This window comes from Eptatretus burgeri, chromosome 13 (genome assembly GCF_056783735.1).
Source record: "Eptatretus burgeri isolate ZD-2024b chromosome 13, Ebu_testis_v1, whole genome shotgun sequence".
Lineage (NCBI taxonomy): Eukaryota > Metazoa > Chordata > Myxini > Myxiniformes > Myxinidae > Eptatretus > Eptatretus burgeri.
The window spans coordinates 45144492-45272538 of NC_140973.1; the positions used below are offsets into that span (position 1 = coordinate 45144492).

At 44.4% G+C, this 128047-nt stretch overlaps 3 protein-coding genes and 1 non-coding gene across 10 annotated transcripts; 1 reads left to right on the forward strand and 3 right to left on the reverse strand.

The window, feature by feature from the left end:
• Nucleotides 1–8347: 8347 nt before the first annotated feature.
• LOC147014356 (uncharacterized) lies at nucleotides 8348–10724 on the reverse strand. The gene is made up of 2 exons (XM_085850601.1): nucleotides 9847–10724; nucleotides 8348–9722 (listed from the first exon to the last, which is right to left on the reverse strand). Exon 2 carries the CDS (start codon nucleotides 9617–9619, stop codon nucleotides 8348–8350), a length of 1272 nt encoding a protein of 423 aa, XP_085706727.1. The 5' UTR covers nucleotides 9620–9722; nucleotides 9847–10724.
• An 11096-nt stretch (nucleotides 10725–21820) lies between these two features.
• TRNAI-UAU (transfer RNA isoleucine (anticodon UAU)) lies at nucleotides 21821–21909 on the reverse strand. The gene is given in 2 exon segments: nucleotides 21821–21856; nucleotides 21872–21909. It is a non-coding gene; the product is annotated as a tRNA-Ile (tRNA).
• Nucleotides 21910–29193: 7284 nt separating this feature from the next.
• On the reverse strand, nucleotides 29194–69758 carry TMEM229B (transmembrane protein 229B). Of its 4 annotated transcripts, XM_085852267.1 has the most exons (3): nucleotides 49579–49674; nucleotides 36648–36772; nucleotides 29194–34260 (listed from the first exon to the last, which is right to left on the reverse strand). In XM_085852267.1, the coding sequence occupies exons 1-3, from the start codon at nucleotides 49595–49597 to the stop codon at nucleotides 33751–33753; spliced, it is 654 nt and encodes a 217-aa protein (XP_085708393.1). In that variant the 5' UTR covers nucleotides 49598–49674; the 3' UTR covers nucleotides 29194–33750. The 4 variants fall into 4 exon arrangements, with proteins under 4 accessions (XP_085708393.1, XP_085708396.1, XP_085708394.1 ...); XM_085852270.1 differs by lacking the exons at nucleotides 36648–36772; nucleotides 49579–49674 and adding an exon at nucleotides 69580–69758; XM_085852268.1 differs by lacking the exon at nucleotides 36648–36772 and having other exon boundaries at nucleotides 49579–50016.
• Nucleotides 69759–71417: 1659 nt separating this feature from the next.
• Nucleotides 71418–119097, forward strand: LOC147014359 (uncharacterized). 4 transcript variants are annotated; one of them, XR_015050748.1, is made up of 12 exons: nucleotides 71418–71695; nucleotides 86353–86449; nucleotides 87914–87988; nucleotides 88412–88495; nucleotides 88763–88843; nucleotides 89289–89322; nucleotides 91817–91926; nucleotides 93870–93927; nucleotides 94065–94627; nucleotides 96512–97000; nucleotides 99300–99785; nucleotides 115319–115445. XR_015050748.1 is itself a non-coding variant. In XM_085852271.1 (12 exons), the coding sequence occupies exons 2-12, from the start codon at nucleotides 86357–86359 to the stop codon at nucleotides 118554–118556; spliced, it is 2328 nt and encodes a 775-aa protein (XP_085708397.1). In that variant the 5' UTR covers nucleotides 71418–71695; nucleotides 86353–86356; the 3' UTR covers nucleotides 118557–119097. The 4 variants fall into 4 exon arrangements, 3 of the variants coding, with proteins under 3 accessions (XP_085708397.1, XP_085708398.1, XP_085708399.1); XM_085852271.1 differs by lacking the exon at nucleotides 99300–99785 and adding an exon at nucleotides 118254–119097 and having other exon boundaries at nucleotides 115319–115756; XM_085852272.1 differs by lacking the exon at nucleotides 115319–115445 and having other exon boundaries at nucleotides 99300–101552.
• The last annotated feature ends 8950 nt before the right edge of the window (nucleotides 119098–128047 follow it).

The window sequence follows — 128047 nt, forward strand, 5'->3', positions numbered from 1 at the left end:
GAAGCACACATATTCAATTCCACCAAAAGCACACAGAAAAGACACAATGCAATTTACACAAAAAGCAAATATAAAAGCGAAAACACAATGCAGAGCTAATACCGACTACCGAGCACACGGCAACACTTATACAATTCTACCTCACAGACGGCGCCGACAACACATACCCAAAACCAAGGAAAAGAATACCCCCAAGAATGAGGCGGGCCTGAGGCCGAGACCGGGTCGCGCCTACCCGTCTGGTGATGAGACGCGGAGCGGCGATGGCGCCCCAACCCCGCGGGCCTCGCGGACAGTGTCTGGCAGGGGGTGGGAAAGGGGCCCCCTTGGTCGCACTATCTCAGCGCGGGGGGAAACAGGAGGGGGTTGCTGATGCTCGGGGTATAGAGGATCTTTATTATGTGCGACGAGCGTCTCCACCTCGGCCAGGTCGCGCTGTCGGCCTCCCTCGGGTGCAGCTTCCTGCACGACGCGAGCACCCCCTCGTCTGGTGTCGCCGCCTTTCCACAGCTCGTCCCCTCCGTTCCGACTCCAACGCACACGACGAGCAGCTCCACCGCCCGCGAAGTTTTGACCCTCTGCTTCCGACTCTCCTACTCTCCGCCTCTGGACTCTCCGACTCTCCACTCTTCTTTGGACTCTCCTCTCTGACGAACACGGTCCTTTTATCCCCCCGTAGCTTCGCCTTTGACCCCCTCCCTTTGACCTTTCACCTCGCTCCCCATTGGCCCGAGAAAAAGTGGGCGTGAAGGCTTTTTGATCCACAAATTTGCATATATCGATCGTCCTGGAGGCGGGGCCAAATCGCCCCTCGCTCACCGATTGGACGGCAAAAAGTGGGCGTGTGTCGTTTTTGATCCGTTTTTGAAGCACAAAATCCGTGATTTTGTACACGCTGTTCGACGCGCGCCCTGCACGAGTCCAACACCGGTACCCACAGCGGGGCAAGAACGGTGGCGATGCTACGGTTGCGAGGTGTGACGTGAAGGTCGTGGCGGTTGTGGTGAAGCGGTGGTTGTGGTTGTAATCATGGCGGTTGGTCCAAAATAAAGATAGTAAAAGAAAAACGGCTATCCTGAAGAGTCGCAGCACGCATAAATGACATGTATTCCCACTAGACAACGGGTTTGGACCTAACTAAACATGTACTTACCGAGATGCCTCACCTAAGGGACCTGAATGGTGGTTTGCGAATTTGGTAACCACAACACTACCCCCTCCCCTTTTTACAGACTCGTCCCGAGTCGTCAAATTTTCGTGTGCCATCATGTGTAGTTTTCCCCTAGTACATTTTACCTACGGATCCCTGAGTGCGACATTCATGGTATTCGTGTCCCCAAAATAAATAACCTGAGGGCTGCGTAACTATCTAAACAAACTCACTCACACGGACGACTTAAATAAAATTGCCGGCGCTAAGACAGACATGCCGGGGGCGCACTCATATTTACAGTACATCTTAACCTTAACTTACAAATTTTACACTAAACCATGGCCCAGGATCACTGAACTCTGCAAAAAGAAAGCAGTTAGCAGGGAGCCAGGCTGCCCACATGCAGTCTCTGGCTCAAACAATGCAGGTGACAGGGAACGTGGCTGGCTGCTCACACGCAGTCCAAGGCCTTCCCTTTTGAACTGAACGCAGTGAACCACAACGGTGCATGGGCTGCACAAACGTAGTCTCCGTGCCAGCTCAAGTGGCACATTCAATGAGCACAACGAATGGATGCATGAACGGTTTGAACTGAATGCAGTGAACCACAACGGTGCATGGGCTGCACAAACGCAGTCTCCGTGCCAGCTCAAGTGGCACACGCAATGAGCACAACGAATGGATGCATGAATGGATGGACGCAAAACACGGTGCACGGGCCGCCACTGCAGGCCCGTGTTGTAGCTGCCAACAGGGCAGTTCTCGCAGCTTGCAAACTGTTGCCTTGATCCTGGCGCACATGGAAATGAACAGGGGGGGGGGGGGCAAAGCAAAAATTGAACGGGGCTGGTGAACGTGGGCAGTGGGCATGACATGGCAAAGGCAGCAGGCAAACACAGCCCGCAGAAGAAGGCCGCTGCAGGCAAACACAGCCGGCAGACGAACTGGCCGGCACAGGCCTTAAAGAAAAAACAGCCAGCAGATGAACTGGCCGGCACAGGCCTTGCAGCACAGCAGCTGCAGACGAAGCTGGCCAGCCTTTGCCGTTCAGTGGAGGTTGGTGGAGGGAGTGCGGTGGTGCTGGCCACTTGGAAGGCGGGCTCGGACCTACCTACCTGTCTCCCTCCCACCTATCGCCTTTGCCTGTCACTGTACATACCCACTCCCTTAATTTGTCAAACCCCAATTTAGCCCCAACTTATTTTTTTTGTTGTTTTTATTTTTACTTCCCCACTATAAATCGTCCCCTAACCCCCTTTATCGTCCTTGTTCGGCTAACCTATCCTGTCACCTAGCCTACTCCCAACCCCTACGTTCCCTTCCCGGAGGGGAATAAGGGAGAGCTAACGTCCTGTGTCGAGGCCCAACGAAGCCTCAGAATGGCCTCCCCAGAGTTCGGCGATCTATAACCAAAGTGGGTCCAGCGGCCCACAACGACAGCGAGGGGATGGATGGTGCGGAGGGGTACACTTCCTAATCTACCCTATCCATTTAACCGTTAAACTACCCCGGGGCTTTCAACAAGCGCCTCTCGCTTAAACTATTGGTTCTAACAACCCAGATTCCCGTCGCCTGTGTTGGTGTCCTCACAATTTCGGGCCTCGCCCCCCAATTTTCTCTCCGTGCCCTCACACGGTCTCCTGGCTGGGACACGTGGCTCCCTTTGGCAGGCACGACCCTCTGCCGAATCTCCCGCTATGGCACCCCCGGGCACTACACTGCCTCCGAGCCTACCAGCTCCCTAACACCGGGGAGTGCCCCCCATGGCACCTCCCCTGAAACGCACACGTGGCAGGCCGGCCTCCCGGGCCCCTTTCCGAGGGTCACCCGTGCCCACAACACTGCCCACGCGGCTAATGGCGCCCCGGGCCCCCGCACCAAGCAGGCGCACCCGTGCCCACTACTCTATCCCGGCCCCCCATGGGCCCATGGCCTACCGCGGCCGACTAGCCTGGTGCCCGGGGTACCCACTCAGCGATACTCACCTTTCGCAGCCACGCTCCCAAGCCCGTCAACAGGGCTCCTGCACCCCTCCAAATGGGTTTCGATCCTACACTCCCACCAACAACAAAACGACCTCCATTTTTCAATTTGACTAACCCAGCTAACTCACTTTACTCTGACCCCGGGGTCCCTTGGGCGGGAGTCACTCCTCCCCCCAATCACTCATCGCACCATGCATTCCCCATTCGCTCCACACACACAGACCCGCTGGCCTCACTCACTCACCAAGCACATGCTTCCAATTCACTCACCAACTCTTCAACACACACACCACTGAACTCTGCCATCCTTCTAACTACCTCCCCTAACTAACTCGTGCTCCCACGTCGTCCCTTAAACTACAGCACGTTCCTTTTAACACTATGTAGCTAAGCTACGTCCCCTCTACACATTCACAAGTCTGTCCATGTCCCCAAATAAATCATTTTATTTCCCCACCTAAATCTGGCTACAATCCCTCTAACTAATCCATTCCACGGACTCCATGAGGACTTACCCCTGCCCCATGAAGTCGGTCTAGCTTAGCTAACCCTTCCCCCTAACTAGTTTCCATCCTGTGCCCAGTGATAAGGGGGTCTTTCACCCCTTGCCCAGGAATCCTGTACACCCGAAAGTGAGGCTTGCTTTTTTTTTTTTTTTTTTTTTCATGCGCAGCACCTGCGCGGCAACTCAGAGCTCGCGCACTTTCCACCTGCCCGTGACGTCATGCAGCTGCACGTGTTCCTCGTCCCTCCTTGGACGGTTCTATCCGGCAGAGATACCCCTCCTGCCGGATTCCAACCCCACGTGCAGCCATGACGTCACCGTGCGCATAAAAAAACACAAGCCCCACGTCTCGAGGGGTTCCCCACGCGAACACATGTGCTTTGCCCGTTGGAGCTTCACACACACACACACACACACGATCGCGTGGAGAACCCATCCGGTCCAAATCCGTTTACCTGCCTAAACTTTGTCCGTCCGCGGGATCGGCAAATCCACCGCGTGCGTTTCCGGACCGGGACTTCACCCTCGCAAGCGAGCACGTGGTGGTCTCGTGCGTTGCACAGCACGGACCTCGTGCTCACTGCTGGGTGAACCCGGCACGGTCCGCGAAACAACTACAGCCGCTACCCGGCTTTCTTTCTTCTGTCGCCTTCGTCGTCGCCATTCAACCCACGCACACCTGCGTGTTACGACGCACACAGTCCACTCCATCACATTCACACCGGGAGACGCGGCTGCGTGCTCCCGCATGCCAACCGACATCTCCCTCACATACCGCTCTCTCACACACACGGTCTCCCTTGCACACAGCCGTTCACTCACGCGTGCGGGGGCACTCACCCGCGGTGCCTCACTCGCACTCCGTGCCTCATCCACACACCGTGCCTCACTCATACACGCGGGGGCACTCAACCGCGGTGCCTCATCCACACACCGTGCCTCACTCATACATGCGGGGGAACACACCCGCGGTTCCTCACTCACACACACGGCGACACTCACACACGGTGCCTCATCCACACATGGCGTGCTGGGAAGCACGTACTCCGGCACCATCGCCACCACACCACTCACACGTGGTGCCTCACTCATACTGGCCGTTTCATCCACACACACGGGGGCACTAACCCGCGGTTCCTCATCCACACACGGCGTGCTGGGAAGCACGCACTCCGGCACCATCGCTACCACACCACTCACACACGGGGTCGCTTCCACACACGGTGCCGCACTCACACCTTGCACCACACACACAGGGACAACCACACTGGGGATTTGTGTCCCCACAAGGGTCTCCGGGGCCTCTATACCCCCCAAGCTATCCGTGCACCTGTCCACAGCACCTGTCCTCTCAACCTCGCAAAGCACGACCGAACTCACCTGGTCGTGACTCGCCTCAAGGGGGCATACTCCCTCCCCTCGTTCCTGGAGGAGGCCATCCAGGTGCTCGCACTGGGTCTCTACCCAGTCCGCCAGCTCACCCCCATTATCCTCCACTACCTCTGTGTGTGTGTGTGCGTCACTTACCCCGTCTTCCTCGTGTAGTCTTTCCTCTATTTTTTCTATCTCCCGTGTCTCTGCCAACTCTTCACCCTTTACCTCCCTTGTCTCCACTATTATTTCCTTTGTCACGGCCTTCATGCCCGCCTGCAGGCATCGGCCCATGTTCTGCGTCTCACCCCGGAACTTTTTCATCTCTTCCCTCATGTTTGCTTCCATTCCGTTTATTTGCTTGTTCATTTCGTTTTTCATTTCATTTGTATTTGTATCCATCTTTTCGTTCATGCCTGAAATAAGAGCGAGAGATGAACCTTCAGAGTTTAGGCTTTATTCCATTTGATTGGAGCCGCTTCTGTGGACACACCAGGAAATACAGGTTCAGCTAGGAGTACATAAGCAGAAACGTATACATGTGCAGTTAACCATTGCAGACTAATCCGCGTAAGCACGGAGTTCGATATAATCTCCATTCTCACCAGTCAATGAGCACCTTCAGTTAACGAGCATCAAGTGGACAGCCGATGTCAATAGCAATGCCCCGGGGACAATCCACTCGTGCCGCAGAGACCTCCCCTTATACGCGAGACGCACAACATGTGATCCCGCGTCATGTCCCTCGATTCACGTTAATTCACCACATTCTCCTCACCTTTAAAATGTAACTAGGGGCCCATCTTACACACCATGATTGCTTTAGCACTATAGGAGCATACATTTCAAGCAACGCGGACTAATTGATCTACAGAAGCGTACATGCCAAGCAGTGATTATTTTGAGTTGTAGGAGCATGGAAATGAGCATCGATATATGATATAATGGGCATATAGGAGCATGAGCAGCGAGAATGCCGATAATCCCCTTTACAGATTGAGTCGTCGAGGGGGCCTTATTCGTCGACCTCTCCGGGAGTAAACGGCAGTTTCACTTGAGGGAGACTCCCGATCCTCTTGGTGAGCCTCGACTTGTGCCGGGGATGACTCCTCGATCGCTCTCGGGGGGAACACGGCAGCCCCGTCGCCTGGCGGAGTTCCTGGGGGGGAAATGTCAGAAGGAGGAGAGCCAGGAGGTGGTGTACCGGCGGGAGGAGTACTGGCGGGAGCCAGATGGCGAACCGACACAGTGGTCTCCCTGCCATCCGGGAGCCTGACATGAGCATACTCTGGATTAGTGTCAATGAGTTCGACCCCCTCCACCAGCGGTTCATACTTGCTTTGTCGTACCGGGCGTTTCATGAACACTGTACCGGGGTGGGTCAGCCAGTTGGGCACCGTTTGACTGTCAACATAACGTCGTTGGTGAGTAAACATACGTTCGTGAGGAGTGGCATTTGTGGACGTGCAGAGCAAAGAGCGTATGGAATTCATTGCGTCAGGAAGAGCAACCTCCCATCGCTCGGGGCCCAGTCCTCTCGATTTCAGCGCCAGAGTTATGGCTTTCCAAATAACTCCATTATACCTTTCCACCTGCCCGTTTCCCTGTGGGTTGTAACCCGTCGTTCGACTAGTTGCTATGCCGTGCTCTAATAGGAATTGTTTTAGCCCGGCCGACATGAAACACGGCCCTCTGTCTGAATGTATGTACGAAGGTCTCCCAAACATAGCGAAGACGTCAGAGAGACATTTTACGACAGTGCCCGAGGTCATATCCGAGCACGGAAACGCGAAAGGGAACCTTGAATATTCATCAACAACGGTGAATATGTATCTGTTGTCTGTCTCGGTGGGCAGGGGCCCTTTGAAGTCGATGTTTAGTCTCTCGAAGGGGGAAGTAGCCTTGATCAGTCTGCCAGATGCCGCGCCAAAGAATCTGGGTTTTAGTTCAGCACAAACAGGGCATGAAGCATTCATTTGTTTAATATCTTCAACAGAATAGGGAAGATTTTGTCTGCGTACGAAATGTGCCATCCTGGTTACCCCTGGGTGGCACAGAGACACATGGAGGTCTTGCAAAGCCTGACTGATTGTTGCCGAACTGTAGACCCGGGAGAAGGTATCTGCAGCAGGGTTTTCTTTCCCGGGCCGGTAAACAATGTCGTACCTGTAGCAGGCTAGGTCTATCCGCCATCTCATAATTTTTTCATTCTTAATTTTCCCGTTATTTTTCCCATCAAACATGAAAGCCACGGATCGTTGGTCCGTAACGAGCGTGAAGTGGTTTCCCAGTAAATAATGTCTCCATTTACGCAGCGCTTCGACGATGGCGTACGCCTCCTTCTCTATTGCCGAGTGTCTCTGCTCGCTTCTAGAGAGAGTTCTCGAGAAGAAAGCGACCGGCCGCCCAGACTGATTAAGTGTTGCAGCTATGGCGTGATTTGAAGCGTCGGTCTCCACCACGAAGGGCACCGAGCTGTCGATCGATAAAACCACGGACTTACTGATATCATCCTTGAGATCGTGGAAAGCTTTCACGACAGCGGCATCTGGTGGAAAGTTTTTGCAATGCACTAGGGGATATATTTTCTCGGAGTATTGCGAAATCCATCTTGCATAGTAAGCGAACATCCCGATCACCCGGCGCATTGTCTGCAAGTCCTGAGGTGGTGGAAGCTCACGGAGCGGGCGCAATCGCTCAGGATCAGGCTTAATTGTGCCGTTGGCTATCGTGTAGCCGAGAAGGTCAATTGACCTTGCCGAGAATACGCATTTCTCGTAGTTGAGAGTCAGATTATATTTTCCAGCAATGCTCAAGAATCTGTCCAGATTCCTATCATGTTCCCTCTGATCCCTACCGCACACTGTGACATTATCCACGTAAACAAAAGTGTCTTCGAGGTTTTCATCTGAGATGATGTCGTCCATAACCCGTTGGAAGCAAGCTACTCCATTCGTGACACCGAATGGTATCCTTCTGAACTGGTAGAGGCGCCGCCCTGCCTGGAATGCAGTGTACGGTTTGTCTTCCTCTCGGATGGGAATTTGATGATAGGCGCTTCGCAAGTCGATGGTACTGAATACCTTATAATTGGCCACGCGTTCGACCATCTCATCTATGCGCGGCAGGGGTAGGCGTCGAGTTGGGTGAAGCGATTGACCGTTTGGGAATAATCGACAACCATCCGTCTCTTATGGTTCTGACTGCTGGTCACTAACACCTGTGCGCGCCATGGCGAATCGCTCGGTTCTATAATTCCCTCCTCCAGTAATCGCTTGGTTTCTGAAGTGATGAAATTCATGTCAGCAGTGGTATATCGCCGCGATTTGATCGCTATCGGTTTGCAGACCGGCGACAAGTTAGCGAACAGCTGGGGGACGTCACCTCCGCGGTGGTCAGCGCATTTAAAATTAGACGAGGCTTGCTTCCTCCAAAGGGTATTTCGACGCTCGTGTGCTGCTTGAGGACATTATGACCCAGAATTACGTCTGCGCACAAATCACGAAGCACCAGCACCTTTACATCCCGATGCGTGTACCCTTTTACGTCCAATTCAACATTGCAGTACCCTCGTACGCGGGATTGTAGTGAGGTGGCGGCCATGCATACCGTATTGTCAGTCGGGTGGATTACCCATTTCCTGCCCTTCACTAGCGAGCTGTTGACGAAACTTTCAGAGCTACCGGTATCAATCAGTGCCTCAGCCATATGCCCGTTAATTCGCACGTTGATGATAGCCTTGGATAGATTCCCCGGGGAGGCTGCAGTCAATTTATTTTGCGAGTAGAGAGCCGCAGAAGTGGGTTTATTCCTTCTTAGAGTAGATTTACATACCCTGGCATAATGCCCTTTCTTGTCGCAATTCATGCATGTGGCATCTCTGGCTGGACATTTTTGACGAGGATGCCTTTTGTACCCACAAAAGAAGCATTTACCGACCGGAGCAGTTGCTGAGGAGTTTGACGAGGTCTGGGTATCCGGCTCCTCGGGTGTTTCTCCATCCCTCATGTCTGGCTGTGTCTGTGCCAGTGGGGTTCCTTGGGTTCCCATCGTAGCAGCGTTCATGAGCAGCATCGGTGTCCCAAATGACTCAGATTGCTGCTGAGCCGTATCCATCGCTCGAGCCTGATCGACTACCTTGTCAAGAGTGGGTTGCGCTTTCTCTAGTAAGCGTTGCCGTATGTGGGCTGATCTGAGTCCTTGGATGAATGCCTCCCGTGTCGCTTCCTTTCGGTGTTCCTCGGCGCTTACGGCCCGGAAGCTGCAGTCTTTTCCCAGCTGATTCAGAGCTTGCAGGAACTGATCGATTGTCTCCCCGGCTGCTTGCTTGCGTGTGTTGAGAAGATGTCGTATGTATACCTCGTTTTTGGGCTTCACGTAGAGCGCCTGCAGTACGTCAATCGCTGCTTCGTAAGTGTCGCACCCCGAGAAGAGCCTGTACACGCCGGGCGAGACATGATTCACGAGAGCGGCAAATTTGTCAGCTCCCTCCGCGATGATGGTCAGATAGTGTGAGAAGGAGCAGAACCAATGTGACCATTTCATTTCTGCGTCAGTCGTGTTTGGGTCTGCGTCGAACCTCTCTGGTTTGTAGATCTTGTCCATCTTTGGTTGAGAGAGCCGAGAAAATCAAATGGAATAAATTGAAATAAGAGCGAGAGATGAACCTTCAGAGTTTAGGCTTTATTCCATTTGATTGGAGCCGCTTCTGTGGACACACCAGGAAATACAGGTTCAGCTAGGAGTACATAAGCAGAAACGTATACATGTGCAGTTAACCATTGCAGACTAATCCGCGTAAGCACGGAGTTCGATATAATCTCCATTCTCACCAGTCAATGAGCACCTTCAGTTAACGAGCATCAAGTGGACAGCCGATGTCAATAGCAATGCCCCGGGGACAATCCACTCGTGCCGCAGAGACCTCCCCTTATACGCGAGACGCACAACATGTGATCCCGCGTCATGTCCCTCGATTCACGTTAATTCACCACAATGCCTTTCATTTCGTTTGTATTTGTATCCATCTTTTCGTTTATTTGTTGTGTATTCGCATCCATCTTTTCGTTCATTTGTTGTGTATTCGCATCCATCCTCGTTGTCATTGCCGCCAGCATGGCGCATAGCTGGGCTATGTCGGGTGCGCTTGAGTGAGCCGTTTCGGCAGGGGTTGGGGAAGGGTCTTGGTGGAGAGGGGGGGGGGTGTCATACACCGCGGCCGCTGCCGCACCCACCTCGGGCCCTGGGTTCAGTTGGGCGAGTCCGTGTTCCTGCACAATCAACATTTCCTGCACGGGGATTCCATCCTGGACCATGGACTCTACATTATTACACATATACATTTCTAATACCCCCGGCTCCCGCTCGCCTTGAGACGCCATCTTGCTTCTCGTGAAGGGCTAATTTAGCTCGCTCGTAATTTGGAGGGAATCGGGGGTCGCTTCTCTCACCCCTGGACCGATTCCCGTGAATTTAATTGGAGACAGGAGAGCCCGTTTTCCTTTCTCCGATACCAGTGCCGCGAGGAGGGCGATGAATTTGTATCGCACGACCTGACACCAGTGTTGCGGTATTCGCGCCCGCCGGCGTGCTGACGGCCACGTAACTCGAATCGCGGCACGTCGCCCACCGGACGGACAATCCAGTCGTGACCCTCTCGGACTAACGCCGGGAACCAGTCACGGGTGGACCTTTCGGTCTCACCGCGATCGAGCCAATCAGCCCCCGCGTGGGATAGGGTTGCTCGCCAAATTCGACCTACCTAAGTACCCACGCGGAGGGTAGACCGGGCGATCGCACCTCGCCGCAGGTCGACTTCGGACACAGGCCACTTAAGCGACCCGTTCCGTACTATCAGAATAACCGAGCGGTGTTATCGTCGACCTCGACGGTTCGATTAATTATCGGGCGTATTCAGCCCACTACCAACCCTTTACGTGAAGCAAGATGAGGATTCAATGGGAGAAATGACGAAGCGAAGCGGGAAACAGTTCAACACAAAGCACATTTATTCGCGGCACACGGGAAGCACACATATTCAATTCCACCAAAAGCACACAGAAAAGACACAATGCAATTTACACAAAAAGCAAATATAAAAGCGAAAACACAATGCAGAGCTAATACCGACTACCGAGCACACGGCAACACTTATACAATTCTACCTCACAGACGGCGCCGACAACACATACCCAAAACCAAGGAAAAGAATACCCCCAAGAATGAGGCGGGCCTGAGGCCGAGACCGGGTCGCGCCTACCCGTCTGGTGATGAGACGCGGAGCGGCGATGGCGCCCCAACCCCGCGGGCCTCGCGGACAGTGTCTGGCAGGGGGTGGGAAAGGGGCCCCCTTGGTCGCACTATCTCAGCGCGGGGGGAAACAGGAGGGGGTTGCTGATGCTCGGGGTATAGAGGATCTTTATTATGTGCGACGAGCGTCTCCACCTCGGCCAGGTCGCGCTGTCGGCCTCCCTCGGGTGCAGCTTCCTGCACGACGCGAGCACCCCCTCGTCTGGTGTCGCCGCCTTTCCACAGCTCGTCCCCTCCGTTCCGACTCCAACGCACACGACGAGCAGCTCCACCGCCCGCGAAGTCTTGACCCTCTGCTTCCGACTCTCCTACTCTCCGCCTCTGGACTCTCCGACTCTCCACTCTTCTTTGGACTCTCCTCTCTGACGAACACGGTCCTTTTATCCCCCCCGTAGCTTCGCCTTTGACCCCCTCCCTTTGACCTTTCACCTCGCTCCCCATTGGCCCGAGAAAAAGTGGGCGTGAAGGCTTTTTGATCCACAAATTTGCATATATCGATCGTCCTGGAGGCGGGGCCAAATCGCCCCTCGCTCACCGATTGGACGGCAAAAAGTGGGCGTGTGTCGTTTTTGATCCGTTTTTGAAGCACAAAATCCGTGATTTTGTACACGCTGTTCGACGCGCGCCCTGCACGAGTCCAACACCGGTACCCACAGCGGGGCAAGAACGGTGGCGATGCTACGGTTGCGAGGTGTGACGTGAAGGTCGTGGCGGTTGTGGTGAAGCGGTGGTTGTGGTTGTAATCATGGCGGTTGGTCCAAAATAAAGATAGTAAAAGAAAAACGGCTATCCTGAAGAGTCGCAGCACGCATAAATGACATGTATTCCCACTAGACAACGGGTTTGGACCTAACTACACATGTACTTACCGAGATACCTCACCTAAGGGACCTGAATGGTGGTTTGCGAATTTGGTAACCACAACAATATATATATATATATATGTATATATATATATATATATATATATATATATATATATATATATATATATATATATATATATATATATATATATATACATGTGAAATGTTTGTTTGTTTGTGTGACCCAACTCCTCTGAGCTCACAAGGTTAATCACCAAAAGACTTTATTGGATCATATTGTTTGCCACAGTGCGCCTAAATAGGGGTTAGAAACAGTAATTTTCTCACAATTCATACATTATAAACAGGCGAGCTACCACCTGTCGCCATCTCGCGCCCGGGTAGATCCAAATATATCTATATATATATATATATATATATATATATATATATATATATATATATATATATATATAATGCTTTCTAAAAAGCCCATTTTCTTTCGGATTTCAACCTGGATACCAATATGCTTTGTGAGGTGGCAACCTCCGATCATCAAATATGGTATCAAGTGTGAAAAATAACTGTTAATTAAGACGTTACCATGATCTGTAAGATTGGTGAAGTCGGAGTAATGTGACCCCTCAAATGTGTTAATCATTAAAAAACAGAAAATAGTACAAACACAACCTATACATTGATTTAAAGGTAATTTCACTGCTCATCTAATGACATAATTGTCAATGGTGAAAGAAGAGTTTGTAGAAAAAAAGGTGACCATCTTCGCTAATGTCACCAAATATACACCGCCAAATACACTGAAGAAGCGATGTGAAGAGGGATGGGTGGTCGATTGGCATGAAAAAAACTTTGGTGATCTTCCGTCAGGCTGTAGGCCCAAAACATGTCTAAATCCGCTTCCCAGCCGAGTTTTCATATCACCCTCACTCCCAAGCAGCAGTACTTCGGAGGTACATCAAGCATGGATTGGAAATCTTTGCTGGTGGAATGTTCCGAGGATGCCAAGGTTACCAGCTCCACCCCCTGCAATATCTGCACACTGAACTACCATTTCTACCAACACACACTCATTTGAGGTGAGACGTCTACAAAAGTGTGAGTACCCTCCAAGTTATATAATAAATACACTTTGTACACCACAACGAGCCTTTGATACTGTAAAATAAAATAAAATAAAAATAATAACTAAAACTGCCACTTTTTAACTGCTGGCAGTGATGACCGGGTACCAAGACATCTGCCTTTGATACAACATGAGACTTTGGTTTCGCATCGATAGGATAAGTGGTTCCAGAGAAAACATTATTTAATAGTGATACAAATACAGCCCTGCCTCGAGACAGCGTGGAACAGACGAGTTACAAACCGGGTAGCACAAAGTCTTCAATCTAGTTATTACACATGCAGTTAGCCCTTTTTCCTGGGGACATTGGCGGTATCAATAGAATTGCTGTTCCTGTACCCCCAAACGCTTTCAGAAGCAGCCAAGTGAGCCTTCTGGAAAAAAAAAAAATCTAAAAGTTCTCAGATTCAATTAATTAAATAATTCGGGCTGCCAAACCACGTGGTTGATCGGGTTGAAATTTGAAATCTACGTTTCACATGTCGGCTAGATTATAATTTTGAAGTTTTGCGTATATTGAAGTAGCGGTTCCAGAGTAAACATTAGTTAATATTTATTTATCCTTCAATCCAACATGGCTGCCAAACCATGGGGCCGATCGAGTTGAAATTTAAACACTTCATTCCACATGTCTGCTGCATCATCTCTCTGAAGTGTCACATTTATTGATGTAGCAGTTCCAGAGTAAACATTAATTAATATTTTTCCTTCAATCTAATATGGCTGCCAAAGGATGTGTCGAACATCAGAAGGGGGGAGAATGTTTTGTTCGTCATGGAGAGGCTGTCATACGTGTAGAGTTTCACCTCGATCTGTTTGGCCGTTTCAGAGAAAAAGACTTTTAAAGTTATTAATGTTCAATGCAATATAGCTACTGTACCATGTGACCTATTACAACATAAATTTAAATTCTCCCTCTAATGGGGAAGTGGATTATGCTTGTTAAGTTTCGTGTTGATCGGACAAGGCTGCTATCCAAGATAGCCTCCAAACCATGTGACTTGTGACATCATAATTTTTACCGTATATGTAAGCATGGGGATAGATTATAGTTGCCAAGTTTCGCTTCGATAGGTTATGTGGTTCTGGAGAAAACATTATTTAATATAATTATTGAATCCAACATGGCTGCCAAACAATGTGACCTATCAATTAAAAATAAACAAACATATTCACTGCTCGTGTGCAATACGTCTGTGAAGTTTCCCCTTGATCTGACCAGCCGTTCTGGAGAAGATGTTTGAAGGTTTTAGGGTAAATTCAATATGGCCGCCAAACCATGTGACCTATCAATAAGAAATTAACAAACTTGTGAGAGGATGTCGTGGGGAATGTGCGTGTAAAGTTTCGCCTCAATCTGTTCAGCCGTTCTGGAGATGTTTTTAATTATTTTTTTCAAAACAAGATGGCTGCCGAACCGTCACCTATGACATCATAATAATTTTTTTCTTCAGTGATTTGTTGTGTAGATGACGCTCAAGAAATTTCAATTTTTTTCCCATACAGCGTTCTAGACGAATTTTGACCGGCATACCGCTTCACCGATGAGGTCACGAAAAATCATCCATGTTCCCAACGGCGGAAAAAGAAAAATATTTAGGAAATAAACAGAAGAAAAACAAGCTGGTAGGCGACATGGGTGGTCGCTACATAATTGCATACTAGTCATACAGTCTTTGACGGATTGGGCTGAAAATTTTTGACAAAGAGGTTGATTATAGTACGCATAAAAGCCTGGAAGCCGATTTTTGATTTTCGAAAAAAATATACTGTACATAAAAATATTTTTCGGATTAAAAAAAAAAATTCAAAGTCCCGTTGCTGGGCAACGGTGGCGTCCATAGCAACGGTGCTCAAAAGCATACAACTCGATCCTGGTATGAACCTACCGGTCAAGTTTCATCAAAATTGGTTGACTCCTCTGGCCTCCAGGGCTGTCCATTACATACATACAGACAGACGGAAAATCTGAGAATAACGGTAGTCCAGCGACGACCCAATAGGTTACCCAGTCCATTAGACTGGGTACCCTAATTACCCAGTCCATTAGACTGGGTACCTGAATAAAATACTAAATTGTATCCAGGAAGTGGACAAAAAAATGGAAACACCTTGGTAAATGAGGGACACCAAGTATATTGAAAGCAACGGCTTCCACACAGGTGTGGCCCATGTGTTAAGGAAGCAAATAGCATCCCAGCATGTTTAGGGTCATGTGTAAAAATGCTGCACAGCCCTGGTTGCCTATAGTTTTTGCGAGCATGGCAGCAAGAGGAAAAAAAACAAAAAACCTCAGTGATGACTTTTTGCCTTCTTTTCGCAGCTTGTTAACAGCTTGTTTGCAGCTTTGATGTGTTTGCTCTGCACAATTTACTTTCCCCCTTTCTCGTCTCTTTGTTTACCTTTTACTTTTTGTATTGTTAGTCCTGCATTTTTGTTTGTCTTTCCCTTCCTGCTTTTCCCCGGCTTTCCTCCTGTCTGGTTGGCGTCACCCACCAAGGAAAGAAGGTAGTCTCATGCTACAACCTCCCTCCCCTTTTTCCCCTCTCACCTGGTGTTGTCCCCACCCTCCCCAGGACCCCAGAATGGTGAGCAGGCGCTATAACTGCGTCAGGTTCATGTTTTCCAATGAAGGAGCCATGCCAATAAGTGAGGCAATTGGGCAGATGGTTTTGTTGGACATACTGGGGTTCAAGATTGAGGCTTTTTATTTCCTCATCTCCTTGGCCCGTGGGTTTGATGTGTCCTTTGAATCTGCTGAAAAGCTTGCTGAGTTCTGTGTGCAGTGGACTACTGCCTGATCAGCTGGTTCTCTATCTCGTCTCTTTGTTTACCTTTTACTTTTTTGTATTGTTAGTCCTGCATTTTCGTTTGTCTTTCCCTTCCTGCTTTTCTTAATTGGGCGGTCGAGACCTTCTCTGACCATGGGAGGGTCGTAACAGTCCGCCTCCACAATGAGAGTGTGTCTGATTTATGATGTGACATACTTGTTGTCTCATTATTTAGATGTGAAAACCCCACCACGGTTTATCCAAAATGGTCTGGGTATATGGACTGGAGCTCAGCAACATCGTGCTAATTTCCGAGTTATTGAGGATGGCATGGTTACTCATACCCCGAATGGGATAGTCATTGGGATGGACCGTGGGCAAGTCTTCTACGCTGGTCAGCCAAAAGTATGCCGCAGATGTGGACAGCTGGGCCACTTAGTCTCTGGGTGCAAAGAACAATTTTCCTCGCAGTGTGGCTGAGACATTTAAGGGAGTCCCCCCCCCCCCCCCACAGTAACAGAGGATGAGGGGAGGACAGTGGAGAGAGGGAGAGAGGTGGAGGAGCGGGGAGAAATAAGGACCGGGATGGAATGCGGTTACGCGGAATGCCGGGCCCATGATGGGAGCAGGAAAGGACCCTTTTAAAGGAGAGTTGGTTGCTCCGGCGAAGAGGACATCGACCCAGGTGAACGGGATGTTAAAAAGCACCGAGGAGGGGCCAGGATTAAGGGAAGACTCCCTGGACCAGGCCCCACCGGTGTACAAAAAATGGGTTCACGCCAAACGAACCCCCTGTAAAGATGGCCTATCCCAGGCCAAGAGAGAGTTGGTGAGGGAGGAAATTGAAAGGTGGCTGAAAACTCCTCTGGGTCCCCACCCTCCCCTCTCCCCTATCCGTACCTATTCCCCAAGGAGAAGTCTCCGACCCCTCCTGTTTGAACCCCTCCGGGCACAGCGACGGCAATGGGGATAAAAAGGGTGAGATCGTAGTTTGTTTTATTTTGACCTTTTGATTTCTGCTCATTACTTCTGCCACCGAAGGTGAAGGAAGTTATGTTTCCACCCCTCTGTGTCTGTTGGATTCGCTATATATGAGATATCCCTTATTGTCGGGTTTTCCGGCTGTCTGTCTGTGTGTGTGTGTGTGTGTGTGTGTGTGTGTGTGTGTGTGTGTGTGTGTGTGTGTGTGTCTGCCACGCGAGGCTCCACACCACGAACCAGCGAACCCATTTCGATGAAACTTTGCCAACATTTGCCATATGGTCTGGGAATGTGAGCGTTTGAATTTCGTTGCCTAGCAACCACCCGCTGTGCAGCGGCCGAAAAACCGCGTACAGTATTTTCAATACTTGTCCTTCAGTTTTGAATGTAGAGAAACGAGACTTCGGAATTAAACACTTCGAGATATTTAGAAAATTTTACTCGAGCCGATTTTTGATTGAGGTTTTATTTTTCAAATGGAAGTCCTTCAAAAATCTATTTGCCGTCATTTAAGGTGTGTATACAGTGTTTGTAAGGAACTACACCGTCGTTCCACCTTCGATCTCTCCTCGATCCAAACTTTATTGACCAAAGTGAAAAGGATCCAAAATAAATGGAATCACCGGCATTTCTGTCTTTGTGGATTTCTAAAAATATAATATGTTTATTTATTTACCGAAAACGATTCCACGACCCACACACCACCTTCAATTATTTATTTATTTACCGAAAACGATCCCACCATCCACACACCACCTTCAATTATTTATTTATTTCCTGAAAACGATTCCACGATCCACACACCACCTCCAATTATTTATTTATTTACTGAAAACGATTCCACGACCCACACACCACCTCCAATTATTTATTTATTTACCGAAAACGATTCCACGACCCACACAACAACTTCAATTATTTCTTTATTTACTGAAAACAATTCCACGAACCACACACCACCTCCAATTATTTATTTATTTACCGAAAACGATTCCCCACCCACACACCACCTCCAATTATTTCTTTATTTACCGAAAACGATTCCACGACCCACACACCACCTCCAATTATTTATTACTTAAAGTGGGAGTGGCGTAGGAAAGTGGGCGTGGCTTATGAAAAATATTGTGTGGCTCAGGAGGTGTGGTCAAACAAGAGCATTGAGAGAAGTTTATCGGGTTTTCCGTGTGTGTGTGTGTGTGTGTGTGTGTGTGTGTGTGTGTGTGTGTGTGTGTGTGTGTGTGTGTGTGTGTGTGTGTGTGTGTGTGTGTGTGTGTGTGTGTGTGTGTGTGTGTGTGTGTGTGTGTGTGTGTGCGCGCTACGTGAGGCTCCACAGCACAAACCAGCAAACCGATTATTTTTCAAATGGTAGTCCTTCAAAAATAGAGTGTCTACTTACCGTCATTTTTTATGAGGAGTGCCAGTTGGCAAAATACTCAATCGGAAAAATCTTGCCAGGCAGAGGAACAATTGTATGTGAACCAATACGTCTTGGCAATGAATCTTCGTCGGTGGATCGGTCAGAATGAAAAGCATCGTATCCAGCGCTTCGATCCTCGCGGATCCCTCGTCGCCTCCCGGCTTGTTTCTTTGTTTGTCTGTCTGTCTGTCTGTTTGTGTGCAGGATATCTCAAAAAGTTTCAGACTGATCTGAATGAAATTTGGTGGGCAGGTTGTGTGACAAGGATGAAGAGCATTTGCATGTCAGGTTGCTGAATTCAACCACCAATACATTTTGAGATCAATATAGGCCAAAAGGCCAATTTTGGCCAAGTTTTCAAAAATCCTCAATTGTAATCCGATGAACTTGAAATTTGAAGAGTATTTCCAAATCAGGTCATTTAATTCAACCACTTATTAATTTTGAGGTCACCATTGGCCAAAAGGTCAACATATACCAAAAGGTCAATATAAGCCGAGTTTCTAAAATCCTCAATTTGAATCCGATTAACTTGAAATTTGAAGAGCATTTGCAAATCAGTTCACTGAATTCAACCACCTATTACTTTTGAGGTAAATATAGGCCAAAAGGTCAAAATAGGTGGAAAGGCCAATTTGGGCCAAATTTTCTAAAATCCTCAATTTTCATCCGATTGACTTGAAATTTGAAGAGGATTTGCATATCAGGTCACTGAATTCAATCACCTATAAATTTTGAGGTAAACATCGGACAAAAGGTCGACATAGGCCAATAGGCCAAATTTTCTAAAGTGATTCTTCACCATTGAGAAATTGGGCTGAAAACGATGATGCGATGAAAACGATGAAAACGATGGGCTGAAAAAAAGTGATGCGAAGGGGAGGAGCTTTGGTCGGTTTCGCCGAGAGAGGCGTGCTCGTGGAACGAAAGGAGAAACTGAGAGGGAAAAGGATTTCATTTTGTGTGTGCAGGATATTTACCTCCACCACCAAAGGTGAAGGAGGTTATGTTTTCACCACTTCTTGTTACTTGCAAAATCGAAGATTTTTCAAGTATATTGGTTAGTCGATTTTGTTATTCTGTCTGTTTGTCTGTCTGTCTGACTACAGGTCACAATTTTAAACCGATCTTCACGAAACTTCACCACATGGTAGAGTTTGTCAAAAGGAAAAAGCCTAATGTTTTTGAGGTCAAATGGTCCAAAGGTCAACAACTTTGGTGAGATTTCTAAAATCCTCAATTTTAATCCGATTAACTTGAAATTTGAAGAGCATTTGCAAATCAGGTCACTGAATTCAACCACCTATTACTTTTGAGGTAAACATAGGCCAAAAGGTCAAAATAGGCCAAAAGTCAATTGTGACCAAATTTTCTAAATTGCTCTTTTCATCTGATTGACTTGAAATTTGAAGAGCATTTGCATGTCAGGTTGCTGAATTCAACCACCTATAAATTTTGAGATCAATATAGACCAAAAGGCCAATTTTTGCCAAGTTTTCAAAAATCCTCAATTTGAATCCGATGAACTTGAAATTTGAAGAGCATTTGCAAATCAGGTCACTGAATTCAACCACCTATTACTTTTGAGGTAAATATAAGCCAAAAGGTCAAAATAGACCGAAAGGCCAATTTGGGCCAAATTTTCTAAAATCCTCAATTTTCATCCGACTGACTTGAAATTTGAAGAGGATTTACATATCAGGTCACTGAATTCCACTAGCCAATTAATTTTGAGGTTCACATCGACTAAAAGGTCAACATAGGCCAAAGGTCAACAAAGGCCAAAGGTCAACAACTAAGGTGGGATTTCTAAAATCCTCATTTTTTTCATCCGATTGACTTGAAATTTGAAGACCATTTGCATATCAGGTCGCTGAATTCAACCAACTATTAATTTTGAGGTCACCATCGTCCAAAAGGTCAACATAGACCAAAAGGTCAACATAGGTCAAATTTCTAAAATCCTCATTAATCCGATGAACTTGAAATTTGAAGAGCATTCGCATATCAGGTCACTGAATTCAACCAACTATTTTTTTTAGGTCAATATCAGCCAAAAGGTCAACATTGGCCAAAACGTCGACATGGAGCAAATATCAAAAATTGTTTAAAATTGTCAATTTTCATCCGATTGACTAGAAATTTGAAGCACATTTGCAAATCAGGTCACTGAATTCAACCACCTATTACTTTTGAGGTAAATATAAGCCAAAAGGTCAAAATAGACCGAAAGGCTAATTTGGGCCAAATTTTCTAAAATCCTCAATTTTCATCCGATTGACTTGAAATTTGAAGAGGATTTACATATCAGGTCACTGAATTCCACTAGCCAATTAATTTTGAGGTTCACATCGACTAAAAGGTCAACATAGGCCAAAGGTCAACAAAGGCCAAAGGTCAACAACTAAGGTGGGATTTCTAAAATCCTCATTTTTTTCATCCGATTGACTTGAAATTTGAAGACCATTTGCATATCAGGTCGCTGAATTCAACCAACTATTAATTTTGAGGTCACCATCGTCCAAAAGGTCAACATAGACCAAAAGGTCAACCTAGGTCAAATTTCTAAAATCCTCATTAATCCGATGAACTTGAAATTTGAAGAGCATTCACATATCAGGTCACTGAATTCAACCAACTATTATTTTTTAGGTCAATATCAGCCAAAAGGTCAACATTGGCCAAAACGTCGACATGGAGCAAATTTCAAAAATTGTTTAAAATTGTCAATTTTCATCCGATTGACTTGAAATTTGAAGCACATTCGCATAACAGTAAACAAGCGGATTAGACTGTTTCAGATCCAGCCCATTAGTCGGATACAAAACGTGAATTGTTCAACCTGGCAGAGGTATGCGCTCCACCCGAGTGCCGTTCTACTTTGCTCTGTTTTGCCAAGTGTCGCTCTGCGTGATTTTTCATTTATTTATTTGTTTTTTTTTGTACGCAAAAAGATATCAAACTTGTACTTCCCCTCTACGTCCAGGAAGTTTGAGACACTCCGAAAAGTTTCTCGAAACTCGTGTTATATTACATTGCATGAGGACATCGCCCTCCAGCTTCTGTGCTGTTGCGCGCAGTCACGTGTCGTTCATTCGGAATTTTGAGGAAAAGTTTGTCTTCAACGTTTCAAGGACCGCACGTCGATGGAATGGTTTGTACTGTTCACAAGGAGCGACGTTCACAGTTACTCAACTTACCACAGTACAACGTTTTAACTTAAAACGCCGGAAGGTTTGGTGCATGTTAAATGTGAAGAAAGTAGGAAACGAAATCAGTTAAAAACGTAAAGTTCAAATTAAAAAGGACATTTCGGACGGAATTTTGAATGCGTTTGTGAAATCACGACGAGTAACGAGCGAAGGGTAAAAGTAATGCTCCAGGTGAGGCTCGAACTCACAACCTCGGCATGGCTCAAGCACTGCTTATAAGTACCGCGCGCTAACCGATTGCGCCACTGGAGCTGTCGCTTCTGTACTCTGAGGAAAGCCTATATATAACGATCGGCAGCACGAAATAAAAACAGTCATATCGATTTATCAATATTGTATTTACATATCGCTCTGAAGTGATTATTTTGCGGCAGGAGGTTTATGGTTGAACGTTTGCAGCAAAACGTTTTCATTTTTCTCCTCGTTCCCATTTTCATTCACCACTTCATTTTTTTCAAATTTCATTCAGCTCTTCCTTCCCTTTTTCAATCACCTCTCGTTCATTCCTTTCTTCCTTCCTATTTTAATTCACCTCCTCGTTCCTATTTTCATTCAGATTCGTTATTATTTCATTCACTGCTTCGTTCCTATTTTCCAGCGAGCTCTGCTCAATGACGCACGGAGATGATGCAGCACCGCCATCTTACCAGGCGCAAAGACCCGCTGCTGGAGACGACCACGCGACGACGAAATCCTGTCCCGTGTCGTCAATACTCCGTACCCTCGGTGTCCAACGGGATATTGATGCTCGCCAAATTTGTGGCGTTCAGATCACCATATTCGCCACATGATCTATACTAATAAAAGGGTGTGTGTGTGTGTGCGTGCGTGTGTGTGAGACCACTGTTTCTCGACAACCCCTGGTCCAATCGAATTGAAACTTGCCAGGGATATTGCTGGGGACCTGAGTATGAGCCTTTTAAAGGTTTGATATTAATCGGACAAGTGGTTCCCAGGTTATGGCCATTAAGTTACCAAACCAGTGACAGGACACGTTGCTGCGTCGGCGTGGCTGTTGGGGAAGAGATCCTCAGCCATGTTCCCCATTACGGGTTACAACGTACGGACTTCCGGATAGTGATGACTTACTGTATTCTAATAATTTCTCGATTTCTTATGCGCATTTATAGTGTTACAGAAATGGCCCTTATTGGACTACTAAATGTAGGATTAGCTCAGATCCCCCATTAAATGCATGTATAGCTCGGTTATTTGGTAAAAGGGACATTATATGTGTGTCGGGAGGTGTAAGAGACTGTTTTTATGTTCGTACTGTGGTGGTGAAACGAGAGATCACTCTTCTTCCTCTCCTCTACGGATGATAGGCCCCGCCCAGTCGGCTGAGGGGGTGTGGCCTGGAGAGAGGGTGTGGCTGGAGGGAGGAAGTGATGCGAAGGGGAGGAGCTTTGGTTGGTTTCGCCAAGAGAGGCGTGCTCGTGGAACGAAAGGAGAAACCGAGAGAGAAAAGGATTTCATTTTGGACGAGCGTCGGGTTCTCGAGGCGTGCTCAGATTAATATGAGTCGCTTTGAAGCGAGAAACAAAGGCTTCGTTAAAAGAGCTGTGTGTGGAGAACAGTCGCTCTCGAAAGAGTGCTCGTGTTTTCGAAGCGAGTGAACGTGGGAGAGGCTGCCTGCACATCGAGCGGCGATCGACTCTTGTGGGGAGGTGATCGACAGATTCGGCCTGCGTCTGGCCGTGGAGCCTCCGTCCGTACTCACCTCACGGCTCGACACGTTGTCAATCCATCTGCGGAGCTCGTCCCCTCGACTTGGGCCTTGTCTGGAGAACAGGCCAAGCCTGGATTTGTATGCTGGACCGTGACAGAGATCGGCTGAGGCCTATCGTCGACCTTACGCGGGGTCAGAGCGTGCGGAGACCGCGCGCGTGAAGTCTGCGACAAACAGACAAGCGCCATTTTTGCTATGCGGCATGGTTCAAGCTGGGAGTTCGAATCCGTGGACATCTGCTGGTTATGAGCGACATTCGTGCTTTTTGATACTGTCCTCTCGTCCATGAAACCTCACCAAGTACTCTGTCTTGTCTTGCATGCATGCTGTTTGTCTTTGTCTGCACGTGTTGTATAAGGCATATTTCGGTAGCGATCCCCTCTAAACCTGTAGACCGTGGTTCCCTCGTTAAGAACGGGTTGAGGATTGTTAATAGAATCATTGTCGTGAATTTTGCTTGTGTTGTGATCCCCGATGTTCCCCAATAAATCTGGTTAATTCGTATGAAGTTGCCGCTATGGATTAATTTGTGTCACGTCGAGGAACGATCTGTTCGATTGGCATATAACACCAAAAATGGTTACAGACTGGCAGAAAACGCTCGGCATCTGACACAACCAGTCTGTAACCGGGGTTCTATTTCCCCAACTGGTAAGGTACAAGGATTACGTTGGTATTGCGATTGAAGGCACGTGACCCGAGGCCTGTGCTGAGCCGCCGGCATTATAAACCCTGGAGACGGCGGTGGTGAGGGTGGCGCCTCGGACTGGGTGAGAATCCCGCCACCCCGGATCCGCAACAATAGATAAACACAATGCCCCAATCCAGTCGTCATTTACGAGAGCGAAGGAACGGCCTGTGTGGTTGTTTGAAAGTTGTTTTTTTGCACGTATGGCCATGCATGTACGGGCACGCACTAGTATGTCCAATTCGGACATATGTGACATTCCAGGTGGCTCTGGGAGGTGTATGATTAATATGACGGTTCGGTGATTGGCAATTGCGTGCCAAGGGAGCCATTTCTTTTCGATCGTTTCATTAGAGTGCTTGCTTGAATGCTTAAGCCTCTTAGCCAGCGCTCTCCAAGCTGCTTGGTTGTTCGTTTCGGGAAAAAGTCCACGTGCTTTCAAACTCACATCGATTAGGATGTGTGTTTCCGCCTTTAATGGTTCCTGCGGTGCCGTACGGTGGGTTCCTCATCCACTGAAAACGTGCAATTATATTTTTATAGGACATTGCTTTGTTTAACCTTTTTTGTGCAATCTCCTTTTATAATCCACCCCTCACTTCGATATCTAGTAAAAAAAAAAAAAGGTCCATCCTACCAGCTGTTCACCATGTTTGTTTTAGCTGTGAAGAAATGGAGTCTAGATTTTGGGTTATTTTTGTTTGATACATTTTTGAATTGCATTTCACTAATTACCCACTTTAAGTCCTCTTTCAAGGAACGCTGTTTCAAGGTAAATCTTTGTGTTTGTCGTTTTGATTTACTTGATGCGTGTGTACATTTGTATGTGTGTGTTTATATATAAACTGTATTACCACAATGGCATTTGGCACCGGTGTGTGTTTGTTATTAGTTATTGGTCGTTAGTTGTTGTCTCCATATAGGGATTCCAGAAAGTGGAGTGGAGTCCTCCCAGGGTGGGTCAAAGTATCCATCTATGTTTTGGTAAGGGGTCACGATTCATGGACCAAGCTGTGAAGTTTTCTGTTCTCAAAGTTTTGCGCCGAGGGTTCTCTTCAGGATCATCGCTGAGCCCCGGACGGCTTCCAACTGTTATGTAGTTGGTTTGTAATATTATTCTCAGGGATGGTTTTTAATATCTCTGTGAGGTTCTTTGTCATCATTCTTGAAGTTCCAACTATCACTGGTACAACTTTGGCATTCTTCAGCTTCCAGGATCTTTTCATTCTTGTGGTCTTTGTTGAATCCAAAATCACTGATATAGCAATGTCTTCTCTCTTTGTTTTTGTACTTAAGTATGATGTCTGGTCGCAATGCTTTGTTTTCGATGTTCACGCTCGATGGGATCATTTGATCGTACATCAGCGGTCCTGTTGCGAATCTGGAAGCCATGAGCACACAACATACAGGTCCTTTCGATCAGTTATATTGTTAAGTACGGGTTGCCAGTTAGGGTCCCGTCCCTGGTCTAATGGGTAATTAAATGTTCACGCGCTGTGGAGTTATTTTAATAGTGAGGTTTTCTTTTCATTTATTTTTACACCACCAACATCAACGCCGACGACACCGCGTCACCCTAACCTTTACCTCACTCTGGCCGAAGTCATGGTGGGCGGAGTTCAAGGAGGAGCCGCGCGACAGCCCTCGACCAATCAGCGTGCAACGAGTGAGGTGACCGTCGCCCGGCCAATCAGATCGCGCGACAGGAGGAAAGGGCTCCGCGTGATGTCACCACTCCCCCGGGCCAATCAAGGAGCTTGCTGCCCGTTTTGGCCAATGAGAGAGACAAAGAGCGATTTGCGCGCCAAAACAGGCCAGTGAGAGAGGGAGGGTCATGAGGAGGTATAATTATGAAGGGGGGGTATAATTATAGGCGCGGTCTGCGCATTCGGGGGGTTCTGAGAGTTCTGGCAAGGAAGTGAACATCTGCGCGCAAGCGTCTGCGCACAGAGTGGTCAGGGCAACGGAGGGTCTTCTCCTGCCAGCTTTCGCCCTGCTGATTTCGTTCGCCTGGAGCCCGGTCGTGAGGGCATCTGGATCATTCTTGGGGTCCAGTTCTGCCCCGAGGACCTGGTCCTTAAAGACCGCACGAGGCGGACAGGTCCGAGGCAGGCCTCAATAAAGCCATTTTGGTCTGATTATTTGGGTGTGTGCGTATGTGTGTTTGTGGCGCCAGTCAGATAAGTGCCGTGCTGTATATACGTGCATTTCTATATTCGGTTTAACTCTGCTCTTGTGTGTTTCCCTCGTTCCCCAATTATTATTGTAAATAAACATCCCCATTTGTGAAATGTATCCGCTCGTTCGTGTCCTTTCCTCCATTGGCTTAGCGTGCTGCGTGTTGGGAAATTAGCCAGGCTGTTGTAACGGGATATCTGTGACTGACGGATCTCGGCGATCAAACCGCTCGGGTCGCACGCGGTTTGAGTACGTTAAGCGGCTCGTTCCGTACGAGCATCGTCGAGGGTGAATTTCCTCAGTCGTTTGGACCACGTGGGTATTTAGGTAAATGGAAATTGGCAATCGACCCTACCCCACGTGGTCTAGACATTGGCGAACTTCGGTCCGATAAGGGACCCGTACTTTTTCGGAGTTTTCCGAAAAGGTACGATCTAAATTCCGGGTGATCGGTCGAGCCAACTCTACTGCTCCATCAAGCGGTCGCGCTCACAGCCGACACCCGGCCCCGCAACAGTACTTCCATATTTTCAGTCCATGCTTGTGGTTTATTTTCCCACAAATTTTCTGGAACTGGGATATCAATGTTTTTGCAGTTGTGCCAGTGCAAACTCATTAACATTACAAACTCTGTTGTCATTGTGTGTGCAGCTATTCTAACATGAGATGAAAATTTTTATTTGTGTTCGGTCATTAAGCATGACATGTCACTCTCTTTGCTCACGCCACTTCCACCCATCACCTATCTCTTTTTTTTTCCTCCTCCCCCCCCACCCCCCTCCACTCCGTCTGCCCCCTCCTTACTCCCCTCTCCAAATAAAATGCAACACTCTCCTCCCACACCTCTCTCATCCCTCCCTACCGCAGTGTGTAGCAACGTTTTATGTGTTGCTCTCCCCACCTCTACCCACCAAATAATATAATGATACCCTTTGTCTTATGTGATGCAGAAACCATATCTCAGACACGTATGGACCAGATTTTATTTGTACTTTGTACAAAGACACATGATGGTATACATATGCACATCATTTTGTTTCACAATGGGATCAGATGACTGACTGGCAGTCATTTTAGTTGTAAAATAACAAAACCAGTCTCAAACACTTCCTTAACCATTTGTCGGACATACATTTACTCATCTTGTTCATAGTTGGCACACAGATAATGAACGATAGCTTACATAAGCACGTCATTTTTTTTCTACATCAGATCAAAGATGGCCGACTGGCGGTCATTTTGTTACTTAATGTGTCCCCAACCATTTCTCAGACATGCAGAGTCTGATTTTGTTCAAACTTGGCACAAGCACAGTAGATGATGGCACACACGTGCACCTCACTTTATTTTGTGATCCGATTAAAGATGGCTGACTGGTAGACTGGCAGCCATTTTAGTTGTACATAAATATGGGCTCACCCTTTAACTCCATGCAGCAAAATTACTAAAACAACGGGGGCTATGACATTTTATGTCTTTTTTTACTTGTTCACTTTCAAAACTTGTTTTCATAACCGCTTGACACAAAACTTTCATCATAGCAGCACCTTCCCATGGACAATTTAAAAAAAAATAAAAAAAAATCAAAGTTACATTATGATATTCATAATTGCCAAGCCCTGCCTACAAGTTTTCCTTTCAATGTAAAACGAACAAAGCGACTGTTAAAAGGATCATCAAATATCGAAAGGTTGGAGCCATTAGGCATCACTTGGCCTTGTGAAGATCATCACTATTTTTCTCTTAAATGACTTGACCAACGACCATAAAACCTATGTCATTGTGAAGGTCTTTGTCTGAGGACTTCTGGGAACGTTGCGAGTTTGTGAAAGAAAACATCCATCATTTACTTTTAACGATACGTAATATATGCTTCAGGAAGATCATTGGTTTCAGGTCATTTATTGGCACAATTGGGCTGCTCATAGCTCGCGGGTTGGTGAGTTTGACAGGAGATCGTGATGAGCCATGACTTGTAGGAGCTGTTTTGAGAGCAGTTTCTGTGAAGTCAGTGATAGCATGATAGGGGAGGGGAAAGCTTTAAGTAGTCCACTATTTCAATGAGATAATGAAGAAATATATAATGAACGATGTGGGAATGCCCGTTTGCTTTTATGAGCGAGGGGAGAGTGAGGAAGGGAGGACAGATTTGGGGTTTGTGAGGGTGGGGCAGGAGGTGGTTGAGGACTTGATCACATTTTACATTGTGTGGATGTTCCACAGGTCCCTGCTAGTCCATTGTATTGTTACATGCATGGATTTAATGACAGGATAGCTTATAGAGATGTGCACAACTGCCTTTGAGCTGTTTATTCTGGGTTTGAAATTCCAAACCAGCTATAAACTGTCACCCTGGTGCTTTAAATACAGGGCGCAGCATCATTGTGTACACCGTCCATCAGATGGAGATTAAGCCGGAGGACCTGTTTGCCGGCAATGGCTGTTATTGGACAAATATCCTATGAACAGCAAGAGTTATAACCAACAGTCAACAATCCAATTTCCTGTCACTTTCAGTTGAATGTCAGGCCTTGCCAACTGGTTCGTGAAAGACATTGGCCCAAATCGTCCCCCCGCTAACCCCACAAGGTGGGAATACTTAGGATCATTAAATGACTGTAGTAGTCGTAATAGTAGTTTACTACATGTAGAGAGATCTCTTGCATTTAAGGGCTCGTTCTTGAAATGTCACTTCACCTTTCCCACGTTGGTTATCACACCACTCTCAATGTTTGGTTGAGAAAATTTGTCCTCGTTTGTGATGAATCATCTTAAAATGTGAGTATGATATCCAAAAGGACAAGAAAGTGTAAAAGTGGATGTCTATACCCCAGTTGTTTCATAACTGGCCCTTGTGTGATATTAAACAAACCTTTAAAAAAAAAATCATAATACGATAAACATGACACTTTTCACAAAATAAAGAGACAGAAGGCCGAGACAAGAGAGTTCCATTGGAACGATATTTAATTTTGATTAAAATGTCACTCATGGAGCATAACAAAAACCACAGCTTGTACAGGCTGAATTGATCCAAGTTTTTTTCCTTTTAAGAACAAACAATACCTGGCAAAACTCATGCGTCGGCTTGTAGTAGTCCATTTATCGAGTCCAGGAACAAATTGCAACTTCTATTTTTACATGAAAACCATGACAAAGAACATCAGCTGCAAATTGTGTACAAGTTGATATTCCCAGGCACAAGAGAACACTCAGAAGCATCAGATAAAATTATTTGAAGAAGCAAACGGCATCTCACCAACATTGTACAAAAAAATAAATAAATAACCCCAATCAATTAACATGAATAATTTCTGAGGTCACACCACCAACAATTTGAATGTATACTCCTAATACACAGGTGCCAACAAAATGAAGGAGGGGGGCAGGGAGTCACTCATATGCCATAGTTCCACTCTACATGATCAAACTTGGTTATCTCCTCAATATCTATCATTTGCTTTGACATGATTACCCTCAACAAATGAGCAGCGTTATTCAGATTGTGCATTTGGTCCTCCGACTTTGACATGTACAATCATATCGGATTCGGAATATCAGACATACAATCTGAATTACAGTGGTAGAAATTGGAGAACTAGGTGCCTACCCTACTAAGCTAGTCATACCATTGTTAGAACAACGATGCAACTAAACCACAGGAATGGAAAAGCAGGATTTGAGACATGCTGTCACACAGGAAGGGCAGAAGCATGCTACACTCGGTGACTCCAGGCTCAAAATGCAAGTACAATAGCACTCGCAGCGGTCAAACGAGTCTCATCGCCTTTCCAAATAAATAAATAAATAGCCAAGTTTTAACGCAGCTGGACCAAACGATGCAGTTACCTTGGGCTTGTGGACATTGATCGCATCCCGCAAAGTTTCCAACATGACTTGTGCACAACTAAATCCACCCTCTAGGAACGATAACTTTCCTACCAAGAGGTTTCTTCAGTTAGCAATACAATTGCAGCAAATATATGTGCATGGAAATGTCAGACGTTTGATGAAGATAGGCTGATCGGGCAAACATAGACAGCAACCAAACATCACATGTTTACATTCTGCATTATAATGTCCAAAAATGCAGGAAGAAAATTATTTTCAAAAAATAAACCAAAACATGCTTTCCACACATGTATAATTAAATAAGTAATTAAACATCTTCATATTTGAAGAGCTAGATATTTAAAAAAAAAAAAAAAATATTCACATGTTTGCGTTGAATCAAGTATTTTGTTTCTCCAAACACCCATCATCATCATCATCAGCAATGTAACATTAGTCTTGACAGAGTTGGTGATGCCAAAGCAGTCTCTTGGCAAGGGTTAGCTGTGAGTCGTTTGCCATTACCTTCTCAGAGATCAGTCACGGCAGGAATTTGTAGTTTGTTCAGGGTGCCGGTGATAACTCACCTACTCGTCACAAAAGACTGTGGGATCTTCAACGTCTATGAACAACCAGTGCTGGCAGACGCATCCTGCGGCTTAATGTCCATCCGAAGGATAAGGCACACATCGATGCCTCGCCCAGCATACAAAACACCAGGGTGACAGTTTATAGCTGTGTCGATATTCAAACCCAGACTAGACATCTCAGAGGTGAGTACATGTACCGCAAGGCCATCCTGTCAACCTCTTCTAAACAGCAATTGTGATATCAACATTACCATCAAATCAAATCGATGGATACTTTTTACCAAATCAAAACAAAATGTCAGTCGTCATAATAGTTTAACTTTGTCAACTTTTCCATGGCAGTTTAAATGTACTTTTTTTGTATTCACTATGAAATTTGTGGGAAAACCGTGGGCCATTCATTCAACAGAAAAATCTGTTCAAATTTGGCCAAATGCTGGCAGGACATCATTGAGGCTGAAACGGCATGGGATCTCAGAAGAGGAGAAACATTCCTCACATTCCGAGTACTTAACTCTGTACACTGAAATCAGCAATACCTTTCAGTTCCTGAGAAATGGGCTTTTACAGAATTTCTTTCACTTTGCTCTTCCCTCATAAATGGAGTCATGAGGTTTCATACACTTTGCGTTCCAAAATCAATTACTGGGGAATAAACACCGACCGGTTCAAAGTTCAATACATAAAGGTGACATGAACTTGGCCAACTGCACAAATTCAAATTGGGGTGAATCAAATTAACATAAAAAGATTACAATAGCCATGCCTGGAGAATACAAAACATTGACGGATAATTAATAAGCTAACCATGCCGTATCCCCAGTGACTCTCCCTTAGAACAAAGTGCCATCAAATATCGTTAGCGCTCTTCAAACAGCTTGGTGCACTACCACATCACAACGCAACTGCAAGCACCATGGACCACGATGCTGAATGTATCAGGATCGAAAATCTCCACGGTTGCATTTTTTTGGCAACACTAAAAAACACAATTGGTGCGGAACAACCACGGTCAATTACAATGCAAAGCTGATAAAAACAAATAAATAAATAAAACACGAACAACTCGGAATAAGTGCACGAAGCAGCTTTCAATCAACGACAATTTCATCAACGGCAAATCAATCTCGCCTGTCCGTCTGTCCACCAGATGACAGCAAATCTACGTGTTATAGAAGTGGGGGGGGGGGGTGCAGGCACAATGGGCCAAATGGTCTCCTCCAGTGTCAAATTTCCTTGTGTGTTAGGCAGTAAAATAAATTTTAAAAAGGCAAGAGATGGGGGACAGATAGACAAGATTGAGTGTAGGGAAGTGGGGAGAGAGGAGTGGGGGAAGAGAGGAGGGTGGAGGAGGGAGTCACAACTCCACCATTTTAGGTATGCAAGATTGAGATGGTCCTTCAAATCACGTTTATGCAATCTTGCTTCGTGCAAAAATAAAACAACATCAAAACTAATAAATTACTACAAGTTTCCTAAATGGTGCAGGATTCCAACTTCAAGTGGTATCCCAAAAATATACATTAAAAAATAAGAACAACAAAAAAAAACTGACAACAGCACCAACACATGCTTGCACAGATACAACGGTTAGGGGTCAAGGGTGGAACACACGTAGTGGTACAAATTATAGCATGCTCCTCTGCTGGTTCAGTTTATACGTTTAAATCTCAGAACAAAATGATACAATTCAAGGTCCCACTATAATCTCCAGTCTCTCCTTGTGGGTGTCTGATCATTCACACATCTTCAATCTTCAGATGCGAAGCACACATTCATAATATTAAAAAAAAAGAAAAGAAAATCCATAAATTAATAAATAGACAACACCAATGGTTACGTTCATCCGTTGAAAGGTTGCCAGAGAGCCAGCCACATACTCCATAGACGGTGGAAGAAATGGCAAGGAGAAAATGGATTTGCTCAAAAAGTGAGAATTGCGCACGAATCAGACTTCCCACATTGTGGTGTCATATATATAATTATAATGGGGATAAAGTGAGCTTTGAAACAAATACTGTAATGACAGGCAATGTCATATCTCCTGCTCTTTCTGTTAAAAACTTGAGGTGGCTTTGGGTGGCATCAAGCCATTTTGGACAAATATATCCACACTGATCTTCATCCTGGACCCTGGGCCTATTTTGAATAGCCTTGCCAACGAGGCCTTGGTTCCGAATGCTGTCTCTCCACCAAAAGGGTGGACCAAGATGCAGCGCTCATCATAACCTAAACGTGCAATACTAGAAGTAAACCTCACATCCAAAAATATGCTCCTCAGCATGGGGAAAAAACAAACACTAAACATGTTGACACAATATTATCACTAACCCAGAAGCACACAGCCCATGGATGCAAGGTAACATAAACAACTGGAGAACATGACAAACATGAAGTTCCAAACTATACCCTCCCCTAGTTTCCCTGGAGGCACCCGAGGATGCAATTTTTCTCTGTGTGAGCAACGCATGCCCGCTATCCCCGTGTCCAGGAAGTGAATGCCCGCAAAAATGAGGCGGAAATGCAACAAAGGTTATGAAATGTGCACAGGTTCAACCAATAAATTAAACGAAGAAGCAAATACAAATTAAACAGCAATGCAGTCTTTGATTAGATACAAGACTCTCCACTAGTCATCGAACTGTCTAATAAAAGGGTCTTCCCACCAGACCCGCCAGTGGGCAATATGCAGGTCTCTCTTGCATATACCTTCCTTCATTTTTGGTCCTTTCTTTGAGAGTGGCTCTTTCTGCTCTTCCATGAGCCTTGACACATAAGCATTTAAAAAGAGCTATCGGGTGACAAATGAGCTTGCAAAATGAAGAGGTCTTCATAGTTAAGGTCGACATCGCACTGTTCCAGCCAGATGCACAAAACACAAACAGATGTAGCGTGGGGGTGGGAAAAGAAAAAGGATGACAACACAAGGTGATGTGGACAAAATAAAAATGCTGTGAAAGAGAAAACAAGTAGAAACAAATGAGTAATAAATAAGCTAATAAGGTACAAAAAATATTGACACAGAAAGACAGAGATCCAGTAAAAGTAAAAACACACAAGGACGCAAGGAATCAGACTCAAGCTGCTTTGATGTGATGGCAGCCAACTTGCTCTCCAAATTCATCGAAGCGCAGACGAAGTGTGTTCCGGATGACCATGGTCTCCACAAGAAAGCAGCCGCAAAACCAAGGCAGTGCATACTCCAGGGTCACAAGACCCATGAAGTTGTAATGGAACGCCGAATAGTCCCATGGACAAGCGTTGAATTGTCGTAAAACCAAGCCCGTCAAGAATTCCCAGCAGTACGTCCAGAGCGTGTAAATGATGCACCGCGAGAGGATGTTGCAGCGACCGCGGAGAGACAGGTACATCTTTTCCTGCACCAGGATTGAGGTGCCATAGATGAATAAAGCCCACACACTGGTAACTCCTGGGAATTTCCAATTTTTGCTCACGACAAACTCCCAAGCCGCCGTGAACATGACCTCGCAAAAATATCCGTGGATGGCGTAAATGTACCAGCGGGAGCGGAGGGTGAGTGGCTCAATGGCTTCCATAGATGGCACTCGTCCACTGCCCCAGAACATCTGACATACACGTGCACAACAATAGGTAATCAACAACTGTAACCTTCACACGGCTATGGCACCTCCAAGTTTCCTGCATAACAGGAATTGCTGAATGACATTATAATCATTGCCTAATCAAGAAACAACACCAATAATGGTGGTTCCTTGAAAAATAATATAGACAAACTGGAAGGGCACTCTTCCATATCGTAACATTTCCAGATAGGCCTCCACCCAAATTATTACATCATTATAATACTTGTACCAAGTTTGATTCAAATCCCTGAACCCAGATTCAAAATATTAAATTCTGGCTGCCAAACCATGTGTCTGATCAGGTTGAAATTTAAAACATATATTCCCCATCACTACTACATCATAATTGTGAAGTTTCACATCAATTGCTGAAGCGTTTCAAGAGAAATAATTTTTTTAAAGATTTTAGTTGAATCCAATATGGCTGCCAAACCATGACCTATTAATTATTCGTGAACACTGGTATCCCCAAGACTTGGGGAACATGTGGGTGAAGTTTTCTCTCAGTCTGTCAAGCTGTTCTGCGGGAGGTATTTAAAGGTTTATTCTTCGAAAAATCATAGATGCCAAACAATGTGACCTAAGACATCATAGGTGGGGAACTTTTTGTTCCTCAGGGATAGGCGATCATACCTGTAAAGTTTCACCTCGATCTGTTCAGCCGTTTGAGAAGATTTTTGAAGGCTTTTATGTTAACAAAAAAAAAATATATATATATATATATATATCTGAACCATATAACAGATGACATCATCAATTTATTTCCCCCCATACAACTTAGCCCTCGATGACACTCAAAAATTTTCGTACTGATCGAATAAAGCATTCGACGTATGCAAAAATGACGTCATAACGAAGCCAACGATGACATAAAAAAAATCACAATTATTTCCCATGTGCCAAGTTTCGATTTTTTCCCGTGTCGTGGATTGAGATGCAGAGTTCCAAAGTTTTTCCTTTTTTCCAACATGGCTGCCACACCACATGAACAATGACATCATAATTATCATTAAAACATTCCACATGAGTATTTGCACCTATGGTGAAAGTTCTGTGTCAATTGAATAAGCAGTTGAAGAGAAAACAGAAAATTAGCATGGACGGACAACCCGAAAAAATAATGCCTCCGGCGACTTAGTCAGCGGAGGCATAAAAACATATTGCTGCTGCACACACTCCCCCTTTGGGTTGCATATGAAGATCTCTCCGATTGGTCGATCCAATTTAAAGCAAATTATATCTTCAGCACACATCACATCTGTCTCGCCTGGATTCTGTGCATTCTAACACATTCAGCATAATTGCAATTTCCCATGATGAGGTCGAAGAACAAGGCCTGTTACTCTCACATACATCACAGACAGGTCGGTTGCCCCTCTGTTTTTACCGCCTCTCTAGTCTCGCTTTCTCTGCTCTTTCAGCCCTCGGACCTGTCTAGGGCTTAAGCGGGAGATGCGCCACCACATCATGTCACCCCGACCCCATCCCCACCTCCAATCCTTTCTACCAACATCAATCCTATCTAAGCCAACACTAACGTGCTGGTTATTGTGTTCCCCACCCCCTCCTCTCTCTCTCTTTTTCATATTCATTCATTGTCTTGCTTAATGTCCAATTTTGCCCTTATGTCAGTTGTTGCCCTTTTCCCCTTCATCATGTTGCTCTTCCATGATGTTGTACAGAGGGAGGAGGGGGGGGGCATTTAATATCTTATCTAATCAATGCTACATCATGTTACCACTCATTCAAACTAAAAGTGGTCCAGCTTCAGCATCATTCCACACTTATTTAGATATTTGTGGGGAGAACATGGAGGGAGGGGTGTGTGGATTTTTTGGTAACTGTATTTTTGGAAAATCACTTTATAATTGTTGCATTTGCAAGCAAATGTCTATTATGCATATCAAATTAAACCAGTTACCACAGTGCCAATTTATGCAGGTACAGCTTCCATGCAGCCTGTCAAACCCATAGGCGAGCATAGTGCAGCTGGGAAAACACAGGCTGATTAACCCTTACTTTCTCACAGGGCTCTATAGAATGCCCTTGCTGTTAGAAGTGACAGATATTTATCCATGCAGTTAGAAACTAAGCACGAGCACTGGGGAATTTGGGAATAAAAATAAATTAACAATAAAAATAAAGAATAGGCAGGGAAAAAAAAAAAGACATCCGAGCTGCTGTGTAATTTGCTGATGACGTGACAATTAAGAAGGTGTAGGCGAGGGAATGGTTTGAGATGGTGACACGTGTGGCAGGACACATTTGCTGCACCACACCTCTTCACCAAGAGGCCCATCAGGCGGTACCTCCTGTCAAAAAACAGAGGCATTAATCAGGCTCAACATGTCATTTAAAAATTTAAATACCTGAAATTTCCCAGTTCTCAGGTGGACTGGAGGTGGGCAAGTTTCAAGTGTCATTTGCAGTGACACAACCCAGGCATTAGTGCATGGCATGCAGGCAGAAGCTGAGACGCTGTGTGTACATGCAGCTGCAAAAGGATAAAACTTTCTGAAGCTAGGAATAATTATTCCTTCAGGATTGCGTGACTTCAGGAAGCATTTTCAAACAAGACCAACAAACCGTGAGCAGAGGGTCAGAATTGAAAATCATTCCAAACAGGAAACTTACTGTTTTTAGGGATGCCATGAAGAACACAAACAAGTATGAATAACTAATTTAGCATGTTAAATAAGGTGGTGTAAAAGATGCTGCATCAACGGTGGTAAACTCAACCGCCACAAAAAAAAAAATTCTACAGCTTTTAAAAGCTTATTTTATTTTGATTGAATTATATAATTGAAGACTGTAAAGCACAAATCACCTTATTGTCACTTCCAAAAACCTCTAGTTTAGCAGTATTTGGACAAAAATATTATGCCATTTTACGCCATGTCGACCAATCAAATATGCTGCTCACGCTCTCAACATTGAGGAATATCGAGATAAAAACAAAAAGGCAGCTTGTATCGTAAGTATAGATTGTGCTTGGAAACGCAAAGCAAGAGTTGAAAAGACCCTTCCCATGACCTTTTTTTCAAGACTGTGTGGAACAAGGTGTTCTATGAACTCCACTTGGTTTTATTGTGGTTTTTTTTTTTTTACATACAGTCAAGGCACGTTAAACAGCTACAACACATAATGGAATAGAGTGACACATAAGAAAAGGAATAGCAGAAAGAGAAGAGAAATGCCAACAGCAGGGTGGAGAGGAGGACATAAACAGAGACTGACAAACAAGGGAGGCGGGTAACCTATGAGAGGTATGTATGGGAGAACGCAGGGGAAGGATAACATGGAAAGACTATAAGGGCACTCGGTAGAGAGCATACCTCCGCCACGTAATGCCTGATCCACGAGAACACATCGGGCCCAATACATTCTTGAAATATCATGCTACACAGCATAATATCGTTTTTGGCCCAATCCAATCTCTCATTGGTGAAGAATCCCTTTAAAAATTAAATAATCTTCGTATCCAGATCCAGATTCAGATCTTCACCAAAATCAAATCAATTCGTCCTTGCAACACACCCAACCTGCCCATCAAGTTTCGTCCGAATCCGTCAACAACTTTTTGAGATATCGTGCTCTATATCACTTTTAGCCCGATCTCTCAATGGTGAAGAATCACTTTAAAAAAAAACAATCTAGTAGTCGGATCCGGATCTGGATCTTCACCAAATTTTAATCAGTTCGTCCTTGTCGCACACCGAAACTGTCCACAAAATTTCATCCGGATACATACACAACTTTTTGAGATATCCTTGGACACAAACAAACAGATGAAATTCTCCATTGAGCAAGGAATTGCCGGAATAACTGTCATATCTCCATGATCTCTGTAAAAACAAAAACCTGGAAATCAATTTGGTTCTTATAAGTCGATAGTGCTACTGTTTAATGAGTTATAGCACTTAGTTTGGTCATGATCATAACTTGGAAGTCAATCGGACTTGAAATGGCGTTTTTATTGCAATTTGAAAGTTTTGACCCGACCCCCCTGACATTCGACCCTCGACCGCGAAGAAGGATGTTGGTGTGACACCCCAATGAGACATATGGTTGGATGCAGTATTGGAAGATGCACATTTTGGATTTGGTTGAAAGTCGATACGACCATTTTAGCGGACGTTATTGCGAAAATAAGAATTTCAGTTTTTCAGGTGACCTTGACCTTTGACCTATATTCACTAAAAACGACAAGTGTCTAAGTTGGACCATGGCCGACGTCTGTACCCAGTTTGGTCATGATCGCTGAAACGGTGTGACTGCTACAGCGTAAACAAACACACAAACAAACAGACAGACAGACATAGAATGACACACACAACCGACCAACATAATTGCCGAAATCCGAAGGATTCCGGCAATTAACAAACAGACAGAAAGGGGTGAAAACATAACCTCCTTCACCTTAGGTGGCAGAGGTAATAGGTCAAATTTTGGGGGTAGAATGGTGGTTTATTGCGGATAGAGAAGATCGTGGTTTTGGATTGGGGACAATCCAAGATGGTGGTGAACAGCTGTCTTGAAGACCTGGAGTGAAGAATGAGATTGAAGAGAATGTGAAAGTTGGTTCCACAGGTGGGGAAAAAGAGGAGGAACAAACGAGTGGAGGTGAGCAGTGATCCCGGAGTTCGGGTTCAACAAAAAGAAAAGGAACATACTGTTGTGGTTTTGCGAAACCGGCAATCCCCCGAGGCAATGGCGCACAACATACAGTGGTCCCGGGACAGTGATTTCATTAGTATTCAGTTTAAAAATCTCTTCCCTTATGGGTCATATGCGTTCCGTGAGCTTTAGGCAGGTCTTTCTTTACCCATACATTATTAACCTCCGCCATCGAACATCGGAGGTTACTGTTTTCACCCCTTTCTATTTGTTTGTTTGTTTGTGAACAGTATTACGGAAAAACTCCTCGACGGATTTCGACGAAACTTGGTGGGGGGATTAGGTTTGGTCCAAGGATCATGCCATTAGATTTTGGACTTCGTCCAAAATCCAATAGGGCCGCTATGACGGCCATTTTGAAAATTTTTTTTTTTTTTTTGCATTTCTACATGTTTTAAGTGATTTCCAATCCCCCCCCCCCCCAAAAGAAAAATTGTTAGAGAAAAAAAATTTTTGCAACTTTTTTTTCAACAAAATTTCGATTTTTTTTTTGCATTTCTACATGTTATAAGTGATTTCCAACAAAATAAAACATGCCAAAATTATAATTGTGGCTGATTTTGGAACTTCAGGTGGATATACCCACATAAAATCAATTTGTCTCAAGGAATCTAGTTATGACGAATGAATTGAGTATGTAAAAGTTAAAAGTAAAAGGGAAAGTTGCAAACTATAACTCTGTGAGCACTGTTGACGTCAAATTGAATGAATAGGATATCAGGTTCACTTGAGTGACCTAGCAGTATTTGCGGCGGAGGTTTTGCACTCTACCGAGTGCTCCCCCTCTAGTTTTGCTTTGCTGTACATAACCGTCCTTCATGCATGCACACCAAGGACCATAGTAACAGGGGCAAATCATTTGCATACACGTGACATTTTCCATTCAAACCATGAGCCATTATCCAAACTTTCCACCTCAGACTTCACCAGACTCGAACCCCATCATTGGAACATTTCATACACCATCAAAATCCCATTATAAAAAAAAATCACCACGCCATCCAACCACAACCCAAGCTCACTAACTTTCACCATTAATAGCCACAACCATGCCGCTTAAATCACCACGCCACAACTCATCACTATGCTGCCACTACAAATGCCTCAAACCACAGTCATCACTACTTCCTTTCGACCCAATAGGGAACGGGGGGGGGGGGGGAACAAGGTGTACCATTATAGATACTAGGATCTGGATGTTCTGGCATGTAGCTTGAAGCGCAGGAGTGCGTGAGACTCCATTCAGTTGTATGATAGCTCGAACGATCCACTCAATTACAGCCCCCATTGGGTGTCCAGTGCATGTTCGTGGCCAGAGAGTGCAACCAAATACCCCGGCGCCATGGTAATTATGGAGCTCTGTTGCACGAGGAAGCTCAGAGCACAATGACGCCATCTTCGCAGCTGTACCCGTGCGTGGGCGCAGCTAGAGCCAGTGTAATGGTACATACACCAATGGCGGCCCTGGAAAACTCCTGCAGCTCGTCCTAATCCACCTTTAGGCTCCTCCCTCGCAAAGTACCTATAAAGAGCCATGCGTTCTGCACGACAGGTTCACTCGTCGCTGGCTTGTGGTTCACATGATTTCTTGGCTTGGTGGAGAGAGGCGGAACATAAAGAAACGGAGCAGAGTGCGGGACGGCTCGAAGAGCCAGGTTGCAGACCAAGCGCAGTATTAGACAACCTGGGCATTTACACATACAGACCTCTTTACACTTCACTTTAGGACTATATTCGCACACATTCTTTGCTTTATTTCCAACCCCCCTTGATCCACCTCTTTATCCCTTCCTCTCTGCACTTCACCTGCTTCTGACCACGCACCATAGACACCCTGTTTTCTTCCCCCTCCTCAGTGACTGGGTTTGCGTTGGTCCTTCGACCACGCCTGGTAAAAAGAGGTCGCCAATGCTTCGTACTGGCTCGTATCACTCTTTACTTTCTTATTTCATAGGGAAATGATTCTGATGGTGTCTATTTTTGCTGCACCTCACCAATCTTTGCTTTCCCCTGTGTACATATTTTCATGTATTAAATCCCTTGCTTATTGTGCTACATACCTTTCCTTGCCTTTGCGATAAATAAATTGCTATTACTGTGAATGTACCCAGTTTGTCGAGTCTTTTCCTCCATTGGTCCAACATAATCTGCACGTCGTATCAGCCGGGAACTTTTACCCTACATGATTTGCTCCGTTAGCTGGTACGTTGGCAGCAACGCTTGGCTGCACCTGATCAGGTAAGATTAAGACAAGTACGCATTGAGGGCATGAATCCCCCTTGATATCATCGTCCAAAGGTAAGGTAACCACACGAAGTAGTGACACCCTGCCAGGATTGGTAGTACAAATCGGCGTTCATGGTTGATTAGCAACCCACCGAGCCACGGAGTTATCCGTGGCTGATGGCCTCAGGACCAAGTGTTCGGGAGGAACCAAAAACCCGGCCCTTAATAATACAATTAGAATTGTCAGAATTCAACAACAAATAATGATTATTACCATTACAATAAAAAGAGGATAGGCTCAGTACCATCACTTCAAAACAATAACATAATAATATTTTTTTAAAAACAGAATATGTTTGCCCAAACAGGATACATAACAACTTTGATCAACAAAAAAAAAAGAATAAAACCAATCTTGCCACGTGTGACTTCTTTATGGTCACACTGAGGTGAACAGAGCTGCTATCCACCAGGAGCGACTCCTTGAGGAATATCTGCCTACGAGAGATTCCGATGAGAATCGTTCTAGAGTAACCATGAAAAATATGCGTTTGCCTCATGTCACCAAATGACGTCATAATGTCTCAAGCTTGACATATCTAGAAAACACTCATCGAGGTGCTCAATTTGAGGTACTACACGATATGGTTCCTAAAACTTGAAAATTTGACCTTGGGGTCAAATATGTTTGACCTCAGGTGCTAACCATGAAGGTCAAGGCCAATCGCCACCAAAAACTAATAAGCTGAGCACCAGACCATATACTACATTCCCATAAAGTTTGGAGATGATTCGATTAAAATTACTCAAAGAATAAGGGTTTCGTCGACCTCCATGATTTACAGCAAAGTGACCTTGACCTTTATGTGTGCTGAAGGGTATTGTAATAAGACTACGATATGTGTACCCACAAGAGTTTCCGATGAGAATTGTGCTCTACAGAGTGATATAAAGGTGAAAAATCCAATGATTACAGACAAACAAACAAAAAAAAAATTACCGAGTAACAGATCTTGCAAAAACTTCGTTTTGGCAAGATAAAAAGAGGACTGCAAAGGGAACGGAAAAAAAAATCTTCGGAGAAATAAAATGAAAGGGGATTGAAAAATAAAGAGTTAACAATGGAAGGGTTGTTGAAAAATGGTATAAAAGAGAGAGTTTAAGAAAGAAATCAGGAGTGTGGATTTGTTGCACTTGATATATGTTTAACAGGTGGATGTTTGAAGGTTAAAGCATTCAAGTTCCTTCCTCAAAAACCTCCAAAACTGTTGAATTAATGTTCAAATCCCGCTCAGCTGTTGAATCAATGCCAGGTGGGGTTAACTCGGCCTGTCATCCTTCCGAGGTCGGCAAAATGAGTGTCAGCATGCTGGTATAATGTGTCAGAGTAGCGACCCATCCAAGATTGTGCCCAATAGCCAAGGAGACTGCTTAAGCAGCACCAACACTGCACAGAGTATGATCCCAATGGATGGATGGATGGATGGATTTTCATAACGAGCGAGCGATTTGTTCTGATTTGGTTTAAAAGATGTTATAGCTTCCACAGAACATCAAATAAGTGATTCTCACCCATGAGTTCTCATTTGTTTACAAATCATTGCGATACAGATCATCTTCATGTTGAGATATGGCAAGAGTGTGAACCACCACCCAAAAGGAGCATTGTACATTGGTCACATTGATTTTTGTCAGCTTCACATCAATATCAATCCTTCACAGTAACGGTTCTCCTTCATGGCCTTATCGTGACCCAAAGAAAAGGAGCGAATAAAATTAGGCAGAACAAGGGCCAGGGGGATTCCTTAGAGTCAGAAGCAGTGGTTGTAAAGGCTGGGTACACACTGAGGCAATGCACCTGCACAAATCCCAGGTGATTATTCAAGCGTGATAAACAAAGATGTGACAGACAACAATAGGAGTGTATACCTGTGCGAATCTCATGTAATTATTCAAGTGTGATAAACAATGATGTGACGTTCGCCAGTGATAGGAGCATACATACACCTGTGTGAATCCCAGGTGATTATTCATGAGTGTTAAAAAAAAATGATGTTTGCCATTGATAAGAGTGTACTGTGGTGTGATTCCCAGGCGATTTCCTGGCTAATTTCAGTCACTTCATATCCTGTAGTTTATTTATGAAATTCCACTCAACCAATTCCACTTCTTTTTCTGATGTGCTTACTCCTATTTTAAGTACATGTACAATTATTTTCATTTTGTATAACATTCAATATTTGTTTGATGACAACATAAGAAACTAGAAGGGCACTCAGAAGAGGGCATACCTCCGCCAAACAATGCATGATACATATTGGGGAAATAATTTTTTGAAATATGCTATATAATCGGTTTAGCCCTATCTCTTAATGGTGAAGAGTCACTTTAAAAATTATCGGATCTGGATCTTCACAAAAATTGAATAAACAGTTCTTTGTCAAACACCCAACCTGAACCAAATTTCATCCGAATCAGTCCCTAACTTTGCGATATATCCTGCACACAGACAGACAGGCAGGAGTGAAAACACAACCTCCTTCCACCTTTGGTGATATTTTTACAAGGGCACTTGTTTTTACAAGGGACATAACTGCAAGGGCACTCGGGAGAGCGCATACATCCGCCACACAATGCCTGATCCAGTAGAACATACCGGCTCCAATAAGATAATATTCCACTGCATGAATGCAACTCATTCACTGCTCAAAGCCTGGACCTTTAATTCCACTACATTTTGAATATACAATAGAATACGGTACTATACTTGGCCACTTGGGGGAGTTACACCTCGTTTTTGACCCTATCAATCAATGGTGAAGAATCACTTTAAAAATTATCAGATCCAGATTTTCACCATTAATGAATAAAGTTTTCCTTGTCACACACCCACTTGCCCCCCAAACTTCATCCGAATCTGTTCACAACTTTTTGAGATATCCTGCACACAAACAGACAGACAAACAAACAGATAGACAGGGGTAAAAACACAACCTCCATCCACCTTTGGTGACAGAGTTCAAAACTAGAACATAACTCGGAAGAGAAAATACCTCTGCTAGGCTGAACAATTTACGTTTTGTATCCCACTGATGGGCCGGATCCAGACCTGAACTAAAATCGAATCGGCTTCTTGTCACCTTCCTAAATCATCCACCAGGTTTTGTCATAATCTGTCCACAATGTTTTGAGACATCGTGCTATACATCGTTTTTACTCCCATCTCTCAATTATGAAAAATTATTCAAAATTCTAGTATCCGGATTCAGATTTTCACCAAAATCTAATTAATTCGTCATTGGTACACACCCAACCTGTTCACCAAGTTTCATCCAAATCCGTCTTTAACTTCTTGAGATAGATATCCTGCTCACAGACAAACAAACAGGGGTGAAAGCAACCTCCGTCCACCTTCAGTAGCAGAGGTAAAAAGTTTTGATGATCAGTAGTAAGTATGCACACATGTACTGAAGGACACGAGAAAAGACAGATGATCAAATAAACACTGTCAGCTGGTAGGATCACTTAAAGGTCTGCGTATCCACCTCTGAGCAGTTTAACCTGGGTTTGAATCTTGACCAAGCTATAAACTGTCATCCTGCCGTTTTTCAATGCAGAGTGAGGTATTAATGTATGCACCTTCCCTCGGATGGAGGTTAAAGTTGAGGACCCAACTACTAACACTGTGCATTGGTGGAGCTTCAAGATACCTCGCTGTCTTTCATGAAGGGTCGGTGAGTTATCTCCAGTTCGTTGACAATAATTGCGGCTGTTAAAGAAGATGAAGATGACCAAGTAAGTGATCAAACCTTGAGAGGAACATTAATCTCGACTCGAGAGTAACAAGTCCAACTCTTGCTTTTTGGTACTTTCTGCAATCTCTTTGAAAACCGATTTCTCATTCATTGCATCAACTGTCGACCTCAATACCTGTTTACAATGCCTTGTCAATTTCATTACAATTTTTCGGCATAAAACCTTTAAATATTTGATGAAAGACTGTACATTAGCAAACTTTGGTGAACAAAATACACAATATAGGAATATAACAAAACGCAAAAATACACAAAATTAGAACAAGCTTTAATCAGTGACAATTTATAGGGTGATATTCAAGCCACAACGATCTTTGTGGACGAGTCCTAAGTGAAGGGTTCCACACAAGTACGTTCTCTGAGGTCCCTTGTACTTGTATGTTGGTAAAGAGGTTGGTGTACATGTTTATAATCCAGTTGAGGCCATGAGGAAATATTTCCTTTGGTTGGGAGGTGATCTCGCAAAATATTTGGAAATTGAATGATAAAAAATAAAAATAGAACTACATGTATTATAAAAGCAGAAATGTAAAATGTTTATGTGTACCAAATGTGCAAGCAGGTTTTAAAATTCAAAACAAACATCATATACAGTATCCTCATTCTGATGCACCATACTCTGTGAGAGCATCGGTGCTGTCAAAGCAGTTTATTGGCAGTGGTTATGGGTGCTTTGCCATTGCCTTTCCAGCAGTCAGTCAGGGCAGGAATTTGAAATTTGTTCAGGGTGACGGCAATAGCTTGATCACTCTTCCTGAAGTGCAGCGTGGTATTTTTAATGTCCACCAAATAATGCTGGTAGACAGGACGCCCAGTTTAACGTCCGAGGGACGACACACTCATTGATCAATCACCCTTGTGAAACACCGGGATGATGGTTTAGAGCTGGGTCAAGATTCTAACCAAGGTTAGATAGCTTAGAGATGCGTGTGCGTACCTCGAGGCCATCCTGTCAGTATATGTATATATATAAAAATATATCTGAATCTAACCTCTTAACTTGACGAGGCAGCAGGGCACAAATCAAGTTCCATCACAGCACTTGCTGCAAGACCTACCAGCAACAAGTGTTGCCTGTCATGCGAGCACATTGTCTCTGCCCTGCTGATCACCAGTCAAGAGGTTTGCAGTCAGCAATATTAAATCCAACCAAAGAAGTCCACGGACTCTATGTGTGTATTTGACGCTGGTATAATTTGTGGACATGACGTTAGCGGCATGTCAGAGTCAGTGTGCTTCTTCCGTTGGAGATATGAAGTAGGGAATAGATAGAGCGTTTCATGCAATTTTCAGTTTATCAATACTACAGCAATAGATTTTGAAGTTATAAATGTACAAGCCTTCGAGTTTGAATAAACAGTACCAGACTTGAAGATATTGTTACGGTTATGGGGGTAGATTGAAGGATTTAATAAGGAATTTAGCATTGTGTAGAGTTGCTTGGTCCGTGGACGAGTAGAAAGCATCTCAATGTAACTAAGTTCGGGAATCTGTAAGCTTAAGTGTTACGTGTCACCACATGAGGGGTGGCGCAGTGTTAATTAGCCGAGGAGTAAAAATAAATTCCCCAGTACGTGATTGCCCTCTGTGATTTTTTCCCGACGTTTTTATATTTCATGATCCGAAATAAAGCTGGGAAACGCAGCCCTGAAATCACAACAAACGGGTAGAAAGCCCCGCCTTCCCAGGTTGGGAGCGAGTAGGCCACGTGCCGGAGGTGGAGGTGGCGGATCTGAAGAAAAATAAATCAGTGTGATCGAGGTCGAGGGCAGGCAGGCAGGCTTGCGCACGTGTGGATTGTGGAAGGTTTCCGTCTGGATAGAACAGGAGATCGGCAGAGCGTGCACACGAGATTGGTGTGAGGAACGCACGAGGCAGGTGGCACTTTAGGAAAGAGGAAGGCTGGCACATTTTGAGCCTTCGTGTGGAAAGCCACTTGCGGATTTGCCTGGCGTATGCCTGCCCTGCCACAAGAGAAGCGACGGCGCTATTTACGCACGTGTGCACGTGCTGGTGGAAGCGTGCCTCAATTCCAGTTCGACAAGGACCAGATTTGGGCCAAGCTGAGTACCAGTATATTTTAAAAGGAGGGTTTTTATTTTTATTTTGGTCACCCTTTGTCTGTATTTGCGTCTGTGTGCGAGGCCTCGACAGTAGGATTCATTTATTATTATTATTATTATTACCTGTTGAATTATTGTCTTTGTAAATATTTGTGTATGTTCATTAAATGTCTTCCTTTTAAGAAATTGTATTCGTCCATTTGTCGTGGGGTTCGAGGATAAACCCCCTGTACAGCCGTTCCATCCTCCGTGCTCCACCGCTCGTCCACCATTGCCCTCCGAGTACGTGTTAAAATCACCATTGATCAACGTGCCCGCCTCCTCTTAATAGGGAACCGCTCGGCCGTCCGGAGGCTGTCGGTGTTAACCACCCGACACCACAAATTGGGCCGAGGAGTTAACCTGGGCCGGCCACCCCCGCGACAATATATTAGTGTCGGCTTCCAATTCGATTTAATCATCGACGTCACAATGTTCCCTTGTTGTTCTTGAACATTTTATGTCGTGACAAAGCCTCGCCAAATTCACTTTTTTCTGGCTCGCTTCATCTTTCCACTTTTAAAAACAGTCACTAAGGATGGGAAAAAAGGAAACAAATTAAAAGTGATCCATAACCAAGTGGGAAATCCCTGTTTCCAAGCTAATAGATTATAACAATCGGTTTGATGGATTGGCCAAAATTCTTAACGAATGGAGATGAATGAATGACAAGAAAACAACAACAACAAAAAACAGACCTCGTTTGCAGTTCCTCAAATGGCTTTTCAAAACAAACCATGAAGTTATCGAATTTTTTTGTGACCTCGGCAGAAACAGCTGCAGATTCCTTGTTCAGTACAGAAACTGCCGGTAATTTTTGAGAATATTGTGGATGATACACACTCATTGGAGATGAACCTGAGGAAACTCGTGGACAAAGGGTCATCTGGGATTTGCACAAAGAAATCACCTCCATATATGTCTGGCCAAGAGAGTGGGATAAAGATTGAGGAAAAGGAAATTAGGGTGGGGGGGGTGGGCAGTGAGGGGGATAAAAAGGGTGGGGCTACAGTTGGCGGGATGATGCAAGGCTGATCAGACGAGAGGGGGACAGAGAGAAGGGAGATGAAAAAGTTGGCAGGACAGAGAGAGGTTAGGAAACGAGCACAGAGAGGAGGTGAGGTGAGGTGAGGTGAGGAAGCGAGCAGGACTGAGAGGAGGTGAGGAAGGAAAAAGGTGATGGAGTGAGTGGGACAGAGAAAGGAGGTGAGGAAGCAAGCAGAATGGAGAGAGAGAGAGGAGGGGAGGAAGTGAGCAGAACGGATAGATGAGGTGAGGAAGCGAGGATGGACAGAAAGACGAGGTGAGGAAGCGAGCAAGACGGAGAAGAGGTGAGGGATTGAGTATGACAGAGAGATGAGGTGAGGGAGTAAATAAGACGGAGAGGAGAGGATAGGAATGAGGAAGTGAACGAGATGAATGAAGCGAGTGGGATGGAGAGGAAGGGAGCGGGATGGACAGAGAGGAGGTGAGGTAAGGAAGTGAGCGGGAAGGAGAGGAGAGGGATGAGGAAGCGAGCAAGACGGAGAAGAGGTGAGGGATGAGTATGACAGAGATGAGGTGAGGGAGTAAATAAGACGGAGAGGATAGGAATGAGGAAGTGAACAAGATGAATGAAGCGAGTGGGATGGAGAGGAAGGGAGCGGGATGGACAGAGAGGAGGTGAGGTAAGGAAGTGAGCGGGAAGGAGAGGAGAGGGATGAGGAAGCGAGCAAGATGGAGAATAGGTGAGGGATTGAGTATGACAGAGAGAGGAGGTGAGGGAGTAAATAGGACGGAGAGATTAGGAATGAGGAAGTGAACGAGATGAATGAAGTGAGCGGGATGGACAGAGAGGAGGTGAGGTAAGGAAGTGAGCGGGAAGGAGAGGAGAGGAATGAGGTAGCGAGCGGGAAGGAGGAGAGGAGAGGGATGAGGTAGCGAGCGGGAAGGAGGAGAGGAGAGGGATGAGGTAGTGAGCGGGAAGGAGAGGAGAGGGATGAGGTAGCGAGCGGGAAGGAGAGGAGAGGGATGAGGTAGCGAGGGGGAAGGAGGAGAGGAGAGGGATGAGGTAGCGAGCGGGAAGGAGGAGAGGGATGAGGTAGCGAGCGGGAAGGAGGAGAGGAGAGGGATGAGGTAGCGAGCGGGAAGGAGGAGAGGAGAGGGATGAGGTAGCGAGCGGGAAGGAGGAGAGGAGAGGGATGAGGTAGCGAGCGGGAAGGAGGAGAGGAGAGGGATGAGGTAGCGAGCGGGAAGGAGGAGAGGAGAGGGATGAGGTAGCGAGCGGGAAGGAGGAGAGGAGAGGGATGAGGTAGCGAGCGGGAAGGAGAGGAAGGCAGCGGGAGTGAGGGGTCATTATTAAAGCGCGATCGACAGTGGAAAACGAAACGTGAAACAGCCGCGTTAAACGGTAAAAATAAAAAAAACAAGAGGCAGTTGTAAGATTACAATGATCGTCCAGTCTAAACAAAAATAATTCAATGCAAACGCCTCGTCCTTACGCTGGCAATCCGCAGCCATCGCTCCATCCCCGACAAGCGACGCTCCAGCCACATCCTCACGGCGCTCAAACCACGATGTTCCTCTCAGTTGCTGCTTCTTCCTCTTCCGCACAGTTACTCTTCTTCTTCTTCTTCTTCTTCTTCTTCTTCTAACACCCTCAATGTTTCCTCTCGTCCCGTCACCGCTCTCGTGGTTACCTTATCTGCTCGTACAAAGTACATCGTTCATGAAAATTTGTTTTAAAACACCAAACATTGTGCGACGGAAACCTCTCGCCAGTTCTTTGTTTAATGAGTCGTACCCACAACGTCGCATGTCAGAACGACGTTTTCAAGCAGCTTGAGAACGAGTTTTGAACTTTCATGTGAAGTTAATATTAATATGAGTTCCCTTCCATTGAACTTCAAAAGCAGGAAGGTCAGAGCATTGGCTCCGAGTCTGTGTGGTCGGTGGTTCGAAGTTCGAACTCTGGCCGAATTACACCAGCTCTAGTCTTCTTCTTCTTTTTAAATTCCCACGTTCTTGTGGGGTTGGTTGTCTTAAGTTTTGGCCCAAATATTTCACCGACCGGCTGACCAAGCCTGACGTCCGACTCAGGTTCGGACAAGGAATTTGCAGTTTGCAATTTTTTCAGGGTGCCGGCGATAGCTCGCCTACTCTTCGCGAAGGACACTGCGTTCTTTGACGTCCGCCAGTTAGCCGAGATCGACCCTATCGTGTTTTCTTAATCCATCGGATCACGCACAGCACGCCGTTTTCCGTGAACACATCGAGCTTTATTGATGGCTCAAGCAAAACACACTGAGGCTCATGGCAAAAGAGAGAAGAGGAAGAACATCATGTGCGACAAAAGGACAACAGCGCATGCGCGGGACGGTGGCCGATGACGTCACGTCCAAAGCAATAAAACCTACAACAACCAACACTGGCATGGCCACTTATTTTTTTTTCCTTGAAAAAAAAAACCTTCACATTGATTTCTAACATTTCTCGTTATCTCGTCCAAGTCAACATGCACGTGTGATACATCAAGATGTGGAAGAAATGTAAATTATTGGGAATAAACACCAGCAAAGTTCAGTCAAACCATTAAATCACACTGAATCATTGTTGGGACGTCACAACCCCCCCCTGAAAACCAGAACAGTATTTGTACATGTGCTTGAAGGGAGTAGACCGACGATGTCGGGTTAAGAGGAAAGACGCCATCACTGGAGAGACTGTCCTCAGGCACCTGGGGATAATTCTGCCCTGTTGACACATATGCAACCACTCATCCATCAAGAACGTAGTCATCCAAGTGTTTGGGGTGTGAACGCAGACATCCTGACCTAATAGGAGGTATGTGAGGTGAATCAGGAGGGAGCAATAGGTGGCCACTCCGAGTCACCTTCATCGCAGAGACAATCATCACAGGAACCTCTGTGTGGATGTGGGATGGGAGGTGTAGTCCATGTGGGTACCATGTCACATTCAGATTGTAGTACACGCTACGATGAGCGTCGGAGTTGAGAGCCAGCAAACTTGCAGATGTTGCACCGGTTCCCATCCACAGGCACAACCAGGTAACGATCTTGTGCTCGAGACTCGGATCCATCCAAATGTAAGGACACCGGGTCTCCAACATGAACTGTCGGAGTAACAGAACGTTTTGTTGATGGAGACTTGGACTTCTCGCTACAAGTATGATTCCTGGAGCGTTGGGCGTGCTGCTGCTCAGATAAGGTTCTGATCCTCGATTGGAATCTGGTTGTTAGTGAACTGGTCACGTTGTGTCCACATTTCCCATGCAGACATACCGCAAGATCTGATGCACGAGTTTAATCAGGTAATAACCGTAGAAAGCTGACGAGGAGAAACTTGACCTCCGAAACGGGTCTTGGCGCAGCAATTCAGCTTCTAATTCCTGAATGGCTTTTTCGGCGACTGGGTTTGTGTTGGGGTTCTTGGCGCGACCAAACTCGAGGGAGACGCGGTTATCTTGGCGGAGCTTGTCATTGATGAGAGACTTGAATGCGGAGGCTTGATCAGTCCAGATGACAGCTTGTGGCTCCTCCATCAGATGAAGTTCAATGATGAGTCCGAGCAGACCGTCACGCAGGGTGTCATGGCGTTCGGCATGAATGAGAGAGGAACGGGTGGAGGTAGCAATGCACTCACGCAAGACCAAGATCAGTTGACGCTCATGCTCCATGGTTAATGGACTTATCCATGCCAAGGGCAAAGAAGTGGCGATGCATCACTTGCTTAAGGCCCGGTCACACCTTGACGTTTTAGCCAACGTATGCCGATTTTTGAATTTTTTTTCTAAAACGCTGGCACACGTTGAATACGTTATGGGTAAGTTTTGATAACATTGAGAGCACGCTGAAAAACACTGCCATACGTCGTTGTACGTTGGCTTTAAACGTTGTACTTTTTGGTTGTCCTCAAATTTTTTCATGCTTGAAATTTCACGACGTATGCCGGCGTATGACTCACACGTTCCGCTACGCCGGCCACAAGTTGTATGCACGGTCTGCGATCGTTGAGAGACGTCAACACATGCTACTTGTAAGTTAATCATAAGTTGAGACACGCCGAGGTAATGTTTAGCGTACCCGAAACTTATTTCTAACCTATGATTAACGTGTTGTTGGCACGTTACGCGATCGTTGCCACACATCGACAGACGTTACTTTTAAGTTACTCATAGGCTGAAAGACGTCGGTATAATGGATCGTCCTTGCGTCAGCGTCCACGGCCACGGCCAGGACACTTATTTGCAGCATTCTTCAAACTTTTATTGGGCATGACGAGGATGTTCACACTTCGATGTCTAGCTTGGCTATGATTCCAATTGTCCATCGGCAGCGTCTATTTAAAATAGTCGAGTTTGAGTGTTTTAACACGTTCAGAAGAAACGCCTCAAATTTCAAAACCCCAGCGTCAAAAAACAAAGGCGAGTGACAGCAATTTAAATCGTTCATTGTAAACAATGAAAATAGCTGAGTGGTGCCGTTTAAAAGTCGTTGAGTGTAAAAAAAAATCCAATTGTTGAGCGCAAGCATCTACTTTCAATAGTGGAGATGCAGCCATTTAAATCGTTGAGTGGCAGCCTATGAATAGCAAACCCGACGTCACCGGCAAAGATAAACTGCCGCACGATATGGATAAGTTAGGCTATCGTTGGGCATAGTTTGTGAACGCCGGCTACACGATAATTATTTGTTGGTATATCGTATCTATAAGTAATCAAAGCGCTCTATGCACATTATTAGTTCATTGTGCATTTGTCCAACCCGTTATGAATAGACCTAAATCGTAAAAACAAGCTATAGCTCATTGTTGAAAAAGCCCCATAAAAAATTAGCCGCGAAGAACTTCGAACAATGGTGAAAAGATGTCTCCTACCCGTGGGCACGCGGACGCAAGGACGATCCATCATAACCCACACCCTCCCCCTCACACTCACCTCCTACTGCCAACATGAACAAACTACTACTAATACTAATACTAATACTAATACTAATACTAATCCTGATACTGATACTGATACTGATACTGTTACTGCTGACATGGACATCGACTCAAAAAGGACTTGAAAACACTGTTGGGTTCCCCTTTTATGAGCAGCATTTTTATATACCAATTCCCAAAACCGCTGGGAACACGTCTTTATATGGCAGTTGTAAGCTAGAAACACGTTAATTTATTTTTTTTGTCGACCGGAAGACGTCATTGGAATACGTCTACATACGTCAATGTGTGTTGGGACTACGTAAAGAATTGGTTCAAAGCACGTCAAACATAAGTTAGAAATAAGTTTCGCGTAAAAAGACATTACCGCGAAGTGTTTCGACTTATGAGTAGCTTATAAGTAGCGTTTGTGGACGTGTGTAAGCGTCCACATATCGTGTGTAAAACTTATCCCCATCGCATGCAGAACGTGTGTCATACGCCAAGTACGTCGTAAAATTTTGAACATGTTTAAAATTTCTTGACGTACTCTACTTACTACGACGTATGTTCGCGTACTTTAGCGTTCTACTCACGTATACCAAACTTACTCATACCGTATTTGACGTGCTCCAACGTTTTAGACACACTTTTCTTAGGTGGGCATACGCTGGCAAGATCGCCAAGGTGTGACCGCGATGTTGACACTTCCATTTCTACGGCAGTTATGATTCGAATCGTTGTGCGTCAGCCTTTTAATAGGCTACGTCACGACATCGTCGGCGATGCGTGCAACGCGCTATGCCTAAGTTAGACTATCGTTGGCCATCGGTTGTGTAGGCCGACAACAGGTTCAGCATTCGTTGGTATAAGTTATCTATAACACAACGAAACGTTCTGTGTAGTTACCAATGCGTTATACATAAGACCAAGTCGCTATGAATACGTCCGAATCTTTAAAAAAAAAACATCAAAAGTTCAACGTAAGCCAGCGTTTTACATAAATTTTAATACGTTGCCATTGCTGGCTAAAACGTCAAGGTGTGACCGGGCCTTTAAGTTGGTGATCAAGCTTGATGCGGAGAGCCGTGACAAGGCCATCCAGGACCAGGCGAGGAACAATGATGTGTTCACGAAAAGGTTGGAAGGGGTTGTAATATCGGACAATCAAGAACCCATCTTTTGAGATAGCGGCTGAATTCAAGTACCTTTTCACGTCTTTAATATTGGACATGTGTTCTGTGTAAATCTGTACACCGAGGCTGTCGGGCGAGCCAGGCGGAATGGTTTGTAAATGGGAATTCGGAGTAACCAGTGATGATGTCTTGGATGGAAGAATGACGTATGGACAGTTTTCTGTCCGTTCTACAAATGAGCAAATTTGGCAATTGGGATTGTCACAACCAGGGCATTCCAACTGGCAAAATCTGAGGGGACATTAGCGGAGCCTGCAAGATGGCGGATTGAGGCCTGGAACCGGCTGACCGTCAACAAAAAGGTTGAGATGCGGAGACAATCCGGAAACTCTCCTCGGCATAGCTTTTCAAAGGAATGTACACATGGCTTACTATCGGTCAGTATGCAAGCTTTATGACTGGACTGAATGATGAATGGTCCAAAGTGTTTAGTAGCCATTGTGATTGAGAGTGCTTCAATTTCACAGGGAAGCAGGGTGACCTGGTGTCCTCGCAACTTGGCGCTAAAAAGCCCTCAAGTCGTTGGGTCCCATTGCGAGTGACGTACATCATAGTTCCTATGCCATTTTTCTTCACTGAACCATCAGCGATAATCCACAATTTGTATTCAGGGCGTGGAAGGATAGTGGTTCTGTTTGAAGAGAGACCTTTCTGGGCAGTGTGGAATGCTTCAATGAGGTCAGAGGTCCAAGCAATTTTCTCTTGGGATCGGCGGACAGCCACAGCGCCGTGTAATGGCGAGAGCAAGCTTGAACAGCTGGAGATAACGCGAGCTAGGATTTTGCAAGTGCCAATAAAGGATCGAAGGCCAGAGACCTTTTCTGGGGGGGGGGCACACATGGATCATGTGGAGATGCAATGGGGACTGACTGTTATAGTGCCTTAATGCCACACACACCCGAGGATAGTGATGGAGGATGGACCAGTGACAGTCTTGGATGCTGCAGACTTTAGCGGTTGGCTTGGAGTGCGTCAAGCAGTCGTTTCCAGTTAGTTAACAGTTCGTTTACCCTTGCTCCACCAGAGAAGAGATCATCAGCAAGTTTGACCACAACACCCTCCTCCACTTGGTCTCCAAGTACATGACAGATAAGTTCTTCTCATGCCATTTCAGAGCCAGGCATACCCATAGCTGATCGGGTGAACACCCAAACACTACGAAATGGAGTCGCAACACTGCAGTATTTCATACTCTTGAGAAAGGGGGATTTGATAAAAGGCTTGAGTCAAGTCAGTAGTGATAATGTGCTTCCATCTCCGGATTTGTCGAAGAGTGGAATCGACATCAGGCATCAAGGAAGGCTGGGGTTTGCTATATCGGAAAATGTTGTGACCAGTCGGAACCGGCCACTGGACTTTTTCAACAAGAAAGACAGTTTGAGGTACTCACTGTTGACTCCTGCATCGTCTGGTTGAACGAAGACACCCATATCTTCTAGTTCATCAAACTTGCGTTGTAATTCTGTGAGGTTGTTGTGAGTATAAAGGTAGGCGACCCTTACGTTGAGGGGACTGGACGGGACCCATTTTAACTACCGATTGGAATGGACCAGATGTACCATTGTACCCTTTGGGCTGGGGTCGAAGACATCACCATACCCTAGGAGAAGGGTCTGAAATTTAAGTCTCATATCAAGGGGAAAGGAATTGTCTGGGTCGAGTGTAATACTAGCAGAGTAAAGGCTTCGGGCTGTTTTCTTCGGGTTGAGTTGAATCTTTGTGAGTGGAGGGGGGGTACTAATCTCACCGGTGATGTTTGAAAGCATAAAGATGGGATGGATTTGACAAAAGTGTTCATGAGATCTAACAATTTGAGGATCATCGGTGAAGTTGGCAATGCGGATCTTGTCAGATATGCTCGATATGAGATTTGGAGAACGTCATATTTTAGTTGAAGGATGATGAGCTCGATAGTCACTGCCAGGTTCAAGGGCATGCGAAGAATCAGACAAATTGTCAGTGAGGATAAGGTCGATGTACTCACTGGGCCTAGTTATGGAGGGACACAACAAACTGCATGGTGAGTGGGAGAGAAATCAGATGAACCGTATTGGTATATGGACCCATCATTGAGGATGATGTGGCGTTTAGCCGGCGAACAGAAATGTTATTAAGCTCCATGAAAAGTGTTCCTGCCAGGAGATCAACATCCAGGTTTTCAACAACAAGGCCTTTGAAGGTAAACCGCTGATCGTCACGGGTCATGATAAAACTGACTTTACCGAGCACCGTGAGTGGGGAGCAGCCAGCAGCCTGTTGTGCTCAATGAGAACTCCTTCTCATGGAGTAAACCGAGACGTTTGGCGGTGGATAGGCTCATCATGTTTTCAGTGGTTCCACTGTCAATCATGGCACGGATAGTATGGTGACGGTAAAATGTATCCAAGTAAGGTGACTGGCATACTTGAATTTTATACGCGGGGGTGGAGGATTTGTCATAGTCATCAGGAGAGTCGATCGTAGGGTCTTCCACTTTCTCATCGTCAGAGGGGTCTAAGATGTTCGATATCTGTCTCGCCTTGGCCATATATTTACGATCTTCAGGGAGGTAGCTGCACTCGCTGAGAAAATGGCAGTCTGCACGCCCCGCGTGTGGGAAGGGTGGGAAGGAAGAGGAGGAAGGAGGAGTACACGAAGAATTCAAAAGGGCATGTGGTAAGGGAAGAATATTGATTATGGGGGATTTTAACTTGCCAGGGACAGATTGGGTCCAGGAACAGGGAAAGGGCAGAGCAGACGAGGATTTTCTAGTTTTATTCCAAGATTGCTTTTCAACCCAGTTTGTAGATAAGCCCACTCAGGGGGAGTGCAGTGTTAGACCTCCTTTTAAGTGATGATCCCAATATGGTGTAGAAGGTGGAGGTTAGGGAGCATTTAGGAGCAAGTGACCACAACATTGTGTGTGCAAAGATTCTGTTGAGGGTGAGAGTTCAGGATAGTAGGGTAAGGCAATTAGATTTCAGGAAGACAAACTTTGAGGGTATGAGGAGAGAATTGGGTGATGTAGATTGGGAGACTCCAACAACAGGACAATCAGCATCAGAGAAATGGGAAACCTTCAAGGACCAAATATGTGGAGTGCAGAGTAAGTACATTCCAATGAGGTGTAAAACTAGAAGTAGAAAGAGACCAGGAAGGTTGAGTAGTGAGATGAGGAACGCTCTTAAGGAAAAGCAAAAGGCATTTATGAGGTTTAAAATAACTGGACTGGAGTTAGATTTATATCACTATCGGAGTAAACAGATAGTTAGGTTAAGAAAATAACTCGGAAAACCAAAAGAGAGTATGAGAAGGACATGGCTCAGAATATTAAACATAATAGCAAGGCTTTCTTGAAGTACATCAGGGGAAAAGAACAGGTGAGGACCAGAATGGGCCCATTGAGGAAAAGCACCGGGAGAGTGGTTCGTGATGAAAGTGAGATGGCAGGCTTATTAAACAGGTATTTTTCTTCAACTTTTACACAAGAACAGTCAGGACAATTGCCAATAGCTAAGAGTATCTATCGAGGAGGTGAGGAAGGGCTTTTACAGAAGATCCAGGTTGAAGTGGAGGAAGTAAAGGAGCAGCTAGGAAATCTAAGAGTGGATAAGGCTCCGAGGACAAAGGGCCAGATAATATGCACCCGAGAGTATTGAGGGAAGTGGCTGAGCAGGTAAGACATTTTTCATTTTATTTTTGTTTTATTTTAGGTTTTTTTCAACTTTTAAAAATTTTCAGTACGGATATTTTCAATCGCTCACTGGAGTCAGGACAGGAACCTGAGGATTGGAGAGTAGCAAATGTAACACCATTATTTAAGAAAGGATCCAGAGAAGAATTGGGAAACTATAGACCTGTTAGTTTGACTTCAGGTGTGGCGAAGGTGTTGGAGACATTAATTAGGGACCAGATGAGGAACCATTTAAACAAATACAAGCGAATTAAAGGTAGTAAGCATGGGTTTACCAAAGGTAGTTTCTGTCCAACAAGTCTTTTAGAGTTCTATAAAGCAGTATCTGATTGGGTGGATGATGGAAAGGAAGTGGACATAGTATATCTAGACTTTAAGAAGGCATTTTAAGGTACCACATTGGAGGTACCTTCTTTTAATAAGGTACCACATTGGAGGTTGTTAGCCAGAGTGAGGGCTTGTGGAGTGGCTGGTCAGGTAGCTAATTGGATTGCAAAATGACTTAGTGATAGGAAGCAAAGAGTGGCTGTGAGTGGGAGGATATCTTGTTGGGAGGATGTAAGTAGTGGGGTACCTCAGGGATCAGTACTCGGACCATTACTATTTATTATTTACATCAATGATTTGGATCGTGGGGTAAAGAGAAAGCTTTCTAAATTTTCAGATGACACAAAGTTTGGAGGTGAGGTGGATATCAGAGGCGGTGGTGATCAGATTCAGGAAAGTATTGATCCTTGCATAGATTGGGCAAAAGATTGGCAGATAGAATTTAACCTGAGCAACTGTAAGGTGTTGGGGATGGGAAAGAACAATGAAAATAGAGATTACAGGATGAAACGGGTAATTTTGGAATATGTAAAATGGGAGAAGGATCTGGGGGTGGTAATACATATGGGAGGTAAGCAGGCAGCACAGTGCCAGGCAGCTACAGGTAAAGCAAAGAGGGTTTTAGGATGTATTCGGAGGGGGATCAATTATAAATCAAAAAAGGTGGTGTTAACATTGTACAGGAATTTAGTGAGGGCCACATCTAGAATATTGTGTGCAGTTTTGGTCACCACAACTCAGGAAGGACATCGATACCATAGAGAGGGTTCAGAGCAGGACTACTAGATTGATTCCGGGCCGATCTAGACTCAGCTATGAGGAACGGCTGGAGGAGACAGGGCTTTATACATGAGAAAGGAGGCGGTTATGATGAGATATGATAGAAATGTTTAAGATAATTAAAGGCATCGATAAAATAAGTGCAGATGAATTATTTAACAGTGTAAGCAGTGATAGGATCAGGGGCCTGGGAGTAAAGAGGAGGAGAGTTAAGATGGTAGTCAGGCAGGGGACTTTTACTCAAAGAGTAGTTAATGCATGGAATGGCCTCCCCAGAAACGTCGTGGCAGCAGAAACAGTCGATAAGTTTAAATTAGATAGGTACCTGGAAGTTATAGAGATAGAGGGGTATGGGGATGTTCGCAGGACTTTTAGGTAGCTTGAGCATTGATGGGTGAATGTGTGCATGTGTATGGAGTGCTGTTGGTGGGGGTTTCATCAAGGGGTGTTGTGTGGTTGATGTTGTGTGTTGTTTAACCAAGTCCATGCCCCCCTCCCCTGAGAAGAAAAAAACCCAAAAATGCCAAAAAAAAAAATACAACTACAAAAAGTTAAAATAAATGATTAAATAAATGAATAAATAAATAAACCCACAAAAAGACTATTAAAAGAAAATTATTTTGCATTTTCTTCTTTGGATCTTGTGTTGATAAATTAGTGTGGTGTTGATGTCATGGAAGCATGATGGGCTGAATGGCCTCCACCTGTGTCTGATTTCCTTGTATCCTTACAAGCAAAAGGTGATACAAACACGAGACTATAGCAGAATAAAGTTCACTTCCAAATACTGTCAATAAATGTCACGAAACGTCAGATTCCTGAATCATCCAAAAACATAAACAAAGGGCAAGGCCTGGCTCTTTCATCTCCCTTGGTCAGTCCCTACCCAAGGACCAGAAAAACGTAGCTCAGCACGCACTGGTCAACAAACATCATGTGTGCTCATCTTCAGCACAGAAATGATAAACAACGCAAACATGCCGTGGTTGTATTATGCAGATGAGGATGATGATGATGGGGACAGGTGTGTGTGTGTGTGTGTGTGTGTGTGTGTGTGTGTGTGTGTGTGTGTGTGTGTGTGTGTGTGTGTGTGTGTGTGAGAGTGAGAGTGAGAGTGAGAGTGAGAGTGAGAGTGAGAGTGAGAGTGAGAGTGAGAGTGAGAGTGAGAGTGAGAGTGAGAGTGAGAGTGAGAGTGAGAGAGAGAGAGAGAGAGAGAGAGAGAGAGAGAGAGAGAGAGAGAGAGAGAGAGAGAGAGAGAGAGAGAGAGAGAGAGAGAGAGAGAGAGAGAGAGAGAGAGAGAGAGAGAGAGAGAGAGAGAGAGAGAGAGAGAGAGAGAGACCAAATGGATAACTGTCTGTTTGCGCCACACGACATACACCAGTTTGTATCTTGGTGCCACCCTCTGAAGCACCTCCATCTGCCTGCCCCCATGCCTTCCTGGGAGGAAAGCACACTTCACTGACCCAGGTCGGTTCCTGCCATTTAATCAACCCTCGATTTCCCCCTCCTTGCCTCATTGTTTTTGTTACCTGTTCCTTGCTTGTTTTTAATAGGTTTAGAGTAAGATTTGTGGCTTGTGTGCATGATTTATAAGGCCTCATTGGGAATTGTGCCCTGTGTGATGTGCATTTTTGTATTCATTGACTGGTGCTTCTGGTATTTCTGATTTATTCTTGTGTAGAAATTAGCAAGTGGAAACACTTTTTCCCACCATTGTGGATAATTGGGAAATAGGTGAAGTGTACGTAGTACCAACATGTGGTAATATCCAGCCAATCATCATTTGGTGCATGGCTTCATGTGAGCGGGCTTTCACATTTGGAACCAAGCTTTGGTCAGGTGGCTTTGTGAAATATATCGTCCCAAGAGTGACTAAAGCACCAAAATTTTTTTTATGAGTAGCTATGGGTATATAGATGAAAAAAAATCCCATACTCCAAAAAGTTAGTCCATTTTAAGGGTGTTAAATCCAAGATGGCTGCCATGGACTCATCAAAATCTGTAAATCGTCATATTTTCAGTACTAAGACCAGATAGAAACATGAATAAAATGTCATTTTTACATGTTTTCAGACACAAAAGAATTCATTGAAATCATTATTTGTTTGAAAACATGATAAGAAAAAAAGGATGGTGGCCATATTTGACTAAATATGGCTCAATACGGCCATTGTTTAAATAGTTTTTCTTGTATATGCATTTTTATATATTGTGTGCAGAGAGAGAGGAAGTACTGCACATCAAAATATGATTTAATCTATTTATTTATCTATTTATTTACATCTATGTATTTATGTGAGTAGAAGGAAAAAAGAAAGCCATGTGTTGAACCAGATGGCCACAATGGATTATAAGAGAAAATGAAAACCATTCCAGAGCCATCATCTTTGTTGACTTCATAAGATATAAACATGAATGTCATACTACTATGAGTGTGTGGCTTTTTTGTTTTATATTTTTATTTTTCAGAAGTGCAGCTGCACAGATCTGTATAAGTGAGTCCAAGTTTTGTGCATTTACAACTAAGACAGCCATGTTCAGATATTCATTCACACTTTATGAATGCTGTGCAGGCTTTGCTGTAGCTTCAGGTTTCGTCATCCAAACCGGATTCCAATGATTATCCTACATTGTCCAACCCCAACCTTCTGGCTTGGGAACAGGTGGCCGAGTTTGATGACTTGTTGACCAAATACTAACTTGGAAGACTGCTCTCTTGGTGTGCTGTAGCAATGCATCCTTCTTCCGTGGGATGTTTTCATGTCTCCTCCTTATTTTGGAGAATAGTTCGCTCCTTGCATTGTTCACATTGTCATCAGTGCTAGTTTTGTGATACATGATTATTGTCAAACACTCCAGATGATTGAAATGCTCAGAATCTGCTACTACTACCTCCTCAAATGGGTGATTTCATACAAACAGAAAGGCATTTGTAACTGAATGGTAGCTCTTCCATGCTTGCCGTGCAGTTTATCTCCCTTTTCTGAAGAAGGCAGAAGGTGGTATCACACCTGGTGAAAGCATGGAATATAGGAAGTGCCTGTGATGTCCTTTTCCCCATCGTGGTACAAATTGAATTGATACTGTACAGACAATAGTCCTTGCCGACACCAAATGCTACCCAGAGGTCAATTTCAGGACAAAGCTGCTTCAGACCAAAGAATTGTCCTATCAGAATGACCAGAATATCAATATTGATGCTGCTTATCAGGATTTTCTTAGCTCCTTCAAGAAGTGAATGTATGATATGGGCGACAATTCTTGTATCTGCCTCCTCACTTGTGCAATCTGACATTTTCTGGTCAATAGTTTTTGAGACAACTTCAACAACCTTCGTGATAAAAATGGATTTAGCCTCTGGCCATTGTCGATTTTCCACAGTCTGTGTGAGATATGAAAATAGCTCTGATTTTGTTTGCAGAATCAAGCAGGAAGTGTTTCCATTTTGATGGTATCTTTGTTTGTGGGCTGACCTTTAAATGGATGCCACTGCCTATTTTCTCCCTTGTTGATGTTTTGATACTGTGTGGCACGTATTGGTCCCAGCCAACATCTACTCTGTCAGTAACATGCTGTAGCTCAGGTTCAAGTAATGGTGAGAATACATTATCTGCATAATCTCTGGAAGTAGTGACGGTGGTGTAGTTGGTGGAGTGTGCACTAATGCTACCCCATCAAAGATTTTGCAATCAAACGTGTCAGGAATTTCATTCTGGCCACTTGTATGGAAATATCTCGTGAGGTCTGATTCTGTGCCTGTCCAAAGTTTACCATAGTCAGACCAGGGAGATATGTCTGATTCTCATGGGAGAGGAACACATCCAGATCACCACCTCCTTGCTGGTTAGCGATGCAAGAGATGACCAAAAAGGTTTGCATCATTCCAGGCAGATGCTTTGCTTCGGAGTTGATATTGAGCTTGGTTACCCTGAGAAATTGCAAGTTGATTTGTTTAATTACTTCTTCCACAAAAGGTGAAGGAGGTTATGTCCCCCCCCCCTCCCCTCTCTGACTGCTTGTTAATTGCCGGAATCCTTCGGATTTCGGCAATTATGTTGGTCGGTTATGTGTGTCATTCTGTGTGTCTGTCTGTCTGTCTGTTTGTGTGTTTGTTTACCCTGTAGCAGCCACACCGATCCAGCGATCATGACCAAACTGGTTACAGACGTCGGCCATGGTCCAACTTAGACACTTGTCGTTTTTGGTGAATCTAGGTCAAAGGTCAAGGTCGAGGTCACCAAAAAACCGAAATTCTTATTTTCGCAATAACGTCCGCTTAAATGGTCGTATCGACTTCAACCCAAATCCAAAATGTGCATCTTCCAATTCTGCATCCAACCATATGTCTCATTGGGGGTGTCACACCAACACCCTTCTTAGCGGTCGGGGGTCGAATGTTAGGGGGGTCGGGTCAAAAATTTCAAATTGCAATAAAAACGCCATTTCAAGTCCGATTGACTTCCAAGTTATGATCATGACCAAACTAAGTGCTATAACTCATTAAACAGGAGCACTATCAACTTATAAGAACCAAATTGATTTCCAGGTTTTTGTTTTTTTCAGAGATCATGGAGATATGACAAAGTTATTCTGGCAATTCCTTGCTCAACGAGCAATTTCATTTGTTTGTCTGTTTGTTTGTGTGCAGGATATCTCAAAAAGTTGCAGACGGATCTGGATGAAATTTTGTAGACAGGTTCGATGTGTGACAAGGCCGAACTGCTTAGATTTTGGTGAAGATTCAGATCTGTATCCGACTTCTAGAATTTTTTAAACAGATTCTTCAGTATTACGAGATCGGGCCAAAAATGATACATAGCACGATACCTCAAAAAAGTTGTGGGTGGTTTAGGATGAACCTTGGTGGACATGTTGGGTGTATGACAAGGAAGAATCGATTCAATTTTGGTGAATATCCGAATCTGGATCTGGATCCGATAATATTTTAAGTGATTCTTTACCATTGAGAGATCAGGTAAACTCATGTCCAGCAACATATCTCAAAAAAGTCTCCATGGATTTGGATGAAACTCGGTGGAAAGGTTGGGTGTGTGGCAAGGACGAACTGATTCGATTTTGGTGAAGATCTGAATCCGGATCTGGATACGAGGATTATTTAATTTTTAAAGTGATTCTTCACCATTAAGAGGTCGGCCCTAAAACGAGAAATCACGATATTTCAAAAATGTTTTGAGCCCGATATGTTCTTGTGGATCAGGCATTGCGTGGCGGAGGTAAGCACTATTCCAAGTGCCTTTGTAGTTGAGTCATGGATTGATTTTGTTCTGTCCTGCAGAACATCCTTCTGAAACCCATGTTATTGGGATAAACCAAGATTCTCAAAATTGCGAATGGTGGAAACCACTATTTGATCAGCACATTCTTGTGTATGCAAGCCAAGAAGCTCTGAACAGTCATCTGGCAATGGATTCGCATATCCGTTCATTTTTTCGATGAGGCTGTTCACTTGATTCAGTTTTTTTATTTTGATGGTGGCCATTTTGGACAATGTACAGCCGCCATCTTTCTTTCTTGAAATATTTTCAAAGAAATAATGATTTCAATTGATTCCTTGCTTCTGAAAACATGTAAAAAGACATTATATTCCGGTTTCTATCTGGTCTAGTACCGAAAATATGATGATTTACAGATTTTGATGAGTCCGTGGCAGTCATCTTGGATTTTACACCCTGAATATGGATTAATTTTTTTGTAGAATGGGAATTATTTCATCTATATACTCATACTACTCATCAACATTTTTTCACACTTTTGTCACTGTTATAATGATTTCATCATTTTATCATTTTTATGACAGTAAGCCACCTGACTATTGAACCATGAGCCGAGTGTTGGCTTCATGGTTAAGGTTGCTGGCTTTAGTGGGTCCTGAGTTTGAGCCCCTGTCGCGCCATTAAAATAACACTAGGTGGGTTGACTCAGCCTGGCATCCTTCTGAGGTTGGAAAAATGAGTACCAGCTTACTGGAAAGAACGAGCCATTCGAGTATCCTGCGTCGAAGTGGCGACCCGTCAGGAGAGGAACATTGCTGCAAAATTTCAGCCGGATCGGCCCAGCGGTTGGGCAGAAGTCGAAAATGGAGACAGACAGCTGGATGGATGGTGCGTGATGACAATACCTTATCTGGAATGTAAATTCCATATAAGCCAAAAATTTCAAGTAATGTAAATTAAAATTCCACATCTCCAATTCCAAAATTTCTGGTTTTTTTTTTAGCGTTCCCATCGGAATCAATGGCTTCTGATGCTCAGAACCCTTGACGATCGAAAATCCCATTTTCTATACTAGTACGTGCCCGTAAAAAAATATAAAAATAATAAAAAAAAATAATAATAAATAAACCACACAGGCCGTTTCTTCGCTCTCACGTGCCCGTACGTGCGTGACCCGGAAGTTCGATATTATTCGCAGTTACGATTATTCGCAATTTATTTTTAATACCCAATTATTCAATTAGCGCCAACGTATTTTACCTTTTCGCAATGTCGTGGCAAGGAAAAACAAAAAGAGAAGAGAAGAGAGAGAAAAAAAATTACTTCCTGGTTCGGAGCATACCAGCACTCTGATGTTCCCGAAATTTATACACCGTCTAATATGAAAACGATCATAACTTGGGCCATTGTGTTTATCTATAAATGCGCAGAAGAAATCGAGAAATTATTAGAATACACGAAGTCATCACTCTCCGGAAGTCCGTACGTTGTAACCCGTAATGGGGAACGTGGCTGAGCTTCCCTTCCCCATCGGCCACGCCCACGCAGCAACGTGTCTTGCCATTGGTTGGTAAATAAATGGCCATAACTTGGGAAGCACTTGTCCGATTAATATCAAACCTTGAAAAGGCACATCCTCAGGTCCCCAGCAATATACCTGGCAAGTTTCAATTAGATCGGACCAGAGGTTGTCGAGAAGCAGCGGTCACACACACACACACACACACACACACACACACACACACACACACACACACACACACACACACACACACACACACACACACACACACAGACACACAGACACACAGACACACAGACACACAGACACACAGACACACACACACACACACACACACACACACACAGACACACACACACACAGACACACACACACACACACACACACACACACACACACACACACACACACACACACAGATTGCTGGAATTATAGATAGATGCATTTATCTATTCCTTACTAATGTCCTCGTAATGCATGTAAAAATACACCGAGGTTTTATCTATCGCTTACTAATGTCCTCGTAATGCATGTAAATGCACACCGAGGTTTTCTCCATATTTTGGACTGGCTGTGATTTCTTTTCAAGCTCCTCTATGAACCTTAGATGAATACTGCAAAAGAAAAATGGTTATGATAAGAAAACTCAGTTTGTAACATCAGTGAATAAACCAAATTCTTGATCACAGACAGGTCGGTGGTCTCTCTGTGTTCAAGCACCTCCTGTCTGGTCTTGCATCGTCTGCTCTTTCTGTGATTTGTTCCCCATGCCCCCTCCCCCACCCCCAAAGGTTTCTGCAGGGCATTATCAACCCCCTTCTGCTGAAATCCAAATTCCAGGATCACTGCTCATCTCCACTCATTTGTATCTCTTTTTTCCCCACCTGTACAACCAACTTCCACATTATCTTCAATCTTATTCTTCCCTCCAAGTCTTCAAGACAGCTGTTTACCACCATCTCAGATCATCCCCAATCCAAAACCATGATCTTTTTTATCCCCATTAACCCCCCCCCCCCCAAGCCCTCCTCTTTCCAAATTTCAAGTTTTTTCCTTCCTGTGACTTTTCTTCTGTATCCATCTTGTCCATCTACCCCTCATTATTCCCCACATCCCTTATTTCTCCAAATCTTGCTCCATTGTGTCCCTCAACCCTGTTGTCAGTGTGTCCCCCCCCCCTCGCTTTCTGTTGTTCCTTTTGTTCTGTGCTATCCTGATCCCTTCGACGTTGTCGCTCCTCAATGAGCCTCGACCTTGTATATTAAAAAAAATGTACAAAGGTTACTCGAGTCCATATGCAAAAATGTACCTGCATTGTTTGTATCGATGCTTCATGAGTTCGAAACAACAACGTTTCAGTTTGCATCTACAAGTGGTGACATCACACGATGTTCATGCTCTTTCATCAGGCCGAACATGACGCAGAAGCCACAACTCTACGCATTGGAATTCACGACCTACCTTTCCAACTTGTTATTGGAATAGATACTTGCGTTGAATAACCTGGTTTGAACGACCTCAATGTGCACATTCAGATTGTACCCCTTCCACAACTCTGGTCGACACCGTTTCCGCGCAGGCTAAACCATTTTCAGAAGTTGCAGAATGAATAACCAATTACAAACTTGAATCCCCAATACAATCCGCACAGTACCTGATTTATCAGAACGTTATTTTAAATCATTCCCAAAAGTATTCTGATACTCTATAGTTAGGGACCTGTGCAGGGCGATTCATTTCTCCCAAAGAGCCACTGTCTTTATAAATGCATTTTCGTCACGTGACCGGGCATTGTGACATCATGATTTAATAGGCAATCAGCGGGCCTATCTTTCGGGATCATTTACCGAGTCTCCATTTCGTTTCGTGAGTTCTAAACAGCATTTTGCAATCGGCTCATGAGCAACACATGACGGTACGAATTGTCTGTGGACAAGGGATTCGATCAATGCTTGTGATTCAAAATGCCTGCATTTTTTTTTGTACACAGAGTCGAGGCTCGTGGAAGAGCTAGTGCTGGTACATTGAATGGATCAGGATGCAATAGGATAAAAGGAACAGCAGAGAGAGGGGAGAAACATCAACAGCAGAGCCGAAGGCTAAGATAGAGGGAGGCCGACAAACTATGGGTGTGGGGAGGAATGAGGGGCAGGAGAGGGTGCACAGGGTGACCAACATGGATGCAGAAGGAAACACTTAGGTGGGAAAACTGGAAATTTGGAAGGATGGGGATTGTGGTGGGGGTTAACGATGGTAGAGAATATCATGGTTTTTGATTGGGGACAATTTCAGATGGTGGTGAACTGCTCTCCCTGAGACTGGTGCTCCTGCCTCACATATTGCTTCGCTTGCCATCATGGAAACCAAGACCTTCAAGATCATTGGACTCTCCCGCAATGAAACTGAGTCTATGGGTCCATCATTTCGCCATCACAGACAGGGCGGTGGTTTCAACCAAGCAAAATTTCAACAAATTCCTATCGTGACTTCTGTTGGCATCTAGTTATAAAAGCCATATAGTTTGTAGTATGTGATAAACACAAATCATATTCTCAACGACAAAATCAGTCTGCGTAGGCTTAAAGCTTAATCTGGCTTATTTGGGTCTTGAGAAGGATGTCAATGGGTAAAAAAACGATTCATAGAATTTTCATTCGCAAATTAGACAAAGATGATCCATTCTCTAAGGCTCGTGGTGAATGGAGTTCACCCGTAATCCCAGCGTCCTGAAACCAGATGGTAATGCTAAACATTCCAACCATGGAGATGTCTTGTCATGTACATGTCGATTTTCCATGAGGAAAGATTCAGTGATGTTGTTACCGAGCATCCAATGCAAGTACAGGTATGTCTACGAGGATTGGTCAAGGTGTTTTCGTTGAGACTTTGAAAGTAAAGATTGAGAGGTTAACTGAAGCTTACCCTATTTTTCAACGTTCTATACACCTGTACATTTGTCGCACAGGTGTGCCATAGAAACGAAGAAATATCTATTTCAGCATGTCTACTTTCACACCGCCATCATTTTGAAGTTTGATGCCATCCAGGTTAATACGAAGAGACTGAATCACAAGATGATAGGAGGGTGGAGGTTAAGCGCTTATCATCCCAAAGGTTTACTATCTTGTGAGTTGGTGGTGTGATGGGTAGAGCATCTGCACTGAGTCTGGGAGAACGATGATTGGTGAACCGTGTCCTCGTCACGCCAAAGACCTTTAAAAATGGTACGTGCTGCTTTCTTGCTTGATGCTGTGCATTTATAAAGGATAGAACGCAGAGAAACAACTACAGGTAAGCAACTATAGCGCAGGCTTTGGTTGGTCTAATGGTCTCACCCTGCGTGGAAGTTCGTTCTGAACTGGCAGGAATACCTTATATAGTCATCTCTCAGCTGTCCGGTCCAGGTTCCGATCTTAACCCAGGTGTAAACTGTCATCCTGGTGCATTGGATGGACGTTCAGCCAGAGGACCCGTCTTTGATCCTTCGGATCTTTCTCAAGGAGTAGGCGAGTTACCTCGAGAACCCTGTACAAATTACATATCCCTTCCACAGTCGAACCTCACACCTGGGATTCCAGAAAGACTCGAGGGCCAGAATCGCTCCCCCTCCGACCCCCCGCAAGGTGGGAATAAGTGGGCTGTCAATGAAAAATTAATTAATTAATTAATTAATTACCTTTATGAATTATTATCCACGCCGACACACACACACTTCTCCTGCAAGATGTCACGCACTAATCCAACAGCCATCAACGATTCGCAGGGAAAAAAAAAAAAAATAAATAAAGATTTTTAATTTTTTTACACCAAACACAAAGAGGAAAACTCACCTCGGGTTTACCTCCAGATGTTTCCAATCTATTTACCACTCCACAAACTTCCAGCACTCAATGTGCCGCCGGTATTGATCACCTGCACCAACACGCGGGTTCACGTCGACCCACCTGCGCGTCTATTATTATTTAATTACATTAACCCCTTCATTTCCGAGCTGTGTCGGGTTATTGTTACACTCTTTCAATACGAATCCTTCCCGAGCCTCGATATAATCGTCCCATTATTGCGTTGTGATGATCGCATGGTTTTTATACCCACGGTTGTGATAACCGAGACCACTCAGGTCCAATTATAGTTCAATGACAATCAAGGCAGAAAATACAAACGTTTCTATTCCTACAATTTCCCCCGTGACCTTCATCTCCCATCACGATATTAAATATATCATCATCTCGAGCAAGTCACCTGCTAAATTGGGCATTTGGGGGACAGGTGAGAGCCAACGTTGCCAGGGCGAACAGACCGTGAGGTTAAATGTCCTTAATTTCCGATGAAATGGGACAATTGTTTCCTTTTCCGTGATGGTTTCACGTCGTACCCCCGAACAAGCGCAGTAATTGTTTCCGATATTAGATAACTCACATACACATCCCAGGTGTGTGTCGCCATTTTTACACCTGACTTCAAGCCAGGATAAAGAATCTCCGCAGCCTGCGGCTGCTGCTGTGCCGTTGATGTGGTGCTCCTGTTACCAGTAAGCTGGGACTTATTTTGCCGACCTCGGAAGGATGACAGGCTGAATCAACCCATCTGGTGTTAATTCAACGGCTAAAAACACAGGGGCTCCAACTGAAGACCCTAAGACCTTAAACCAGCCACCTTGACCATTAAGCCAAGACCAGGCTTGGTATCTGGGAATTATAGCTTCCTCCAGCAACACCTCAACTGGAAGGAAAAGCGTCACCGAAGCTCATAATGAACACCTGAATAAGGACTTACCTGTCGTCCACCATAACGATCCTCACCAAACATGGATGTGTGTGTCATGTATGTATAGTTTAATTAGTGTTCATTGTTAACTGCACATACTATACTTTAATTTTATTTTTACCTGCAGGTACCGAGCTCACAGACTATCGGAACAGCAGGTGGGTGAGGGTGGAAGGGAGGGAGGGGGACTATAGATGAATGCAGGTGAGCGTGAAGCTACAATTTAGGTAAGGAGCAGACAGGTAAGGCTTTCTGGTGGAATTTGACAAGCACAAATTAATTCGACTTTGGTTCAGGTCAGAATCCAGATCCGACCCATCAGTGAGCCACAACACATAAACTGTTCAGCCTGACCGAGGTATGCACTCTCCCGAGTACCGGGATGTTAAAGATGTTAAATGTTAAAGGATGTGGGGATGAGATGCCAGAAAGAATGTAAATAAGGTCGGGATGGTCACAAGAGATTATCATGTGAAAGCAACTCCACATCTACCTTTGAATATAATGGTTTTTGAACACACCACAGAGACTGTTCCAAAATTCCATTTTGAGATAATTTTTGCCTCAAGGGAAATTAGATCACAAGACACGTTCATCCAAAAAGAAAATGTTAAGTCATTTCTCCCGCAGGGATGTTAACTTTGTTTATCACAGAGCATCAAAAACTTCATACTATAACTGGACAATTCACTGGATGTCTGAACCTTGTATAACCGACAACGGCTTGGCCCATTTCTTTCAAATTTCGTATTCAAGTATGTACTCGAATTGCAAGTTTCACCTGTACATGTTTCAGAGTGAAAGTGGTTTAACCTCTGACTCCTGCTGGAGGGAGGGGGGTATTGAGGGTGAGGATGACATCAATCCACGACGATTGACGTGACATCGTCCACCTCCAGAATGCTCTCTGAGCATGCGCAGAAACCTTCAGAAACAGAGTTGTTGGGGCACCCTAAAGTATATCGTGTATGTGTGCCATAAGGATTATAACCTAAAATGGCTCGTATCACCAAGCTTCTAAAATAACCTGAAAATACTTACTAAGCAATGGTAACCAGCTTTTCAGCATAGTACACCTTTGTGACGTGAAAATAGACAAAGCTTGGGCCAATTATACTTTCGTGGGCAGCTGGATGTATCAGGTAGACTTCCCTGAGGAAGACACCTTACCTGGATTGGGTGAGTGGGAATGGGAGAACATACAGTATCTGGGGCTTGTGAATGTACAAGGTAAATTTACCAGAGTTGGTGTCAAAGCCACCGAATGCTCGCCTGTTTATACATTTATCGTTTTCACAAGACGAGTCTAATAATTAATATTATTTATATTTCTCTAACAATTTTTTTTTGGGGGGGGGGGTTGAAAATCACTTAAAACACGTAGAAATGCAAAAAAAAAGTTTTTTCTGTAACAATTTTTTTTTTGGGGGGGGGGGACCAAGTCCAAAATCTAATGGCATGATCCTTGGACCATACCTAACCCCCCCACCAAGTTTCGTCGAAATCCTAATCACTTAAAACATGTAGAAATGCAAAAAAAAAGAAATCAAAATTTTGTTGAAAAAAAAGTTGCAAAAATTTTTTTTTCTCTAACAATTTTTTTTGGGGGGGGGTTGGAAATCACTTAAAACATGTAGAAATGCAAAAAAAAAAGATTTTCTCCAACAATTTTTTTTTGGGGGGGGGGGAGTTGGAAATCACTTAAAACATGTAGAAATGCAAAAAAAAAGAAATTGAAATTTTGTTGAAAAAAAAGTTGCAAAAATTTTTTTTTCTCTAACAATTTTTTTTTGGGGTTGGGGGGTTGGAAATCACTTAAAACATGTAGAAATGCAAAAGAATAAAATTTCTCCAACAATTTTTTTTTTGGGGGGGGGGGGTTGGAAATCACTTAAAACATGTAGAAATGCAAAAAAAAAGAAATTGAAATTTTGTTGAAAAAAAAAGTTGCAAATTTTTTTTTTTCTCTAACATTTTTTTTTGGGGGGGGGTTGGAAATCACTTAAAACATGTAGAAATGCAAAAAAATAATTTCTCTAACAATTTTTTTTGGGGGGGGGGGACCAAATCCAAAATCTAATGGCATGATCCTTGGACCATACCTAACCCCCCCACCAAGTTTCGTCGAAATCCTAATCACTTAAAACATGTAGAAATGCAAAAATATTTCTGTAACAATTTTTTGTGGGGGGGGGGGGGTTTGGAAATCACTTAAAACATGTAGAAATGCAAAAAAAAAGAAATCAAAATTTTGTTGAAAAAAAAGTTGCAAAAATTTTTTTTTCTCTAACAATTTTTTTTTGGGGTTGGGGGGTTGGAAATCACTTAAAACATGTAGAAATGCAAAAAAATAAAATTTCTCCAACAATTTTTTTTGGGGGTGGGTTGGAAATCACTTAAAACATGTAGAAATGCAGAAAAAAAAGAATTTGAAATTTTGTTGAAAAAAAATTTTAAAAAAAATTTTTTTTCTCTAATAATTTTTTTTGGGGGGGGGGTTGGAAATCACTTAAAACATGTAGAAATGCAAAAAAATAATTTCTCTAACAATTTTTTTTGGGGGGGGGATCAAATCCAAAATCTAATGGCATGATCCTTGGACCATACCTAACCCCCGCACCAAGTTTCGTCGAAATCCTAATCACTTAAAACATGTAGAAATGCAAAAAAAAAAATTTGTGTAACAATTTTTTTTTTGGGGGGGGGGGGAGTGTTGGAAATCACTTAAAACATGTAGAAATACAAAAAAAAAAAAATTTTTTTTCTCTAACATTTTTTTTTGGGGGGGGGACCAAGTCCCAAATCTAATGGCATGATCCTTGGACCATACCTAACCCCCCCACCAAGTTTTGTCGAAATCCGTCGAGGAGTTTTTCCGTAATACAAAAAATTTAACATTTTCACGCTCACGCTCACGCCGAGGGTATCGCTATAGCTCTCTGTTCTTCGAACAGGCGAGCTAAAAATGAGGATAATGTTGAGGAAATGACTCCGAGGGGGCTAACATTGCTTGGAATAGTTATTTCCTTATTGTGTCTCAGAATAAGCCTGAAGTGATGTAATCATGATATGAGAGATCTGAGTTTATGTAATAGACAACCTCCACCCCTCCTAATGTGTGTATCTAAAAATCCTTATTCCTGTGAGCCTGATTTTTGTTCTTACCTTGGAAAATGGTCCCAGAATTCGTTTAAAATGTTTGCGAGGTCTTTAGGCACTAGCTGGGTCAGAAAATGTCGAGGCATACCACCGTCCTTCAAGAATTGGGGGCAGTCGTTCGACCATCATCCGGGGCCCCCTCAGCCAATGATGAGTGAGAGGGAAGGAGCGTAGCAAGTCATCACTGATGTATGAGCCCAAGAGAATTAAAGGACTGAGCGCCACCAGAAGCAAAGGCATTCCTTGGAAACTGCGTAGGAGAAGCTGCAGTCCTTTCCCACTCCCAGTGAGCCCAAGCCATGCCATCTCTTCGGGGACTCAGACATGCAGGACGCGAATGGGACGTTCTCCCTGCAGGCATCCTGGATCAACGATTATCCTGCACGACTCTGCCGGGTTTGTCCCGGTATCTGTTTTTGTCTCGTGACTTCGCTATCGCTCACAGTGTGCTTGATCGAGCCCTAAGGCTTATATAATTTATGTTCCTGTTCAGCGTTGGTACCGTGGGCACGCATGATTCAGTTGTGGGTAAGGGGATTGTTACATTATTTATTACCCTCGCCAAAGGAGAGGGTATTGCATTTGGGTCTGTTTGTCTGTTCGTCGGTTTGTTTGACCGCACAGAACTTTCATGTTTTTCTCCGCAACTGCTTGTCAGATTGAGGCAAAATTTTCATCATAGGTGCGACTACTCATGTAGAATGTTTTAATCATAATTATGACGTCATAGGTGACGTGGTGTAGCAGCCATTTTGGAAAAACGGTAAAAAATTGGACCTCTGTTTCTCTGAAACCGCACTAAGGAAAAAAAATGAAACTTGGCACACAGCAAGTACTGATAATGGGGAATGAGTGTGATTTTTTCATGACGTCATAGGTATCCTCATTATGACGTCATAATTGCAAATGTAGAACGCCATATCCAATCAGTATGAAAATTTTTGAGGGTCATCTCGGGATAAAATGGTCACAGATAAAAAAAAACTTCATGACATCATCGGTCACGTGATTCGGTGGCCATATTGTTAAAAAAAAATCAAAGAACTTCTCTGAAGTGGCTGAACGGATCGAGGTGAAACTTTACATGTATGACTGCCTGTCCATGAGGATCAACAGGTTCACACATATGATGTCATTAGTCACATGGTTTGGCAGCCATATTCGATTTACCTTAACACCTATAAAAAAAATACACCACTCAAAAGAAGTCCTGGTGAGGGTTTGCAATCTCTAATTACTCTTTTTCTTGTTTGCTCTTGCATTGCTTCTCTCTATACATTTCCTCCCCATGACAATTGCATTCTTGATTAAATATACTCGACCAGTCAAAAGTTTTAGAACACCCCATTTTTCCAGTTTTTACTGAAATTTAAGGAGTTCAAGTCCAGTGAATAACCTGAAATGGGACAAAGTTAAGTGGTAAACTGCCAGAGGTTAAAAAAAAGTTTAGGTTTCCAAAAACTGAAAAATAATGTACATTTCAGAGTTGTTGAAAAAGGCCCTTTTCAGGGAACGAGTAATTGGTTTGCAACTGCAGCTTTTCTGCAGCAATTGAAGTAAATTAAGCCTTGAAAGTTGATGCAAACAATTCCTACAGGTGTCCCAACTTTTGTTGATTAGTTACAAACCCTCTGTCTGTATAAAAGCAGTGTTGGAACCATCTGATGGTACGCACTACTCAAATCGATGGTTCTGAAGATGCAATCCTGAGCAATCTTATTGACATGTGTCTCCGAAATGAGGGAGCGGTTACCCATCAAGTTGCGTAAATCTGTTGATAGTCTCAGAATATTCAATTACATGCCATTTCTTGTGGTTTTCATCCTGAATGACAACGGCCTGCACACACCAGGATGATTTACTCGGTTCGACAATTCCTTCACGTAACAACTGCTGGGTTTCTTATTAATTTGTGATTATCGAAGCTGAACCGGCGCGTCCTGGTGGCAATAGGTTGAAATTCGGCAATCAGATTAGCAATCAGTTTTGGAGGGTCAACACACAGGGTGGTCAGTCTAAAAAGAATGAGAGGAAGCAGAATATCACCAAATTTGAATGTAAAACTATCATGCTGTTGCTGAAAATCTTGCCTGACAATAACGTCTGCACAAAGCTCAGGAAGTATGGACAATCCCACATCTTGGTAATTTTGTCCTTTTAAAGACAGATTGACTCCGCAGAACCCAATAATTTTTGTTGAAAGAGATGCCGAGGCCATAGAAGCAGCATTGCCCAAATGGTAAATCTTGAGGAAATGTCCAACGAACTCCGGATGAATGAAGCTTTTCGTGCTTCCACCGCCGGCTTGGCCATCAGCTTCAATCCCGTTGATGACAACTTCAGACACTACTTTGGATAACGCTGGAGGAGGGGCTACGGATGTCACGGTGGCAAGGGTCAGGCCACTCACTGAAGCTGAGGTAGCACCAGAAACTGTGGAAGCTGGTGACGAATGGCAGAATTTCGCAAAATATCCCTTCTGGCACTTGTATGTGGTGTCTCGTGCAGCACATTTTGAACGTGGATGCTTTGTGTAAACGCAAAAGAAGCATTTACTACTGGCAGCAGCATATACAGATGAACAGTCAGGCAAGTTCCTCAATAGCACTTTTTGGCTCAGAAGCAGTTGCACTGAACGATGACCCTGATGGTACATTGTGTAGCTCGAAGCTCGTTTGCGTCGAATCTAAAGCCCTGGCCTGATCAGTCAACTCTAATGTTTTATTTTCCAGGAGACATTGACGGATCGACGAGGATTGTCAGCCACTGATGAATGAGTTTCTGAGTAGCGGTCATGGCCTTGGAGGTTCAGTCTTTACTTAAAGTCTTTGAGGCCTGTAGATGTTCGTCCAATGATTCACCAGCTTGTTGGCGATGAGTAGCGAGGAGATTGCGGGCAAATATCTCATTAGTTGGCTTTATGTACAAAGCCTCCAATATCCCAATGGTGTTCTCGTGTGTCAGGCAGTTCGCAATACTCTACTCTCATCGATCCTTGGTGTGACATCATTTGTCAGAACACATAATTTGTTCAGTCCTTCGGGGGGGAAGTATGGCGAGAAAGTTCTGAAAAGTCATAAACAAACCAGTGTGCCGATTCCTTAGCAGCCGAACTTGAATTTGGATCTGTATCGAGATGTTCTTGGCTGAACAGCCGATCCACAGTGAGTTTTGTGATGATTAAATTGAAGCAGAAGTAAACGATGAGACCTTTCAGTCGGCTTAAATCAACGCAAAAATGACGAGTGGCATCTGAAAAGATAATGAAAGAGAAGACTGTACAAAGCATAAAAGTCATTACAAAGCGTCACACAATCATCCTGTCACAATCACAAAACTCAGGAACAATCTAACACACAACTATATCAACCATAGTGGGGCAACTTGGCATAATAATTGTGCATTTTGTGAGGAAAGCACCAAATTTGGCACACTAAGTAGCCTAACATATTATGAACGGATTTGGATATTGGGCCATCTCAAAATTTTTGATGGCAGTGGAAAATGGCTGGCACAGCCATCAGCGGCTGAATTTGAGATGGCTCAATATCCAAATCTGTTCATAATATGTTAGGCTACTTAGTGTGCCAAATTTGGTGCTTTCCTCACAAAATGCACAATTGTTATGCTATATTTAGCTAAGTTGCCCCAGCATAACAATTGATATTGAATTTGATATTGATTTGATATTGATTTGCCTTCTGTTGATATTGATTTGTCATTTTGATTAAATATTTGTGTCAACCTGGAAATATTGCAGATGTTCCAACAAGATGTAAGTATATCAATTAGTCCATGAATAAACATAACTTGAGAAATTTCTTATTTCGTTCACAAATTCAATGAATATCATGCATGGCTTTTTACGAAGACGCCTTGGAATAGCTGCCGAGGTTCTGTGAACAGCGCTGCGCTAGTCAATGTAATGTTGTTCTTTATGAACACTGAGAACGTTCAGAAGTGATGATCCACTCCCTTGATCTGTGAAACTGTGTGTACCACCAAACCATAGGGAACCTTGAAGGAGTTGTTGTGCTCTTTTCTGATTGGCTGTACTTGGGCCTTGCCTACATTGTTGAGACTGTTTTCACTCTTTTCCCAGTAGCAGAAAGCAGTTATTTTGATTTCAAAATATGGGAATAGTTACTCTTTCACAGATGAAAAGCTATTTGTCTTTTAACCTGCTTGTTCAATCTTTTCCCCCACTCGTCCCCACTCGATATATAAAACTTGGGTTTGAGTTTTTCCTTTGAGAAAGTTTCATTGATATATTTTCTCCTGAATGTGCACACACGTATTTGTATTAAAGATTCTCCTTTGTTTGCTGAACCTGAGTGGAAATTAGAACTGCCACTTTATAACTGCTGGCAGTGATGACCGGGTACCCAGACGTCCGCCTTCGATTCAAATACAGTTACCACCAAATGAGGCCCCACACGTTTCTCTGCGACGCGGGAATCAAAAGTTATAGACCAAGGAACGGGCTACGTTCCATCTATTTATTTTGTACACATTTGACCATTTTTCCTGGGGCCATCATCGGTATCAACTGAATTGCTATTCCTGTACCCTCCAACGTATGCAGGTGCAGCCAAGTGAGCCTTCTGGGGAAAAAATATTTAAAGTTCTCAGATTCAAATAATTAAATAATTCTGGCTGCCAAACTGAGTGGCCGATCGGGTTGAAATTTTAAACCTATGTTCTCCATCTCGACTAGATATTATAATTCTAAAGTGTCTCAAATATTGATGCAGCAGTTCCAGAGTAAATATTACTTAATATTTTCCTTCAATCCTTCATGGCTGCCAAACCATGGGGCTGATCGAGTTGAAATTGAAACCTTTCATTCCACATGTCTGCTGCATCATCTCTATGAAGTTTCACATTAACTGATGTAGCAGTTCCAGAGTAAACATTAATTAATATTTTTTCTTCAATCCAATATGGCTGCCAAACGATGTGTCGTACATCAAAAGGGCAGGATAACTTTTTGTTCATCATGGAGAGGCGAGTTCATCTTTTGGAGAGGCGAATGGAACTTTTTGTTCATCATGGTCATCATCATCATGGAGTTCATCATCATACTTATAGAGTTTCGCCTCAATCTGTTCAGCTGTTTCAGAGAAGAAGACTTTTAAAGTTATTAATTTTCAAAACAAGATAGCTGCCGAACCAAGTCACCGATGACATCACTATAATTTTTTTTCTACGGTGAATTGTTGTGTCGATGATGCTCAAGAAATTTCGGATTTTTCACACGCAGCGTTCCACTTGACGAATTTTCAGCGGGATACCACATCACCAATGACGTCACGAAAAATCACCCCTGTTCATTAAAAAAAATTCATTAAAATGTATGAAGCGAAATTTTTTTCCATTGCACGGTTTCAGAGATACAGAGGTCCAAAGTTTATCGTGTTTTTCAAGATGGCGCCCTTACCACGTGACCTATGACGTCATAATTATCAATTAAGTATGCTATCAAAAAAGATACATATGACATCCGCCGTTATCACAGTATTGTCACCCAGTTGTCATGTTCTGTTTCTGACAATTCACAAATAACAGTTGGTTTATGTGGTTTAATGTGAAGGGTTTCTTTCATTGTGTCACAAAACCATGAATATGAAACACCAAACAATGCAGAACGTTTTTGTAATGATTTTTTCGGAGATCTCAGAACAGATGTTTGAATGTTATGAATTTCTAAATCACGAATTTTTGGTTGTACACTGCACTTGCTGTCGAGGACACTTCCAGTCTGAAATAACTTTTTTCCCCCAAACATGAAGATTTAATTTTGATGGGGCTGAATTTCCAAAACGCTCCTCCAAAGTCTTCTTGCACCTGTTTCATCATCTTATTTGTGTTTCTGCTCTCGTGGTACCACACCACTGCTACCAGCCTCTCTTCCACTGAAAATGGACCGGTGGTATTATCTGGTGTGGTATCTTGGTTTAGTGTATTACTTGTATTATCTTATCTGAAAAAAAACAAAAAAGCAAATAGAGGGAAATTCAAAGTACACCGTCCCCTTTAAAAAATAAATATATAACATATCCTCCAGTGCGCGACATTGCTGGGGCACCTTCGGCACCCGGCGATGCTGCCGTCCAGAACATGGAGACAGGATTGGGAGGCAGCGGTCTACAATAATTGATTAATTGATTAATTTCATAATTAAAATTAGGAAATGATAATCGTAAAATAATTTATTTTTTCATCAATTGGTCAATAGCAAACATAAACCACCACTGTTTCATCCGAATCTGTAACTTTTTGAAAATTAATTAAGTAACTAATCGAAAAATTAAACAAGGAATCAATTAATTGATTCATCAAGAAATAAAAATATCCTTTAAAGCCAAATCACTTGTTCAATGTTGTGTCCAAATATCAGCTTCTGAGCTTAAAAGGTGCCTGAGGTATTGCCAAGATGGGAAATATCAAAAGGAATTAATAAATCGATAACAATAAAGTAATTAATGAATAAACTAAACAAGAAAAAGAGCAATCAGAGATTGCAGACCCTCGCCAGGAATTTTGTGTGGTGTTTGTGCACTCGTGTGTCATGTAATTAATAAGAGACATAATTAAAACTGTCACTTTGTAACGATGGGGATGATAACCGGGTACCACGATGCCCAGCTTTGATGCAACCTCGCTTTGATCAGACACTTGAACCTGACCAATGACGTTTATGATTATTGAATTGAATCTAGAATGGGATTAAAATAAATTCAATTCAAATCAAATGGAAGACCAAATACTGTAGGTGCTGTCCTGCACTGGAGTCATCAGAAGGAACCAAAATAAGCAAAAAGCAAAGATGAAGTCATCAGGAGGAACATGGATGGGATTCCACGTGAGCTAAGTGAATAATGCTGGCTGCCAGACCATGCGTCTGATAAAGTTTAAATTAAAAACATGTATTCCCCATTACTTCTAGATCATAATTGTGAAGGTTCACATCAATTGATTTAGCGGTTCCAGAGAAAACATTATCTCGTATTTTCATTCAATCCAATATGGCTGCCAAACCATGTGACCTATGATGTCATATGTGTGAACCTTTTGCTCCTCATGGATAGGTGGTCATACATGTAAAGTTTAACCTTGATCTGTTCAGCCACTTCAGTGAAGAAGGTTTTTGAAGGTTAAAAAAACCCCCAATAAAACCAATGTCACCCGCAGGGTGACCCGTATCTTGCCAAAAGGTGACCACGTGTGACTTCTTTAAGGTCACACTGAGGTGAACAGAGCTACTATCCACCAGGAGCGACTCCTTGAGGAATATCTGCCTCCGAGAGATTCCGATGAGAATCGTTCTACAGAGTAACCATGAAAAATATGCGTTTGCCTCATAACGTCACCAAATGACGTTATAATGTCTCAAGCTTGACATATCTAGAAAGCACTCATGGAGGTGTTCAATTTGAGGTATTACAATATTACAATAAAATATTCCATATGGTTCCACGATATGGTACCTAAGATTTCAAAATTTGACCTTGGGGTCAAATATGTTTGACCTCAGGCGCTAACCTTGAAGGTCAAGGTCGATCGCCACAAAAAAACTAACCAGCTGAGTGCCAGACCATATACTACATTCCCATAAAGTTTGGAGATGATTCGATTAAAATTACTCAAAAAATAAGGGTTTCGTTGACCTCCATGATTTACCGCAAAGTGACCTTGACCTTGACCTTTATGTGTGCTGAAGGGTATTGTAATAAGACTACGATATGTGTACCCACAAGAGTTTCCAATGAGAATTGTGCTCTACAGAGTGATATAAAGGTGAAAAATCCAATGATTACAGACAAACAAACAAAAAAACTTACCAAGTAACAGATCTTACAAAAACTTCGTTTTGCCAAGATAACAACAATATGGACGCCAAATCACGTGACTGAAGACGTCATCAATATCTTTTCTGTGGACCATTTTATCCCCAGATGACCCTCAAAAATGTTCATACTGATCAGATGTGGCGTTGTACATCTGCAATTATGACATCATAATGAAGACTGGGAGTAAATGAGTGGAATGATGTCATTAAAAAAAATCACATTTATTCCACATGAGGAGTACTTTCCATGTGGCAGGTTTCATTTTTTTCCTTGGTGTGGTTTCAGAGACACAGAGGTCCAAAGTTTTTCTGTTTTTCCAACATGGCTGCCACGCCACGTGACCTCTGATGTATTAATTGTCTTTAAAACATTCAACATGAGTAGTCCCTCTTATGGTGAAAATTTTGTCTCGATCCGACAAGCGGTTGTCAGGAAAAACACGAAGATTCTGTGCAGACAAACAAACAAACAAACAAACAAACAAACAAACGGATCGAAATGCAATACCCTCTCCCTCAGCGAGGGTAAAAAATATAAAATACCATTTTCACCAAATCACTTGTTCACTTTTGTCCCCAAATTTAAGATATCACCTGGGCAAACAAGAAAGAAAGAAAGAAAACGGAGTAAAAACTGAGTGCTCCCTTCTTTCAGTGCCTGGCGATGACGTCATGCATCACCTGTATATGGAATTAGGAAAGAGCGTTGTACAACAACAATAAGTGGAGGTACAATCAGAGTACACTGCCCCCATGCCAAATATAATAAATAACATATCCTGCAGTGTCGCCCCGGCGACGCCGCAGTGCAGTGCATGGAGATAGAATTGGGAGGGAGCGGTGTGCAGTCATTGATTGATTAATTGATTAATTGCATAATTAAAATAACGAAATAACAATCGTAAAATAATTTCTTCATCAATTGGCTGTGAGCACATCAAAAGCACCGTTGTTTCATCCGAATCTGTAAGTTTTTGAAAATTCAGGAATTCATTTAAAAATAAATAATTAATCGATTGATTGATTAATCAGGTCAGGTATGGGAGCATGTGCCAGAACAGCGCGTCACTGCGTCCACTTTCCACCGGTACTCCAGGGGCCTCCGTCTGGCCATCCCCCAGGCACATGCCTGACCCATCCCCATCTCCTTGAGATGATGGTCAACCTGCTGCAACCACGAGGCACGTGGTCGGCCCATTGGCTTCGACCACTCACAAGACTCCCTCGCTGAGAGAATCTGGTGAGCAGGATCGGCGTCAGGAAAAACGAGCCACATCTCCACACAGCCGCAACTGATGCTCACGGACTATGCAAGTAACAAATCTCATCCGAGTCTCTCTCAGCAACCGCTCGTTGGACACAAAATCCAACCAGTGATAGCCAAGGATTCTCCGAAGAGATCTGGTACCAAAGGAATTAAGTCAAAGGAATCCTTGGTCAGAGTCCAAGTCTCACATCCATATAGCAAGACTGGAAGCACCAAGGACCTGAAGACTCGGACTTTCCTCCTCCCGCACAGATACTGGCAGCGCCACACCCCATGATCCAGTGAATCCATGACTCCCCCACGCCCGACCCAGACGTCTATTGACCTCTGACTCACGGCTAGCAAAGACCTGAATATCACTGCCAAGGCAAGTGAATCTCTCCACGACCTCAACATCCTCACCACAAACAGACACAGACAGGACAGCAGCATCCAAGATGTCATTGAAAGCCTGGATCTTAGTTTTGACCCAGGAAACCCGTAATCCCAGCGTAATTATTGATTAATCAATAAACCAAAAATACCCTTTGGAGCCAAATCACTTGTTCAGTGTTATGTTCAAATATCAGTTTTCTAGCTCAAACGGTGTCTGAGATATTGCCCAGATCCAGATGAGAAACTAAATAAATACGTCATTAATAAATCGATAATCATTGAAGAATTAATCGATTAATTAAAAAATAATAACGTTTTTCCCAAAGCACATCTTTACTTTTATCCCCAAATTTCAGCTTCTTAGATCAAAGGATGGCTGAGATATTGCCCGGACAAACAAACAAACAAATGAAATTTCTCGTTGAGCAAGGAATTGCCGGAATAACTTTGTCATATCTCCATGATCTCTGAAAAAACAAAAACCTGGAGTTTGATCTTTCAAGGTCACCAGATTTGCCTTGACTTCAAATAGTGACAAGCTATGCATGGGCGAGATCAAACCTCCCTGGAATGAAACCAATAACAAAGAATTTACAACACTTGAACTTTGTTACCATGGTAACCGGAAGTGGCTGAACCAAATGACATCATTTTTGGCATATAATAGGACACTCATACCAAGATACGACATGCCAAATTGGAAGTCAATCGGGATCTAAATGACGTTTTTATCGCAATTTGAAATTTTTGACCAGACCCCCCTGACATTCGACCCCTGACCGCTAAGAAGGATGTTGGTGTGACACCCCAATGAGACATATGGTTGGATGCAGAATTGGAAGATGCACATTTTGGATTTGGTTTGAAGTCGATACGACCATTTTAGCGGACGAAATTGCGAAAATAAGAATTTAGGTTTTTCGATGACTTTGACCTTGACCTTCGACCTAGATTCACCAAAAACGACAAGTGTCTAAGTTGGACCATGGCCGACGTCTGTACCCAGTTTGGTCATTATCGCTGAAACAGTGTGGCTGCTACAGGGTAAACCAACACACAAACAAACAGACAAGCTGGTAGGCGGCGATGGGTCGCCGAGCATGGAAACTATAAGATATAGAGCAAAATGGATGTCATATAGCGGATAGGGAATCACCTTAAGATTATGCATATCAAATCTCATCGAGTTCCATCCACTGATAACTACTCGGTATCCATTTGAATGAAAAGTACCGAAAATGCGGTTTGAAATCGGAAATCCCCAAAGTTCGAGGGGGTGCTGTGGGTGAACAAAGATCTAAATCGAAAATCCGGCTTGATCGTTTGTGCACAATGCATTCTAGACGATTAGTGTGAACTTGCATGACCATCCGACCATAACCCGAGGAGGAGTAGCATTTGGCGCGAAGGCACCTCCCGCTCTCGCATATTATCGATTTTTGTACTAATTGATCTTTGACCCCTGACCGAAGCGAAATCGGTCAATATGTCCTGAGGCAAAGTTGTAGTACTCATTCAGTACCATGAACCTGCAAAGTTTCATTCCTATCGATGCACTCACCTGGTCGCTAGGGGGCCTTCAATTTTTCGCCATTTTTCGTGCATACCCTAATTGTAGGGGGTGCTGCGGGTAAAATATTCCATATATCACAAAAACCAGAATTTATTTGATAGAGCATCACCTGTCGATCATTCGTGCCAAATTTCATAACCCTACATGGGATGATGGCTTTCGGAATTGATTTCGTGTGAACGGTACTGATTTTGAAGATTTTTCGGTTGTTGCTAGGGAACCAAAGCATCCCTAGCAACCATCACAATTTCCAAAGCACTAGGTCATAAGATATACCTACCACCCGAGATTGGTCCAAATCGGCCCACGTTTACTACCAATTATGCTGATGACAAACGAACAAACATCCAAACAAACAAACAGACAGAATTACTGACAACTAGTACGGGCCCGTAGGGGCGGGCCTGTAGGTGCGTGCCCGTAGGTGAGTGCCAGTATGTGCAGCCTCTCTCTCTTAAACCTTGAAAAGGCACATCCGCAGGTCCCCAGAAATATTCCTGGCAAGTTTCAATCGTGCAAAAGAAATAATAAAAAATAAATAAATAAATAAACATTAATTGTGATGTCATTCGTGATGTCATAGCACCGTGTCCTGTCATTGGTCGACAGATAAATGGCCGTAACTTGGGAACCGCTCGTCCGATTAATCTCAAACCTCGAAAAGGCACATCCGCGGGGCCCCGGCAATATTCCTGGCAAGTTTCAATCAGATCGGACCGTCGATCGTGCAAAATAAATAAATAAATATTAATTGTGACATCATTTGTGACGTCATAGCACCGTGTCGACAGATAAATGGCCGTAACCTGGGAACCGCTTGTCTGATCGATATCAAACCTCGAAAAGGCACATCCGCGGGTCCTCGGCAATATTCCTGGCAAGTTTCAATGAGATCGGACCGGCAGTCGTCGAGAAACGGCGGTCGCAGACAGACAGACAGACAGACACACACACAGAGATTGCTGGAATTATAGATAGATAAGGGTCACCTATTTCGGCGACCCAACAGAGAGACAGACACACAGAATGACACACACAACCGACCAACATAATTACCGAAATCCGAAGGATTCCGACAATTAACAAACGAGACAGACCGACATTTGATGAAAATTTTCAATTTTGGTCAAAACAAGAAAACGAATACAAACTAAGAACACCCTTTTGGCGCGCGTCTCGCCGAAGGTTCTCCGCCCGTTTATGACGTCATGCAGTGCCTGGAGATGGAATCGGGAGGGGCGGTTTATAAACAAATCTTGTACAAGCAGCGAAAACTGTGTCCTGGGACTTATGACTCACCCTGCACACCAGGAGCGAATGATACAAATGAAATCCGTTGCGGGGGAATGAATGCATTATGGGAATGAAATCATTGCCTTATTCGTTCATTTGAAGGATATTAAAAAAAAACGTTTAAATGAATAATTAAAATTAAAGTATTAATCTCATCTTAATCTGAAGTATTTTTGTTGTAAAATATATTTATAATGTTTATTTTTTATCATTTATCGGTCCGAATTATTCCCCCCATTGTCCCCATTGTGACGTCACCATTGTCCCAACCTCCCCCAACTTGAACCCACAACGCTGATCCCTCATTTGTTCGTGAGAATCATGAAGTGTGCACGAGATTTTCTGGTGTTCGTGTTCCTCACCGTCATTCCCCTCGTTTACTCCATTTATCAGCATGACACGATCTCCCACACGGTGAGTAATAGTAAACGGTGAGTAATAGTAAACGGTGAATAATAGTAAACGGTGAGTAATAGTAAACGGTGAGTTTGTTGAGATATTTACCGAGACCTTTGTTGATCTTTGTTGCTCGGTCCGGTGTTGTTGATGTAACGGAGGCTTGATGGACCAAGTGTCCTCTTCTCCCGTCCACGGTCCGTGTGGATCCTTGTAATGAAGTGGAGGAGGACGAGGATCAACGTTCGTTTCACTTTTATACAAAAACTAAACCTTCCATCACTCCCTGAGGTGAAGGACCCTGAGGGGGACGTTTGGTCCGTCGCTTCCACATCGCATCACCGACGGTCCTTTGGTCCTGTGCACCACACACCACCGATGTGGTCGTTGAATGTTTGTGGGTACACTAGTTCATGGTGATGGTATTTGGGGCCTGTCCACGTCACGAGGTCATGTAACCCGATGGGGTCAGATCCTGATTCTGAACCTGTTATAACCAAACCAAGGTAAATGGGCAGAGGGTGGGAGGGGGAGGGGGAGGGGAAGGATGTGCGTGATGTGGTGAAGAACATGGACAATGGGAAACAAAATGGACACCGTGTGATCCCCGTGGACACCGTGTGACCCCCGTGGACACCGTGTGACCCCCGTGGACACCGTGTGACCCCCGTGGACACGGTGTGATCCCCGTGGACACGGTGTGACCCCCGTGGACACCGTGTGACCCCCGTGGACACCGTGTGCTCCCTGTGGACACCATGTGATCCCCACGGACACCATGTGCTCCTCATCGACCTCTTTATTTGGAGCCATTGACTTGTGTTGATTAGTTTGGGTTTAAATCACGTTTACTAGTGTTGGTTAGTTTTAGTTTACATCACGTTGACTATTGTTGGTTAGTTTTGGTTTACATGCCATTGACTAGTGTTGGTTAGTTTTGGTTTACATCACATTGACTAGTGTTGGTTAGTTTTGGTTTACATGCCATTGACTAGTGTTAGTTAGTTTTGGTTTAAATCACGTTGACTAGTGTAGGTTAGTTTTGGTTTACATCACGTTGACTCGTGTTGGTTAGTTTTGGTTTACATCACGTTGACTCGTGTTGGTTAGTTTTGTTTTACATGCCATTGACTAGTGTTGGTTAGTTTTGGTTTACATCACGTTGACTATTGTTGGTTAGTTTTGGTTTACATGCCATTGACTAGTGTTGGTTAGTTTTGTTTTACATGCCATTGACTAGTGTTGGTTAGTTTTGGTTTACATCACGTTGACTAGTGTTGGTTAGTTTTGGTTTACATGCCATTGACTAGTGTTGGTTAGTTTTGGTTTACATCACGTTGACTCGTGTTGGTTAGTTTTGGTTTACATCACGTTGACTAGTGTTGGTTAGTTTTGATTTACATGCCATTGACTAGTGTTGGTTAGTTTGGGTTTACATCACGTTGACTAGTGTTGGTAATTCCGTTCTTGTGTGTCCTGCAGGATCTCTGGGAAGTTTCTGTGAAGCTTTTCCAAACAATCTTGAAGAACCTTCCGGTCCCCCTTCATTATATTCAGGTATGGCAGCGATCATTCCTCCACAAACTCACCTTCCTGAGGGCTGGCTGTGGGTCGGGTTATTAAACGTTCCCACCTGTGGTCAGTATGTTGGGATCCCAGGTACAAATCCCTGATGTGGGATTGTCACCAAACATTTCCCATCCCTTCCCTGTCGGTGCAAACCGGTCTACACAATCAGGGAGGGGATGATCAGTTTACCTTTGCTCGTGTGGTTCATACATCCTGCCAGTCCACACGTGTGGTTGATTCCAATAAATTACCACTCGTCCAGTTGTACCCAGAACACCACTCATCTCATGCTAAACGAACATCGACAAAACACTTCCCTGAGTGCAGCTCACCCTGAACACACTCATCACAGTTTCAGTGGAATATCTTTGATTCGTTCTCACTTCTTGTTTTCTTGTTTCCGTCACACAGCAACCCGTTCCTCAGGAACCTCAAGGGGTTTTCCGGTCTTTGTGGAATGATCTTTCCAAAATCCTTACATCCTCCTTGGTGAAGGTAAGATCACACAAACCACTCCAGAATTGTTCACTTTCATCACAGAGGATATAAATGTACATCAGGACAGACACTCAAGCTACCCAAACATGCCAGCACAACGACATACACAACCACATACCACTCTCAAAACCACAAACACAACCACGCCCCCACCCCCTTCATCACACTCCCAGTGGTTGAGGGACAACTGATCATTTGTTCCCATTTCGGTGAAACAACTTTAACTAATTCCCAATTCTTCTTGTTCTTGTGTCCCTCACACAGAAACCTGACCCTCAGAAACCTCGAGGGATTTTTCACTCTTTCTGGAAAAACATTTCAAATGGTCTTCAGACCTTTCTGAAGGTATGATCGCACACCCACTCGACAAATACACACACCTTCATCCCACGGGACGTTAAACGACTTAAGGCTTCGTTTTACAGAGTTTTGTGTTTTTATTGAGGGAGTAATTAATTAAATAGTTATTTCCTAATTGGTGGAAGAACAGTTCGTTCATTATTACCCGGATCAGCACCGATGGGATCGTTTATCTTGTTCGTCCCCTCGTCCCGTCCTCCATGCCATTGTATGTTCATCAATTACATGTTCTCTTATTTCCTCTATTCACACCACTATTTAATTAATTACACCTCCTGGAATGATGCACAAGGACTCGACTGCTCGTGTGCAAATTAACTAAAGTTACTTGAGTTTTTTATTCTAGTTTTGTTAAACTTGTGTTGAACTTGAAGATCTGTGAGTGAAAACCTTACACAGTTTAACATTTTTCATTTTTATCTTCTTGCAGTCCTTGAAAGATGTAACTTCATTTTCAAAAGAACGTAAGTGACTTTTCATCATCCAATCGATTTGTTTTGTTCAGTTATTGATAACTTGATGATTTATAGATATGTCATAGCAGTGACAATGTCCAAGCAACACCAAACATCTTGTGTTGTACAAGTTCCGTGTAAAACGGATCAAATGTGGCTCCCAGGAATTAATCATTGAAAAGGGTCCATTATTGATGAGGAGATCTGAGTGGGTGTGGAGAGAGTGAAGATTGAGTGAGAAAAATGGAGGGAAGTTAACAGAGGAGATTATCTATAATGTTAACATCACACTCATCTATTCTGTTAATGTCACACACCACCATGTTAACTTCACACTCATCTGCTCTGTTAACATCACACACTGCCAGGTTAACATCACACTCATCTCCTATGTTAACATCACACTCATCTCCTATGTTAACATCACACACCACCATGCTAACTTCACACTCATCTGCTGTGTTAACATCACACCCATCTATTCTGTTAACATCACACTCATCTATTCTGTTAACATCACACACAACCATGTTAACTTCACACTCATCTACTATGTTAACATCACACTCGTCTGCTCTGTTAACATCACACTCATCGATTCTGTTAACATCACACTCATGTATTCTGTTAACATCACACACAACCATGTTAACTTCACACTCATCTACTATGTTAACATCACACTCATCTCCTATGTTAACATCACACACCACCATGTTATCTTCACACTCATCTGCTCTGTTAACATCACACTCATCTCTTCTGTAAACATCACACTCATCTATTCTGTTAACATCACACACAACCATGTTAACTTCACACTCATCTACTGTGTTAAAATCACACTCATCTACTTTGTTAAAATGACACTTATCTACTATGTTAACATCACAATCATCCACTATGTTAAAATGACACTTATCTACTATGTTACATCACAATCATTTACTATGTTAAAATGACACTCATCTACTATGTTAACATCACAATCATCCACTATGTTAAAATGACACTTATCTACTATGTTACATCACAATCATTTACTATGTTAAAATGACACTCATCTACTATGTTAAAATGACACCTATCTACTATGTTAACATCACAATAATCTACTATGTTAAAATGACACTCATCTACTATGTTAACATTACACTCATCTACTATGTTAAAATGACACTGATCCACCATGTTAAAATCACACTTATCTACTATGTTAACATCACAATCATCTACTTTGTTAAAATCACACGTATCTACGATGTTAACATCACAATCATCCACTATGTTAACATCACACTCATCTACTCTGTTAACATCACAATCATCTACTATGTTAAATCACACTCATCTACTATGTTAACATCACAATCATCTACTATGTTAAAATCACACTCATCTACTATGTTAAAATCACACTCATCTACTATGTTAAAATGACACTCATCCACAATGTTAAAATCACACTCATCTACTGTGTTAAAATCACACTCATCTACTTTGTTAAAATCACACTTATCTACTATGTTAACATCACAATCATCTACTATATTAAAATCACACTCATCTACAATGTTAAAATGACACTTATCTACTATGTTAACATCCCAATCATCTACTATGTTAAAATGACACTGATCCACTATGTTAAAATCACACTTATCTACTATGTTAACATCACAATCATCTACTTTGTTAAAATCACACGTATCTACGATGTTAACATCACAATCATCCACTATGTTAACATCACACTCATCTACTCTGTTAACATCACAATCATCTACTATGTTAAATCACACTCATCTACTATGTTGAAATGACACTCATCCACGATGTTAAAATCAAACTCATCCACTATGTTAACATCACACTCATCTACTCTGTTAACATCACAATCATCTACTATGTTAAATCACACTCATCTACTATGTTAACATCACAATCATCTCCTATGTTAAAATCACACTCATCTACTATGTTAAAATCACACTCATCTACTATGTTAAAATCACACTCATCTACTATGTTAAAAATCACACTCATCTACTATGTTAAAATCACACTCATCTACTATGTTAAAATCACACTCATCTACTATGTTAAAATCACACTCATCTACTATGTTAAAATCACACTCATCTACTATGTTAAAAATCACACTCATCTACTATGTTAAAATCACACTCATCTACTATGTTAAAATCACACTCATCTACTATGTTAAAATCACACTCATCTACTATGTTAAAATCACACTCATCTACTATGTTAAAATCACACTCATCTACTATGTTAAAAATCACACTCATCTACTGTGTTAAAATGACACTCATCTACTATGTTAAAATCACACTCATCTACTATGTTAAAATCACACTCATCTACTATGTTAACATCACAATCATGTCCTACATTAACATCACACTTACCTAGTGTTATCGAATGATCCCCAAATACAGCCTGTTAACCTCGTCTTGTTTTTGTTTGTTTGTTCATACAGGACGAACGTCATTACAGATTTTATGGAGGGAAACCGACGTTCTCAACATTTTCCTCATGAGCTCCATCATCTCAGCTCTTTTTACGTGGATCTTGAAAAACCTCATGGAGGTAAGGATTTGGTGTGTGTGTGTGTGTGTGTGTGTGTGTGTGTGTGTGTGTGTGTGTGTGTGTGTGTGTGTGTGTGTGTGTGTGTGTGTGTGTGTGTGTGTGTGTGTGTGTGTGTGTGTGTGTGTGTGTGTGTGTGTGTGTGTGTTGGAAAGCTCTTCTTCACCACCAACTGACTCATTGGTATAAATTCTCGTTATCACAAGACTGCCCAGAAATGTCTCGAAATAAAATGAATCAAACCAAACACAAAAGTCATCTCACGTTGTTTCACTCCAGCTCAGTGTCACGTGACTAAATATAATGGCCTGTATGCAGTGGATCATCAATCCGAAGGTTCATCATGGGGCCTGGAATTGAACCCACAACAGACTTGGAATTATTATATTTCAAGCACTCCATTACAAAATCGTGACAAATGGAAATTCAATCAACGTATGAAGAAGTAAAGATGCAAACGTCACATGATGATGATTCAAAGAATGTGACAATCACCGTTTCTTTTCAACGTTGGTTGAGAAGAACTTTTGACATTTTTACATTTTAAAACAAAATAAATATGGACCACGCTGTGTTATCAAACATGTAAAGCTCTTTCTGAACTTGCTCACCCACCGACTGGTTCGCCCCCGACTGGTTCGCCCTCGACTGGTTCGCCCCCGACGAGCTCGGCCCCCGACTGGTTCGCCCCCGACTGGTTCGCCCCCGACTGGTTCGCCCCCGACTGGTTCGTCCCCGACCAGCTCGGCCCCCGACTGGTTCGCCCCCAGGGATCCAACGTTGAAAACCTTTATTTTTTTCAACTTGCAAAGTGCAATTCACATTGAGTCATACACTGCCATGAAGGCCTAGAACTCTTTATCACATTATTTTTACACCGCCAATCCGCAATCTTTCCAAATCCACCATCCCGGACCGAGCATCTGCCATTCATCCTGTCGCCTCTAGGCATCAAATACTCGGATACATAGGTTATGGTATTCAACTGCCGTCGGCGAAGCGACGGGACGGGTTGAGTGGTGGATGTCGGATGACATGCACATCCATCGAGGCCAAGTTTAGCAGAAGATGTAATGCTGTAATGACGTCCCAGATGTAACGCCTCATGATGTCGCAGCAAAAAGAGCATGTTACACAGAGGGACGGACGGACGCAGAAATCCGGCTACTTTGACGTACAGGTAACTAGCACAGCCCCGCATAACCTCCATGATAAAAGTTCTTGAAGAGAATGCCACAGAGTTAATTGGGTGGTATATAGGCAACAGACTGCTGCCTCAATCACTCACAGAAATAAATAAATAACACTGATTTGGAGGAAAAACATGCACACTGTCGATGTGCTGATATAATACATCGTGGTTATATTGCTCGGATAGATTCCAAGTACACTGGCACATCGGCTGACACCAGATGCCTGAAACCTAATGACTGAAGGCTGAAGCCTCTACATACCGTGGCCTTCATGTAGTGTGGAGTTCACAAGGCACAATGATGCCGAATGGCTCCAACCTTTCGATACTTGATGATCATTGTAACAGTCACTTTGGTTATTTTACATTGAAGGGAAAACTTATAAAGAGGGCATGGCGATTGTGACGATGACAGCCCCTGCGGCATCTTTGGCTTTGCATAGGACGAACATGGCAGCCGTATGATTTTACAGGTTACAATTGTGGATGGAGTCAGGCCAGCTGTCCAACCAATGGGTGGAAAGTGGCGTAACAGATGGGCAGATGGATCGATGGACGAACAAGCGTTTTGCTGTCGAGAAAAGCCAACGGGACAAAATAAGTTGCTTGAATACAGAATGGAATGTGGAAACGATGCAAGCAGAACAAGTGAAATACACTTTTGTCCTGACGTTTTGTGTAGAATTTGATGGAAGTCCCAGGAAGTGAGGATCATTGTTTTAAATTGTATCGTTGTTGCTCTTTTGTCTTGCAGACATTTCTAGCTTTCAAGAAGATTCGTGAGGACAGGAGATGTTGGCAACGGACCTGCAGTAAGTTAAACCTTCCTTAATTGCCTTGGAATTGCATTCACTTTCCATTAAAGATAATAATTATAATAATATGTTTAACTCAATAACAAGGCCATGCTTCCGCTGCCCCACCCCACACCCTCAACTCTCCCAAACAGACTGGCATGCCTTGATAAATCTACGACAGCATATTCAAGCACGTTACAAACATGAACGGAGTGTTACGCTGTCACATTGTTCCTGCCGACACGGAAGACGTCATGAGCGGCAGAACAAGGGAACCCTGAGCCACACGGCAAGCACACTCTCTCTTGGACAATCCCAGTTGAGGAATGACATCAAAAACGGATATTTTCACCGGTCTGACAAGATCTTGAACCATCGAGTATCACCGGTACCTCCATACAAATTGGTTAACCACTTCCAGCAAGGAAATGCTCGAGCATTAATCAAGAAAGAGAATGCAAATTTTCAATTCCAATTGAAGGAATTGCTGAAAAACCCTCATTCCAAGTTCAACAGTCAGGTTGGGTTGGTAAATGCTGTCAGCCCAATCATTGTTTACTTCGTGACCATTGACTCGTGTGGAACAGGGATGAAGAAGAGCGTCTTGCCAGGTTCCGTAATCAATGGTGAAGTCGGTGCTATTCGAGCATCGTCCAAAGACCACGTCATCAGGAATGAGTTCCAAAAACAGCACGAAAGTGCTACAACTATCCAGGTAAGAGCAGCACTTTATACATTTCCTGTTTACCAACCCGCGAGCGATGAAATGGGTAGAAATACACCCAGGTTTACATTTTGGGATGGTTTGTTCTGAGAACATGGATCAGCAAGTTTGGGTGATAAGTTAAAGCCATATGTAATTGTGATTTGGCCATTGTGTATGACTGTCCATGGAATTCAGGTCAAAGTCCATTGATGTCTTCGTCTTCTCATTTCCTGCTTCACGTGATTGAGTGCAAGCTGCATGATCATGAGTACAAGCTCAACATCATCGTGGGTCCCTGGTATCCTCGACTTGCGCAAGTTGCCAACAATCCACTCATTGTGAACTCAAAGAACCTCAGATAGTGTCGTGGATGTGTACAAAGGAAATGGAAAGACAGACTTGGACAGAAAAATTATTCAGGAAGATTGGCAAATTGAACTGGGATTTGAATCTCAATTGGAGTAATGGTTGGAGCGTCCGCACCGAGTCTGAGAGGTCAGCTGTTCAAACCCCAGCCGAGTCATACCAAAGACTTTAAAAATGGTGCTTGTTACTTCCTCGCTTGGCATTCAGCATTTACAAGGATAGAACACAGGCAAGCCCCATAGGTTGGCATCGAAAGGCAGGAGGAAATTCCTCCTTGGGAAATGCCCCGCTGAGTGTGGTGAGAAAGGCGGTGCCTTTGTGCCAAAATTCCCCCAGGAAGTGGTGGCACTTCCCCCGAACGCGGGTGGGATTGTGGAAACACCACCAAGTTCAATCCAAAATTTAAACTTTCAGCACTGCAGACTATTTTATCGGTGTCCGGCCATGTCTGTGTCCTTATCGGGTCACATCCGACTCTCATTGCTCTTTTGGTATCACGCAGTTCGAGTTCTTCGATCCAATATTTCTTTGTTTCATTTTCCCACGTGACACCTGTTTTGGAGAATGAGTGTCAAATGTGATGTGGTCGCATCGGTGAGAGAGAGGATAGCCTGGTCTTACTTCCACTATTTCAACGTTTGTACTTTCATCTTCACTTCATGAAAAGTGAATTGTGAACATAATAATTATAGGGCAATCTGATGATGTTGAGAATATTAAAAAATTCTTCTTAATGTCACTCACAATGACAATACTTTCCCATGAGTGGGGGAAAAAAATCATTTCTCATGAGTCGACATCACCTGGTGTTGCCCTTTCACATCCGAAGACAGTCATTCACCTGAAATGTCCAAAGTACCAAATCAATTTGTGGAAAGTGCAAATGCTGCTGCCCAGACAGCAACTGCACTCAAGATCGCAAGCAGTGTAACCTGGTGTCAAGGAACCTCCAAACAGAGGAGACCACTCGCAACTCACTGTCAAGGCAGGATTCTTTTCATTTGTTCAGTGTCAGCGATGATTCGATTTTGGTGAAGATCCGGATACGATAATATTTTGATTGATTTCTCACGATTGAGTGATATGCCTGACGTTGGCTTCATGGATAGGGTGGTGGGCTTGGGATTCCAGAGGTCCTGAGTTCAAATCTCACTGAGTTGTTGAACTAATACCAGGTGGGGTTAGCAGTGGGATACAAAACAAAAATTGTTTAGCCTGGTGTATGGCTGGGCTCCACCAAGTGCTGTTCTAGTTGTTTTTGCTTTTCTTTGTTAACTTCAATAAAATAATGATTACTGGAATCCAGTCATGTATTGGCTATGAATGAGTGGAGCTGAGATAATTAAAAGACCCCTGTACAATTATTTTCACTGATTGTAGAACCATGTTCTGTGAATGGCTACAAAATATATTAACTTAACCATAAACTGATAACGATCTCCAACTGATGTTAATCTCAATCCTCATCCACTGTGACTGGTTGAATGAAACTTCTCCCATCATTTTAATTTGTCCTTTTTTCTGCAGACAAACCACCGTGGATACCAAACGAGGAAGCATCTGAAGAACATCTGTGATGGAAATGACATGGTTACTTTTCAGGACGAACCATCAGATAACAAAGTTAGAGACCAGGTGCATTCATCGCGATCAAGTTCTCCGAGCTCTCAGGGACATTCCAGCAGGACGAGGTCTTGCAGTCCAGGTCCCAAATGTGATCTTGACTCAGCTCTTGAGGTCCAGCGCCGAGTACAGATGGGAAAGGTTATTCAACCTCGAGTGGGTCATGATGTTGGCACCACATCACGTGATATGAGTTTGAACATCACCAAGAAAACGTCTCCACCGAATGATGATGTGGTGTTTTCCCATGGGCTTGAGACAAGTGGGATGAATAGTCACTTCCTTGGTGACCCTGCCAAGAAAGGGGCAGTCATCACCATCCAATCAGGATACAGAGGATATCGAGCCAGGAAGGATTTGAAAACAAAGCATCAAAGTGCCACAACCATCCAGGTAAGAAACAACATTTTAGAAACATTTTAAACAATCTCCACACTTTGAAATAATCTGTAGCGCTGAAGATTTATATTTAAGATTGACCTCGCTGGTGATCCCACCTGAGTCCATTGTTCATGATTCCTCCAGGTCAATCCCATCAAACACATTCATCTCTCCATTATTTACAGATATCCTTGTCATTTGTATTATAGAATGAGCCGTGTCTGTCTATCTGTCTGTTTGTCGTGTTTTAACTTGAGAACGGATTAACAGATTTCAATAAATGGAACTACTGTGGATTCAGGGAACTCCGGGGAAGGTTTGTGATGAAAACATTTTGTTTTTTTGGGTTACATGGACACACGTGGGGAACCTGCAAACACCAACTTGTGGTGCTGGTTATCCCCCCACTCCCAGGGTTCCTTTTTCTTCTTGTCCTGTTGATGAGCCATTACAGCAAAGATTGGTATTTCCATAAGCAAAGTGAAGGGTCTCATCGTCTGGTTTGTATAAAAATAGACACAGGACCTCCGATGTTTACCCCACAAACACAAAGCAAACAGCGAGGTTAAGCAATTGAGAGATAAAGCACTTTCTGTCCTGCTGTCCACAATGTCAGTGTATGATCGAGGAACAATTTGATTTAAATTGAATGTTACATTTTGTACCTGAAGTGTAAAATACACCTGTAGTCCAACAGTACCTTGGCTCTGAATCCGTCCTGATCACACATGTGCAGAGAGGAGTGAGAATTTTTTTTCCTCTTTCTTCCTTTTTGGAAGTGAAACAAAATTGAAAATCATTCCAAACAAGGAGCTTTATGGTTTTAAGGATGTTATAAAGGACACAAATAACCGGCACAAAGAACGGTGTAACGTGTTCATTCAGGTGGTGTAAAAGACACTGAGTCAACAGCAGTAAATTCCTGGGAATTTTTCTTTTACGACCTTTGAAATCTTTATTTTATTTCAATGTAATTATATATTTGATCACTGCAGAACACAAAATCACCTTCTTAGCAATTTAAAAACTCTTCCCTTGATAAATACTTCGACAAAATATTTTGGCATTTTACATCATCATGACCAATCAATTTAGCCGTTTGGAGGCCACGCCCACATCATTGTTTCTCAACACATTGTGGGGTCACGTGTTTTATGAACTCTCTCTCCGTCTCTCTGTCTCTGTCATCGTATTCCGGACGTTTCCATCCTTGCACATGTAAGCCGTCTCTCTCTGACACTCTCTCTCACTCTCTCACTCTCTCTCTATGTGTTACGGATGTTTCCATGCCTGCATGTGCAAGCCATCTCCCTCTAATGTGTCTGATGTTTCATCCTTTTCGCAGATCATCGGTGCTGTCAAAGCATTTTCCTGAGCTCGGTATACATTGGGTGGTTTGCCATTACATTCCCAGCAGAAGTTAGGGCAGGAATTTAGATTTGGCCATGCTGCCAGTGATAGCTCAGCTTCTCTTCACGGACACCGTGGGGTCTTTACCATCCACCAAACAATGCTGGCAGATGGGAATCCCGTTTAACCTCCATCTGACGGCACATGCTTTGATGAATCACCCGACTTGTGAAACACCAGGACAACAGCTTATAGCTCGGCCGAGATTCAAATCCAGGATAGACAGCTTCGACGCGAGTGTGCGATCCCCACGGCTCTCCTTCCAGCCATATACACTCTCCAGTCCACAAATGATTTTGAGTGAGGAAGAGTAAGATTCCCCTCTCTCCGACTTTCCTCCATGTATATATTTTTTGGTCCTTTTCCACCTTTCTTGAACATTTCCATTTGAAATTTCCTGCTCCAACAAAAACCAAGAATCCTTCCATGACATAATAACACACCAGATTACCATTCTGTGAATTATGCTAATGTTTATCAGACCAGGAACAAACCAGCATATTGTGTGGGATTTGAATCTGGGTTTCTCACTTCATGAGTCCTGGGTTCAGATGGGAATTCCAAACAAGTCATTGTTGATTATAATAAAGAAATCTTTCATTTCTCTCCTCCATTTCTCATGTCCCATATTTGTCTTTGTGCTCTTCCTTGTCATCACTGAACTTTTTAATGAATATAGCTGCTGTAATCAGATCATGTGAATAAAGCGAAGATTGTTGAGAAATAGACCCACAATGCCTGTCTTGTCACATGATTGTGGAACCATGTGCTGTGAATTCCTGAAAAAAATATTAACCATAAACTGATAACGCTCTCCAACTGATGTTAATCTCAATCCTCATCCACTGTAACTGGTGAATGAAACTTCTCCCATCATTTTAATTTGTCCTTTTTTCTGCAGGCAAACTACTGTGGATACCAAACGAGGAAGCATATGAAGAACATCTGTGATGGAAATGACATGGTTACTTTTCAGGAAGAACCAACAGATAAAGCTACTCACCAGGTGCATTCCTCGCAATCAAGTTCTCCGAGCTGCCAGGGACATTCCAGCAGGACGAGATCTTGCAGTCCAGGTCCCAAATGTGATCTTGACTCAGCTCTTGAGGTCGAGCGCCGAGTACAGATTGGAAAGGTTATTCAACCTCGAGTGGATCATGATGGTGGCACCACATCACGTGATATGAGTTTGATCATCACCAAGAAAATGTCTCCACAAAATGATGATGTGGTGTTTTCCCATGGGCTTGAGACAAGTGGGATCAATAGTCACTTCCTGGTTTAACCTGCCAAGGAAGGGGCAGTCATCACCATCCAATCAGGATACAGAGCATATCGAGCCAGGAAGGATTTGAAAACAAAGCATCAAAGTGCAACAACCATCCAGGTAAGAAACAACATTTTAGAAACATTTTAAACAATCTCCAAACTATGAAATAATCTGCAGTGCTGAAGATTTAAATTTTGGATTGACCTCGCTGGTGATCCCACCTGAATCCATTGTTCATGATTCCTCCAATTCAATCCCATCAAACACATTCATCTCTCCATTATTTACAGATATCCTTGTAATTTGTATTATAGAATGAGCCGTGTCTGTCGATCTGTCTGTCTGTCTGTTTGTCGTGTTTTAACTTGAGAACGGATTAACAGATTTCAATGAATGGAACTACTGTGGATTCAGGGAACTCCGGGGAAGGTTTGTGGTGAAAACATTTCGTTTTTTTGGGGTACATGGACACACGTGGGGAACCTGCAAACACCAACTTGTGGCGCTGGTTATCCCCCCACTCCCAGGGTTCCTTTTTCTTCTTGTCCTATTGATGAGCCATTACAGCAAAGATTGGTATTTCCATCAGCGAAGTGAAGGGTCTCATCGTCTGGTTTGTTTAAAACTTGACTCAGGACCTCCGCTGTTTACCCCACAAACACAAAGCGAAAAGCGAGGTTAAGCAATTGAGAGATAAAGCACTGTCTGCCTTCTGTCCACGAATGTCAGTTTATGATCGAGGAACAACTTGATTTAAATTGAATGTTTTCTTTTGTACCTGAAGTGTAACATACACCTGTAGTCCAACAGGATGTTCGCTCTGAATCCGTCCTGATCACACATGTGCAGAGAGGACTGAGAAAATATTTTCCTCTTTCTACCTCTTTGGAAGTGAAACAAAATTGAAAATCATTCCAAACAAGGAACATTATGGTTTTAAGGATGTTATAAAGGACACAAACAATTGGCACAAAGAACGATGTAACGTGTTCATTCAGGTGGTGTAAGAGATGCTGAGTCAACAGCAGTAAATTCCTGGAGATTATTTTTCTTCGACCTTTGAAATCTTTATTTAATTTCAATGTAATTATATATGTTTGAACACTGCAGAACACAAAATCGCCTTCTTAGCAATTTAAAAAACCCTTCCCTCGAGTAATACTTAGACAAAATATTGTTGTGGTTACCAGATTCGCAAACCACCATTCAGGTCCCTTAGGTGAGGTATCTCGGTAAGTGCATGTGTAGTTAGGCCCAAACCCGTTGTCTAGTGGGAATACATGTCATTTATACGTGCTGCGACTCTTCAGGATAGCCGTTTTTCTTTTACTATCTTTATTTTGGACCAATCGCCATCACCACAACCACAACAACAACCACCAACCACAACGCCGCTTCACCACAACCGCCATGACCTTTACCGTCACAACTCGCCACCATCGCATCACCGTCATCTCGCGCCACTCATGGGCACCGATGCTGGACTCGTGTAGGGCGCACGTTGAACAGCGTGTACAAAATCACGGATTTTCTGCTTCAAAAACGGATCGAAAACGACACACGGCCACTTTTTGCCGTCCAATCGGTGAGCGAGGGGCGAATTGGCCCCGCCCCCAGGGCGATCGATATATGCAAATTTGTGGATCAAAAAGCCTTCACGCCCACTTTTTGTCGGGCCAATGGGGAGCGAGGTGAAAGGTCAAAGGGAGGGGGTCAAAGGCGAAGTTACGGGGGGGGGATAAAAGGACGGTGTTCGTCAGTCAAAGGAGTAGTAAAGGTCGGAACGAGGCGAAGGAGTCGGAACAGAGAGTCAAGACTTCGCGGGCGGTGGAGCTGCTCGTCGTGTGCGTTGAAGTCGGAACGGAGGGGACGAGCTGTGGAGAGGCGGCGAGGGCGGACGAGGTGCTCGCGTCGTGCAGGGAGCTGCACCCCTGGGAGGCCGGCAGCGCGACCTGGCCGAGGTGGAGACGCTCGTCGCGCACATAATAAAGATCCTCTATACCCCGAGCATCAGCAACCCCCTCCTGTTTCCCCCGCGCTGAGATAGTGCGACCAAGGGGGCCCCGTTCCCACCCCCTGCCAGGCACTGTCCACGAGGCCCGCGGGTTGCGGGGCCATCGCCGCTCCGCGTCTCATCACCAGACGGGTAGGCCCGACCAGGTCTCGGCCCCAGGCCTACCTCATTCTTGAGGGTATTTCTTTTCCTTGGTTTTGGGTATGTGTTGTCGGCGCCGTCTGTGAAGTAGAATTGTATAAGTGTTGCCGTGTGCTCGGTAGTCGGTATTAGCTCTGCACTGTGTTTTCACTTTTATGTTTGCTTTTTGTGTAAATGGAATTGTGTTTTCTTTTTTGTGTGCATTTGGTGGAATTGTATTTGTGTGCTTCCCGTGTGCCGAGAATAAATGTGCTTTATTGTTGAACTGTTCTCCGCTTCGCTTCGTCTTTTCCTCCATTGAATCCCCATCTTGCTTCACGTAGTGGGCTGAATACGCCCGATAATTAATCGAACCGTCGAGGTCGACGATAACACCGCTCGGTTATTCTGATAGTACGGAACGGGTCGCTTAAGTGGCCCGTGTCCGAAGTCGACCTGCGGCGAGGTGCGATTGCCCGGTCTACCCTCCGCGTGGGTACTTAGGTAGTTCGAATTTGGCGAGCAACCCTATCCCACGCGGGGGCTGATTGGCTCGATCGCGGTGAGACCGAAAGGTCCACCCGTGACTGGTTCCCGGCGTTAGTCCGAGAGGGTCACGACTGGATTGTCCGTCCGGTGGGCGACGTGCCGCGATTCGAGTTACGTGGCCGTCGCACGCCGGCGGGCGCGAAGACCGCAACACTGGTGTCAGGAGTGGGATGAGGCACAGCGGTTGAGTGCCCTCGCGTGCGTGGGTGAGGCACCGCGGGTGAGTGCCCCCGCGCGAGTGAATGGAGCACCACGTGTGAGTAGTATGGTTTGTGTGAGTAGTGAGGCACGCGTGAGTGAACGGCCGTGTGCAAGGTCGCTGTGTGCCAGGGAGACCGTGTGTGTGTGAGAGAGCGGTATGAGAGGGAGATGTCGGTTGGCATGCGGGAGCACGCAGCCGCGTCTCCCCGTGTGAATGTGATGGAGTGGACTGTGTGCGTCGTGACACGCAGGTGTGCGTGGGTTGAATGGAGACGACGACGGCGACATGAGAAGAGAGAAAGCCGAGTAGCGGCTGTAGTTGTTTCGCGGACCGTGCCGGGTTCACCCAGCAGTGAGCACGCGGTTCGTGCTGTGCAACGCACGAGACCACCACGTGCTCGCTTGCGAGAGTGAAGTCCCGGTCCGGAAACGCACGCGGTGGATTTGCCGATCCCGCGGACGGACAAAGTTTAGGCAGGTAAATGGATTTGGACCGGACGGGTTCTCCACGCGATCGTGTGTGTTCAGCTCCAACGGGCAAAGCACATGTGTTCGCGTGGGGAACCCCTCGAGACGTGTGGCTTGTTTTTTTTTTATGCGCACGGTGACGTCATGGCTGCACGTGGGGTTGGAATCCGGCAGGAGGGGTATCTCTGCCGGATGGTCCCGTCCAAGGAGGGACGAGGAACACGTGCAGCTGCATGACGTCAAGGGCAGGTGCAAAGTGCGCGAGCTCTGAGTTGCCGCGCAGGTGCTGCGCATGGGAAAAAAAAAAAAAAAAGAAAAGCAAGCCTCACTTTCGGGTGTACAGGATTCCTGGGCAAGGGGTGAAAGACCCCCTTACCTGGGCACAGGATGGAAACTAGTTAGGGGGAAGGGTTAGCTTAGTTAGACCGACTTCATGGGGCAGGGGTAAGTCCTCATGGAGTCCGTGGAATGGATTAGTTAGAGGGATTGTAGCCAGATTTAGGTTGGGAAAAAAAAAAATGATTTATTTTGGAGACAGAGACAGACTTGTGAATGTGTAGTGGGGACGTAGCTTAGCTACGTAGTGTTAAAAGGAACGTGCTGTAGTATAAGGGACGACGTGGGAGCACGAGTTAGTTAGGGGATGTAGTTAGGAGGATGGCAGAGTTCAGCGGTGTGTGTGTTGAAGAGTTGTTGGTGAGTTGTGAGGTGAGTACTTGGTGAGTGAGTGAGGCCAGCGGGTCTGTGTGTATGGAGCGAATGGGGAATGCATGGTGCGATGAGTGATTGGGGGGAGGAGTGACTCCCGCCCAAGGGACCCCGGGGTCAGTGTAGAGTGAGTTAGGGGGTTAGTCAAATTGAAAAATGGAGGTCGTTTTGTTGTTGGTGGGAAAGTAGGCTCGAGACCCATTTGGACGGGGGCAGGAGCCCTGTTGACGGGCTTGGGAGCGTGGCTGTGAAAGGTGAGTATCGCTGAGTGGGTACCCCGGGCACCAGGCTAGTCGGCCGCGGTAGGCCAAGGGCCCATGGGGGGCCGGGATAGCGTAGTGGGCACGGGTGCGCCTGCTTGGTGCGGGGGCCCGGGGCGCCATTAGCCGCGTGGGCAGTGCAGTGGGCACGGGTGACCCTCGGAAAGGGGCCCGGGAGGCCGGCCTGCCACGTGTGCGTTTCAGGGGAGGTGCCATGGGGGGCACTCCCCGGTGTTAGGGAGCTGGTAGGCTCGGAGGCAGTGTAGTGCCCGGGGGTGCCATAGCGGGAGATTCGGCAGAGGGTCGTGCCTGCCGGAGGGAGCCACGTGTCCCAGCCAGGAGACCGTGTGAGGGCACGGAGAGAAAATTGGGGGGCGAGGCCCGAAATTGTGAGGACACCAACACAGGCGACGGGAATCTGGGTTGTTAGAACCAATAGTTTAAGCGAGAGGCGCTTGTTGAAAGCCCCGGGGTAGTTTAAGAGTTAATGGTTAGGGTAGATTAGGAGATGTACCCCTCCGCACCATCCATCCCCTCGCTGTCGTTGTGGGCCGCTGGACCCACTTGGTGTTAAGATCGCCGAACTCTGGGGAGGCCATTCTGAGGCTTGAGTTGGGCCTCGACACAGGACGTTAGCTCTCCCTTGTTCCCCTCCGGGAAGGGAACGTAGGGGTTGGGAGTAGGCTCGGTGACAGGATAGGTTAGCCGAACAAGGACGATAAAGGGGGTTAGGGGACGATTTATAGTGGGGAAGTAAAAATAAAAACAAACAAAAAAAATAAGTTGGGGCTAAGTTGGTTTTTCACAAATTAAGGGAGTGGGTATGTACAGTGACAGGCAAAGGCGATAGGTTGGGAGGGAGACAGGTAGGTAGGTCCGAGCCCGCCTTCCAAGTGGCCAGCACCACCGCACTCCCTCCACCAACCTCCACTGAACGGCAAAGGCTGGCCACTTCATCGGCTGGCCGTGTTTTGCTTCAAGGCGGAGGCCGGCCAAGTTCATCGGCAGCTGTGTGCTGCAAGGCCTGTGCCGGCCAGTTCATCTGCTGGCTGTTTTTCTTCGAGGCCTGTGCCGGCCAGTTCATCTGCCGGCTGTGTTTGCCTGCAACGGTCTTCTTCTGCCGGCTGTGTTTGCCTGCAGCGGCCTTCTTCTGCGGGCTGTGTTTGCCTGCTGCCTTTGCCATGCCATGCCCACTGCCCATGTTCACCAGCCCCGTTCAATTTTGCTTTGCCCCCCCCCTGTTCATTTCCATGTGCGCCAGGATCTGAAAGCAACAGTTTGCAAGCTGCAAGAACTGCCCTGTTGGCAGCTACAACACGGGCCTGCAGTGGCGGCCCGTGCACCGTGTTTGTGTTCATCCATCCATTCGTTGTGCTCATTGCGTGTGCCACTTGAGCTGGCACGGAGACTGCGTTGTGCAGCCCATGCACCGTTGTGGTTCACTGCGTTCAGTTCAAAAGGGAAGGCCTTGGACTGCGTGTGAGCAGCCAGCCACGTTCCCTGTCACCTGCATTGTTTGAGCCAGAGACTGCATGCGGGCAGCCTGGCTCCCTGCTAACTGCTTTCTTTTGCAGAGTTCAGTGATCCTGGGCCATGGTTTAGTGTAAAATTTGTAAGTTAAGGTTAAGATGTACTGTACATATGAGTGCGCCCCCGGCATGTATGTCTTAGCGCCGGCAATTTTATTTAAGTCGTCCGTGTGAGTGAGTTTGTTTAGGTAGTTACGCAGCCCTCAGGTTATTTATTTTGGGGACACGAATACCATGAATGTCGCACTCAGGGATCCGTAGGTAAAGTGTACTAGGGGAAAACTACACATGATGGCACACGAAAATTTGACGACTCGGGACGAGTCTGTAAAAAGGGAAGGGGGTAGTGTTGTGGTTACCAGATTCGCAAACCACCATTCAGGTCCCTTAGGTGAGGTATCTCGGTAAGTGCATGTGTAGTTAGGCCCAAACCCGTTGTCTAGTGGGAATACATGTCATTTATACGTGCTGCGACTCTTCAGGATAGCCGTTTTTCTTTTACTATCTTTATTTTGGACCAATCGCCATCACCACAACCACAACAACAACCACCAACCACAACGCCGCTTCACCACAACCGCCATGACCTTTACCGTCACAACTCGCCACCATCGCATCACCGTCATCTCGCGCCACTCATGGGCACCGATGCTGGACTCGTGTAGGGCGCACGTTGAACAGCGTGTACAAAATCACGGATTTTCTGCTTCAAAAACGGATCGAAAACGACACACGCCCACTTTTTGCCGTCCAATCGGTGAGCGAGGGGCGAATTGGCGCCACCCCAGGGCGATCGATATATGCAAATTTGTGGATCAAAAGAGCTTCACGCCCACTTTTTGTCGGGCCAATGGGGAGCGAGGTGAAAGGTCAAAGGGAGGGGGTCAAAGGCGAAGTTACGGGGGGGATAAAAGGACGGTGTTCGTCAGTCAAAGGAGTAGTAAAGGTCGGAACGAGGCGAAGGAGTCGGAACAGAGAGTCAAGACTTCGCGGGCGGTGGAGCTGCTCGTCGTGTGCGTTGAAGTCGGAACGGAGGGGACGAGCTGTGGAGAGGCGGCGAGGGCGGACGAGGGGTGCTCGCGTCGTGCAGGGAGCTGCACCCCTGGGAGGCCGGCAGCGCGACCTGGCCGAGGTGGAGACGCTCGTCGCGCACATAATAAAGATCCTCTATACCCCGAGCATCAGCAACCCCCTCCTGTTTCCCCCGCGCTGAGATAGTGCGACCAAGGGGGCCCCGTTCCCACCCCCTGCCAGGCACTGTCCACGAGGCCCGCGGGTTGCGGGGCCATCGCCGCTCCGCGTCTCATCACCAGACGGGTAGGCCCGACCAGGTCTCGGCCCCAGGCCTACCTCATTCTTGAGGGTATTTCTTTTCCTTGGTTTTGGGTATGTGTTGTCGGCGCCGTCTGTGAAGTAGAATTGTATAAGTGTTGCCGTGTGCTCGGTAGTCGGTATTAGCTCTGCACTGTGTTTTCACTTTTATGTTTGCTTTTTGTGTAAATGGAATTGTGTTTTCTTTTTTTGTGTGCATTTGGTGGAATTGTATTTGTGTGCTTCCCGTGTGCCGAGAATAAATGTGCTTTATTGTTGAACTGTTCTCCCGCTTCGCTTCGTCTTTTCCTCCATTGAATCCCCATCTTGCTTCACGTAAAGGGTTGGTAGTGGGCTGAATACGCCCGATAATTAATCGAACCGTCGAGGTCGACGATAACACCGCTCGGTTATTCTGATAGTACGGAACGGGTCGCTTAAGTGGCCCGTGTCCGAAGTCGACCTGCGGCGAGGTGCGATCGCCCGGTCTACCCTCCGTGTGGGTACTTAGGTAGTTCGAATTTGGCGAGCAACCCTATCCCACGCGGGGGCTGATTGGCTCGATCGCGGTGAGACCGAAAGGTCCACCCGTGACTGGTTCCCGGCGTTAGTCCGAGAGGGTCACGACTGGATTGTCCGTCCGGTGGGCGACGTGCCGCGATTCGAGTTACGTGGCCGTCGCACGCCGGCGGGCGCGAAGACCGCAACAATATGATGGCATTTTACGTCATCATGACCAATCAATTTAGCTGTTTGCTGGCCCCACCCACATCATTGTTTATCAAGACATTGTGGGGTCACGTGTTTTATGAACTCTCTCTCCGTCTCTCTGTCTCTGTCATCGTATTCCGGACGTTTCCATCCTTGCACGTGAAAGCCGTCTCTCTCTGATGTCTGATGTTCCATACTCTTCGCAGAGCGTCGGTGCTGTCAAAGCGTATTCCTAAGCAAGGTATACATTGGGTGGTTTGCCACTACATTCCCAGCAGAAGTTAGGGCAGGAATTTAGATTTGGCTGGGCTGCCAGTGATAGCTCATGTACTCTTCACGAAGGACACCGTTGGTACTTTAACATCCACCAACCAATGCTGGAAGACGGGAATCCCGTTTAACCTTCATCTGACGCACACACTTTGATGAATCACGTGACTTATGAAACACCAGGACAACAGCTTATAGCTTGGCCGAGATTCAAACCCAGGATAGACAGCTTTGATGCGAGTGTGCACACCCCGTCACAATCCTGCCAGCCATATACACTCTCTAGTCCACAAATGATTTTGAGTGAGGAAGAGTAAGATACCCCTCTCTCCTACTTTCCTTCATGTATATATTTTGGTCCTTTTCCACCTTTCTTGAACATTTCCATTTGAAATTTCCTGCTCCGCCATAAACCAAGAAGCCTTTCGTGACATAACACACCGGATTACCATTCTGTGAATTATGCTAACTAGTGCGGGCCCGTAGGTGCGTTCCAGTCTGTGCAGCTTCGTTCCTTCGCTCTCGTAAAAGTCGACTGGATTGGGGCATTGTTTCAATTAGATCGGACCAACCGTGTCATAAATGGCCATAACTTGGGAAACACCTGGGAAACATAATCAGGTCCCCAGCGTCAATTGTGACGTCATATCAAACGAAGAAGAATAATAATTGACGCCCCTCTCTCTCGCCCTCCTCTCTCTCCCCCCTGCCCCCCTCCCTCCCCCCCAGTCTCGCCACCCCTCTCTCTCTCTCTCGCCCCCTCTCTCTCCCCCTGCCCCCTCCCTCCCCCCAGCCTCGCCGCCCCTCTCTCTCTCTCTCGCCCCCACTCTCACCCCCTCTCCCGTCCCCTCCCTCGCCCTCTCCTCTCTCCCCCTCTCTTGAATTGTGATGCCCCCTCTCTCTCGCCCCTCTCTCTGTAAATGTATTCACAAATGTCGACCAAGCACAACAATTAATTCAAACCTTGGGAAAAAACAGCTTTCAAACCCTTGGGAAACAGCTGTTTCCCATGGGAAAATTCAAACCTTGGGATTAATTAATAATTTGAACAATTAATTCAAACGGGAAAAAACAGTTTTCAAACTTTGGGAAACACTTGGGAAACAGCTGAAACGGATGAAGAACGATATCAAACCTTGAAAAGGCACACACTCAGGTCACCAGCGTCGATTGTGATGTCATACCAAACGAAGAAGAAGAATTGTGTTGTCAATCGTGCAAAAAAAAACAACAAAAAAATAAACATTGTGGCATCATTCGTGACATCATAGCACCGTGTCCTGTCATTGGTTGACAGACGTTATTGATCATTATTGGTTAACAGACAATATATAGGTCGTTATTGGTTGACAGACATTGGTCATTGTATCACGTTATTCTTTTTATTAGTCAATTATTGTGCTATTATTATTATTAATATGTTGTTATCATTATTCTGAGATATCTTTGGGAAAAAATGGCATGATAAGGTGGAATGACACTTTAGCTGCACACCTTTCCAACACTGAAAAAGCAATAAAATGGCCGTAACTTGGGAACCGCTCGTCCGATTAATATCAAACCTTGAAAAGGCACATCCAGGGGTCCCCGGCAATATTCGTGGGAAGTTTCAATCAGATCGGACTGGTGGTCGTCGAGAAACGGCGGTCGCAGACAGACAGACAGACAGACAGACAGACAGACAGACACACACACAGATTGCTGGAATTATAGATAGACTAGTACGTGCCCGTAAAAAAAAAAATAAAAATAATAATAATAATAATAAATAAATAAACCACACAGGCCGTTTCTTCGCTCTCACATGCCCGGACGTGCGTGACCCGGAAGTTCGATATTATTCGCAATTTATTTTTAATACCCAATTATTCAATTAGCGTTGAAATGAAAACGAGAGATGAACCTTCAGAGTGTAGGCTTTATTCCATTTGATTGGAGCCGCTTCTACGGGCACACCAGGAAATACAGACGCAGCAAGGAGTACATAAGCAGTAAGGTATACACGCGCAACTAATCACCGCAAAATAAATCAGTATAAGCACGGAATCCGATATACTCTCAATTCTCACCATTCAACGAGCACCAAGTGAGCCACCGACATAAAACGACAATGCCCCTGGGACAATCACCCCCGACCGAGCCGAACCTCAGCTTTATCTCTTCCGTGCTCGAGCCGTGCAACATGTGATCACACGTCACGACCTTCAATTCACCACATTCTCCCCGTCTTTAAAATGTAACTAGAGGCCCAACTAACGCACTATGATTACTTCAGCACTATAGGAGTATACATTTCAAGCAACGCGAACTATCTAAACCACAGAAGCATACATGCCAAGCAGTGAGGATTATTTTGAGTTGTAGGAGCATGGTAATGAGCATCGATATATGATGTAACGAGCATATAGGAGCATGAGCATCGAGGATGCCAGTAATCCCCTTTACAGATTGAGTCGGCGAGGGGGTATTATTCGTCGACCTCTCCGGGAGTAAATGGCGGTTTCACTTGAGGGAGGGTTCCGATCCTCTTGGTGAGCCTCGACTCGTGCCGGAGATGACTCCCCGATCGCTCTCGGGTGGAACGCGGCAGCTCCGTCGTCACCATTCTCGGGTGGAGTTCCTGGGGGGGGAACACCTGGGGAGGGGATGTCAGAGGGAGGAGTGCCAGATGGTGGTGTACCTGCGGGAGGAGTACCTGAGGGAGCCAAATGGCGAACCGACACAGTGGTCTCCCTGCCATCCGGGAGCCTGACATGAGCATACTCTGGATTAGTATCGATGAGTTCGACCTCTTCCACCATGGGTTCATACTTGCTTTGTCGTACCGGGCGTTTCATGAACACTGTTCCGGGATGGGTTAGCCAGTTGGGCACTGATTGGCCGTCAACATAACGTCGCTGGTGAGTAAATATTCGCTCGTGAGGAGTTGCATTGGTGGACGTACAGAGCAAAGAGCGTATGGAATTCAGAGCGTCGAGAAGGGTAACCTTCCACCACTCGGGGCCCAGTCCTCTCGATTTCAGCCCCAGAGTTACGGCTTTCCAAATAACTCCATTATATCGTTCCACCTGCCCATTTCCCTGTGGGTTGTAACCCGTCGTTCGACTAGTTGCTATGCCGAGCTCTAGTAGGAATTGTTTTAGCCCGGCCGACATGAAACACGGCCCTCTGTCTGAATGTATGTACGAAGGTTTCCCAAACATAGCGAAGAGGTCAGACAGACATTTCACGACAGTGCCCGAGGTCATATCCGAGCACGGAAATGCGAAAGGGAACCTTGAATATTCATCAACAACAGTGAATATGTATCTGTTGTCTGTCTCGGTCGGCAGGGGCCCTTTGAAGTCAATGTTTAGTCTCTCGAAGGGAGAAGTGGCCTTGATCAGTCTGCCAGAAGCCGCGCCATAGAATCTGGGTTTTAGTTCAGCACAAACAGGGCATGAAGCATTCATTTGTTTAATATCTTCGATAGAATAGGGAAGGTTTTGTCTGCGCACGAAATGTGCCATTCTGGTTACCCCTGGGTGGCACAGAGACACATGGAGGTCTTGCAAAGCCTGACTGATTGTCGCCGAGCAGTAGACCCGCGAGAAGGTGTCTGCAGCAGGGTTTTCCCTCCCGGGCCGGTAGACTATGTCGTAACTATAGCAGGCTAGGTCTATCCGCCATCTCATAATTTTTTCATTCTTAATTTTCCTGTTATTTTTCCCATCAACCATGAATGCCACGGATCGTTGGTCCGTAACGAGCGTGAAGTGGTTTCCCAGTAAATAATGCCTCCATTTACGCAGGGCTTCGACAATAGCGTACGCTTCCTTCTCTATCGCTGAGTGTCTCTGCTCGCTTCCAGAGAGAGTTCTCGAGAAGAACGCGACGGGTCGCCCAGACTGATTAAGCGTCGCAGCTATCGCGTGATCAGAAGCATCTGTTTCCACCACGAAGGGCACCGAGCTATCGATCGATAATACCACGGAATTACGGATATCATCTTTGAGGTTGTGGAAAGCTTTTACAACAGCGGCATCTGGTGGAAAGTTTTTGCAATGCACTAGGGGATGTATTTTCTGGGAGTATTGCGAAATCCATCTCGCATAGTAAGCGAACATGCCGATCACCCGGCGCATTGTCTGCAGGTCCTGAGGTGGGGGTAGCTCACGGAGCGGGCGCAATCGTTCAGGATCAGGCTTAATCGTGCCGTCGGCTATTGTGTAGCCGAGAAGGTCAATTGACCTTGCCGAGAATACGCATTTCTCGTAGTTGAGGGTCAGATTATATTTTCTAGCAATGCTCAAGAATCTGTCCAGATTCATGTCATGTTCCCCCTGATCCCTACCGCACACTGTGACATTGTCCACGTAAACAAAAGTGTCTTTGAGGTTTTCATCTGAGATGATGTCGTCCATAACCCGTTGGAAGCAAGCTACCCCATTCGTGACGCCGAACGGAATCCTCCTGAATTGGTAGAGGCGTCTACCTGCCTGGAACGCGGTGTAAGGTTTGTCTTCCTCTCGGATGGGAATTTGATGATAGGCGCTTCGCAAGTCGATGGTACTGAATACCTTATAATTGGCCACGCGTTCGACCATCTCATCTATGCGCGGCAGGGGGTAGGCATCGAGTTGGGTGAAGCGATTGACCGTTTGGGAATAATCGACAACCATTCGTTTCTTATGATTCTGATTGGTGGTCACCAACACCTGTGCACGCCATGGCGAATCACTCGGTTCTATAATTCCTTCTTCCAGTAATCGCTTGGTTTCTGAAGTGATGAAATTCATATCAGCAGTGGTATATCGCCGCGATTTGATCGCTATCGGTTTACAGACCGGCGACAAGTTAGCGAACAGCTGGGGGGACGTTACCTCTGCGGTGGTCAAAGCGTTTAAAATTAGACGAGGCTTGCTTCCTCCAAAGGGTATTTCGACGCTCGTGTGCTGCTTGAGGACATTATGACCCAGAATTACGTCTGCGCACAAATCACGAAGCACCAGTACCCTTACATCCCGATGCGTGTACCCTTTTACGTCCAATTCAACATTGCAGTACCCTCGTACGCGGGACTGTAGTGATGTGGCGGCCATGCATACCGTATTGTCTGTCGGGTGGATTTTCCATTTCCTGCCCTTCACTAGCGAGCTGTTGACGAAACTTTCAGAGCTACCGGTATCAATCAGAGCCTCAGCCATATGCCCGTTAATTCGTATGTTGATGATAGCCTTGGATAGATTCCCCGGTGAGGCTGCAGTTAGTTTCTTTTGCGAGTAGAGAGCCACAGAAGTGGGTTTATTTCTCCTTAGAGTAGATTTACATACCCTGGCATAATGCCCTTTCTTGTCACAATTCATGCATGTAGCATCTCTGGCGGGTCATTTGTGGCGGGGTGTCTTTTGTACCCACAAAAGAAGCATTTACCAACCGGAGTAGTTGCTGAGGAGTTTGACGAGGTCTGGGTATCTGGCTCCTCGGGTTTTTCTTCATCCCCTGTGTCTGGCTGTGTCTGTGTCTGTGAGGTTCCTTGAGTTTTCACCGTAGCAGCGTTCATTAGCAGCATCGGTGTCCCAAATGACTCAGATTGCTGCTGAGCCGTATCCATCGCTCGAGCCTGATCGACTACCTTGTCAAGAGTGGGTTGCGCTTTCTCTAGTAAGCGTTGCCGTATGTGGGCTGATCTAAGTCCTTGGATAAATGCCTCCCGGGTCGCTTCCTTTCGGTGTTCCTCGGCGTTTACGGCCCGGAAGCTGCCGTCTTTTCCCAGCTGATTCAGAGCTTGCAGGAATTGATCGATTGTCTCCCCGGCTGCTTGCCTGCGTGTGTTGAGAAGATGTCGTATGTATACCTCGTTCTTGCGCTTCACGTAGAGTGCCTGCAGCACGTCGATCGCTGCTTCGTAGGTGTCACACTCCGAGAAGAGCCTGTATACGCCGGGCGAGACATGATTCACAAGGGCGGCCAATTTGTCGGCTCCCTCTTCGATGATGGTCAGATAGTGTGAGAAGGAACGGAACCAATGCGACCATTTCATTTCTGAGTCAGTCGCGTTTGGGTCTGCGTCGAACCTCTCCGGTTTGTAGATCTTGTCCATCGTTGGTTGAGAGAGCTGAGAAAACCAAATGGAATAAATTGAAATGAAAACGAGAGAAGAACCTTCAGAGTGTAGGCTTTATTCCATTTGATTGGAGCCGCTTCTACGGGCACACCAGGGAATACAGGTGCAGCAAGGAGTACATAAGCAGTAAGGTATACACGTGCAACTAATCACCGCAAAATAAATCAGTATAAGCACGGAGTCCGATATACTCTCAATTCTCACCATTCAACGAGCACCAAGTGAATCGCCGACATAAAATGACAATGCCCCTGGGACAATCACCCCCGACCGTGCCGAACCTCAGCTTTATCTCTTCCGTGCTCGAGCCGTGCAACATGTGATCACACGTCACGACCTTCCATTCACCACAAGCGTCAACGTATTTTACCTTTTCGCAATGTCGTGGCAAGGAAAAACAAAAAGAGAAGAGAAGAGAGAGAAAAAATTTACTTCCTGGTTCGGAGCATACCAGCACTCTGATGTTCCCGAAATTTATACACCGTCTAATATGAAAACGATCATAACTTGGGGCATTGTGTTTATCTATAAATGCGCATAAGAAATCGAGAAATTATTAGAATACACGAAGTCATCACTCTCCAGAAGTCCGTACGTTGTAACCCGTAATGGGGAACGCAGCTGAGCTTCCCTTCACCATCGACCACACCCACGCAACAACGCGTCTTGTCATTGGTTTGGTAAATAAATGGCCATAACTTGGGAAGCACTTGTCCGATTAACATCAAACCTTGAAAAGGCACATCCTCAGGTCCCCAGCAATATACCTGGCAAGTTTCAATTAGATCGGACCAGAGGTTGTCGAGAAACAGCGGTCACACACACAGACACACAGACACACAGACACACACACACACACACACAGACACACACACACACACACACACACACACACACACACACACACACACACACACACACACACACACACACACACACACACACACACAGATTGCTGGAATTAGAGATAGATGTTAATCAGACCAGGAACAAACCAGCATATTGTGTGGGATTTGAATCTGGGTTTCTCACTTCATGAGTCCTGGGTTCAGATGGGAATTCCAAACAGGTCATTGTTGATTATAATAAAGAAATCTTTCATTTCTCTCCTCCATTACTCATGTCCCATATTTTTCTTTGTGCTCTTCCTTATCATTAATCAACTTTTAAATGAATATAGCTCCTGGAATCAGATCATGTGTATAAAGCTTAGATTGTTGAGAAATAGACCAACAATGACTGTCTTGTCACATGATTGTGGAACCACGTGCTGTGAATGGCTGAAAAAAAAATTAACTATCAACTGTTAACGATCTCCACGTGATGTTACTCCAAATCCTCATCCACTGCGATTGGTTGAGTGAAGCTTCTCCCATCATTTTAATTTGTCCTTTTCTCTGCAGGCAAACTACCGTGGATACCAAACGAGGAACCATCCGAAAGTTACAAACCAGGTGCACTCCTCACCATCAATCTCTCAGAACTCTCAGGGATATTCCAGCAGGACGAGTTCTCGCAGTCCATGTGAAAGTCCCAAATGTGATCCTGACTCAGCTGTTGAGGACCATCGACGAGTGCAGATGGGAAAAGTCATTCAACCTCGAGTGGGTCATGATGGTGGCACCACATCACATGATATGAGTTTGAACATCACCAAGAAAACAACTCTACCTGATGTTGATGTGGTGTCTTGTTATGGACTTGACGGAAGTGGGATGAATAGTCACTTCCTTGGTGACCCTGCCAAGGAAGGGGCAGTCGTCACCATCCAATCAGGATACAGAGGATATCGAGCCAGGAAGGATTTGAAAACAAAGCAACAAAGTGCCACAACCATCCAGGTAAGAAACAACATTTTAGAAACATTTTAAACAATCTCCAAACTATGAAATAATCTGCAGTGCTGAAGATTTAAATTTTTGGATTGACCTCACTGGTGATCCCACCTGAGTCATGATTCCTCCAGTTCAATCCCATCAAACACATTCATCTCTCCATTATTTACAGATATCCTTGTAATTTGGATGAAAGTTCACTTGTTCTTTCTGATATCCATGTTATACAAGTGATATCGAGCAAACTGGAGTCAGATACCCCTCCCTGAATCTCCATCCTTCTCTGTCGTTTTATTCTTTCATTTTGAACATTTACATTTGAGATTTATTTTGAGTGGTGAGGGGTTGTCAGGCACTGCAAAGAGGAGTAATCTATGATCCTAAGACCTCAGTCAAATATAAATGTTCAGTGGTGGATCTGGAACTTATAAGCTGAAGTAGAAAACACAATAATTGTCGTATCTTGCAGTTGCTCCCACGTTGTACATTGTTAGCAACAGAGTTAATTCAAGTATCAACATGGTATGATCATATCTTCCCTTTTTGGTGCTGTCATGCTTGAGGTCCGGCTAACACAGACCCTCTGATCCACAGTTCTAAGACCTCTGCGAACGACCAAATGATCTCCGAATTCCCACTGTTTTCAACAGATTATAATGATATATATATATATATATATATATATATATATATATATATATATATATATATATATATATATATATATATATATATATATATATATATATACTGTGTTCTATTAACCATAAGCAATCCCCCAAGAATCGTTCAATAAAACCTTGACTGGAGGTTGCTCATGTGGGAAAGCAGAAGGTGGGAAAACGTTTCCTACAAATCATGGTTTCCTTAAAATTAATACGGGGAACAAGGGAGGACAGGACATGATAGACTGGTGATCGACAACCACAAATCTGGAAGTTAAGGGAGCGCAATCAAACTTGGAAACAAGAAAACTAAACCATGCTCTTGGAACCAAAATATCAGAATCAAACCCGAAGCAAAAAGGGCATGCAGGGACTTGCGGAGGCACAATCATATCTCGGAGTACCACGATGGTATGGTTGTGCAGGTGGGTATGGCACAGGATTGGTGCACTATGGGGCAGGATGGTGGCAACAAGGAGATGGCGATGAGGAGATACCTTTGTACTCTTTCAAACCGAGACGAGACAGAAAGGGAGACAGACACACAGAGAGAGAAAGTTAACTAATCCACGCTCAAAACTTAACCCACCCCAAACCCACCTCCTTCAAATTCCCTGCTTTCCTTTCTGAAAGTCCCTGTAATGTCCATCTTGTATACCCCGTGTTCCCCACCCCATCCCTCTCCCGACCCTTTTGTCTCATGCACCCCTTGCTTTGCGTTGTGCATTTGCGTTAGCACTAAATGAGCCTCGATAATGTAGACCAAAAAAAAAAGGACACACAGAGACAGACAGACGATGAAAAAGTCTCCTTGAAGCCCAATTTCAGTCCAACCACTCTTGAACTATCAATGTACGTATGCGGCACCAGCTTTTACTCTGTTCGGACCCGAATTCAGGCACACTGCCTGAAATTGGCCGCCCCCTATCAGTAGGCGGCTTCACCTTCCAGACAATACCGCCGCTGTCCGGCGCTGCACAGCTTACAACACCACCATGGCCTGCTGTCTGGCAAAACGGCCCGTGAAGACTCCATTTCAAACAGGGAAATGCTTTCCATGTGCCTTTGTGTCCACAAGTCCTCCAGTAGGCCTCACCATACTCCGCCCTAAATTACAATTACCGACTTTTCGGTGGAGATATTATCAATGGCTTTTTTCTGACAGATCCCTAATACAGGCGAAAATGTAACCTACTGGAACACCCGGACCATGCTGAATTATTAAAGAAATTTAAATGATCAAATAGAGCTTTATCGTGTTCTTGAAAAATGCAAGCAGAAGCTTGTTGGCATCTCATATGCAGCCGTGAGTGATCAGAATAAGCTCTTTATTTAATAGTGAGTGCATTCTTCAAGCAGCTAAATAAATTTCAGATTTTTCAAAATGCAAAATGGACGGATTTTACCGAAAAACCTCCCGAAACCAACTCTCAGTTCAAAACCATTGTTGGAAAAAGAGTCTCAATGAAGCCTCTGAGACCACAGAAGGGAGTGGAGACAGCAGTGAGCTGAAGGAGGGAAGGGGTAAAACATCAACTCCATAACGTATATCCAAGTGATTTGAATCAGGGTTTGCAGCGGCGTGATCCCTCGGGGTAGATGGGATTGCCCAACAAGTCACCAACGGTTTGAACAAATACATTTTGTCCTTCATTTCAACAATACTCAGATTATTTCTCATTTGTCTTAGTTTGCTCCTTTTTTTTTCTGCTGTTTTTGTGAAAGTTTTTCTTTTTTTTTGTTCTTGATTTCTGTACTTAAGTTAATCAAATGCTCATCCACTGAGACTGTTTGGATGAGGCTTCAACCAGCAAATGATTTTGTTCCTTTCACTACAGGCAAACTACCATGGTTACGGGTCGAAGAAAGATCTTGATTCAAAGATGAAAACATCGACATTTCATGAACAGGATGAACGAGACGACATGTTTAAAGAGGAAGCTAAAGTATATTACCGCAAAGTCCTTTTGAGAAGTAAATTGGGAGATTCTCACGAACAAACATCTCGTGCACCAGTCAACGGTTCCCAGAATGAGGCACTCAAAGATACCCTTGCTGCAGGAAATGTTTCTCCGAACGTCTCTGTTGTCACATCAATGAACATTTATAACCTGAAAATCTGTCCAGAATTAGGGAATTAATGTGTTTTGTACTAAGCAAACTCCCCACCTGAAAACTCCAGTGCAATGACCCCGGAGAAACTGAAAGGACGGATCAAGTTTAGGGATAACTTTGTCCTCCGGTGAACTGAATTAGGGTGAGTGAAGTGAAGCTGAGTTTCTTGTGAACAACTACATTACACTCCCTCTCTCAACAATTTTACTTTCTTTAATTTTCTCTTTATCAACGGCCAAGTTTATCCTCTGATAACGAATGGCACTCAGTTTCTCATCACATTTGCCGTTTTTATAGCCGGTCAAAGAAACATCTTTAATCGTACTTGGACCATTTCCATGTAGTGCATTCCCAGATTCCTCGAGGGAATCCTTTCTGATCATTGACTTTCTCCATAACTTCATGGACATATTTTATTACCTTGTTTGTTTCTGTCTTACTGATTATATGTGTGTAATTCCAGAAACAATTAATAAAGTATTCCATCACTTCATCGACGTATCGTACGACCTTGTTTGTTTCTATCTTGCCCATTCCTTGGAAATCCTGACAATAATCAACTATTTTCTGGGTATTTTTGTGAAGAATTTTCCGAACTCGTGAAAGTGTGTTCATGATACCAAGTGAGACTTCAGAGATGATAACAACGGTGTTTTGGAGACTTCAGCGCAGTCTCAGTGTACGGATCATCCGTGGATGAAACTCTTCAAGTCTGAGCCTTCGTTCCCAAACTAAATCTCGTGTTGTTTGTGTTGCTTTGTTTGTCATCATTTTCTAATTGAGATAAAATTTAATTTTTGACTTTTGTTGTTTGAGATTTTGTGAAAGAGAAGGAAATCGATGGGACACACCAACCAATGACTGTTCCACAGAGACATCAGTGTCACGCCTTGTTTCCTTATAATAATAATCATACATTTTACATGTCAGACACTTTATAATCACCTTTCATGAAAGCTTTGGAGATTATGTGCAAGAGCTTTCTTTTAAAGTTGATTTTTCAACATTCTCAACGGAATATCATTTAATGGTTTGATCAAAGGGGTTTGATTGTTGAAAAGAATTCAGTGATCAACAAACCAGGAGTCAACAAAATCGGATTTGGAAATGATATCCAGAGAGAAGAGTTTGTCCAATTATTGTAATTCCGTTTCTCTCGACACTGTAAGATCGTGTGGAAATCAAAACTGCGTGCTGTCCTTCATTGTGTTTCGTTTCATTCATTCTCTCCACATTGTACTCCGTGGTCTTTTTGAAATCAAGCCTGGTGATGCCGCCCCGTGTTAGTTCATGCAGAAGGCACATATCTGAGTCTATGGCAATTACCTGGAGTAAAAAAGTGACTCCAGAACCACAGATACAAACTCTTGAAGTGTCGACATGCACGTTTTGTGGCGCAGTGAAGATGTACGTGTAAAATGACTGACACCGATTGGTGAAACGATGCTTTGTTAATTTCCTCTGCAGTTAGGACTGTAGCCCCATGCCTCCCACAAGGGACAGCGATGCACGTCGTCTTGCCAAGAACAATGTAACATCCGTGAAAAATCATCCAATGGTCTTTGTGTGCTCGTTCCTTTTCATGTAATTTGTTTTTATTCTGACAATATACACGGGTTGAAAAATCAGTTTTTTTTACCTTAACGGGAATTTCAAATTCTCGAAATAAACTCCTTTGTTCCACAATGACATTTCACTCTTCTTCACATTTAATCCTCATTTTTCAAATCCTTCACTCAGGAATATTTCTTTGGATGTCCTCCTATCTGTACTGTAAGAGAGATGTTTGTCTGTCTGTGTGTTGCCATTTTTCTCAGAGATGGCCAAATGGAACTTCGTCCAAGTGGAGGGAAGATGAATGATTATTTTCTACTGCACACGTGCCACGGTGCAAGTGTTTCATTGACCCCTGCTGCAGACACGAGGGATTATTAACCGTGGCATTAGCCATGGCCCCACCCCAGGCTGCTCCCAAAGGTAGTGGGTGTTTGTAGTGTTTATAAATGGGTTGCAAAGCCGAAACAAAGGATATGTTTGAAAATCGTACTATGTATGATAAACATTTGGCACGGTAAGACACACAACTCTCATTTGTAAAAACAACAGATGGATAATTTTAAAGTTTTCCTCCCCAACCACCCCGTCACGATATCAGATACCCCCTCGCTATTTCTGAGTTTTCTGGATCTAAATAAAAACTCTGAACGTATGTGTTTGAGTGTGATGACATCATATCATTCATATGTACCTTGTAAGAATATTTTCAGGACCAATATGAAATATTCTGTGGGTGTAAAAAGTTGTAGGAAGTGTGACCTTGAAGACATTCCTTATAATTCATCACCAAATGTTAATAAATTATGTATAAATGGAATGTTTGTTCAATACCTGGTCTGTAATCGATCTTTTTAAGTGAATTTTTTGAGAAAATGCTCTCGAAGTGAAAAGCAAGGTTCAGGAATTAGTTCACGTATGTCTGTCCGTCCATCCATCTTATCAGATTATGATCGAGGATCAACTTATTTGAATTGAATGTTATATTTTTAACACCAATTGGAACATGAATAGTGAAACAAACCCAGGCTGTTTTACCCTATTTTGGCCCTGAATTTGTCCCAATTGTGCTTGCGTTGAGGAGTGAGTTCATATTTTTAGTCGGTCCTCTGATTAGCAGTCAACAAAATTGATCATTCCAAAATAGGAAACTTACTGTTTTTCAGGATGTCATAAAGGACTGTACAACTCAGTTGGCTCAAAATACCACCTGACCAACAACAAATTGCAACAAAAGGTTTTTCAGTGGTTTTCATTCCTCCTGGATATCCTGATCAACAGAAAAAAGTCTACCAAAATCTGACATCCGGAAATGGGTTAAAACAGTCATTTTCAAGATGCCCGCCACCAGGTTTTGAAATAACTAAAACAGCTATAACTTCTTCAATAATTGTGATAAAAACATAATTGTTGGTTCTGGTCCATGGTTTTAATGGATCAGCAATCCACTAGTGTCAATACAATTTAGAACTGATCAGTATTTAACATGAAATCTAAGATGGTGGCAAAATTCAAGAGAGAAAAATCAATAAATTTTCCATCTGAACCAAAATCACTGAACACCTGGTGCCACTGAAACATTTATTTGTGAACATTACATAATGGCAGTTTAGGTTACAATTTCAGTCCTCATCACTGTCCTCTAGTTCCTCAGAGGCTTGATTTAGTGGATCATCACAAAACGTCACTTGGCATGATCCACATGCAGACGTACACGAAAGCCCGTTCTTTCTGCAGCTGCAACGGGGTGTGTCACAAGCTGTGCTGCAGTTGCAGTGTATCATCTTCAGAAGAGTGTCTGGTGCAGCATTCATGGCAGTCATGATAGGTACAAATCGATTGTCTTCAAGTCCCAGCCTGATATATGCAGTCAGCTGCATGAAGATCTCCACCAAAGTACTCAATCCGCCCTTTCACTATGAATGACCAATCATCGGACTGATTCTCACAGCACTCCAGAATGGTTTTGGCAAAGTCGTCAGTCTTGACATGACTGTAGTCAAAACTTCCAAGGTCTACTGTGGTCCTACAGAACAAGCAGTCAGATTTGCTGTTGAAAGGCCTGGTAAATACACGTGAACTTCACTTCCTGGACGATTTGGATGGTCCTTGTTTCTTCTTTTGATTCAGGATGTCATGTTGATTTATATACCGTTTACGACAGTCCGTGTGTACCTTTCATCCAGCCGCCACATAAACATCGTCACCTCTCTGAACACCGGCTGCATTGATGCTGCATCAGAAGGGCTGCATCAGCGCCCTTCTGACGAATTTGCACAACGTCACTTCCATCCTCAAGCCTCTCCTTGCAAATTGAACACTGATCTTCGTGCATCTCAGGAGCACTCATTCTTCAAACCTGAAACAGAAAACAAAACATTCAGGGAAAGAGCATTCGAAGAAAGGGATAGGCCACTCAATTAGAGCCAGGGACATTTCCCTGACATGTAATACATCACATATAATTACTGGTAAGAGAACACTGAAAACTCTTTTGTTAGAATTTAATAAATGTTGGGTGATTGCCGAACAGAGGTTTGATTATATAGAGACAATTTATTGATTTTACGCCCTTCATTTTTTGCCGCCATCTTGGATTTCATGTTAAATACTGATCAGATCTAAATTTTATTGACACCAGTGGATTGCTGATCCATTAAAACCATGGACCAGAACCAACAATTATGTTTTTATCACAATTATTGAAGAAGTTATAGCTGTTTTAGTTATTTCAAAGCCCGGTGGTGGCCATCTTGAAAATGACTGTTTCAACCCATTTCCGGATGTCAGATTTTGGTAGACTTTTTTCTATTGATCAGTATAACCAGGAGGAATGAAAACCACTGAGAAACCTTTTGTCGCAATTTGTTATGGGTTTGGTGGTTGTATGTCATAAATTGACCCGACTAACTAGCATGAAGACCGAATGTAATGTTAGATCGGGTGGTGTAATATACACTGCACAAAATGACGGTAAAACCAGGAATTTTATTTACATCTTTTACAATATTTATTGGTTCACGAAAAAATATTTTCACGAAAAATATAATTGGTTCACGAAAAAAATATAAGTGACCACTATATTCGTTATTGTTGTCTGTCTGTCTGTCTGTCTGTCCCGAGCAGAGCTTCGTGGGTTTTGATCCGATCCTGATGAAATTTTGGTGGGAGGTTTATATCATGATCTCGTTGTGTTTTCCTGAAAATGGGTGTGGTGCGCCTATTATTGGCGGAGCCACGCCCAAAAAACATGTGTTTTTAGGGGGTAGCCAATTTCAATTTGCATCTTCTCCAAGGGGTTTTGTCGAATCTGACGGGTTTCGGTATTTGGTTAGCCCAATGGCACCTGCATAGCTCGATTTTTCATTTTAGTCCCACGGTCAAGGTCAAGGTCACGAGCTCATGAATTTAGAAAATTTCGAATTTTGACATAAAAATCAGACGACCGCCCAAACTTTGAGAGCTCGGATGACAATATTTTTCATGCATAATCTTGAGGTCATTCCCCACCTAAAGTCTTGAAACCATTTTGCTCTATCTCGAACACCTTGCCTGTGGCGCCCCCTTGAAGTTTGTTTTTACGCTGATTTCATCAAAGTATGGATAATCCGAGGAGTGTGAAATGCCATATAGCCTATATGACATTATATTGTTCCTGGAATGTTCCAGAGGAAGTTTTGCACCAAAGGTCATAATCCTTGACCTATAAAGTTCACAAAGGTCAAATTTTCAAAGTTGTGGGAATCGAAACGGATTTTCGACCTTATTCGAATAACTAACTCCAATAAGCTATAGCACGTATCCTGTTTCCTTATTTTAATGTCCACAACATTGTTTTGTGACCTTTAAAGGTTATGCAAAGGTCAAATTTCTAAAGGTGTTGAACAAAACCAGGTTTTCGACATTTTGCAGCTAATAACCTGCCACTCGTACTACATCATGTTGATCATTTTTATAACTTGCTCAAAAACTATCACATTGTCTCATCCTTGACTTCTGAAACAATCTACATCGTCAAATACCGCTCGTGAACCATCCTCTTCAGACGTATTTAAATTCAATGACATGCTTGAACATTGCAGAACACAAATCACTTTCATAATAATTTCAATAACCTCCAGTTTTGCAGTACTTGAACATGTTCTTTTGAGTGATGTATGAGATTGCTTCAATAGCACTAAACTTTTCAAATTCTTTTTTTTAACGACCTTTAAATCATTGGTGTATATATTGTTGCGAATTCGTGCCCGCCGGCGTGCGATCGGCCACGTGACTCGAATCGCGGCACGTCGCCCACCGGACGGACAATTCTGTCGTGACCCTCTCGGACGAACGCCGGGAGCTAGTCATGGGTGGGCCTTTCGACCTCACCACGATCGTGCCAATCGGCCACCCGCGTGGATAGGGTTGTTCGCCAAACTCGACCTACCTAAGTACCCACGCGGATGGTAGACCGGGCGATCGCACCTCGCCGCAGGTCGACTTCGGACACGGGCCGCTTAAGCGGTCCGTTCCGTACTATCGGGATAACCGAGCGGTGTTATCGTCGGCCTTGACGGTTCCGATTAATTATCGGGCGTATTAAGCCCACGACGAACCCGTTACGTGAAGCAAGATGGAGATTCAAACAAAGGAAAGGGCGCAGCGAAACGGGGAACAATTCAACATGCAAGCACTTTATTCACATAGACACAGAGCACACATATAGCAATTAAAACAATTATGCACAATAAGCAAATGTAATTACTCGTTTGTGTTTATATTATTTTTTTACTTCCAGTGTGTGTGTGAACTAACGACTGTGAGCCAAGACACAACCAATGTGCACAACAAAAATGCACATAACTCGAAATTGCATGAATATCAATGTCTTAGACCACATGCACTGTCCGGACCGTAGAGCTCTTAAATGAGGCATCATTCACCATTATACGTGCTGTGGTTATGATGTTTACCCCGTTCAGACACAATTGGGCAACTTGTAGTTGTATGTGAAGAATAGACATGATAATTGCATTCTGTACAAGTAATAAAACTCTGAAACATCAATACAGTGACGAAACACGCACGTGATGTGTTCTAGCTTTTGCACAAGCTTCAACTTTTTATATTAAAGATAAAAAGACGATTCCGTACATTAAAAATTTGTTTACATGGTAGTTACATCATTACCAAATTTCAAACATATTGTTGCGGGCCGGGCACCGGTGGCGAGAACGACCGCTAGGTGGGGGAAGTTACGTCGTCTCCCACCAGACTCCTGGAATTGTAGGCCGTTGCTCACGGATAACTCCGCGAGGCGGCGGGTCGCGTAACTGACTGTGGACGCCAATATCCCGACCGCGTGGCGTAGGGTCTTTTTGTCTGGAACCAATTTACCTAATTAACCACGCGGTGTCATCTACCGGGGAACCACGCTCTCGGCACGTCTTTCTCAAACCGGGTCACTCTACCGACTGCGGTAGAGTTCCAACTACCGACTACCAACTCCGGTTCGGGTGCGGTCGAGCGGAACTGCCAAAGCCGTGCCGGCTCGGATGAGCAGATTAACGGAAACAAAGACCTGGCTAAAACTCAGATCTGAACCATGCTGGACCAATGAAAGAAAGGACGGAAACAAACTGGGAACATTTCTACAATTGTTTTATTTACAGCAAGAAGGACACAGAGCAAGCTTATCGTGGATATACAGGAGATTTACAATGATCAAAAACACTTATGCAGTTCTACTTAGCAGGCGGCGCCACACACACAGACACACACACAGACGAAAATAAAACCCAGGTGAATTCCAAGGAACCTCGCAGCCAGGGAGAGAGACGAGCTGGGGTCGCGGCTCGGCTGGGTACCTGCAAGTTGGAGGGAGGGGTGCTCCGTGGTGCGGCACCTGCCAATGGTCGTGCAGCTCAGCCCGCAGTCACACGCGTGGGGCTCGTGTCCGCGAAGGAACCCGAGCAGAGCAGAGCGGAATCCCAGGGCGGAGATCAGGGTCACGGACAGGACCCAGCGAGAGACCCGGTTGAGGTCGGGTGGCCTCGGTCGTTATCAGAATCGACCAGACAGATCGCTCCACCAACGAAGAACGGCCATGCACCACCACCCACAGACTCGTGAAAAAGCTCTCAGTCTGTCAATCCTCCTTGTACATCGAACTCGACTCCAGCAAAACTCCAACGTACGCCCCAGCGAATGCAGAACTGAACTGAGCCTTTTGACTGAACTCCAACGAACGCGCGTCTCAGAGGGTCCCTTCGTAGTCCATTGAACTCCCTCAGCGGAGCGGGGCCTTGGTCAAAACTGACGTCACTGTCCACCCTGATTGGACGGGGCTCCCATGGGTTTGCCCTTTCTGGGCGGGGCCTCGGCCAGGCACCGGCGAGGCCCGCTACCTCCACTCGTGTTTGGGGAAGGTGAATGACGGTGCAGCCACACTGCTTACGTTTGGGGAAGCCGAGAATGAACTGGAACAGCGAACGTGGAGATTTTGTCTCGGAAAAACGAGTCTCTGTAGACAGTGGGTGGACAGTGGTACGCTGTGGCCAGCGAACCGAGGGCTGCAAGCGCTAGGAAGGTCCCGTGGTTCCATAAGAGGGGAAATAAAATGATTTATTAACTTAACTAAAAAAAACATCGCAACGCACCCCTTCGATTTCCCACTAAACACGTGGAGGGGTTCTGTCTACATATATAGTTAACGGCATAACTAACTTCGGGGCACCTGTATGTTTGAATGCATACGGTTCCTAGAACCATAACGATATTACATTATTAGCCACCGTTGGGCCGAGTCTGAGACGGGGGGGGGGGGTTATGGATTTGGTCTCTATTTTCGTGTCCGTGTGTGCAGGCATGCGCTTGTTCGCAACCATATCTTGGACATGTATGGACCGATTTTATTTGTACTTGGCACGAAGACAACACATGACGGTATACATATGTACATCGTTTTGTTTCGCAATGTGATCAAAGATGGCTGACTGGTGGCCATTTTAGTTGATAAATAAAAACTGGTATCGAACACGTCCTCAATCATTTCTCGGACGTGCATTTACCGATCTTGTTCAAACTTAGCACGAAGACAATACATGACGGTATACATATGCTCATCCTTTTTGCTTCGCAATGCGATCAAAGATGGCTTGTTGGGAGCCATTTTAGTTGAGAAACAGAATCATGGCTTCCATATGCACATCGTTTGGTTTCAAGACCAGAACCAAGATGGCCGACTGGCAGCCATTTTAGTTGAAAAAACCCGATGTTGAACTCGTCCTCAACTATTTCTTGGACATGCATTCACCGATGTTGTTCAAACTGGGCACACACAAATCAATGATGGCTTTTTCAGCACGTCATTTTTTTTTTCGAGATCAGATCCAAGATAGCCGACTGGCAGCCATTTTAGTTGTAGAAAACCCAATGTTGAACACGTCCTCAACCATTTCTCAGATATGCATTTTACTGATCTTGTTCAAACTTGGCAGACAGATAAGGAATGAAGGCTTACATTTGCCCATCATTCCCCCCCCACCCCCCCGAGATCAGATCCAAGATGGCCGACTGGCAGCCATTTTGTTACTGAAACATGTCCCCAACCATTTCTGATACATGCATGGTTTGATTTTGTTCAAATCAATGACATCAGAGTTATCAAACTTTGTTCGACATGTGTAGTAATCATACCTGTTAACTTTTACATCGATCTGTTCAGCCGTTTTGGAGAAGATTTTTTTTAACGTTTTTTTTTTTTTCAAAAACATATGGCTGCCAAACCATGTCACCAATGAAATCATCAATTTCATTCACTGGTCACATTTCCTTTTAGATCACTCTCAGAAAGTTTTATTTTGATCGGATGAAGCGTTCGACATATCGAATTATGACGTCATCACAAAGGCACCGATGATATCATCGATATCAAATGTTATTCCCAAAAGTACGTTCCTGACCTGTGCTAAGTCTTAAT

Excerpts from the sequence above, each read along its gene's own strand:
- LOC147014356 (XM_085850601.1), bottom strand. The coding sequence starts at position 9,619 with ATGGACAAGATCTACAAACCAGAGAGGTTCGACGCAGACCCAAACACG.
- TMEM229B (XM_085852267.1), bottom strand. Across the intron at positions 34,261-36,647 it reads TGAGAACTGGGAAATTTCAG|ATGTTCTGGGGCAGTGGACG; the intron begins GTATTTAAATTT and ends CGTGTATGTCAG.
- LOC147014359 (XM_085852271.1), top strand. The coding sequence starts at position 86,357 with ATGAAGTGTGCACGAGATTTTCTGGTGTTCGTGTTCCTCACCGTCATT. Across the intron at positions 86,450-87,913 it reads ATGACACGATCTCCCACACG|GATCTCTGGGAAGTTTCTGT; the intron begins GTGAGTAATAGT and ends TGTGTCCTGCAG. Across the intron at positions 88,496-88,762 it reads TTACATCCTCCTTGGTGAAG|AAACCTGACCCTCAGAAACC; the intron begins GTAAGATCACAC and ends TCCCTCACACAG.